The 144179-nt window shown below is 44.2% G+C and overlaps 3 protein-coding genes across 11 annotated transcripts; 1 reads left to right on the top strand and 2 right to left on the bottom strand.

The window, feature by feature from the left end:
- The first annotated feature begins 56553 nt into the window (after positions 1-56553).
- On the top strand, positions 56554-68790 carry SERINC1 (serine incorporator 1). Of its 3 annotated transcripts, none has more exons than XM_044291452.1 (10): positions 56554-56680; positions 58862-59023; positions 59112-59305; positions 61748-61827; positions 63922-64059; positions 64288-64457; positions 66190-66280; positions 66368-66509; positions 66593-66820; positions 67870-68790. In XM_044291452.1, the coding sequence occupies exons 1-10, from the start codon at positions 56642-56644 to the stop codon at positions 68006-68008; spliced, it is 1383 nt and encodes a 460-aa protein (XP_044147387.1). In that variant the 5' UTR covers positions 56554-56641; the 3' UTR covers positions 68009-68790. The 3 variants fall into 3 exon arrangements, with proteins under 3 accessions (XP_044147387.1, XP_044147388.1, XP_044147389.1); XM_044291453.1 differs by lacking the exon at positions 56554-56680 and adding an exon at positions 56768-56790; XM_044291454.1 differs by lacking the exon at positions 56554-56680 and having other exon boundaries at positions 58871-59022; positions 59110-59305.
- Positions 68791-72673: 3883 nt separating this feature from the next.
- LOC122936344 (heat shock factor protein 2-like) lies at positions 72674-103725 on the bottom strand. Of its 3 annotated transcripts, none has more exons than XM_044292492.1 (13): positions 103564-103725; positions 101677-101785; positions 100420-100547; positions 99259-99383; positions 89159-89234; positions 86398-86459; positions 86228-86312; positions 83752-83897; positions 83415-83672; positions 82287-82392; positions 79275-79328; positions 77363-77447; positions 72674-74385 (listed from the first exon to the last, which is right to left on the bottom strand). In XM_044292492.1, the coding sequence occupies exons 1-13, from the start codon at positions 103654-103656 to the stop codon at positions 74120-74122; spliced, it is 1593 nt and encodes a 530-aa protein (XP_044148427.1). In that variant the 5' UTR covers positions 103657-103725; the 3' UTR covers positions 72674-74119. The 3 variants fall into 3 exon arrangements, with proteins under 3 accessions (XP_044148427.1, XP_044148428.1, XP_044148429.1); XM_044292493.1 differs by having other exon boundaries at positions 83415-83669; XM_044292494.1 differs by lacking the exon at positions 79275-79328.
- Positions 103726-110515: 6790 nt separating this feature from the next.
- On the bottom strand, positions 110516-138060 carry LOC122936346 (heat shock factor protein 2-like). 5 transcript variants are annotated; one of them, XM_044292499.1, is made up of 13 exons: positions 137853-138060; positions 134611-134719; positions 132458-132630; positions 127042-127175; positions 125344-125407; positions 123101-123150; positions 118902-118974; positions 118528-118652; positions 116613-116747; positions 115180-115231; positions 114707-114779; positions 114158-114261; positions 111589-111725 (listed from the first exon to the last, which is right to left on the bottom strand). In XM_044292499.1, the coding sequence occupies exons 1-12, from the start codon at positions 137943-137945 to the stop codon at positions 114206-114208; spliced, it is 1137 nt and encodes a 378-aa protein (XP_044148434.1). In that variant the 5' UTR covers positions 137946-138060; the 3' UTR covers positions 111589-111725; positions 114158-114205. The 5 variants fall into 5 exon arrangements, with proteins under 5 accessions (XP_044148432.1, XP_044148431.1, XP_044148430.1 ...); XM_044292500.1 differs by having other exon boundaries at positions 114158-114255; XM_044292496.1 differs by lacking the exon at positions 114158-114261 and having other exon boundaries at positions 110519-111725; positions 132503-132630.
- Between the last annotated feature and the right edge of the window lie 6119 nt (positions 138061-144179).

Below are 144179 nucleotides of genomic sequence, written 5' to 3'. Positions count from 1 at the left end.
TACTTAAAAAAAATCTGGATTTCTGTCACCTTTATATACTGCCCTCAGATAAGGCAGCACAAATAGGGGACAAACCCCCTTTAATTTCTACCTCTCCGTGGCATAACATGTAAAGATTATTTGGATTTCATTCACACTTGACATAAGTGCAGGAATTCATCAAGATTAGTATTTGAAAAGAAAAAGTGATCAGGAAGGTAATGTCCCCTTTAAGGCTTCTTTCACACTACAGTTTTTTGCGTTCCGTATACGGTCCGTTTTTTGCGTTCCGTATACGGTCCGTATACGGAACCATTCATTTCAATGGTTCCGCAAAAAAACGGAATGTGTTCCGTATGCATTCCTTTTTCCGTATTTCCGTTTTTCCGTTCCGTTGAAAAGATAGAACATGTCCTATATTTGGCCGCAAATCACAGTCCGTGGCTCCATTCAAGTCAATGGGTCCGCAAAAAAAACAGAACACATACGGAAATGCATCCGTATGTCTTCCGTTTCCGTTCCGTTTTTTGCGGAACCATCTAATGAAAATGTTATGCCCAGCCCAATTTTTTATATGAAATTACTGTATACTGTATTTGCCATACGGAAAAACGGAACGGAACAACGGAACGGAAACGGAACCACAACGGAAGCAAAAAACGGAACAACGGATCCGTGAAAAACGGAACGCAAAACACTGAATTCAACATACTGTAGTGTGAAAGAGGCCTAACTCTGATGTTGACATCACCATGGCAACTGCAGTAAACAGACAGCGATTGGTCTGCTTGAATCTAAAAATCATCAGTTGGCTCCTTGGGAGATGAAACTGATTTTATGGTTAGTGATGAATTTTGGAGACACCCGGAGGAGCTGCTTTTGCGTCCACTGCTCACTGTGGGCTTTCTGGGGTAAGATACTGAGACATATCTAACTGTTATATTCAGGTGCGGGATATCTCCGCATAAAACTGGTGTGTTTTTAGTAAGCTACAATAAATACAATAAAACAGGAAAAGATGTTTAGCGTTTTCCCTAAATTTGAACGGTTTATTATGTGTCTAGGGAAAATAGGACTTTTGGTCAGGTCTACAACACTTGTGGTGAAGTTACCTAAAGAAAGGTGAAGTATAAAGAATGGCAGACACTGCAGATGATTGCATTAGGGCCTTATTCGCACAGTCAGCGCAAATTGCGGAAGGCAACACGGGCAACTTCAGATTTTTGCTGATCCGCGGTTTGCGGACCGCAAAAAAAACGGCACGGTCGCGTGCATGAGGCCTTAGCTTGTGAAACCAGCTTTTTTGGACTGAACCTTTAAATGAAAATCTTGCTCTATTACTACAGGCGCAGTCATATAAATATCGGAAAAACACTCCCAAAAAGGGTAATTTTTTATTCAGACAGTTGGTTGGCCCGGTATGAGTTAATTTGCATCCTCCCCTCCAAGCCTTAGGGCGCCGGTACACAGGTGTAGGGTAAGGAGCAGAAAGTCAGCACAAATTTCTGTACGGATTTCTGTGCGCTTCTGTAACAAAAACCGCATTAGAGCAGAGCGGGCGCGATATCCGCCAGGTGCCTTGTGCTTTAAACTGCAGGCACCTGGGACTCATGTAATCGTAATGACCAAGAATAAAAATAATAGGTCAGTTTTAATGCATAGGAAACGGTGTTAAAAAAAATATAAGATAAAACTGTTGCAGAATTGTTTCGTTTTTTATAATTCCACCCCATTTGAAATTTGTTTCCGCTTCCCATTCACATTGTATGCAACTGTAAATGGCGCCATTAGAAAGTACATCTTGTTCTGCAAAAGACGAGCCCTGATACGGCTATGTGAATAAAAAATAAAAGTATGCTTGATCCTTTTATTACCCAAATTGCTGTTTTATGCTAAATAGGGTCTCAGTGCACGATTTGGGAATACTTTTTATACCTCTTTTTGCAACCCTTTAAGAATCTCCATTGGGCTGAGACTCCATGTACATTTTTTATGTGGCGACATCAACAAAATCACAGAAAGTGACAGAATGTTGGAAATGAGTGAGTATCAGAAGTTGCAGTTTTCCAGTTCACTTAGCAAATGAAAGGTGAGGTGTGACAAGTTACAATGGACATCGGGGTCACTCGTTGTTTGATACTAGATTGAGACACGGGGTCCATCCCGATAGACAGTGTGTATTAAAGAGTCCAACAACTGCTGGAATATTTATGTCTTGTTTTCTTTTTAATTCAGACACAATCTTCAGTCTCCGCAGTCTTCACAGAGAACCTTCTCACGGACCACAGGAGAAAACATCAACAGGCATTACACATATTCTCAGTGTATACAGTGGCGTAACTAGAGTGTTATGGGCCCCGGTGCAAACTTTGGATCGGGGCCCCCCCCCCCCCATTTATACAAAGAAGCGGCAGAATTTCTTATTAAGGGCTCTTTCCCGTGCGGCTAGTCCGCTGCGTAAATGAGAGCCAAGCCCCATTCCGGACAGCAGAGACAGCTCCGTGCCTCTCTGTGACCTTTTTACTACAAAATCACAATGAGATAAAGTTGTCACCGTGATTTTGTAGCAAAGCGATCACAGAGAGGCAAAGAGCATTATCAATCATGTTACTACTCAGTGTCTCTGCTGTCCGGAGCGGGGCTTGGCTTTCTTTCACACAGCAGTTTAGCCACACGGGATCCGCTCGTGTTAAAGAGCCCTAAGCCCAATGCATGGCTACACTCACCCAGTCCTAATAAAATCTGGTCCTACCTCATCCAGGGTGTCTCTGGCGTCGGCGTGATGTCCGCTGGATCCAGAACAAGGTTCCTGTGGTGATAGAGAAAAAAAGAATAATCACATAAGGAAGGGATGGTGACTGCCCCTATGAAACTACCAGCAGGGGGCGCTGTGCTAGCCTGAGCTATGCCAATGTATAGCAGGGTAATTTAGGACATTTCCCCTAAGTGCAACCACACAGTACTAATGTCTACATTGTGGCCCCTCACAGTACTAATGCCCACCTTGTGGCCTTTCATAGTAATTAAGCCCACCTTGTGGTCCCTTCACAAAAGTTATGTCCTTCTTGTGGCCCCTCACAGCAGTTATGCCTACCTTTGTTCCTGTCACAGTAGTTATGCCCAGATATGTGTCCCTCACAGTAGTTATGCCAAATATGTGCCCCCTAACAGTAGTTATGCCAAATATGTGCCCCTCACGGTATTTATGCCAGATATGTGCCCCCTCAAAGTAGTTATGCCCAGATATGTTCCCCCTCACAGTGGATATGACCAGATATGTGCCCGCTCACAGGGGTTTGCCCAGATATGTGCCCGCTCACAGTGGTTATGCCCAGATATGTGCCCCTCACAGTGGATATGGCCAGATATGTTACCCCTCACAGTAGTTATGCCAGATTATGTGCCCCTCACAGTAGTTATGACCAGATATGTGCCCCCCTACAGTGGTTATGCCAGATTATGTGCCCCTCACATTAAATATGCCCACATATGTGCCGCTCACAGTGGTTATGCTACATTATGTGCCCCCCTCACAGTAGTTGATATATGTGCCCCCTCATAGTTATGCCTTTATATGTGCCCCCCTCACAGTAGTTATGACATATTAGGTGCCCCCTCAGTAGAGATGCCCACTTTTGTGCCCCCTCACTCTAGTTGTGCCCATCAACCCCCTTCCCCTTTGCCCCCAGTCTGCAGTGTTAGGAAAAGAAAAGAAAAAAACACATACTTACCCTCTTCCCTGATGTTGCGCTGCCACACTCACATCGCGCTGCTGGCTGTGCTGAAGGCAGTTTCCCGGGCCTTCAGAGCTCCTCCCACAGCCAGCAGCGCAATGTGCGGCCAGCAGAGGGAGCTCTAGAGCTCCTGCTTCACTGATCTGGATACAGCCCGGCAGTGACAAGAAATGCCGGGCGGACTGTATGTGAGTGAGTGCGCGCATCCCCCCTCTTCCTCCCCCCCCCCCCCCCTCTGCGCAAACCTCCCCCACCTTGCTTCATATTAAACATGTAATGGAGCGCCCTGATGGGGGCCCGGCATTGTCACTGTACTTCATGCTGGGCCCCGTCACAGCGCTTCATTACATGTTAGTACAGCGGGCCCCTCCCCCCGCCGGGCCCGGTCGCAGTCGCACTCCCTGCGACCGCGATCGTTACGCCCCTGAGTGTATAGTATATTCTTAAAGAGCGTCTGTCAGCATGATCAACCCTATTAAACCAGGCAGGACCGACGGGACAGGACCCAAGCAAAGAAACCGCTAACCTCAGTTGCTGCACACTTTCTGGATTGTCACCAGTGTATAACCTCCGGACTCAGGATTGCGGGACTTGACTTGGTACGCATGAATTTGAGGGGAGGATCGGCTACCTCTCAACTATTGCGTCTTGAGTCCAAATGGATCTTCAATTTGGACACAGTTGCCCCGCATGGGCTAAATGAGGAACTTACGTTCACTGGCTTTTACCATACCTGATATGGGGGGTGGCCTCCAAACCCTCCTGGTTGGGGCTATCCACTATCTCTTCATCCAGGTAGTTGGTGTTCATCAAACATACCATAGCGGGAATATAGGTATAGCAGGGTTCATTTTTTGAGCCTGTTGAGCACCAAGAGTGGAGGTATATTAGGGGGTTCGTGCTGTATGCGGAGGTATCTATTGTAATAGTGCGCTTTCTAGATATTGCATTGAGGCGGGCAATAGCCATACATTTTGCCACTGATTGGGCACTGAGCAACCATTGCCTCTACGGGGGCCTAATTTGACGGCTGCAGTTACGACAGAGATTAGAGAAGGCGTGTGCTTATTATTAGTGGTAACTTATTCAATTATGAAATTCTGCATCTGCTCTAACCCCTTTATGTCATTCTTTACAGGTTTTTTCACTTCTTCACCTCTATTCACTATGTCACGTGCACAGTTCGGGCACTTTTGTATCCACCATACTTTTTATTTCCACAGCCGTGGTCATCCCACGCTGGTTTCACTTTATCACACTTTTTCAGGTCCTTTATTGATCTTGGATCTTCTATTAGGGTCATCTACTATTATGCATGTACTTTGCATAATTTACATGTACATTATTGTTCACCTTTATTAATGTTTAGGTTCTTGTAGAGATGTATATTGGGATTACTGACAACACCACGAACATAGGTGTTTGGTCAGGTATGCTTGATATATATATATATTTATATGTTTTCATATGCAATTATATAAAGTCTATGTCTGTGTTCTTCTCATGTATTGTATACACGAATTTTGCATGTATATGTACATATGTATGTATATGTGTATATATATATATATATATATATATATATATGTGTGTATATGCATATATATACTTATATGTCCAATCATCCATCAGTGTGTCCATTGCTATGTATTTGTTATTTTGTTATAATATTATTCATTATTACCACTATTTACACATATTTCAGTGGCTGGGTTTATATTCATTATACCATTGGGGCATGTTAGGGCCCTGTCTGACCTTGTATGGTATTGCCTGCCTCATATTACATAGATTAGGCTCTGTCCTGCCTACTGTCATCATATCACCCCCATCTCCCCTGTTTCTGACCTCCTCTGTCCCTTCTAGCAGACTGCCGTGCCCATGTACGTGTGCTGGACGCATCGTGCGCTCCACCAGTCACAGTGGAGCGCACTATGCGTTCCACCATGCGTTCCACATCGGCACCTCACTTCCGGTTTTGCGATTACACACATCCGGTTTTGATGCATGGCTCCAATTGCTTACCAGGTCGCCTGGCATGGTCCTCGTGGCTCTTAACAATTATACTTAACACTATTCAGCATACACTTATGTCTCCCTCATGTTCTCCTTGACTTGTGGCTGTGTTTAGGCTGGTGTAGCGCATATGCGTTCCACCATCCGATCATGTGATCCACACTTCCGGTTTCCTGCTTTGACCGGAGTTTAATATATTCACACACTGACAACAGTTCCTGCTGCACAGGTGAACATAGTTAGACCTTATCCTACACCCTATATTAACTGACGCCCCAACACACAGTCCTTTACCCCTGAGGAAGCCGGATTGCTCCGGCGACACGCGTTGGGCGCTTGTTATGTTTCCAGGTCCACTGCACCAGCTGGCTATGTAGGTTTGGCTCTTGATATTGGACCCTATGTTGGTCTGCCTGCATTTTCAATTCTAGTGGTCTTACCTTACCTTACATTTGCTACATGTGATTTATTGTATTGTTTTATATGCTGGTTGATTACACATATATTCAGATGTGATAAACTCAGTGGACCTGTATGTGTCGGTTACATATATTTTATTGCATACCGCACTTTGTTTCATATTGTATACAATTTTTTAATGCGTGTGTGTTGTTGTGTCCAAATAAACTTTATATATATTTTTGTATCCCTTTATGGTTGGATGTGCATTTATGGGGTGGCTCTTTTTGACTCTCTCTTGGGTCAGATAATTTGTCATATGTAATTATTCCACCCTTTGCACTCTTGTCAGTATTTGGTGTGCCCCCTGTCTCTTCAAACGCCTGGTAGGGTTGATCATGCCATTAAAATGATACCTTAGTATCTTTGTATATAGCAGCATTCCTTAAATATCAGTTTTTTTATTATTATGCAAGTTCGCTCTTTCGACCAGAAGGGGATGGCCAGAAGCCTTGGAGCTCCGCTTTTGAAATGCCCATCTCCTCTCTGATTGACAGGGCCTATAGTGTGTGTGTGTGTGTGTATATAGGATAATTAATGTATAAAGTGCCTGTATATAAAGTAAGTGTAATCTATATTGTGTCTGTATATCAGGTAAGTGTAATTTATATTGTGTCTGTATATTGGGTAAGTGTAGTGTATTTTGTGTATGTATAAGGTAAATGTAGTGTATATAGATAATGTATAGGGTAAGCGTAGTCTATGTAGTATGTATTAGTGTATAAACAGTAAGTGTACTGTGTTGTGTTTATAGAATATGTCAGCTTTATAGTTAGTCTGTATATACGGTAAGTGTATATAGTGTATGAATAAGGTGTAGTGTAATAGTGTGTATATAGGATAACTGTAGTGTATATAGCGTATGTGTGTAGGATAAGTGTAATCTATATAGTGTCTGTATATACGGTAAGTGTATATAGTGTATGAATAAGGTGTAGTGTAATAGTGTGTATATAGGATAACTGTAGTGTATATAGTGTAAGTGTGTAGGATAAGTGTAATCTATATAGTGTTTGTATATAGAGTAAGTGTAGTGTATATAGTGTTTATATAGGGGAAAGCTATTTATATCGTGTCTGCATATAGGATAAATGTAGTGTATATAGTTTATGTATAGGTTAAGTCTATGTAGTATGTATCTACTGTAGCATAAACGTAGTATTTATGTTTTGTATATATGATAAGTGTAATCTTTATAACTAGTCTGTTTATTAGGTATGTGTAGAGTATATAGTAAATGTATAGTGTGTATAGTGTTTGTACAGGGTGTTGTTTAATTTATATATTATCTGTATATTGGGTATGTGTAGTGTGTGTGTATATATATTTATATATTATGTCGGGTAAGTGTAATGTATATATTGTATGCATATGATAAGAGTAATTTATATAGTTTCTTTATATGGGATAAGTTTAGTGCATATAGTGTATGTATATGACATGTGTAGTCATTATAGTGTTACATGCGGTATGTGTAGTGTATATAGTGTGTGTGTGTGTATATATAGGATAACTAATGTATAAAGTGCCTGTATATAAGGTAAGTGTAATCTATATTGTGTCTGTATATCAGGTAAGTGTAATTTATATTGTGTCTGTATATCAGGTAAGTGTAATTTATATTGTGTCTGTATATTGGGTAAGTGTAGTGTATTTCATGTATGTATAAGGTAAATGTAGTGTATATAGATAATGTATAGGGTAAGCGTAGTCTATGTAGTATGTATTAGTGTATAAACAGTAAGTGTACTCTGTGTTGTGTTTATAGAATATGTCAGCTTTATAGTTAGTCTGTATATAGGGTAAGTGTATATAGTGTATGAATAAGGTGTAGTGTAATAGTGTGTATATAGGATAACTGTAGTGTATATAGCGTATGTGTGTAGGATAAGTGTAATCTATATAGTGTCTGTATATAGAGTAAGTGTAGTGTATATAGTGTTTATATAGGGGTAAGCAATTTATATAGTGTCTGTATATAGGATAAATGTAGTGTATATAGTTTATGTATAGGTTAAGTCTATGTAGTAGGTATCTACTGTAGCATAAATGTAGTATTTATGTTTTGTATATATGATAACTGTAATCTTTATAACTAGTCTGTATATTAGGTATGTGTAGAGTATATAGTAAATGTATAGTGTGTATAGTGTTTGTACAGGGTAAGTGTTGTTTAATTTAGATATTATCTGCATATTGGGTATGTGTAGTGTGTGTGCATATAGATATATATATTTATATATTATGTGGGGTAAGTGTAATGTATATATTGTATGCATATGATAAGTGTAATTTATATAGTTTCTTTATATGGGATAAGTTTAGTGCATATAGTGTATGTATATGACATGTGTAGTCATTATAGTGTTACATGCGGTATCTGTAGTGTATATAGTGTGTGTATATATGATAATTGATGTATAAAGTGCCTGTATATAAGGTAAGTGTAATCTATATTGTGTCTGTATATCAGGTAAGTGTAGTGTATTTCGTGTATGTATAAGGTAAATGTAGTGTATATAGATAATGTATAGGGTAAGCGTAGTCTATGTAGTATGTATTAGTGTATAAACAGTAAGTGTACTCTATGTGTTGTGTTTATAGAATATGTCAGCTTTATAGTTAGTCTGTATATAGGGTAAGTGTATATAGTGTATGAATAAGGTGTAGTGTAATAGTGTGTATATAGGATAACTGTAGTGTATATAGCGTATGTGTGTAGGATAAGTGTAATCTATATAGTGTCTGTATATAGAGTAAGTGTAGTGTATATAGTGTTTATATAGGGGTAAGCAATTTGTATAGTGTCTACATATAGGATAAATGTAGTGTATATAGTTTATGTATAGGTTAAGTCTATGTAGTATGTATCTACTGTAGCATAAATGTAGTATTTATGTTTTGTATATATGATAAGTGTAATCTTAATAACTAGTCTGTATATTAGGTATGTGTAGAGTATATAGTAAATGTATAGTGTGTATAGTGCTTGTACAGGGTAAGTGTTATTTAATTTATATATTATCTGTATATTGGGTATGTGTAGTGTGTGTGTATATAAATATATATTTATATATTATGTGGGGTAAGTGTAATGTATATATTGTATGTGCAATTTATATAATTTCTGTATATGGGGTAAGTTTAGTGTATATAGTGTATGTATATGACATGTGTAGGCATTATAGTGTTACATGCGTTATGTGTAGTGTATATAGTGTGTGTGTATATAGGATAACTAATGTATAAAGTGCCTGTATATAAGGTAAGTGTAGCATATATAGTGTATGTATAGTGTATATAGTGTGTTTATAGGGTAAGTGTAGTGTATACAGTTTATGTGTAAGGTAAGTGTAGTCTACATAGAGTTTACATGGAATAGGTGTAATCTATATAGTGTGCTTATAGGATAAGTGTAAGTTATTTAATGTCTGTAAAAAAGGTAAGTGTAGCGTATATAGTGTGGATATAGGATAAGTAATCTATATAGTGTCAGCATATAGGATTAATGTAGTGTATATAGTATATGTATAGTGTAGTCTCTGTAGTGTGTATATAGGTGTAATCTTTATACTTAGTCTTTATAGTGAGTATGTGTAGAGTATATAGTGGATATATTGTGTATATAGTGCTTGTATAGGGTAAGTGTCGTCAATATTTAGTGTATAAGGTATGTGTACAGTATATAGTGTATGTATAAGGCAAGTATAATGTATATAGTGTATAGTTAGGGTACATGTACTTTATGTAATGTATATATAGAGTAAGAATAGTCTAGTGTATATTTACGGTAAGTGTAGTCTATATTGTATGTATATCAGGTAAGTGTAATGTAGTGTATATATATATATATATATATATACTGTGCATACACAGGGTAAGTGTAGTCTATATAGTGTATGTGAAAGGTAAGTGTAGTCTATGTATAGGGTAAATGTATGCAGTGTGTATATAGGATCAGTGTAATTTATATAGTGTCTGTATATAGGATAAGTGTAGAGTAAATACTGTATGATATCACTTCCTGCGTGGTATCCATAAAATGTTACACAGTAATAGGAGAAAAGTTCTGTTCTAAATTTTACATTTTAGAAAAATAAAAGCTTGGCCTCCGCCACATAATGCACCAAAAACAAAAAAGCTTTTCCTCTGCAGTGACTGACTATACAAACATTGCATGGTGTACCAGTTGCAATCAATATTGTTATAACATTTCATGGGTTGATTTCATATATTAAATTCACATCTGTTTTGTTAGCCCTTTTGCAGTGCTTAATCCCTCCTTGTTTAGGTGGGTCCCTACACTAACACGTTATACATATAACAGGATATATTGAGTGTAACTGGTGTTATCACTTGCAGTGTGCTTTTACATTATTTTGCATACAGTAGTCAGTCATAGAGAAACACCAATATACTGCTTATCAGTTTGGCTTTTCAAATTAATAGTGCAAATCAGTGTAAATGATGTTATAAAAAAAAAAAGAGTCTTAGGGTAGGGACCTATCTGAATGAGGTTGCCTTGACGTGGCAGATGGGCTCACACAATGTCATCCGATTGTGTGCTAAGAACCTCATATTTTTAAAAGTGTGGGTGACAAGAGTCTTCTGAGAGTTTTTGAGCTTCCATATGTTAAGGAATTAATCAGTTGTCCCTCTTAAAGCATAGATACGTTCATAGAGATAGATGGCATCATTTATTTTTATTAAGGCTACGCCATGAGTGGGCAGCAAGGTGGATCACTGGTTGGCACTGGTGCCTTGCAGTGCTGGGGTCCTAGGTTCAAATCTGATTAATAACAACATCTGCATGGAGTTTGTATGTTCTCCCTGTGCTTGTGTGGGTTCCTTCAGGTACTCCAGTTTCCTCCTACACTCCAAAGACATACTGATAGGGAACTTAGATTGTGAGCCCCATTAAGGACAGTTGGATGCTAATGTCTGTAAAGAGCTGCGGTATATAGCAGCGCTATATAAGTGCATAAAATAAATAAATAAATTAGGTCTGGACACCTTGGGAGACTTTTTGAAGAGTATGGGTTTTTACTGTAAAATAACAGAAATGCATTTTCATTCAGACATAAGATGCAGCAAATAATGACTGCTGGGCTCCACGTTTATGTGGCCCACGAAAAAGTAGCCCACCTCCAGAGATAGTATGACAAGATGAATGAGCAAGTGGATTGTTATTTTTTACCCACAAGTCACAAAAGATGCTGAAAGTGGTCCCTGTTCCGGGCTATGCATCTTTGGGCACATCGGATTATGTTGGCCGATACTGCTTGCAGCTCTACAGCAGTGATGCTGCAGAAACAAAAATGTCCTGCTCTTTCCAACAAGATGGGACAACATGCCAAAAATGCATAGATATGAATGGGGACCACTTTCTGCATCGTGTGGCATGTGGGTTATTAAAGAAACACTCCACTTGCTCATTCATTTTGTCATACTATTGCTGGAGACTGTCTACTTTTTCGTAGACCACCCTGTATTACCCCTTCTCAACATAGAGAAGGGATACATGATGACCTTTCTATGTGTGTCATTCCTATGCAATGACCTATTTGCCTATATTCTCCTACTAGTGACATCACTGTGTGCATTATTGCTATTTTGTGACAATACAGTCACTTCAACTTTTACATTATCCTTGTGCATCAGGGAGACCATAATAATCATAAAATTTACTGTAATTGCTGCAGAAGGTGGCCATGATAGAGTGGGGCCCAAGTCAATTTGGCTATGAAGCCCCACGGTTACTTGCTATGCCCCTGGAATGTACATTATATATAAATTCTGCAAGCAGCTACATTCAGTCAGGGAGCTGTCAGAATGGCTAGAGCTGCTGCACAGATTTAGGGGGTCATTTACTATACTGAAATATCCGCCTCTTCATAACTTCGGCGGATACCCCGCTAGCTACAGGCTTTTATTATGACCGGCGTCTAAAACGCCGGTCCTAATAAATGTGCCCCTCAATTTCTACAGAACTTAAAGAGAACCTGTCACCTCACCACCTGGTGGCCAGGGCTGTGGGAGTGCACATAGGCCAGTGCCTTTTCCTATATTGTGTAAGCACGACCACCGCTGCTGGATTACAGGGTGGTCGTAACCATGGAAATGAGCAGTGTATAATGTGACTGAAAAATGAATCAAGCCAGCAAAGGAGGCAATATGGACAATAACAATACATTAGTATTGTGTTTTTGTGCTTCAGGGTATTAAACATTGATATTTTTAATTTAACATATATATATTGCTATATCACATTTGTAATAAGAGGAATTAATGAAATTGCTGGACCAATTGATGGGAGGAAGATGAAACCAGTCATGGAATGCCCAGTGTATAGGAGTCGAAGACACTCCTTTGTGAGTCCAGAAGACTGGAAAGCAACAAAATAGTCTCCCATTTGAAAGGCTGACCTTTCTCCCCTGGCAACTAGAGATGAGTGAATTTTTCAAAAATTCGATTCGCCGTTTCGTCAAATTTTTTTGAAAAAGAGAGCCTTCATAGTGGTGTAGGACACTGTGCCTTGCAGTTACACACGTATGGAGTCTGCTTTGGTAGTGAAATAATACTGTGAGTTCGTACGACATGCAGATGACAGGCGTCACTCTTAGAATCACTGCACACTTCACATATTTGGGCAGTTACGGGGCCAGAACTGACCAAATAACTCAAGTATGAACTCAGCTGTCCGCATCCGTTGCTCCATTCCGTAGACCTGCAAAAATTATATATCATGTCCTATTCTTGTCCGTTTTGCTGAAAAGAATAGGCATTTCTATAAAGGACCATCCGTGTTTTGCGGATCCGCAATTTGAAGACCGCAAAACACGTCACGTTTGTGTGAACAAGCCCTTAATCTGAAGATATGCTAACAAATCGGAGGCCTTTGGCTAAAACTTCTCAAAGGGGTATTCCGGTAGGTGAAAGTTATCCTGCTCTATCCATTTCTATGGAAGTTCCGGAGATAGGAGAGTACAGTGCTTGGCTATCTCCGGAACAGCCACAGAAATGAATGGTATATAACTAAATTAGTACATACTGTATATCAACTAATGATTTAATGCCTTGCGCAATCCATCTCTAAAAGGAGATGTTAGGATTAATATGCCTAATGGAGTTGTATATCTGATCATTCCACTCTGGCTCAACATCTTCCTCCTTGAGTCAGCCTCCACACATTAAAGTGGTTTTCTGGGAGTTTTATACTGATGTCCTATCCTCTGGATAGGTCATCAATATCTGATCAGTGGTGGTCTGACATCCGGGACCCTCACTGATCAGCTGTTTGAGAATGCAACAGACCTTCTCACAGTTTACCAATCAGAGCGCTGTACATTGTATAGAGCTGTGCCTAGGCCATGTGACCAATGAATGTGATGTCACATGGCCTAGGGAAAGCTGAGAGAAAGCTGTGGCACTACTGCCTTCTCAAACAGCTGATTGGCGGGGGTCCCGGGTATAGTGATGGACGAACATCGGCCGGGACGGTTCGCGAACGCGATCAAATGTTAGCGAAGCTGGAATACCTCACAAATAGTCCCTCAACATGGACAGTGACATACCAGATGTATTATTCGAATTTGCGATCTCCATTACAGAGGGAAACATTTTTTCTCCCCACAGCATATCCCACAGAAAATATTCTACAGTTTTCAAACCAGCACCCTGGGTCTGAATACTTTTTATTTATATGTAATTAAAAAGTTAGCATAGCCACAGAGTTATTCAATAAAATGTATCTGTGTAGCGCCACCTGCTGTATGCTTGTTTCTTATTTCTTTGACCTGCTCCCTGAGATGGCCGCACATGCTCAGTTTCATCCTTCAACTGGCTCCTGAGCTGGGATAGGGAGAGCATGGGCATGCCCCCTTAGCTGCAGCAGAAAAGACACTTCCTTTGAGCTGCCTTCTTGATATCAATCTAGCAGAGCATTGAATGGGGAGATCTCTGGATCCATGTGAGGTACAGGGCTGGTTCTAGCTTTGTTAGAAAGAGGTTGTCATGTACTATATGATGTCTGATTTGATTTTTTAACATTAGTCATGGGATAACCCCTTTAAGGCTAAAACAGGGTCAGTGTCTACCTGCTTCCACCTCAGAGGATCACACAAATGTGTTTACAGTCACTCCAATAACTGTAGAACGGTAGAACATGTCCTATTCTTGTCCGTTTTGTGGAAAAGGATTGGAAATTTCGACAGAAGTAAAAAAATAAATGGTGCCATGATTTCGGCTGGGATCCGGCTTTTAGCGTATCCGCCATTTACAGAGAATAAAACACGACCGTGTACATGAGCCCTAATATGTATATTTACTCATATTCCAATGTAGACCTACAGCCTGTCCACCTCATGCTGTGAGTAGAGACTTTATCTCTAGACCTTCATACATTTCAATGGGATTAAGTGATTTGCTTGTGTGAAGATTGGTGCTTACCTTATTAAACAATACCACAATGGCCCAGTTGACCCAACATCTGGTATTAGCATAATTGAATTGGATCAAAAAATAGATGTTCCTATCACCACACAGCCTCCCAGATACAGCGGAGCCGAAAGTCATCCTTTATCAAATATAGAAGGATCAGAAGAATATGGGATACAACTCACACAATAAGATATATAATACACGCTACAAGATAGGCCGTCTATCTATAGCAGGTCCGATTCTACCTAACTGGTCAGAAAATTCCATTTCTGGATGAATAAACTCAACCCGAATTCAAAGTCCTCCAACTGTCCTGAAAATTCTTAGATGACACTCAAAATGAAAGTCATAGCTTACTTCAGTGTAAGTGGTTATAGGGGAAAACAGCAGGATACTTTTATTTGGGCTCCCTATCACATAGAGAAATAAACAGAAGACACGGTTATCCATTTCAAAATCATTTATTAAAACAAAATCCCTGCAGAGAAAAATTGTGATCCAGAAGAAGGCAAAAACCTGGACACATTTGGCCAGTTTGTGTCACAGGGAAAAAGACGAAGACTGTTGTGTTCTCTGTTGGCTCTTGGTTTCCCCATCTGGGACGCTGGTCTGGGGCTTGTATCCTGAAAGCTTCTTGCCTTAACTATCAGCCTGGCGTCCACCGGCATGCCACGCAGATAGGAAGACTGTTGTAACCGTCTCCGTGTGGTTGGTGATTGAACCTGCTCGGTCGCTGCATCATAAATTTTGGTGATGCAATGACTGCTGTGTGTTTAATCCATAAAGTCGAGTTCCTATAGAAGCACAGAAAAGCAGGGTCCCTTCCTTGAGACAGCAGCAGGTGTCACTACCAGTTCTGGTTGCTATGGCATGGCCACATGGGGAAGATTGCCCAACATGGTAATTTTACTGCAGATTTGGCTGACATTCCACGGTGGATTTCAGTGCGGATTTACCAAAGATCTAACCCTGCGCATTGCAAACAGTGAAATATACAGTGGAAATCTGTAGCATAAATGAAACCAATCACATTCTATCTTTTATTTTGGACAGCTCCTTTGGAAAATGAAATGAGGAATCTGATTGGTTGCTATGGGCAACTAAGCCAGTTCTACTTTATACCAGTTTGATAAATGACCCCCTTAATTCTTCTCTGTGCCAATCCTGATTCCTATTCGTTTTGAATGTGCACTCTTTGCGGAAGCTTCCATGCTATTTTTCTTTTTTTAGGTGAGTTATGGGTCATTTCAAAGACAACGTATAAGAAACTGGTTATACTAAAATCTTCTTCCTGTGATAGTTTGGTAGATCGCTACTTTTTGCCACCAAAAGAAAAGTCCACTGGAATCTGTGTAAATTCATATGTAGCAAATGGACTTGAGGGCATGGGTGTGCATATTACACCTCACATCTGTCACGACTCTCCCTAACTTACTACTGTTAGGGCAGCTTTTAAGTGCCATAGTGATTAGGGGCCTTTCTGGTGACAAGTATATTGTAGTCTCCAGTCAGTCAAGAAAGGGTTAATACTTGGGACCACTGTGGTTGACTTCACAGTTAGTGCATGAGGTAGGTATCAATAATAAGCCCCTGTAGTAACTATGGCAACTGTGCTGCTGATGTCATAGATGCATAAGTCTATGACATAAAGGACCCACAGAGGAAGGTTCCATAACAGAAGGACAAACGGCCATTTGCAGAGCAATGCTTGGTGTGTCTGGAGACCTGGAGCTTCACCATCTGTAGAGGGAGGAAGGGGACGTGCATGCGCCATCCTCCCTGTTTTTTAAAGGTCAAGGATTTTGGAAGGTGGGTACATTGCTTAAAAATACTGGGATGGTAGGGAAGACAAAGAATTTGAGCCATAATTTCGGAGCGACAGCTACTACTTTGCTCCTGCGGCAGGTGCTGTGGTATTCTAACATGACCTCTCCACTGTGGTGAAGTAAATAGGAGGCTGCTCAGATGCAGCTTGTTACCTAAAACCGCCCAAAACCAAACCAGCCCATTGGAGTCTACTGGGCCGTGAAAACCACTTTGTTCTCTCAGTGATATTCACTGACCATTGGTAGGGAGCCTAGCAGTGTATATGGAATACAGATGACACCTGGAGGGCAAATAACGGACACACGGATCCTTCACAGACATTTTCACGGATGAAAGACTGACTAGCTTGTCACAGATGTCATCACGGACGTGTGAAAGAGATCTTATTGTTATTGGGGCATTTATATATCAGGGGGCGGCCACCAGCTCTCATTTCTCTTCACCACTCTGATACCGCGCAATCAGTGAGGGCAGTGTTAGGCCTCATTCACACATCAGTGTTTGGTCAGTGATGGTGAGCCAAAACCAGAAGTGGAGCCTCCACAGAGATAAGGTATAAGGGAAAGATCTGCACCTGTTCTGTGGTTAGACTCGCACCTGGTTTGGGCTCAAAATCACTGACAGAAATAACTGACCAAAATATTAGAGTGGCAAATGCAATGTGCCGCGAGGTCTACCTTATCTTGCGTGTCCATGCTGTGCTCTCACTGCACTCTCTCACTGAGTTCATTTCATTGGTGCAGAAAACCTGGCTGAATCTGCGCTGAAACCACCTCCCATTGTATTCAATGGGAGGCCAAGCGGCAGTTCATGCAGCCGAGGGTTATTGCCCCCCACAAAGCCGTACCCGGAGCCTGCTAGTGGTTTAGCTCCATTCAGTGGCAGAAAACACTGCGCAGCGGTTTCTGACGTGGGATACGAAGAGGATTTTGGAGCTGACAAAACCTACCTTTAAAGGGATTGTGTCATTTCAGCAAGTGGCATTTGTCATGTAGAGAAAGTTAATACAAGGCACTTACTAGTGTATTGTGATTGTCCATATTGCCTCCTTTGCTGGCTGGATTCATTTTTTTACCACATTATACACTGCTCGTTTCCATGGTTACGACCACCCTGCAATCCATAAGTGGTGGCCGTGCTTGCACACTGTAGAAAAAAACACCAGCCTCTCTGGTGGCTGGTACAGTGGGAGCTTATATAAGCTGGTGCTTTTTCCTATAGAGTGCAAGCACAGCCAATGCTGATGGATTGCAGGGTGGGTGGTCATAACGTATAATGTGATGGAAAAATGAATCCAGCCAGCAAAGGAGGCAATATGGACAATCACAATACATTAGTAAGTGCCTTGTATTAACTTTCTCTACATGATAAATACTATTTACTGAAGTGACACAATCCCTTTAAGGCTTCATGCACACAGCCGTTGCCCGGCTGTGGCCATATTGCGGCCCGCAATCCAGATCCCTTCAAGTTGAATAGGTCTCGATTCGTCATGGCCGCCGCACGGACATTGCCTGTGCATTAGGGACCGCAAATTGCAGTCCCCAATGCACGGAACGACCACACAACGGCCGTGTGCATGAGGCCTAAGGCTGAGTTCACATGTATTTTAAGCATCTGTTATGCACACGTTGCGTTCGTTTTAGCCATTTCTGTCTACGATCCGTTATTTTAGACTGCAAAAAAAAAATTATGTAGGAATTTTTCCCCTCTAAATTAACGGATCCCAGACGGAAATGGCTAAAAAGGATGCAACATGTGCATAACTGAGCATAACAGATGCTTAAAATACAGAAGAACGGAAAGCTAAACGGTGATGTGAACCTGGCCTAACAGGCGCTCCAGCACTAAGGTCCCGTTGGAGATTGCCACTACTTAAAAAAAATCTGGATTTCTGTCACCTTTATATACTGCCCTCAGATAAGGCAGCACAAATAGGTGACAAACCCCCTTTAATTTCTACCTCTCCATGGCATAACATGTAAAGATTATTTGGATTTCATTCACACTTGACATAAGTGCAGGAATTCATCAAGATTAGTATTTGAAAAGAAAAAGTGATCAGGAAGGTAATGTCCCCTTTAACTCTGATGTTGACATCACCATGGCAACTGCAGTAAACAGACAGCGATTGGTCGGCTTGAATCTAAAAATCATCAGTTGGCTCCTTGGGAGATGAAACTGATTTTATGGTTAGTGATGAATTTTGGAGACACCCGGAGGAGCTGCTTTTGCGTCCACTGCTCACGGTGGGATTTCTGGGGTAAGATACTGAGACATATCTAACTGTTATATTCAGGTGCGGGATATCTCCGTATAAAACTGCTGTGTTTTTAGTAAGCTACAATAAATACAATAAAACAGGAAAAGATGTTTAGCGTTTTCCCTAAATTTGAACGGTTTATTATGTGTCTAGGGAAAATAGGACTTTTGGTCAGGTCTACAACACTTGTGGTGAAGTTAGCTAAAGAAAGGTGAAGTATAAAGAATGGCAGACACTGCAGATGATTGCATTAGGGCCTTATTCGCACAGTCAGTGTTTGGTCAGTGATTTTGAGCCAAAACCAAGTGCGGGTCCAAAACACAGAACAGGTGCAGATCTTTCCCTGCTACCTTATGTCTGTGTAGGATCCACTCCTGGTTTTGGCTCACAATCACTGATGGAAATCACTGACCAAACACTGACTGTGTGAATAAAGCCTTAAAATGTGAAAATTCTTGGCGTCATTAAACTCATCTCATGTAGTTGCCTGTAAGGGAGGTTCTTCATATGCATTGCGGCTTTAGGCCTCATGCACTCACTTCAATACAATAGGGCCGCAAAAGGTGCGGACAGCACTCCGTGTGCTGTCCGCATCCGTGGCTCCGTTCCGCGGCCCCGCTAAAAAAATATAACATATCCTATTCTTGTCCGCGCTTTGCGGACAAGAATAGGCATTTATATTGCCGGCGCAAATTGCGGAAGGCAACGCGGGCAACTTCAGATTTTTGCTGATCCGCGGTTTGCGGACCGCAAAATAAACGGCACAGTCGCGTGCATGAGGCCTTAGCTTGTGAAACCAGCTTTTTTGGACTGAACCTTTAAATGAAAATCTTGCTCTATTACTACAGGCACAGTCATAGAAATATCGGAAAAACCCTCCCAAAAAGGGTAATTTTTTATTCAGATAGTTGGTTGGGCTGGTATGAGTTAATTTGCATACTCCCCTCCAAGCCTTAGGGTGCCGGTACACAGGTGTAGGGTAAGGAGCAGAAAGTCAGCACACATTTCTGTACGGATTTCTGTGCGCTTCTGTAACAAAAACCGCATGAGCAGAGCGGGCGCGATATCCGCCAGGTGCCTTCTGTTTTAAACTGCAGGCACCTGGGACTAATGTAATCGTAATGACCAAGAATAAAAATAATAGGTCAGTTTTAATGCATAGGAAACGGTGTTAAAAAAAATATAATATAAAACTGTTGCAGAATTGTTTCGTTTTTTATAATTCCACCCCATTTGAAATTTGTTTCCGCTTCCCATTCACATTGTATGCAACTGTAAATGGCGCCATTAGAAAGCACATCTTGTTCTGCAAAAGACAAGCCCTGATACGGCCTATGTGAATCAAAAATAAAAGTATGCTTGATTCTTTTATTACCCAAATTGCTGTTTTATGCTAAATAGGGTCTCAGTGCACGATTTGGGAATACTTTTTATACTTCTTTTTGCAACCCTTTAAGAATCTCCATTGGGCTGAGACTCCATGTACATTTTTTATGTGGCGACATCAACAAAATCACAGAAAATAACAGAATGTTGGAAATGAGTGAGTATCAGAAGTTGCAGTTGTCCAGTTCACTTAGCAAATGAAAGGTGAGGTGTGACAAGTTACAATGGACATCGGGGTCACTCGTTGTTTGATACTAGATTGAGACACGGGGTCCATCCTGATAGACAGTGTGTATTAAAGAGTCCGACAACTGCTGGAATATTTATGTCATGTTTTCTTTTTAATTCAGACACAATCTTCAGTCTCCGCAGTCTTCACAGAGAACCTTCTCACGGACCACAGGAGAAAACATCAACAGGCATTACATATATTCTCAGTGTATAGTATATTCTTAAATAGCGTCTGTCAGCATGATCAACCCTATTAAACCAGGCATGTTGCCTGGTAGGGTTGATCATGCCATTAAAATGATACCTTAGTATCTTTGTATATAGCAGCATTCCTTAAATATCTGTTTTTTGTATTATTATGCAAGTTCGCTCTTTCGACCAGAAGGGGATGGCCAGAAGCCTTGGAGCTCCGCTTTTGAAATGCCCATCTCCTCTCTGATTGACAGGGCCTGACATCTTGCCTAGCCCAGGATTTCCGTGCCTGTACTGTGCCTCAGTTCTTGTGGACCTGATCTTCTGCTTCCTGAGCAGATTCCGACTGCACATGCACCGAGACACGTCAGTCCACCCCGAAGTGAAGGCGCCAGGTTCGGAGCCTTCACTTCCAGGTGAAGTCTTGCATCATTGGAGCACGCACTTTCTGGATCTGCACTGTTTGAGAAGTGGCAGCAGGAAAATATTGGAAAATAGCTGCTGCCATGAGTAATGTCACTGTCATGTGACTTAGGGCTCATGTGTGACGGCCTTGCCTCTGTTGCGGTCCACATGCACTACTTTTTTGCTGTGTAGAGGCACGGACAGAAAACCCACGGAAGCACTCTGTAGTGCTTTCATGGGATTCCAATCTGTCCCTCTGTCCCGATACCGCACCATATTTTCCGGCGTGTACATACAGTAAGTGTAATCTATATTGTCTATATATAGGGTAAGTGTAGTCTATATAGTGGATGCATAGGGTGAATGTAGTCTATATGGTGGATGTATAGGGTAAGTGTAGTCTACATAGTATGCATATAGGTTAAGTATAGTCTACATAGTGTTAGTGTACTCTATATAGTGTGTACATAGGATAAGTGTAATCTATATTGTCTATATATAGGGTAAGTGTAGTCTATATAGTGGATGCATAGGGTGAATGTAGTCTATATGGTGGATGTATAGGGTAAGTGTAGTCTACATAGTATGCATATAGGTTAAGTATAGTCTACATTGTGTTAGTGTACTCTATATAGTGTGTACATAGGATACGTGTAATCTATATTGTGTCTGTATATCAGGTAAGTGTAATCTATAGTGTCTGTATATCAGGGTAAGTGTAATCTTATTGTGTTGTCTATATCAGGTAAGTTATCTATATTGTCTGTATCAGGTAAGTGTAATCTATATTGTGTCTGTATATTGGGTAAGTGTAATCTATATTGTGTCTGTATATCAGGTAAGTGTAATCTATATTGTGTCTGTATATTGGGTAAGTGTAATCTATATTGTGTCTGTATATCAGGTAAGTGTAATCTATATTGTGTCTGTATATCAGGTAAGTGTAATCTATATTGTGTCTGTATATTGGGTAAGTGTAGTGTATTTCGTGTATGTATAAGGTAAATGTAGTCTATATTGTGTCTGTATATTAGGTAAGTGTACTCTATATTGTCTATATATAGGGTAAGTGTAGTCTATATTGTGTCTGTATATCAGGTAAGTGTACTCTATATTGTCTATATATAGGGTAAGTGTAGTCTATATTGTGTCTGTATATCAGGTAAGTGTAATCTATATTGTGTCTGTATATCAGGTAAGTGTAATTTATATTGTGTCTGTATATTGGGTAAGTGTAGTGTATTTCATGTATGTATAAGGTAAATGTAGTGTATATAGATAATGTATAGGGTAAGCGTAGTCTATGTAGTATGTATTAGTGTATAAACAGTAAGTGTACTCTATGTGTTGTTTTATAGAATATGTCAGCTTTATAGTTAGTCGGTATATAGGGTAAGTGTATATAGTGTATGAATAAGGTGTAGTGTAATAGTGTGTATATAGGATAACTGTAGTGTATATAGCGTATGTGTGTAGGATAAGTGTAATCTATATAGTGTTTATATAGGGGTAAGCAATTTATATAGTTTCTGCATATAGGATAAATGTAGTGTATATAGTTTATGTATAGGTTAAGTCTATGTAGTATGTATCTACTGTAGCATAAATGTAGTATTTATGTTTTGTATATATGATAAGTGTAATCTTAATAACTAGTCTGTATATTAGGTATGTGTAGAGTATATAGTAAATGTATAGTGTGTATAGTGTTTGTACAGGGTAAGTGTTGTTTAATTTATATATTATCTGCATATTGGGTATGTGTAGTGTGTGTGCATATAGATATATATATATTTATATATTATGTGGGGTAAGTGTAATGTATATATTGTATGTGTAATTTATATAGTTTCTGTATATGGGGTAAGTTTAGTGTATATAGTGTATGTATATGACATGTGTAGTCATTATAGTGTTACATGCGGTATGTGTAGTGTATATAGTGTGTGTGTGTGTATATAGGGTAACTAATGTATAAAGTGCCTGTATATAAGGTAAGTGTAGCATTTATAGTGTATGTATAGTGTATATAGTGTGTGTATAGGGTAAGTGTAGTGTATACAGTTTATGTGTAAGGTAAATGTAGTCTACATAGTGTTTACATGGGATAGGTGTAATCTATATAGTGTGCTTTTAGGATAAGTGTAAGTTATTTAATGTCTGTAAAAAAGGTAAGTGTAGCGTATATAGTGTGAATATAGGATAAGTAATCTATATAGTGTCAGCATATAGGATTAATGTAGTGTATATAGTATATGTATAGTGTAGTCTCTGTAGTGTGTATATAGGTGTAATCTTTATACTTAGTCTGTATATTGAGTATGTGTAGAGTATATAGTGGATATATTGTGTATATAGTGCTTGTATAGGGTAAGTGTCATCAATATTTAGTGTATAAGGTATGTGTACAGTATATAGTGTATGTATAAGGCAAGTATAATGTATATAGTGTACAGTTAGGGTACATGTACTTTATGTAATGTATATATAGAGTAAGAATAGTCTAGTGTATATTTTACGGTAAGTGTAGTCTATATAGTATGTATATCAGGTAAGTGTAATGTAGTATATATATATATATATATACTGTGCATACACAGGGTAAGTGTAGTCTATATAGTGTATGTGAAAGGTAAGTGTAGTCTATGTATAGGGTAAATGTATGCAGTGTGTATATAGGATCAGTGTAATTTATATAGTGTCTGCATATAGGTTAAGTGTAGTGTATATAGTGTATGATATCACTTCCTGCGTGATATCCATAAAATGTTACACAGTAATAGGAGAAAAGTTCTGTTCTAAATTTTACATTTTAGAAAAATAAAAGCTTGGCCTCCGCCACATAATGCACCAAAAACAAAAAAGCTTTTCCTCTGCAGTGACTGACTATACAAACATTGCATGGTGTACCAGTTGCAATCAATATTGTTATAACATTTCATGGGTTGAATTCTATTTCATATATTAAATTCACATCTGTTTTGTTAGCCCTTTTGCAGTGCTTAATCCCTCCTTGTTTAGGTGGGTCCCTACACTAACACGTTATACATATAACAGGATATATTGAGTGTAACTGGTGTTATCACTTGCAGTGTGCTTTTACATTATTTTGTATACAGTAGTCAGTTGTTATAGAGAAACGCCAATATACTGCTTATCAGTTTGGCTTTTCAAATTAATAGTGCAAATCAGTGTAAATCATGTTATTAAAAAAAAAAAGAGTCTTAGGGTAGGGACCTATCTGAATGAGGTCGCCTTGACGTGGCAGATGGGCTCACACAATGTCATCCGATTGTGTGCTAAGAACCTCATATTTTTAAAAGTGTGGGTGACAAGAGTCTTCTGAGAGTTTTTGAGCTTCCATATGTTAAGGAATTAATCAGTTGTCCCTCTTGAAGCATAGATACGTTCATAGAGATAGATGGCATCATTTATTTTTATTAAGGCTACGCCATGAGTGGGCAGCACGGTGGCTCACTGGTTGGCACTGGTGCCTTGCAGTGCTGGGGTCCTAGGTTCAAATCTGACCAATAACAACATCTGCATGGAGTTTGTATGTTCTCCCTGTGCTTGTGTAGGTTCCTTCAGGTACTCCAGTTTCCTCCTACACTCCAAAGACATACTGATAGGGAACTTAGATTGTGAGCCCCATTAAGGACAGTTGGATGCTAATGTCTGTAAAGAGCTGCGGTATATAGCAGCGCTATATAAGTGCATAAAATAAATAAATAAATTAGGTCTGGACACCTTGGGAGACTTTTTGAAGAGTATGGTTTTCTACTGTAAAATACCAGAAATGCATTTTCATTCAGACATAAGGTGCAGCAAATAATGACTGTTAGGCTCCACGTTTATGTGGCCCACGAAAAAGTAGCCCACCTCCAGCGATAGTATGACAAGATGAATGAGCAAGTGGATTGTTATTTTTTTTAATTACCCACAAGTCACAAAAGATGCTGAAAGTGGTCCCTGTTCCGGTCTATGCATCTTTGGGCACATCGGATTATGTTGGCCGATACTGCTTGCAGCTCTACAGCAGTGATGCTGCAGAAACAAAAATGTCCTGCTCTTTCCAACAAGATGGGACAACATGCCACACCTCACTGGCACGGATTCATGAACTGTTGATGTAGGAGCAAACTGTGAGCAAGGGGTTATGGCCACCACGTCCCTCAGACTTGTCCTCGTGCAATTTTTATCTGTTGGGAACTTCAAAACAGAAAATGTCCGCTAACAATCCACATCCCTGGATGAACTGAAGGAAAATATCACAAACACTATCCGCAACATTACCAGTAGTATCAGCCGACATAATCTAACGTGCCCAAAAATGCATAGATATGAATGGGGACCACTTTCTGCATCGTGCGGCATGTGGGTTATTAAAGAAACAATCCACTTGCTCATTCATTTTGTCATACTATTGCTGGAGACTGTCTACTTTTTCGTGGACCGCCCTGTATTACCCCTTCTCAACATAGAGAAGGGATACATGATGACCTTTCTATGTGTGTCATTCCTATGCAATGACCTATTTGCGTATATTCTCCTACTAGTGACATCACTGTGTGCATTATTGCTATTTTGTGACATAACTGTGTAAATTATCTACAATATGTACAATAAAGTCACTTCAACTTTTACATTATCCTTGTACATCGGGGAGACCATAACAGACATAAAATTCATGTACTGGAATTGCTGCAGAAGGTGGTCATGATAGAGTGGGGCCCAAGTCAATTTGGCTATGAAGCCCCACGGTTACTTGCTATGCCCCTGGAATGTACATTATATATAAATTCTGCAAGCAGCTACATTCGGTCAGGGAGCTGTCAGAATGGCTAGAGCTGCTGCACAGATTTAGGGGGTCATTTACTATACTCAAATATCCGCCTCTTCATAACTTCGGCGGATACCCCGCTAGCTACAGGCTTTTATTATGACCGGCGTCTAAAACGCCGGTCCTAATAAATGTGCCCCTCAATTTCTACAGAACTTAAAGAGAACCTGTCACCTCACCACCTGGTGGCCAGGGCTGTGGGAGTGCACATAGGCCAGTGCCTTTTCCTATATTGTGTAAGCACGACCACCGCTGCTGGATTACAGGGTGGTCGTAAACCATGGAAATGAGCAGTGTATAATGTGACTGAAAAATGAATCAAGCCAGCAAAGGAGGCAATATGGACAATAACAATACATTAGTATTGTGTTTTTGTGCTTCAGGGTATTAAACATTGATATTTTTTATTTAACATATATATATTGCTATATCACATTTGTAATAAGAGGAGTTAATGAAATTGCTGGACCAATTGATGGGAGGAAGATGAAACCAGTCATGGAATGCCCAGTGTATAGGAGTCGAAGACACTCCTTTGTGAGTCCAGAAGACTGGAAAGCAACAAAATAGTCTCCCATTTGAAAGGCTGACCTTTCTCCCCTGGCAACTAGAGATGAGTGAATTTTTCAAAAATTCGATTCGCCGTTTCGTCAAATTTTTTAGAAAAAAATTGGTTCGATCCGAATAAATTCCCAGCTAATTACATTAAAAAACTGTTATTTCCTGGCTGCAGAGAGCCTTCATAGTGGTGTAGGACACTGTGCCTTGCAGTTACACACATATGGAGTCTGCTGTGGTAGTGAAATAATACTGTGAGTTCGTATGACATGCAGATGACAGGCGTCACTCTTAGAATCACTGCACACTTCACGTATTTGGGCAGTTACGGGGCCAGAACTGACCAAATAACTCAAGTATGAACTCAGCTGTCCGCATCCGTTGCTCCGTTCCGTAGACCTGCAAAAATTATATATCATGTCCTATTCTTGTCCGTTTTGCTGAAAAGAATAGGCATTTCTATAAAGGACCATCCGTGTTTTGCGGATCCGCAATTTGAAGACCGCAAAACACGGCACGTTTGTGTGAACAAGCCCTTAATCTGAAGATATGCTAACAAATCAGAGGCCTTTGGCTAAAACTTCTCAAAGGGGTATTCCGGTAGGTGAAAGTTATCCTGCTCTATCCATTTCTATGGAAGTTCCGGAGATAGGCGAGTACAGTGCTTGGCTATCTCCGGAACAGACACAGAAATGAATGGAGCGACCGTGCGCTTGTGCGACCGGCCGCGCAGGTCAGTTCAGGGGAGCAGCAGGGGGCTTGCCGGGGGTACAGGGCCCTGTTCTTGTGATTGGTGGGGGTCCCACCGGTAGTAACCCCACCAACCTGATCTGATCTGAACTCTTTCCTCCGCAATACCCTTTTAAAGGTATATAATTTAATTAGTACATACTGTATATCAACTAATAATTTAATGCCTTGCGCAATCCATCTCTAAAAGGAGATGTTAGGATTAATATGCCTAATGCAGTTGTATATCTGATCATTCCACTCTGGCTCAACATCTTCCTCCTTGAGTCAGCCTCCACACATTAAAGTGGTTTTCTGGGAGTTTTATACTGATGTCCTATCCTCTGGATAGGTCATCAATATCTGATCAGTGGTGGTCTGACATCCGGGACCCTCGCTGATCAGCTGTTTGAGAATGCAACAGACCTACTCACAGTTTACCAATCAGAGCGCTGTACATTGTATAGAGCTGCGCCTAGGCCATGTGACCAATGAATGTGATGTCACATGGCCTAGGGAAAGCTGAGAGAAAGCTGTGGCACTACTGCCTTCTCAAACAGCTGATCGGCGGGGGTCCCGGGTGTAGTGATGGACGAACATCGGCCAGGACGGTTCGCGAACGCGATCAAATGCTAGCGAAGCTGGAATACCTCACAAATAGTCCCTCAACATGGACAGTGACATACCAGATGTATTATTCGAATTTGCGATCTCCATTACAGAGGGAAACATTTTGTCTCCTCACAGCATATAAAGGGGCTGTCCCACAGAAAATATTCTACAGTTTTCAAACCAGCACCTGGGTCTGAATACTTTTATATTTATATGTAATTAAAAAGTTAGCATAGCCACAGAGTTATTCAATAAAATGTATCTGTGTAGCGCCACCTGCTGTTTGCTTATTTCTTTGACCTGCTCCCTGAGATGGCCGCACATGCTCAGTTTCAGCCTTTAACTGGCTCCTGAGCTGGGATAGGGAGAGCATGGGCATGACCCCTTAGCTGTAGCAGAAAAGACACTTCCTTTGAGCTGCCTTCTTGATATCAATCTAGCAGAGCATTGAATGGGGGAGATCTCTGGATCCATGTGAGGTACAGGGCTGGTTCTAGCTTTGTTAGAAAGAGGTTGTCGTGTACTATATGATGTCTGATTAGATTTTTTTACATTAGTCATGGGATAACCCCTTTAAGGCTAAAACAGGGTCAGTGTCTACCTGCTTCCACCTCAGAGGATCACACAAATGTGTTTACAGTTACTCCAATAACTGTAGAACGGTAGAACATGTCCTATTCTTGTCCGTTTTGTGGACAAGGATTGGAAATTTCTACAGAAGTAAAAAAATAAATGGTGCCATGATTTCGGCTGGGATCCAGCTTTTAGCGTATCCGCCATTTACAGAGAATAAAACACGACCGTGTACATGAGCCCTAATATGTATATTTACTCATATTCCTATGTAGACCTACAGCCTGTCCACCTCAGTAGAGACTTTATCTCTAGACCTTCATACATTTCAATGGGATTAAGTGATTTGCTTGTGTGAAGATTGGTGCTTACCTTATTAAACAATACCACAATGGCCCAGTTGACCCAACATCTGGTATTAGCATAATTGAACTGGATCAAAAAATAGATGTTCCTATCACCACACAGCCTCCCAGATACAGCGGAGCCGAAAGTCATCCTTTATCAAATATAGAAGGATCAGAAGAATATGGGATACAACTCACACAATAAGATATATAATACACGCTACAAGATAGGCCGTCTATCTATAGCAGTTTAGTTTCTCCCTAACTGGTCAGAAAATTCCATTCTGGATGAATAAACTCAACTCGAATTCAAAGTCCTCCAACTGTCCTGAAAATTCTTAGATGACACTCAAAATGAAAGTCATAGCTTACTTCAGTGTAAGTGGTCATAGGGGAAAACAGCAGGATACTTTTATTTGGGCTTCCTATCACATAGAGAAATAAACATAAGACACGGTTATCCATTTCAAAATCATTTATTAAAACAAAATCCCTGCAGAGAAAAATAGTGATCCAGAAGAAGGCAAAAACCTGGACACATTTGGCCAGTTTGTGTCACAGAGAAAAAAGACGAAGACTGTTGTGTTCTCTGTTGACTCTTGGTTTCTCCATCTGGGACGCTGGTCTGGGGCTTGTATCCTGAAAGCTTCTTGCCTTAACTATCAGCCTGGCGTCCACCGGCATGCCACGCAGATAGGAAGACTGTTGTAACCGTCTCCGTGTGGTTGGTGATTGAACCTGCTTGGTCGCTGCATCATACATTTTGGTGATGCAATGACTGCTGTGTGTTTAATCCATAAAGTCGAGTTCCTATAGAAGCACAGAAAAGCAGGGTCCCTTTCTTGAGACAGCAGCAGGTGTCACTACCAGTTCTGGCTGCTATGGCATGGCCACATGGGGAAGATTGCCCAACATGGAGATTTTACTGCAGATTTTGCTGACATTCCACATTGGATTTCAGTGCGGATTTACCAAAGATCTAACCCTACGCATTGCAAACAGTGAAATATACAGTGGAAATCTGTAGCATAAATGAAACCAATCAGATTCTATCTTCACATGCAAAGGCTAAGGCTGCTTTCACACTAGCGTTCGCTGGTCCGTTCGTGAGCTCCGTTTGAAGGGGCTCACGAGCGGACCCGAACGCAGCCGTCCAGCCCTGATGCAGTCTGAATGGAGCGGATCCGCTCAGACTGCATCAGTCTGGCGGCGTTCAGCCTCCGCTCCGCTCGCCTCCGCACGGACAGGCGGACAGCTGAACGCTGCTTGCAGCGTTCGGGTGTCCGCCTGGCCGTGCGGAGGCGTGCGGATCCGCCCAGACTTACAATGTAAGTCAATGGGGACGGATCCGTTTGAAGATGTCACCCTGTGGCTCAATCTTCAGGCGGATCCGTCCCCCATTGACTTTACATTCAAAGTCTGGACGTATCCGTCCGAGGCTATTTTCACACTTAGCTTTTTTTAGCTAATATAATGCAGACGGATCCGTTCTGAACGGAGCCTCCGTCTGCATTATTATGAGCGGATCCGTTCAGAACGGATCCGCCCGAACGCTAGTGTGAAAGTAGAAAGTAGCTAGTGTGTGATTAGTGAGTCTTTAAATATGCTCTTTGATAATACCTTCAATCACGCATTTACCCATGATTATATAATGTATGTCAGTGTCATTCTGACATTATTTGCTATTGCTGTCATTGTGTTCAAGAGTTTAAAAGTAAAAGTTTTAAAAATAAAAAATTTAAAAGCGATAATGAAAAGATATAAAATATTAAGTCCTAGGAGAACTCAGAGTGTCACATTCCAATTTCAAGTCAATTCGATCATACTTGATTTGTGTAGAATCGATTTGTACACAAATCAATAAAAAAAAAGAAATTTGCTCATCTCTAATTTCCAGCAATTGCCAGATGCTCAGACCTGTTTCCCATTTTAATGGTGTGCACACCAAGGTCTGACCCACATCACTGAGATGTAGCATAGCTGACTCTAGGTTGACTCTTCTCTACTTCCCGCAATGTTCTGCCTAAGCCTTACAGTATCAGTCTCCATTTTGATTCAGACCACTTGCCTTTATCCACAGCTATCTTTTTCAGCTAACAAGAGGGAGACAAGCAGCTTCAGACCGATCCACCAGAGTACCGGAGGATTCTATGGTGAGCGCAGGCTCTGATACCATAGTGGTCCTCAAAGATCCAGGAAAAAAAAAAAACATTTGGAGTTGCCTTTGGAGCCAATAATTTGATATAGGGCCTATGGTTGACCCTGAGGTGTTAAATCTCCTTACATACCTGCTGTAACCTCTGCCCACGCAGGTCACCCTCCTGCAAAGGAATGAGCAGCTCCAATAGTGTCTGGTGTTCTTACACAAGAGCCATCATTGTGACATCACGGAATGTTGTGATGTCATGCGCTCATTTGCATAAGCAGCTGTCAAGCTGCTGTCTTTTAAACTGCAAGAAACTCCCCATAATTGCCTCCCAGAATGAAAACTTCCTCCCAGAAAAAAAGCTCACAATCAGCTATTAGCTACTAGATGGCCATCTGTAATAAAGTGGCTGTACATTGCACTTTATATCTATCTCTGTAACTATTCATCAATATATCTCATAGTCTTCTGTCTATATTTTATCTGACATATCTATCCTTCTCCTATCTATCTATCCCTAATAATAAATTCCCCTAGTGCAGTGGTGGTGATCCTATGGCACTCAGAGCCCTCTCTGTGGGCACCCGCAACCTGGAAAAAGTCTAAGGTGTACCAATATGCCTTAGACTCTTCCTGCCATTCATCAGCGCAGGATGCACTATTAACAGCACAGGCAGAGCATTGAATGTAGGCAGGCCATTATAGCTAAATGATAAAGTACATGGATGATATAGTGCATTGAACTGTAATAATCAGGTTAAATTGCTATGTTGGCACTTTGCAATAAATAAGTGGATTTTGGGTTGCAGTAGTTTGGGCACTCAGTCTACAACAGGTCCGCCATCACTGCCCTAGTGTGTCCTCTGAGTATAGAGAAAGGTGGTAACCTCCTGCCATACCAGCTGTAGTAGCATGAAATAAAACTGGTGACTGTGGCAAGGGGCAACGCGTTTCAGAGGCGGTCTTCCACCTTCATCACGCCAACAAACAATGGCTCCATTTTTCCAGTTTTATAGCATGAACAGTAAATGGAAGCCAGTTGGAAGAAATACAAGACAGGAAATGAATCAAAATGAATGAACAAAACATGCGTGACATATCATGTGAGAATGTGTGATGTGGAAGGATAATGTGATGTATAGGGTGATGACTCTGTGTAGTGAACATGTCTGCAAGATAAATAACTCTTAAGAAAGCTCAACCATGAGTGAAATGAAGTAAGGAAATAGATTACTGTGATAAAGAAGGAGAAAACGTTATAGCCGTTTCATCAATATATTCGTAAATGACACATAAAGTATAGGGTATTTGTATACCGCTAAATCTGACATCATATATACTTCATATCTAGATTTTTCATTTCACTACTGGTCTCCCATTTCCTTTCTTGTCCACAATACGGCTTCACATTTGAGTAGTTCTCTACTTCTTTGTTACGATCCATTGTCACACAATTACCTTTCTGACCTCATTTATCCAACGCTGTTATAATGTTAGGGTTACTAGTGTGTATAAATGAACACTTCACATACTGGTTTTGTTCTTTTTTGGTGGTATTATTTTTAATGTTTTTGTTATTGTTCAAGAAAGATTGGGAATTAGTGTTAGGCTACTTTCACACTTGCGGCAGAGGAATCCGGCAGGCAAAAACGTATGCTAACAAAACGTATGCCAACTGATGGCATTTGTAAGACTGATCAGAATCCTGATTTATCTTACAAATGCATTGAAATGCCGGATCCATTTTTCCGGTGTCATCCGGAAAAACGGATCCGACATTTATTTTTTTCACATTTTTCGGTTTGCGCATGTGCAGGCCAGAAGGACGGATCTGGCATTGCGGTATTTTGAATGCGGGATCTGGCACTAATACATTCCCATGGAAAAAAATGCCGACCTGCATTCAGGCAATTGTTCATTTTTTTTTGGCCAGAGATAAAACCGCAGCATGCTGCGGTATTATCTCCATTCTGAAGAGTCAAAAAGACTGAACTGAAGACATCCTGATGCATCTTGAACGGATTTCTCTCCATTCAGAATGCATGGGGATATGCCTGATCAGTTCTTTTCCGGTATAGAGCCCCTAGGACAGAACTCTATGCCGGAAAAGAAAAACACTAGTGTGAAAGTGCCATTATCTACAGCAGCCCGTCCCTCGGAGACCTTATGGTTAATTTCAGTTTTACCGAGGGAACGATAGTTAAAGGAACCAGCAAAAAAGGTTGAGGCAGATTCAAACTGGAAATTCTGGGCTTGGATAGCTTATACTTATACAAAGGAATGAACAGCCCCAATAGTGTCTGGTGTTCATATACTGTATAAGGCCCATCATTGTGATGTCATGGAGTACATTGATGTCATGTGCTCATTTGCATATTCAGCTGCCAATGTGCTGTCTCCAAATGTGTGTCTAAACACAGAACAGGTGCAACTTTTTCTATTTTAGTTTATCTCTGTGGTTTTGGCTCACAATTACTGATGGATATCACTGATCAAACACTGACGTGTCAGTAGTCTCATTAACACGTCCGTGTCCATGCAGGTGGTCACTGATGCATTCATGAAGCTGTCCGTGAAGGATCCGCGTTGAGTCCGTGTGTCCATTTTTTGCATCCGTATTTCACTGACACTGAACAGCTGAAAAATTATTTTCAAAGCATCTCTAATGATTCGTGAAACATGGATGCAACACGGATGGCATGCATGTTGAATCCATGGTTTTCACGGCCCCATAGACTATAATGGACGTGATGGATAACAGACAAAATAGAGCATGCATCCGTGCTGAAAACACAGACCTACGGACCGTGCTAAAACATTGATGTCTGAATACACACACTAAAATTAATGGGGACGTGTGCTGTCCGTGAAGAAAACATACGTGAAATACTGATGTGTGAATGAGGCTTAAGGCATTAAACTGTGCAAAACCCCTTTAATTGCCCCACCTCCCCCGAATCAAACCTTCTCACCCATTGAATCTGTTGGACAAAATGTGAAAAAAGCCCAAGATCAGCTATTAGCTACTGGAAGGCTATCTGTAATAAAGTGGCTGCACAGTGCACTTCAGAGCGATCTATCTTTCTATGTATCTTTATATCTTCATACACTTCTCAACATTAAAATTGCAGCACCAAGAAGGACAAGCCATAAGGTTATGCAATTCAAGAAAACCAAATGTGCCGCTAAGATCTGCAGATGATCAAATTTTTGAGCACCCAGCTCCAATTTGCAGCATGTGGGAGGGGCATAAAAGCAAGACAGAAAGCAAAGTTTTTTTAGCCACATGAATAGTAACACCCACATATGCCTACAAATATATAATATGGACCCTTGCTCTAAATGATAACATCACTCACAAAAAAAGGAAAAAAGAGCAAGCCAAAAATAAAAATATCACATAATTTATTTAATCCATAATAACACAAATTACAAATATAAAAAAATCAATATTGCTGTAAACTATTGGAGGAGAATAAATCCCAACAGCACAGAGTGCACCCTGGCGGTGCAACCCACACTCTGTGTCTCAACGGATATGTACAAAAAATTTACACAAATGAAACAACAATTTTGAGAAAGCGGAAAATAGAAAAGAAAAAAGAGTAATGTCGTATAAATGGAGCTGTGGTACAAAAAATGGTGTGTATATAGTGACAAAATAAGAGTCCTGACAAACCCAGTAGGTGAAATGCGCATCGAGGTGGACACTCCTCCTGGCGGTGCAATACCACATTTTTAAGATGTCTCAGGGTATTTGTTTACATGATTGTTCCTTATTTTGAGCTCTTCAGATTAACATTACATGCATTTATTGTGATAGTAGTGTTGATTATCTAATACTGTTTTATATGTTGTAAGGGATCGTCTGTTATCCGGGGGTCATTCTCACAGACTTCGCTACGGACACCAGATTGAAGTCCAAACGATGCTTTATTTTTAAGCACATGAACACAAAACAGCAACCAAAACATAAATCCTCAGCAGTCTGGCCACTGACTAAACAGTCTTTCCCTCTCTATCGGGATCTGGGTCTAACACCCAGCTCTCCAAAACACATCACCAGTGCTTACTCTACACACAGGGTTAGAGGGTCCCGGCTCCCACAGGCCTTGACACAGCCTGCTCCTTTCCCAGACTGGGAGCCACACCCAAGTCCAGCAACAGGACTGAAGCATGGGGAACAGGCACTCACCCAACACACTGCCTGTTCCCAGTAAAAGCCCGCCCCGGACTAGCTGGAGCCATCTAAGCTAACTATCTTGGTGTCCACCAACGAACTTAGTGGCCACCTATATGTAGGGCCTTTACTCCACCAAGGCCGGGCCCCTTGGTGACACGCTCCTGGTGCAAACAACACCCCTTTTTCATGCCTTCCCGGTACTTTACTGCACCCATCACTATTCACATTGCCACAATGTGGTTGTGGATCATTGGTGCATATTGATAACTCTATATAATCATTTATGTGACATATTGTTCACTATATACACACCATTTTTGGTACCACAGCTCCATTTATACAACATAACTCTTTTTTTATTTTCTATTTTCTGCTTTCTCAACATTGTTATTTAATTTGGGTACATTTTTTGTACATATCTGTTGTAGGAAGGAGCAAAGGGTCTGTCGTTGACGGAAGGTATGTGTCACCGAGGTTCCTGGCCTCGGTGGAGTAAGAGCCAGTTTTCATGTGTTAGCAGCAGTTGCTGTTTGACACCTAGCTATTTAGTATAGCTGTATAGCTGATCCGGGGCGGCTCTTACTGGGAGTAGTCAAAGTGCTGGGTGGACGACTACTCCCAACGTTCCAGGCCGGGTCTTCACTGGCCTATAAAAACCCAGCCGGCAGTGTCAGCTTGGTGTGATTACCTCTCTCTGACAGAGGAGCTCTGGATTGGAATCTGAGCCATGTGCTAGGCTGGAGGCCTGAGTTTGGGAGGTCTGCTCTGTCCTGAGTAATGCAGGTCGGGTGTGAACTAACACCTAGGATAACAGGTGACTCTTTTGCTGTATGAACTGTCTAGGTGTGAACAAACACCAAAACTACAAATGGACTGTCGTACTGTTTTGTTGCCATAAGTGTGAATAAAACACTGACGGTTTTTTAATTACAAACTGGTCTTTGCCTCTATACTGCGTCCGCTTGTCCTGTGTGAACAAGCTGACACAGAGCAAATCCCCACACCGTTGAGGCACAGAGTGTGGGTTGCACCGCCAAGGTGCTGTCACGAGGTAGAGTCGCGGGTAAAAAGATAGAGCAGAGGTGAATCCCCTGAGCTACCACCTGGTCCACTGTCCCAGCCTACGTGCACCACCCGCCCTAGGTGACGGGGCGCAACCAGGCGACAGTCCCTGACCTGAGTAAGTGCAAGCAGAGAGATAGAGACAGCAGGGAAGCAGACAGCCAATGAGAGGTAGCACTAGAGCGGACAGAGAGGTGGAACAAGCAAGGTACCACCAAAAATGGAACGGCGAGGCGGGTCAACTAGCTGGGGTCAGTGCAGGGGGTCACATCAGTACAAGAGAGGAGGCAACAACAAAATCCAAAAGCAAGCTGAGGTCAAAATCTGAGAGGTAGGTTCAAGGAGCAGGCAGAAGAGGTGTCAGGAAGCAGATCAAGGGTCAAATCCAATGGTAAGCTAAATAACAATAATAATACACAGCCTAAGGGACCAAAATCACAGGCAACCTGTAGCCAGAAGGTTGCCTGTATTTATAGTGGGGAGTGAGGGTCACTGTGATGTGGCCAGCGTCACATGACTGACAGACAAACAAGTCGAGCACCGAGTGATCAGTTCGGCGCTCAAGGCAGACCTAGGAGCAGGGAGCCTCCCAGCTAGCAAAAGCCGCCCTGGAAACGAGGCTGAACACAGATCCTCGCTCATGAAGCAGCTGATGGGAGACCGAGTGCGCCTTCGGTGCCCCGTTACAGGTGCACTCTGTATTGTTGGGATTTCTTTCCCTCCAATAGTTTATAGCAATACTGATTTTTAAATATTTGCAATTTTTGTTATTATTGAATAAATAAATTATCTGATATTTTTTTGGCTCGCTCCTTATTCCTTTTCTGTGGCTGATTTAGCTACATGAAACCTGAACAACTGGATCAAGTCGTGTGGGATGATTGCGTGATGCCTCCTGTTTGACAATTTTCCAGTTATCGCCACTTGACGCAAGCTGAGAGTGACAGAATCCTTAAACTGAGAGACCTTGGTTTATCATTATGGAAGATCGCTATGTGCCTAGGCCAAGTTGTCAGCACTGTTCAGAGCTGCGTTTCTGTAAAGACCGGCGTCACACACAGGGAGGAAAACAGGGAAAGCCCTGCCCAAGGGAGAGGGAAAGGTGGTGACCCCTAACTCACCTTGCGGCTGGCACCTGGCTGCCCTGACGTCCCTAGACGGGTTCCTCACCCGTGCGGCGATCACGTGCCTAAACCCTGGCTTTCCCTGAAATGAGCCCTAGATAGTGAACGGGCCGGTGGGATCGCTAGTCCGCACCACTGCACTAAGAGGGAAACACCAGGGAGAGGACAGACAAACACAAACACCCAGGTGGACGACCACAGCAGTCCACAAAGGTCCAACAGGGATCCGGAGGGTAGCGTTCTGAATTAACAGTCAGAGAACGCAGCAACACAGCTCCAGTGGGTCAGTATAGAAGTCCAGGCAGGAAGCTCTATCTCTGGCAACCAGAGAAGTGTGAGAGAGGAATATAAGGACGTTTGGGAGTGCTGGACAAGGAACAGCTGAGGAGAAGGAGCTACGGATCTCTGAGTGAGCCAAAAGGGTTTGCAAAGCAAACCCAGAAAGCTACCATAAGGAAAACAGCCCTATCTTAAATAGAGCGTGCAGCCAACCGCTGCGACTTCCTGACCCCGGGTATAACGGAGTCAGGCGTGGTTCTCGATACCCTCGTGACAGTACCCCCCTCTCTACGAGGGGCCTCCGGACACTCAGGACCAGGTCTCTCAGGATGAGAGGCATGAAAAACCCGAACTAACCTGTCGGCGTTTACCTCAGACGCAGGAACCCACATTCTTTCCTCGGGACCGTAACCTCTCCAATGCACCAGATATTGAAGAGAGCGGCGGACCCGACGAGAATTAACAATTTTGGATATCTGAAATTCTAGATTACCATCCACGACAACAGGAGGGGGTGGCAGCGGTGATGGTTCTAGAGGTGGAACATATTTTTTGAGTAACGACTTATGAAAAACATTATGAATTTTAAAAGTCTGAGGTAACTCCAGGCGAAAAGCCACGGGGTTGATGATGGCTACAATTTTGTAAGGGCCAATAAACCTAGGACCCAGTTTCCAAGAGGGAACCTTCAATTTAATATTCCTAGTAGACAACCACACAGTCATTCACTCCTAGGTCCGGACCTGGCGACCGTCTCTTATCAGCCATGCATTTGTATTTACCTCCCATATTTTTCAAGTTAGCTTGCACCTTCTGCCATACCGATGAAAGAGATGACGAAAAACGTTCCTCTTCGTGAACCCCAGAAGACCCCCCCCCTCTTTGAAAGTACAGAATTGGGGATGAAAACCATATGCACCAAGAAATGGTGACTTGCCAGTGGATTCCTGACGACGATTATTTATGGCAAACTCAGCTAACGGTAAATATGATGACCACAACTCTTGGTTTTCAGACACAAAACATCTTAGATATGTCTCAAGGTTTTGGTTGGTACGCTCAGTCTGTCCATTCGATTGAGGATGGAAAGCTGAGGAAAAGGACAAGTGTACCCCCAAACGGGAACAAAAAGCTTTCCAAAATTTAGAAATAAACTGGGTACCCCGATCCGAAACATCGGAGGGGACCCCGTGAAGCTTCACGATTTCACTGACGAATACCTGAGCAAGAGTCTTAGCATTAGGTAGTGCGGGTAACGCAATGAAGTGTACCATTTTGCTAAACCTGTCCACTACTACCAAAATAACTGTTTTACCCGCAGACAAAGGTAAGTCAGTGATAAAATCCATTGACAGATGTGTCCACGGTCTATTGGGAATGACGAGTGGTAATAGAGACCCTGCAGGACGTGTATGTGAAACTTTTGCGCGCGCACAGGTAGAACAAGAAGACACAAAATCTAATACATCCTGACGCAACCTTGGCCACCAAAAACGACGAGACAATAGCTCCAAGGTTGCTTTACTACCCGGGTGCCCAGCAAGTGCCGAATTATGATGTTCCTTTAATAATTCGAAACGTAGGTTCAACGGTACAAACAATTTCTCTGAGGGGCAAGAGACCGGGGCGTCCCCCTGGGCCTCTAGCACCTTCCCCTCCAAAACAGAGTGTACCGCAGAGACAACCACTCCTCTTTGTAGAATGGGCACCGGATCACTCACAGTACCCCCTCCAGGGAAACAACGAGATAGTGCATCAGCCTTGGTGTTCTTTGCCCCAGGACGATAGGTAATCACAAAGTTAAACCTGGTAAAAAATAGCGACCACCTAGCCTGTCTAGGGGTGAGACGCTTAGCTGATTCGAGGTACAGGAGATTTTTGTGGTCCGTAATCACAGTGACGGGGTGGACTGCCCCCTCTAAGAAGTGACGCCACTCCTCAAACGCAAGTTTAATAGCTAATAGTTCCCTATTGCCAATATCGTAGTTCTTTTCTGCTGCAGATAGTTTTTTAGAAAAGAAAGCACAAGGACGCCATTTGCCAGGAGACGGACCCTGAGACAGCACAGCCCCCACTCCCACCTCTGACGCATCGACTTCAACAATAAAAGGCTGAGAGACATCAGGTTGGACTAGTACAGGTGCTGAGGTAAACCTCTCTTTTAGAGAGGAAAAAGCAACTTTAGCGGCGTCAGACCATTTAGAAAAATCAGTCCCCTTCCTAGTCATGTCAGTAAGGGGTTTTACAATAACTGAATAATTTTTAATGAATTTCCTATAGAAATTCGCGAAGCCCAAGAACCGTTGCAGTGCTTTGAGGTTCTCAGGAAGATCCCAATCTAAAATTGCCTGGACCTTCCTAGGATCCATACGGAAACCTGACGCAGATAAAAAATAACCCAGGAATTGTATCTCCTGAACGGCGAAGACACATTTTTCAATCTTAGCATATAATTCATTCGTCCGTAGGACCTGCAGTACTTGTCTGACATGCACCTCATGTGTTTTCAGATCAGACGAATAAATTAAAATATCATCTAGGTATATTACCACAAACCTGCCGATTAGATGACTAAAAATGTCATTAACGAAATGTTGAAAGACGGCAGGAGCATTGGTCAGACCGAAAGGCATAACTAGATTTTCATAATGCCCCTCAGGGGTGTTAAACGCTGTCTTCCACTCATCCCCCTCCTTAATACGAATCAGATTGTAGGCCCCCCTAAGATCAAGTTTGGAGAACCACCTAGCACCCGCAATCTGATTAAACAGGTCAGGAATGAGAGGAAGAGGGTATGGGTCTCGGATGGTTATCTGATTTAATTCGTGAAAATCTAAGCAAGGACGCAGGCCCCCATCTTTCTTTTTAACGAAGAAAAACCCTGCAGCCACGGGTGAAGAAGAGGGTCTGATGTGTCCCTTAGCCAAGCTCTCGGAGATATAATCTTTCATGGCTTGTCTCTCTGGACCCGAAAGATTATATAACCTGGTCTTGGGTAATTTTGCGCCGGGAATAAGGTTAACCGGGCAATCATAAGGACGATAAGGTGGTAACTTCTGACAACCTTTTTCAGAAAAAACATCCTCAAAATCCGAAATAAATGTAGGTAGGGTAGTTATGGAGGCGACTAAGCAATTGCTATTTAAGCAATTTTCTCTGCACTGCTCACTCCACTCCAATATCTCCCTGGCCTGCCAATCCACCACTGGATTGTGCGCTACCAACCAGGGAAGGCCCAGCACCACCGGAGTGGGAAGCCCCTCCAGAACATAACCTGAAAGCATCTCGTTATGGTGGTCCCCTACCCGAAGGTGTAAATTATGAACGATGTGGGTGAGGTTTCTCTGAGACAGGGGAGCAGAATCAATAGCGAATATGGGAATGGGTCTCTGTAACGTACAGAGAGACAAACCCAAAGAGCGGGCAAAATTGGCATCTATCAAATTTACCCCTGCTCCACTGTCTAGAAAGAAAGAAATAGTCTCCGTCTTATCACCAAAAATAATAACCGCTGGCAACACAAATTGCGATGTACGTATGGAGGAGACGTATACCCCTCGGCTGACATCCTCCACACAGCCTGGGGTTAGTAGTTTTTCCGACGGTCTTTTGTTTCTGAGGAAAGAAGGACAGACATTAATGAAATGACCCCTCTCCCCACAAAAAAAACAAACCCCACGCCTACGGCGAGCCTCAGGAGGACGGACCTGACTAGTAGTTCCTCCTAGCTGCATAGGCTCGTCTAAGTCCGTACAGACTAACTGCTGCTTGGGAGGGGTTACCAATTTCTCCGGTTCTTTCAACCTGTCCCTAAGGCGTCTCTCTATACGGATAGAAAGGGACATAACCGCATCAAGGGAAACGGGGGTCTCATATAATGCAAGCGCATCCTTAACCCTTTCGGATAACCCAGAGCAGAACTGACTCCTGAGAGCCGGGTCGTTCCATTGGGTATCCGTAGCCCACCTACGGAATTCAGAGCAATACTCCTCTACCGGCCGTTCTCCTTGTAAGAGTCTCCGTAATCTTGATTCAGCCAGTGCTACTCGGTCAGGGTCGTCATATATGAGACCCAAGGCCCCGAAAAACTCATCCACTGACCGAAGAGCCTGGGAATCAGTAGGTAAAGAGAACGCCCAGGACTGCGGGTCCCCCTGCAGCAGGGAAATAACAACCCCCACCCGCTGATCTTCATTACCAGAGGAGTGAGGGCGCAGTTTAAAATATAACTTAGCCTCACGGAATGCCAAAAACTTGTCCCTTCCCCCAGAAAATCTGTCAGGGAGAGGGACCTTGGGTTCCGCAACAACCTGGTTACCAGTAGCAACCGCTGGGCTTGCGGTCAGTTGAAATTGCTGCTGTTGCTGGAGGACCGACGCCTTCAATCCTACCACCTCCAAAGATAGGCCATGAAATTGTTTGGACAGAGCAGCAATTTGATCCATACTGGATTCTAAGTAGGTAATTTTTTTTTATTTTTTTTTACCTACACAATATAAGGGCCAGAGATAATGTAATGACCGGCGTCACACACAGGGAGGAAAACAGGGAAAGCCCTGCCCAAGGGAGAGGGAAAGGTGGTGACCCCTAACTCACCTTGCGGCTGGCACCTGGCTGCCCTGACGTCCCTAGACGGGTTCCTCACCCGTGCGGTGATCACGTGCCTAAACCCTGGCTTTCCCTGAAATGAGCCCTAGATAGTGAACGATCGCTAGTCCGCACCACTGCACTAAGAGGGAAACACCAGGGAGAGGACAGACAAACACAAACACCCAGGTGGACGACCACAGCAGTCCACAAAGGTCCAACAGGGATCCGGAGGGTAGCGTTCTGAATCAACAGTCAGAGAACGCAGCAACACAGCTCCAGTGGGTCAGTATAGAAGTCCAGGCAGGAAGCTCTATCTCTGGCAACCAGAGAAGTGTGAGAGAGGAATATAAGGAGGTTTGGGAGTGCTGGACAAGGAACAGCTGAGAGAAGGAGCTACGGATCCCTGAGTGAGCCAAAAGGGTTTGCAAAGCAAACCCAGAAAGCTACCATAAGGAAAACAGCCCTATCTTAAATAGAGCGTGCAGCCAACCGCTGCGACTTCCTGACCCCGGGTATAACGGAGTCAGGCGTGGTTCTCGATACCCTCGTGACAGTTTCCCAGTGGTTGGGAGAAAAACGATGATCTGGAAGGACAACAAGAGGTGCACAGAGGTGAAACTGTGCTCAGATGGATCGTCTGATTTGAAGAATAGTGCGCAGTGATGCATTCTGTACTGCTTATAAAATTGGACATCACATTCCAAACCTAGGGTGGCAAACATTTTTTACACAAACCATCAGATGGCGTTTGCATGATATTTGGCTATGAGCCAGACCGCCATGCCACCGCTCTCAAAGGCTATTATGGTGCACAGCAAGACTGCAATGAAGGATGGAATGGAGGGCTATCCTCTTCAAGGATGAGGGATTATGGTTTGGGGTGGCGTAATGTATAATAGCCAGACCGCTCTAGTTTTCATTTCACATACACTTACAGCTTGGTGTTACATTGATTTCATTGTGGAACAAGAAGTACAGGCATTTCTCCAAAATGTCCCAGGAGCTGTTTATCAACAGGACAACGTCCAGCTGCATGTTGCTTGTGCTACTGTGAGTCGCCTTTGTAGCCTAAATATGCTACCATGGCCTGCAGCATCTCCGGAGTTGTCTCCCATCGAGCTCATATGGTATGTCATTGATCGGCAAAGGGAGCTACCAGCAGTGGATCTTGATGATTTGCATGCCAAGTACTTTTGGCGTGGCAGAACATTCATCAGACAAATAATAACCTGACTAATAGTATGCCAAGGCATATATGTCTGTAATAAAGTGGTTGTGCAGTACACCTCATATTTATATATCTTTCCACCACAATGAATGTCCCCAGTGTGTCCTGTGAGCATAGAGGAAGCTGGAGAACCTCTGTACATACCTGCTATAGCTACTGGCCATGCGGCTCACTCTCCTGTAAAGAATGCCGTGATGTCATGGAATGTTGTGATGTCATGTGCTTATTAGCATATGCAGCTGTCTATTAGGCTCTGGAAAACCCCTTCAATTGATTCCCAGACTGTAAACTTCTCCATTGGATCCTGTGGACCAATATGAATTGGGGCCAATATCAGCTATTAGATGGGTGTAATGAATCGGATGTACAGTGCACCTCATACCTATCTGTCTGTCTTTCCCCAATAATAAATCCCCCGTGTCCTGTGAGCATAGAGGAAGCTTGACAATCTCTGTATATACCTGCTGTAGCCTCTGATGATGCAGGCCACCCTCTTGTCTGGTGTTCTTATGCAGGGAAGTAGTGAGGGCGCATAACTACTGTGAGGGGGCACAAAGGTCGGAATAACTGCTGTGAGGGGGCACAAAGGTGGGCATAAGTACTGTGAGCGGGCAAAAAGGTGGGCGTAACTACTGTGATCGGGCACAAAGGAGGACATAACTTCTGTGAGGGGGCGCAATGTGTGCATTACTACTGTTGGGGGACAAAATGTGGGCATTAGTACTGTGTGGTAGCACTAAGGGGAAATGCCCTAGATTACCCTGTTATAAATTGGGATGACTTGATCTTACAGGGCCAGCACAGTGCCCCCTGCTGGGGATTTCACAGGGGCAGTCACCATCTCTTCCTTATTTGATTTTTCTTTTTGCTCTATCACCACAGCGAACTTGTCCTGGATCCAGCGAACATCATTCTGACACGCCAGCGACACCCTGGATGAGGTAGGACCAGTTGGTTCTTTCATTTATTGGAAGGTGCATTAGTACTGCCATGTACCCCATGATAGATTTTATTAGTTGGGACTGGGTGAGTATAGAGGAGTGGCTCCGCTAATCTGAGTGGCAAGTGTGCAGGGAGCCATGCTGAATCCTTGCCCCAGGTGCAGGAAAGCCTAGCTACACCTCTGTCTTATACAAGGGTCATCATTGTCATGTCATCGAATGTTGGGGAAAAAAAAACATTTTGATCTGCCTTTGGAGCCAATAATTTGCCACTAGGGTCTAATTCTTTTAACTCAAAACATGACTTTATTGATAACATGGGCCCCCAGAATAATTTCATCAGGGTAGGCCCAAGAAACCTCAATCTGTCCTGGAGACCATATCTTCCAAAATAATAATTACGCACCCCAAGCATTTCTGACATCAGGGCCAGGCGTGTAGACTTATTCTGTCAGTCAAAGGTGGGGAAGAGGCAGGTAGAGAGTGATCAGTGCAACAGCAACACCTTTGCTGCAACAAGGGAGTAGTGTACATAAGATTTTCTCCTGCAGTGACATGGGAGCAAGAACATTCAATTCAGCTGGCATTGGCTCATCAGACTTGTAAGCTGGTTTTAATAGGAGGGATTTGATGACAGATTCAGTCTTGATTAAATCTGCTCTATTTGTACCACTTCTATTGAGCTGCTATTCTCTTTATTTTAACCCTTTAGGCCCCTTTCACATGAGCGAGTATTCCACGCGGGTGCAATGCGTGATGCGAACGCACGGAATCCGGACCCATTCATTTCAATGGGGCTGTGTACATGTGCGTTGGTTTTAACGCATCACTTGTGCGTTGCGGTAAAATCGCAGCATGTTCTATATTCTGCTATTTTCACGCAACACTGGCCCCATAGAAGTGAATGGAGCTGCGTGAAAATTGCATCGCATCCGCAAGAAAGTGCAGATGCGATGCGTTTTTCATGGATGGTTGCTAAGAGATGGTGTTTTGTTTACATTTAGTTTTTTATCACGTGTGTGCAAAACGCAATAAAAAGTGAACAACTGAACGCGATCGCAGGCAAAACTGTCAGTCTGGGCTGTTAGTGCATAGGACCCATGCAGCGCTTAGACTGGGCCGCTGTAAAAAAAGGGGCTGCTCAGCCTAAGGCCCCTTAGTGACTGCTGTAAAAAGGTGCATGGGTGGTCACTAAGGGGTTAGTTGGTTCCGGGACGACCACTGGATGTTGAAACCATTGTAACTTGAGTCCCTAATTCTATGGAAAACTAATAATTGGCTCCAAAGCCTGAAAATGTCATCCTAAATTAAGAGAAAATGAGGATTTAAAAAAATAAAAAGATAACGAAAAAAGGCGGACAAATCAAGTCCTTCTAGTCAGTAAATCACTTTGTGTGATGGAGGAATGGAGCTTCTTTAGGGTCCGTATAGCACACTGTAAACCAGAAACATAACTACAGAGCGGTCTTCACCTGACATACAAAGAGCAGCTGGTCCAGGAACAGGCAGGGGGCAGTACGGGACACGTACTACCACAGAGGAGCTACTGGACAACCAGTACGGGTGTTTTACCGGTTGGATCTGAGTCTGAGGCATTGGGTCCAGTTTCAACCTTCGATGGTCCAGGAAAGACCACTGTATGTTGAAAATATTGTATCCTGAAGCCATTGTATCTTGAAAGACCACTGTATTTCTCACCATTGCATTAATACATGTATTTTGCCCTCTACATGCTTTTTTTTTCTTCTTTTGCACCTTTACTATTCACTTTGAGCACTGGCACTTTTTGACCTCTTGCACCATATACAGTTATCTTACTGTATTTGCATTAAGTTCTCTATTCAGTTACAATTATTTTAGCACCTGTATAGCAATTCACATTAATGACAACCTGCGCTGTGTGAACGTGTGCCGCTATCCCAATGCTTTCATTATGGTTAACTGTAATCAATGTGAAACTTTACTCATCTAATGATACTTACGTAACTCATTGTGATGCCACACTTGATGTGTTATGTTCCTCTGTTCCTCTCGCCCCCCCCTGATTCCGAGGAGTATTAGATGGCTCATCACATACGACAGAGGTGATTACTGGGATCTTATCAGGATTAACCCCTTCAATGCTGATCACATTGCTTTCCTGCCAGCCCCACCATTGTTCTGATCGTTTTATAAAGAACAGCCCAGGTCCCAACAAAGGTCTCCAGGGCAGGGCTCTCCAGAATTCATGCATGTTAGGGCATGATTTATGCTGGGTTCACACCTGAGCGTTCGCGATGGAGCGCTCTGTATGCGCGATTGTACCGGCGTTTGCAATCGTGCATACAGAGACAAGTGAACGCCCATTGTCGCGCGTTCCCGAAAGTCTATGTACGGGAATGCGCGACAAGACTCCCCAAAGAAGCTCATGTACTTCTTGGGGCGTCGGGCGTTTTACAGCGCTATCGTACGCGCTGTAAAACGCCCAGGTGAGAACCATGCCGATAGGGAAGCATTGGTTTCTCCTTGTTGAGCGTTTTACAGCGCGTAGGAACGCTCTGTAAAACACTCAGGTGTGAACCCAGCCTTAGGTATGTTCTAACAGATACCTGGACATTTTGTATGCACAGCCAGTAGCAGTAATATAGAGTCCTTTAACATTATGACTTTGCATTGTAATTTTGAGAGAGATTTAAAAAAAATTAAAAGTCTCCTAATGAGATTTAATAAAAATGTTAAAAATCATTTTTAAAAGTTTAAAGGCTAGGAGCTGGCAAACCCAATGCTTTGAACCAGTGCCAAAGCTACTCACCCGTCTACAGTTGTGCCATTCCCGCAATGCTTCCGGGGCCCAGTGACTTGATAATCCCTTTAATAAATGCATCATGTCAGTTACTGTAAATAGTAAACTGTGCAAAAAAAAGAAAAGAAAAAGAAAACTCTAAGTTATTTGCACTCCGAAATGACACCGGCAAATCTCTAACTCATTACAAAAATTTACATTACTACTATTAAGGGGGAACAATGGGCATTATTACTATGAAGGGGAAACAGTGGGCATTAATACTATAAAGGGGGCACAATGGGGATTATTACTATGAAGGGGACACAATGGGGATTATTACTGTGAAGATGGCACAATGGGGATTATTATTGTGAGGTGGCACAATGTGGGCATAACTACTGTGAGGGGGCACACATCTGTACAAAACTACTGTGACGGTTGTACAATAAGGGCAATACTACTGTGAGGGGGTACAATTTTTTTTGTTAAGTATTGGGGTGGGGGTGCTAGAGAAAGGACCCACCCCGGGTGCCAAACACCCTAGGCACGCCACTAAGGGGGAGAAAAATGAAAATAATAGAAGCAGTGCTTCTATCAAATTGTCAAATTACAGAAATGAATGCCACCTGACGGATGTCATTGGCTATAATGGGATCTGTTTGCGATCAGAAAACCTGCCATTTCATCAGAAAAAAAAGCACAGCATGCTATGCTATTTTGTCAAGTACTTTTGGTGGATCTGCGACAGAGTCTCTGAAGCAGATGTGAACGAAGCCTAACATGGACTTCTATACATGTAATTAAAGGCACTGTCTGACCTTGGAGCCGAAAACCCCCTGGGGGCCCAACCTGTGCCCATGAACATAAAAAATCCCACTCACCTGTCCACAGTCCTTCCACTGCTCTGTTCCTGGCCGCATATGGTCCCTACAGGAAATGGCTTGTTCCTGTGGCCGCTGCGGCCAATCACAGACCTCAGTGGCTTGCACGTACATCACAGATGTGACATGGAGTTCAAGCAGCTTTGACTGTAAAGGCTTGCGACTGTCCACAGCAGTCCAAGCCGATCCTGGTTCTGCGGGGTGAATGGAGCAGAGGCGGGGCTGCAGACAGGAGAGTGCGGTTTTTAGGGTCACAGGCTCAGATGCCAGAAAACCCCATTACCACTCTCATCAATAAGACAGCATACTTGCGCTCTGATTGTCACACATGGGGGGGGGGGTCTCTTTTTCCAGAAACACAGCGTGAAGACGAGTGATTACTCACCTAATCACCCTGATTAGATCAGCAATCATCTGATGAACAGTTGAAAAAGGCTGGGAAGGGCTGACATGCGTCCTGCATTTTGTTTGCTGAATACAATGAAATAAAGGTCTAATGAGACTATACAGTGGCTGCTGGGATCTTCTTCATATCATACCCAATCTTTAGTGTTAACCATGCAGACCACTTCTCTAGCGATACCCGTTACATGCTGCAGTAATAACAATAATGAGTATCACTAGAGAGGAATCTAATATATTTCTGACAGAGAAGGTTTCCCTCAGTCTGAGCAGAAATTTTCTCTCACTGCCTGGCACCATAAACAATCGTTTTCAATTAGTTTTACAAAAGAAACCAGTATGACAAACCAGGGCAAACTGGGCTCCTGCAAAGAGCTGCAGAGTTCAGGGGCACCAGTGAAATAAGATTTGGAGATTTTTTTTTCAGGCTTTGTGACTATTTGCTTCTCCATTAGAGCTCATTCATTATACTGGTCACTCATGAGACCCGTGCGTCATTTTTGGATGCATTTTATAGAATAAAAATGACAGGAATTTTTTTTATTTGATTTGAAAAAAATTGTGTAGAACTCAAAATATGATCAAACCATTGTCATCAAATAACACCTCAGGTTAAGCCGTGCCCCCCCACACCACACACCCTTTTACCCGTGTAAACTTGGCTGGTATTTTTGTTGGAAAAGGTGACAACCCTATCCCCACCCAAAAAATGTACTGTCTAAAAATTCATTCTGCACTATACAGAGACAGAGAGAAGAGTCATTTTAAATGACATTACATATGATCTTAAAGGGGTTGTCTGGGCTTTTACTATTGATAACTAGTAATGATCGCAAATATTCTAATCGCAAATTTTTATCGCGAATAGTGGCACTTCGAGAATTCGCGAATATATAGAATAATGTGCTATATCTTCATAATCGCTAATATTCTAGATTTTTTTTTCATCAGTACCCATGATCCCTCACTGCTTCTTGCTTGTGGGCCAATGAGAAGGCTGCAATATCTTTGACATTTGGAGTAGTGTTGATCATGAATTTTCGTATTGCAAATTTTCCAATTGCCGAATTTCGCAATCAAAAAAATAATGACTGGATATCACAAATTCTCAAATTCGCGAATATATGACAAATATTAAGAATGGGTGGAACCGCACACCAGATACAGTTTGGAGGTGGCACCCAGAAGGGTTCTTAGATCCCTAGTTCCACAAGGAAATTCTAGGGCAACACCTTAAAGGGAACCTGTCACCAGTTTTATGGTGTCCTAACTAAGGGCAACATAAATAAGTGACTGATTCGCTTAGCAAAATCCTCGGTCACTTTCTTTAACTGACCCCGTCAATCTTCCTAACATCTTGTATTGAAAAGCTCCAGCTGATAATGATGAGTCATGAATATTCATGAGCTCCTGACGCTCCCCGCCTACCTGCTGCTGATTGACAGTTATTTTCCATATGAATCAGCAGCAGGTGGGCAGGGGAGTGGCTATAGCTCTGAATTAAATATACGCTGGACTCAATGACATCACGCTGGACTCAAATCAGCTCATTAGCATGTGGCATCTTTGTGTGTATATTATGAGGTAACCATCTGTCACACCAGTAAGTGAATACATCTAAGGTACGTTTTAGTAGTTAATGATTGTATATAATTAGTTAGATTATAATCAAATATGCACATGACAGTTTCCCTTTAAAGGGAACCTGTCTACAACTTTATGCCGACCTCACTGAGGGCAGCAGAAAAAAGTGACAGAAATGCTGATATCAGCGATGTGTCACTCATGAGCTAAAAGGAAGTGGTTGCTGAGAACCAGCATCATAATCATTACAGCCCAGGCCTTGAAAAGAGTCAGATCTACCTGAGAAGAGTCCTTGTTATCCATAATCTCCTGCTCTCCTCGCCCATCTGCAATGATTGGCAGTTCTCTCCTAGAGAAAGGGAGAAAACTAGGTAGAAGCCTGTCAGTCATCAGCAGGTGGCAGGAGAGCAGGACTTCATGAATAACCAGGACTCTTCTCAGGTGGCCGGGACTCTTTTCCAGGCCCAGTCTGCAATGATTGGGATGTTGGTTCTCGGCAACCACTTACTTGTAACTTATAAATGACAGACCGGTGAAATCAACTCACCTGTCTCTACTTTATACTGCCGTTAGTATGGGCAGCATAAAGTTGATGACAGATTCCCTTTAATACAGTGATGCAGTGAGTTTTTATTAGATCACACAACGTGAGAAACAGAATTATAGTAAAGTAAAATATAATCTTTCCAATATTCAAGACATTTAAATCCAGATAACATGAGACAACGTTTCGATATAGAGTCTTTATCAAGTCATATCTGTGAGGTGATAGTCAAATAAAATAGTGTCGGACTGGGGTTCCTTGAGCCCACCAGAGAATTTTTTTTTCTGGGCCCAACCCTTATATGATCAACAAAGTCTAATAGTTGAATCAGTAAAGAAATGCAATGAGCAGGACCGTGGTGCGGTTACGCGGACGTCAAATTATGCAGTGGGTCCGGATATAGGTATAGAAGTCTATAGTTTTTGTTCGTGACGCCAATTGCAGCGTGCTCAGGGTACAGTTGCAGGGCCCTTTAAGGTGTTGTAACTCACGTACAAGGTTAGGAATGCCAGAGTGGTGTAATGTCTCTGTGTGATAATGGCAATAGTGTCAACGGTGTCTCCTACCTGGGTACGGCTGGACTCCTGGTTCCTGGCTCACTTGCAATAAAATGAGTGCGATGCTAGTAGGAGTAATTGAGGGATTTGCAGCAAAAATTGAGATCCAGACTTGGTATAAAGCTCAAACTTGTCTTTACTGGTTACAGCGGTAATCCATGTGAGATACAGCATTAGTCTGAAGTCCCAGCAGGTATTGGCAATGTGTGGCAGGAATCTATCTTCTGCTTCTATCATGTGCATGGAGCTCTTTGCAGGATAAGTCGTCTGCTTGTGGCTCTTTAATGTGGCAGGAATTAATATCTTCTGTGATTACTATCTTCTGCTGTATGGGGACTGACTAACTGAGGAGGAATTTGGCTTCTCCTGGTCTCTGGACGGTACTCACAGTTGTGCTCACAGATATGGTTCTTCCTGGAATACTGGAGGTGGCTGCTTTCTTCTACCAGCTGAGGCTGAAGGGCTCAGGCTGGGAATGATGATCTTTTGTCTCAGCCGAGACAAGATCCTGGCTTTGGATCTCTAGAACTGGGAGCTCCTAAAAGCACAGCCTTCCCCCAGCAGGGGTGGCTGGCACACTAACTGAACTTCCTTCCCCACTCATGAGGCAGGATGTGGGAACATTCCACACCTCCTCACAGAGGGGAGAGCTAAACTGGAATAAACTATTCTAGTCTAGAAATACAAAACTGAACTAAGTCTCTGCTAAACACATTGCTGCCACCTGCTGGTGAACATGAAAAATTACAGCAATATACATGTAACAGGGCCTATAATGCACAATTATGAGGAAATTACATGAAATTACACAGGATGACAATGTAGATGCCCTTAACAGGTTGTAGCGGGGTAAAAAAGTTTTGTAACATAACTCTGGGATGTTACAGAAAGAAATAGACCCTAATGGCAAGTGATTAGCTCCAAAGGCAGGTCCAAATGGGATTTTTCTCCAGGACCTTTGGGGCTCAATATGGTATCAGAGCCTGGGCCCACCAGAAGACCCATTGGTGCTCTGGTGGGCTAGTCCATGGAATAGCAAGGAGGCAGAAAAGATGAAGGAATAAAAAGTAGGATATGATACATGGGGAGGAGGGTGATAAATAATGGGAATGTAATATATGAAGAAAAGGGGCCATAAAATAGACTTGGGGAATCAGGCTGATAGGAAATCAAAGTATACACTACGTGCAGAATTATTAGGCAAATGAGTATTTTGACCACATCATCCTCTTTATGCATGTTGTCTTACTCCAAGCTGTATAGGCTCGAAAGCCTACTACCAATTAAGCATATTAGGTGATGTGCATCTCTGTAATGAGAAGGGGTGTGGTCTAATGACATCAACACCCTATATCAGGTGTGCATAATTATTAGGCAACTTCCTTTCCTTTGGCAAAATGGGTCAAAAGAAGGACTTGACAGGCTCAGAAAAGTCAAAAATAGTGAGATATCTTGCAGAGGGATGCAGCACTCTTAAAATTGCAAAGCTTCTGAAGCGTGATCATCGAACAATCAAGCGTTTCATTCAAAATAGTCAACAGGGTCGCAAGAAGCGTGTGGAAAAACCAAGGCGCAAAATAACTGCCCATGAACTGAGAAAAGTCAAGCGTGCAGCTGCCAAGATGCCACTTGCCACCAGTTTGGCCATATTTCAGAGCTGCAACATCACTGGAGTGCCCAAAAGCACAAGGTGTGCAATACTCAGAGACATGGCCAAGGTAGGAAAGGCTGAAAGACGACCACCACTGAACAAGACACACAAGCTGAAACGTCAAGACTGGGCCAAGAAATATCTCAAGACTGATTTTTCTAAGGTTTTATGGACTGATGAAATGAGAGTGAGTCTTGATGGGCCAGATGGCTGGATTGGTAAAGGGCAGAGAGCTCCAGTCCGACTCAGACGCCAGCAAGGTGGAGGTGGAGTACTGGTTTGGGCTGGTATCATCAAAGATGAGCTTGTGGGGCCTTTTTGGGTTGAGGATGGAGTCAAGCTCAACTCCCAGTCCTACTGCCAGTTTCTGGAAGACACCTTCTTCAAGCAGTGGTACAGGAAGAAGTCTGCAAGGTAAGAAAAACATGATTTTCATGCAGGACAATGCTCCATCACACGCGTCCAAGTACTCCACAACGTGGCTGGCAAGAAAGGGTATAAAAGAAGAAAATCTAATGACATGGCCTCCTTGTTCACCTGATCTGAACCCCATTGAGAACCTGTGGTCCATCATCAAATGTGAGATTTACAAGGAGGGAAAACAGTACACCTCTCTGAACAGTGTCTGGGAGGCTGTGGTTGCTGCTGCATGCAATGTTGATGGTGAACAGATCAAAACACTGACAGAATCCATGGATGGCAGGCTTTTGAGTGTCCTTGCAAAGAAAGGTGGCTATATTGGTCACTGATTTGTTTTTGTTTTGTTTTTGAATGTCAGAAATGTATATTTGTGAATGTTGAGATGTTATATTGGTTTCACTGGTAAAAATAAATAATTGAAATGGGTATATATTTGTTTTTTGTTGAGTTGCCTAATAATTATGTACAGTAATAGTCACCTGCACACACAGATATCCCCCTAAAATAGCTAAAACTAAAAACAAACTAAAAACTACTTCCAAAAATATTCAGCTTTGATATTAATGAGTTTTTTGGGTTCATTGAGAACATGGTTGTTGTTCAATAATAAAATTAATCCTCAAAAATACAACTTGCCTAATAATTCTGCACTCCCTGTAAATAAAAAAAATAAAAAATAAAAAAATCACATATAAACACTTACAAACACAAAACACAGACAATAATCTTCAACAAAAATTACAGGTGCCCCTGACGAAGCGGAGACTAAACCCGGGTCGGGCGTTTCATGAGAGGACATGCACATTATATATGCGTGTTGTTTTATGGATCTTGTGAGTACAATAAATCACATTATTTAAACTCAGTTGGCAGTATTTCACTATGTTGGGCCCTCTCTTCTTTGACTTTTAGGAGATTTGAGCATCAACCTTAGTGGGAACCAAAAAGGAGGAATTACATCAATAGATACCTTTTGTGGAGCTTATCTTTATCTCCCGTCATAAATTTATAAGTAGACAAGGAGGATTCTTCTCAGACTGGTACATTCATGAGAAGAATAACACTAAAGAGCAGAAACCTTTGTGCAACCTTACTTTGGCCTACTCAAGACTTACAAAATTGTAACTATAGTCGACCATGGCTCAAAGGCAATGAACATCCATCTTGACTAGAATGAATTGGATATCAATGCATTTACCTATGAAAGGGCACAACAGTGCAAGGAGCTGATCAGGCTAAGGTCCTGTGGAAAGAAGGCCAGCCCTGAGGTGCTGTGTTGCGGCTAGGGTGGTTACGTGGCATACTCAAGTGGCTTCGTGCTAAGACCTAGGTTATGATGGGAGAAATGTTGAGTTGTGACAATTGAAAAATGTATAATGGGTTGTCTCAGTTAAATTGTGTATATATATATATATATATATATATATATATACAGTCACCTAAAGAATTATTAGGAACACCATACTAATACGGTGTTGGACCCCCTTTTGCCTTCAGAACTGCCTTAATTCTACGTGGCATTTATTCAACAAGGTGCTGATAGCATTCTTTAGAAATGTTGGCCCATATTGATAGGATAGCATCTTGCAGTTGATGGAGATTTGAGGGATGCACATCCAGGGCACGAAGCTCCCGTTCCACCACATCCCAAAGATGCTCTATTGGGTTGAGATCTGGTGACGGTGGGGGCCATTTTAGTACAGTGAACTCATTGTCATGTTCAAGAAACCAATTTGAAATGATTCAAGCTTTGTGACATGGTGCATTATCCTGCTGGAAGTAGCCATCAGAGGATGGGTACATGATGGTCATGAGGGATGGCCAAATTCGGACTCTACCATTTGAATGTCTCAACAGAAATCGAGACTTTTCCAGTCTTCAACAGTCCAATTTTGGTGAGCTCGTGCAAATTGTAGCCTCTTTTTCCTTTTTATAGTGGAGATGAGTGGTACCCGGTGGGGTCTTCTGCTGTTGTAGCCCTTCCGCCTCAAGGTTGTGCGTGTTGTGGCTTCACAAATGCTTTGCTGCATACATCGGTTGTAACGAGTGGTTATTTCAGTCAACGTTGCTCTTCTATCAGCTTGAATCAGTCGGCCCATTCTCCTCTGACCTCTAGCATCAACAAGGCATTTTTGCCCACAGGACTGCCGCATATTGGATGTTTTTGCCTATTCACACCATTCTTTGTAAACCCTAGAAATGGTTGTGCGTGAAAATCCCAGTAACTGAGCAGATTGTGAAATACTCAGACCGGCCCGTCTGGCACCAACAACCATGCCACGCTCAAAATTGCTTAAATCACCTTTCTTTCCCATTCTGACATTCAGTTTGGAGTTCAGGAGATTGTCTTGACCAGGACCACAACCCTACATGCATTGAAGCAACTGCCATGTGATTGGTTGACTAGATAATCGCATTAATGAGAAATAGAACAGGTGTTCCTAATAATTCTTTAGGTGAGTGTCTGTAATACTTTATAATGCCTGTTATACTTGTTTTATTACTGTGATGTATGGAATGTAATCCTGTGGTTTGTTATAAAAATAAAAATAAAACGCTGGGGCCACGAGAATCCAGTCACAGGCAGGTAAAAGAGTGGAAAATGGAGTATGAATGGTGCCGACCAAACTCCCTCCTCCCATTGTCAGGGTGTTGAAAGGGAAGAAATACAAATGGTGCAGTGTAAAGTAGAGCTAGAAAACAGGGTAAACTATACGGAAATGTAGAGAATGGGAGAAGAGACGTGATGTAGAAGAAATGTGAGTAGAACAACCGAATGGACGGCACTTTACAGTTATAGGGTAGAAAACATGGATATGAGGCAGTGTGGCTGTATCTTCCTATATTCATGGATAGCCGCATATATGTACGTGGACTGGACACCAAGTCAAACTAAGATGTAAGGGCCTGGGAGAATCCTATAAAAACAATGGGGGTCATTTATTATGGCTCGCTATGCAGCTTTTGGTGTAAGGAAAGTTGTGTGATTTTTTTTTTTTAAACTCCTGAGCACCTAAATTTAGGCAGAGACGTGGACATCGATTCCAGCAAGGTCACCAACATGTATGGCTCTTTCAGGCGTAAATGACGACTAAAATGTGGAATAGATTTCCATCTAGACACATAGACTGCCGGAGGGTGATTAGGCATGTGCCTCCTCTGGTAGCAGACCAACAGAAAAAAGAATGTCTTAAAATGGATTATATTGTCACTTTGTGTGATTTAATAAAAACTCACTGCATCTTAAGCAGCGGTGTGCCACGGAATTTCCTTCTGGGATTATACACAATATGTTGTTATTTCTATGGAAGGAGGATTTTCATATACAGAAAAGAAAGCTGAGGGTTTAATCGTGACAGAGTCCTTTTTTTTTGTGTGACGTCACCCAACATCACTGTTACGTAACCACACAGAATACAGTAACATCATGTGACTGTTACCCAGGATCAGCCTGACCACAAGAGAACCAACTGCCTGCTGCTGAGCTGTCTGCGGCACACGCGCCATGACACCGTAGACCCGCCTTAGGGTAAGGTCAGACTGGTCTCCTGTAAAATGGCCGTCACAGCACAGCCTGCTCCCTCTCAGACTGGGCGTGACGCTGGGAAGGAAATGACGCTGTGTTGCCTGTCTGGGTTGTAAACAAGGAGCTATCGCAGCGGCTCCATTTTACATTGTCAGACACCGAGGCCGACATGGGGGGAGTCCTAGGCCTTTGCTCTGCTGCCAGCTGGGTAATTACCGGGGACTGCAGTGTGGGTGGGCATATCGCGCTGAGCCTGACACATCCCTGGCTCCCTTCCTCCTCAGTGGGTAGTGCCCAGGGTCAGCACAAGGCATAGAAGTGGGTACAGATTATTTATTTTAAGCATCCAGTTTATATGTGGCATCACTTGTAACCCTGACACTACATGTTATACTCCAGCACCTATAGGGGATGTTTGATGGGGTCCTAGGATATGCCATTTGTGGGGGTCTGAGTCTGACACCCTTACGCCCACAGATCAGGAGAATAAATGAGCCACCCAGCTCCGCTGCCCCTTCTGTGCCTAGCATTGTACTAGGACCATTTGCGTGAGGCGCAGTACCAGATAGTGCCTGCAGTACAGAGTGGCACTGTGCATGGTATAGATCCCAAAATGGCTTTTTATCATAGATTGCAGCAGTTGGAGCCGCACAGATTGTACATTGATGGTTTACCCTAGGATTATATGGAACCTGTGTAGCCATTGTAATACATGGTGTGTAGCAGAGGTCTATGGATGGGATTTTGGTGGATGACTCTGCTCCTGTCTGTTGCAAATTCCATCAAATTTGCTGGAAAAATAGTTCAGCATGCAGCACTTCTATATAGTAATCTTTATTTATATAGCGCCAACATATTCCGCAGCGCTTTACAATCGGAGGGTTCATTCACAAAGAGTCATAAATAACATGACAAGTCAGTAATTAGAACAAGAGGAATGAGGGCCCTGCTCGCAAGAGCTTACAATCTATGAGGAGATAGGGGTGACACGGAAGGTAACAAGTGCTTGATATGTACACTGGCCTGGGGAGTAGATGTAAAGCTGCGTGTGCCAGTCACCAGCCAATATCTGCCGTGTTTCCGAGTGCATGGGGTGTGATGGATAGTGCTTGATGATGGACTGGAGGGGGAGAAGAGTTATATTAGGGGATATGATAGGCCGGCCTAAAAAATGTGTTTTTATGGAGTGCTTAAATCTGTGGCTGTTGGGAATGATCCTCATTTCTTGGGGTAGGGTATTCTAGAGAACTGGTGCCGCTCAGGAGAAGGCTTGGATTATGGTGGATGCTAGGCTTAGATTACTTTGAGGGTCGAGCACAGGTAGGGTGATGGACAGGGACGAATGCGGAGATATAAGCGGGTGCCGTGCCGTGGACAGCTTTGTGAGTGAGGAGTTGAAATTGAACCCTGTACTGTACGGCCAACCAGTGCAATGACTGGCACAGGGCAGGGGGCAGTGTAGGGGTTAGACAGATGAGCCTGAGGGCTGCGTTCAGGATATATTGGAGAAGGCAGAGTCTAGTGAGGGGGGCGACCAACTGATAGCGAGTTACAGTAATCAAGGTGGGAATGGATCAGGGCAACAATGAGAGACTTTGCTACTATTTCTAATTAAATGATGGACAGCACGACAGAACACTGACACAACCAATTTAAGGCGGTGGGTTTCAGGGGCACTGTTGGTGTCCATCACATGACGTCTTTTTCTAAAAAGAATGCGATTACAGGTGTGAACCCAGACATGCATCATGTTGCCTGGAAGTTCTTCAAGCTGACAGGACAGTTCCTCCGGTAACATGCTTGTGAGAGGAAGCCATAGAAAACGTCCTATGCCCGAAACTTGAGGCTGCACTATGGGGTAAGACTAGAGGGTGTGGCTGATTGGACACAAGCTTCACCCACCTGCAGTGACCATTGACTGCACAACTTTACTGCCACGCGCACCCTTCTGATCGTCTGGTGACGTAACCCCTGCAGATTGTTTTTGGGTGCATTCTTCACAACACAGCGGCACACCCTCAAAAGGCGTCAGTAGTGCAGCCTCAGGCGTTGGGCCCTTTATAGCTCTTCATATAAATAAGATATTGGAAAGTAGTTTTTTATGTCCACTAAAGGCTAGTGTTGAGCGAACTTGTGTTTTTAAGTTCGTCGTCTAAAGTTCGGGTTATCGAAGAATCGCGTTATGGATTCCGCTACCACGAGTCAGAACGGAATTTAGAATCCATAACGCGATTCTTCGATAACCCGAACTTTAGACGCCGAACTTAAAACACAAGTTCGCTCAACACTACTAAAGGCCTTTTTTATGTTAACCAGGAATGTGAAGCTTGTTCAGTTGTCCCCCAGTGTCTACCGTGGTGTTTCATGGTCCTTTATGGTTACTTTCCAGATACCTTGCCTTTGTGGCAGTGCACCATGTCTCCTCTGTCGCTGCTGTCCAAGTGGGAACAGTTCCACGGTTACTCGACTCATCTACGCCTTCTTTTTGCTTCTTGGGGTTGCAGTTGCTTGCGTGATGTTGTTTCCAGGAATGGAGGAGCATCTAAAAAAGGTCAGAAAATAAGAAAAAATAATCCACCTGATGACACCATGCGCTGTAGGTTTTTATGATAGCGATGCCTAATTATATTACTTTGCAGATTCCTGGCTTCTGTGAGGGAGGAATGGGATCTTCAATTCCCGGAGTGAGCGGACATGTGAACTGTGACGTGCTGGTCGGATACAAGGCGGTGTATCGCGTGTGCTTCGGAATGGCCATGTTTTTCCTTCTCTTTTCCCTGCTTATGATTAAAGTGAAGAGTAGCCAGGATCCACGTGCTGCGGTGCATAACGGGTGAGGCAAAACTTTCAAAAGACAATTGAAACCAACCGAATTCTTCTTATAGTCCTGCTGCTTGATATATACGCCTCATAGTTCACGGAGAGACGCCATCTTGGTAATGGGAACTCCAGCGCTTAGGAAAAAGATGTATCTGTAAAAAAAATCTATCTTTATTCACTATCCATAAAATACATGACCTGCATTGGTGGACTACCAATAAAAAAAAAAAAAAAAAAAAAAAAAGTTTTGCTTTTCGACGCTATGTACACGGGTTCTTAGACTGCACAAAGGTTTGAAACGCATAAGCGTTTTTTTTCTATAAGCGGACTGTGTCACTTTTTCATGGTTTGCGAATGTAGATATTGTTTTTACGGATACGTCTTTTTCCTAAGTGCTGGAGTTCACATCTGTCTGCTAAAATAAGTAGATTTATCGGAGGTGGTGTTTCTGAGAAAGATAAATCACAGTTCGTATGCTGCCATTGCAGCTGCCACGTATGGTAAAGTTTCCTAGATTGCTAAATGGCAGATTTACCCAGTCGAGTCACATTATTATGACCACTTCCTGCTTTGGACGTGGCAGCGCGTAGCTCATGAAGGAAGTGACATGTCGTGAGCTCGCTTGGTGGGTATATAAGGTGTGCGATAGGCAGTCTGCACACAGATCCCTTGTTGCTGTGATGGGTAAAAGGAATGATTATTGGCTTTTGGACCAAGGGTTGCAGTTTTTCTGAAACTGCACAGTTTGTGAACGATTTGTGTGCTGATGTGGCGAAAGGGTATCGCGAGTGGACAAATGGCACCATTGTGAATAAGCGACATAGGAAATTGTAGAAGTGATGTGAGAAGTGAACAACAGCTACAAAGGTGCATGAGGGTGGACGGACCTGCTACAGTGAAGCAGCTCTGCCAGATGGAACCAGGGGGCTACCAGATGTGTGTCTAAAACATCAGTTCAGCGAACCCTACTGTGAATGTGGCTCTGAAGTGGATGGATGGTCACAGCACCCCTGCTAATGAAGTTGCATCATACATTTTCGTGGCAGCATTAGCATTGGACCTCTGCTGATTGGCAAAAAGTTGTCTTGTCACATCTTTTGCTTCATTGAACGGATGGACGTGTCAGGTGACAAACATCAGAGAACAAACACCCTGCAACCATTGCTGGAAAAACACTGGTGATAGCAGCGTTATGGTGTGGGGAATGTTTCTGTGGCTTCTCTGGGCCCACTCATCATGTGGAAGGCACTCTCAACCCATCCGAATATGTATGAATAAATCCTTGCAGATCACATACAATAACACATGCTGATTGTCTTCGCTGGGGCAGATGGGATCTTCTAGAAACACAAAGCTCCATTTCGCACAGCTAGAAATGTCCAACATTGGTTAGAAGACCATGACCAAGACTTCCAAGTACTACCCTGGCTCTCGAATTCCCTACACTTGAACCCAATTGAGCATCTTGTTCGCTCTATGAATCCTCCCCCGTGCACCCTCCAACATCTGTGGGATTCACTGCAGTCAGTATGGCTTCAGATGCATATGACGACCTACCAGCCCGTCAAGTTGCTGTCCATGCTGGACACGGTGGTTACTCTGCATATTAGCTGGTAGTCATAATAATGGGACTGGACTGTAATTGGTTATGCATTCCTGCATCTTCTATCCATAAGTCTTTATGCACATGGAATTACACAGATCCTCACCATCTGGTATGGGGCAATGCCATGTGCCTCTGATTTTCATGGTATGCTCCTAGGAGGAAAATATTGTGCATCATGGAAGCACAACCCAGGTACCTACAATACAGGGGGCCTACTCTGGACACATTGTGTGACTGTATGTGCTGGACAACCCTATTGACCCCATTCCCAACATGTGCTGTAGCTGAACAGGCACCACAGACCCTAAGTGTTTTACATAGCAGACACCCAGAGGTAAAGTCTGTGATAGGCGATAAATCAGATGACAGACTTTTAGCCCCTCTATTGTGACCACAGCATATGGAGGGCCCAAGCAGCTTTCCTGCTCCAAGATCGGGGGAACCGTTCATTCGCTGTGGCAGCCCTTGGGCCTTCTGCAGGCTCTGCGGCCTGCAACAGCGATATTCCTAAGGAATCAAAGTCCGACTTCTTTATAGGCCTTGGAAGATGACAAGGCTGTTTATAGATGGATGTTTGGCTTGGTTGATTTTTCCCTTGTCATGTTCCAAGGCTTCTTCCAACTCGGACTTTGACTCATAGAGAGCCACTTCCAGAAGGTGGTGTTGGTGCGATGGTTCTCTTTGCCTGGGAGATACCTCTTTGCATGCTGAGTTTAGAGGGAAGTTTTTCTAATTTGCATTATTATTATTGCATTCATTCTGCCAGAGCAATATTTCCTAATTCATCTATGTATGAAGTGATAGGTATGTCGATAGCATTGCTTATTATTCATGTCTCCTTCTCTGCAGCTTTTGGTTCTTTAAGTTTGCGGCAGCCGTTGGAATTACTGTTGGAGCGTTTTTCATCCCTGAAGGACCTTTTACCACAGGTAAGTCTGTTTTCTATGAGGAGATTCCATATAGTAAAAGTTTTGGCAGAAAATAAATGCAAATATCAAGGCCTGAGCTACATTGTGACTTTTTGTAGCGGCAGTCCAAAATGCTGCAGCGTACATGACTGCATACAGCTCAGTCACTCAATAGTTAAAGGCGTTTTCTCATAAGCAAGTATAGGTGATCTGCTGGGTTATTGACCGCTGGGACCTCCACCGATTAGGAGAAGGAGGGTCCTCAAGTTCCTTGTTTGATTAGAGTTGTGGTGCACATGTGCGGCTACCAGCAGCAGCATTGGTCAGGGCTTTACACCTGTGCTCCATTCACACAGGGGATGCCCTAATGATCATACATGTATCACCTAACCTGTGGAATGTGTTAGGGTCCGTTCACACGTCCGTGGTGTATTGCGGATCCGCAATACACCCGGCCGGTACCCCCATAGAACTGCCTATTCTTGTCCGCAATTGCAGACAAGAAGAGGACATGTTCTATTTTTTTGCGGAGCCGCGTTCCGGAAGTTCGGGGCCAAAGCCCGGAAGTTCGGTGCCGCGCCCTGGAAATGCGGATGCAGAGAGCACATAGTGTGCTCTCCGCATCCCGTTCTGTCCCATTGAGAATGAATGGGTCCGCACCCGTTCCCGATATTGCGGAACGGATGCAGACCCATTCGCGTACGTCTGAATGGCGCCTTAATCTGTGAGAACAGCCAGTCAGTAGCACAAGAAAATGTCTCTAACCCTGGCCTTAAAGTGTTTTTCTGAGACTTTTTCTGAGACTCTGGATAGGTCATCAGTATCTGATCGGTGATACAGAGGATAGGTCATCAGTTATAAAAGCCTTATTTCTGATTACTGACAGCTCATTCACAGTCTTTATAGCCCCATTCTTGGCAAACTAATAAGAAAATAGCTTAAAGGGGTTCTGCACTTTCATTTAACTGATGATCTATCTTCTGGATAGATCATCAGCATCTGATCGGCGGGGGTCCGACACACGGGACCCCCGCCGATCAGCTGTTTGACCTCCACTGACGTCATGACTAGTATCAACTAGTGTGGGCGGGGCTAAGCTCTGTTCCCTTAAATTAGCCCCGCCCATGCTAGTTGATACTAGTCGTGACGTCAGTGAGACGGCCGCGGCGCTGCTGGAGCGGCGCTGCCTTCTCAAACAGCTGATCGGCGGGAGTCCCGATCAGAAGCTTTAAATGAAAGTGCAGAACCCCTTTAAATAAGTGTTTATGAGCTGTCAGGAGTTTGGAGATAATGCACAGCCATCAAATGACAGTTCATAGTGAAGGTAAGATGCTTAAACAGGACCTGTGACCACTCCCATCATGTCTGTTTTAGTAACTACTTGCACCCCCCTTGTGATAACAATTATGGAGCATCTATTCCTATGACTCTATGATGTGCCATTCCTGTGTTATTCCTGATAGAAGTTTACAAATAAATTGCCAGCAGTCTGCAGTAAAGGTACTGCTGGGTGTTACCAATCGGTGCTGCCAGTGTCAGACTGTGCAGGGACACACTCCTGGACTGGTAACACCCAGCTGTACCTTTACTGCAAGCTGCTGATAATTCATTCATGCTGATAAATCATAAGAATAGATGCTTAAGAATTGTTATCACAAGGGGGAATGCAAGTTGTACATGATGGGAGTTGTCACAGGTCCTGTTTAAGCATCTTACCTTCACTATGAACTGTCATGTGATGGCTGTGCATTATCTCTAAACTCCTGACTGCTCATAAACACTTATTTAAGCTATTTTCTTATTAGTTTGCTAAGAATGGGGCTATAAAGACTGTGAATGAGCTGTCAGTAACCAGAGATGAGGCTTCACATGAGCCATTACCTGATGAAGCATTGTAGGCTACTAGAGAATGTCAGTGCTGTACAAAGACCAATTTGTAGCTCAAAATGAGTAGAAGGAAATGATATAAAAAAAAAATAATAATAATAATAAAAAATAATATTCCCCATGTGGACATGTGTCCACTGCTGGTATGACTAACATTGTGCCTTTTCTGCTTGAATTCTTAAACATTTCCCAGACTTTATGTTTTTTTTTTTTTTTTTTATATTTCAGTGTGGTTCTACGTCGGCATGGGTGGCGCATTTTGCTTCATACTCATCCAGCTTGTTTTACTGATTGATTTTGCTCATTCCTGGAATGAATCCTGGGTTGAAAAGATGGAGGAAGGAAATTCTCGTTGCTGGTATGCAGGTGAGCCACAATTTCATCCACTCCTGAAAGGTACTAGTCTATGTACTACTGGAAAAATGGATTACTTTTATAATCAACAGACAGACTTTTGATGAAAGAACTGATGCCATTAAGGGTCACAGTGGATTTGATGAAAATGGCTTCATATAGTGCAAAGTAGATTTACTATACCATTCTGCAATGCTAAACTCTATAAAACAGGATTTTGATTTCTGTTTGTTTCCATAGCTCTGCTGTCGGCCACCGCTATTAACTATGCCCTGTCAGTGGTAGCCATAGTGCTCTTCTATGTGTACTACACTCATCCCGAAGGCTGCTCTGAAAATAAAGCTTTTATCAGTGTGAATTTGCTTCTGTGCATTGGAGCTTCTATAATGTCTGTTCTACCTAAAATTCAGGTATGTTCATACAAATAAGCTTTGATGGTTGCGGAATGTGAGATTATGTGCCTATATAGTACTATAGTAAAACAAGCATAACTACAAAATGACACCAGGAGATTATGTGTCTATATAATACTATAGTAAAAAGAGCATAACTACAATACAACACCAGGAAATTATGGGTCTATATAGTACTATAGTAAAAACAGCATAACTACAATAAAACACCAGGAGATTATGTGTCACTATAGTAAAAAGAGCATAACTACAATACAACACCAGGAGATTATGTGCCTATATAGTACTATAGTAAAACAAGCATAACTACAAAACGGCACCAGATCATGTGTCTCTATATAATACTATAGTAATCTCATAGTGTCTCATTTTGTAGTTATGCTTGTATTACTATAGACACATAATCTCATGGTGTCATTTTGTAGTTATGCTTGTATTATGTGCCTATATGTGTGGGGGGGGGGGAGATTCAGAGGGATTAGCAATCATTCGGTGTCATACTCAGGCCCTGCACTAAGCATAAGATAGTGTTACACTTTTGCCTGGAGTGTTCCTTTGAACACAAAAAAAACCAGGCCAGCACCTCCCAAAAAAAAAAAAAAAAAAAAAAAAAAAGGTTCAGGTGCACGCTACCATGGCTGCAGTGTTAAAGAAAACAAGGACTACAAGTAGCAGCACACTGCAATGTGCAAAGAGACATGTAAACACTGGAAACATGAATAAACATAAACTGCTCTACTGCTATACTTACTATATGAAAATTACAAGCTCTTTGTGCATATTTTTGATCAAAACTTTTTCTGGCCCATCTACCAGCGACAAGGTGGCTTCTAACAGATGGGACCTACACTGTCAGACACAATGCAGGACAATGTAGAATCCAGCTATGTTATACTCTGATTAGAAGCCCTAGGCAGGGGTGTTCCTTTGAAAGGGCATATCCATGATCTGTAGAGGAATTTCATCCCTTTAATCTAGACATCATTTTTCCTCTTGTTACAATGAAAATCCTAATAAATTGTTGAGCACGTTGGCATCAGATAGGGCAAATGGCAGGTCAGCTTTAAGGTGCTAAATTGCCGACCACTGGTGGAAACATTAAGGCTTCATGCACAGGACTGTATTTTTGATCCATGTCCAGTCTGCATTTTTTGCGGATTGCTTGCAAACCTATTGATTTCTATGGGGTCAGAAAAAAGCGGACAGCACATAGATATGATCTGTGCGGCTGTTCTGAAGTTTATAGAACATGTCCTATTCTTGTCCGTCTTACGGACGAATAGCCGTTTCTATAATAGGGACCGAGGAAAGGGCAGGATGCACACAACCAGTGTCCATACTTTGCGGGTCCGCGGACCGCAAAATGCTTACGGTCGTCTGCCTGAGGCCTTAAAACCATTACATGCGAACCATCTCCTTTGAACCAGATTTCCAGCTAATGATAATGAACTAAAAGGGTTTCCTAGGACCCCCCAAATTTTTTTTGGAAGGCTGGGAACGATCTAACATATGTCGTATTCACCTGCTGAATCCCTCACTAATCTAACGCTGCAGCTTTGGTGGTCCCTGCAATCTACTGTTCCACGTGACTACTGTAGCCAATCGCTGGCCTCAGCGGTCACCTTAGCTAGTTGTGCTGCCATGTCGGTCTTGCTACAGTGATGACCTACCCACCAACCCCTTTAAATGTGTTTGGAAGCTTATCAGTTACCCTCCTTTTCATTTATAGGAATCTCAGCCCAGATCTGGCCTGCTGCAGTCTTCTGTGATAACCATTTACACCATGTATCTGACTTGGTCTGCCATGACCAATGAGCCCGGTATGTACGTTGAAGGGGATTCTGAGCAATTCAATATGGGCGTACACATTTCAGTACACAATGTAACTTTTCTGACTTTGTTTTCAGATAGGAAATGCAATCCCAGCTTGCTCAGCATCATTGGCTACAATTCCACCACTACTCCAGGTCAGGTCCAGGTAGTGCAGTGGTGGGATGCTCAAGGAATTGTTGGACTGGTTCTTTTCTTGCTCTGCGTCTTATACTCTAGGTATTTACACATACGCTGTTGTGTTGTCTGGTCTTGTTTTACTAGTATGTCCTTTCACTAAACTGCCTTGTATATTTTTCCAGCATTCGGACATCAACCAACAGCCAGGTGAATAAGCTGACCCTGACTAGTGATGAATCCACACTGATAGAAGATGGGAGCAGAAGTGACGGGTCCTTGGGGGATTCTGATGATTCGCACCGCGCTGTTGACAATGAGCGGGATGGAGTTACCTACAGCTACTCCTTCTTTCACTTCATGCTTTTCCTGGCCTCTCTTTACATCATGATGACCCTCACCAATTGGTACAGGTGCGTATTTCTAAAATAAACTTTAACAATGCTACCCTACAGGTGAGTTACACTTATCAGAGAGGCGCCATGTATTTTTTTCCGATGTTTGTCAGCATAATGCTATTGGGTTTCTATAATGCTGTACAATCTGTGAACAGGCAGGAAGCAGACTTCTGTGATGTTGTTCCACTAGTCCTAAAATTTCTGTAGGTCATGTGCTGATATGAGGCCTGAGCCTTTGTGTATCAGACCAGCAAGTCGGCAGTCCGCAATAAGGAATATTTCATGACCATTAGTAGTTTTAAAGAGAATCTTTCACCACTCACTTGAAGTAAGGAGGAGCACTTTTCCTCTGAATTCCGCTGACAGTAGGTATACAGGAGCACAGTATATTTAGTGTCAGTTCTGACCTACTCTCTGTTCCCTGCACACGGTAACTAACCAAGAAGAAGAGATGCGCAGGGACTAGAGATAAAAGAGCAGGGCTGTGGTAAGGAGATATGAGGCAAGCTGAGAAGCCTGCCTTTTTATGTTCCACAGTTATCTTCAGCGTTCAGTAGGTGCTGAAGATGGACTCTCAGGGGGTTGCTAAGGAGACTCGTTACACCCTGTTTTCTAGTAAAAAATAAACACCTCTGCCCAATAAAGTATATCGCAAAAATGCTTAACATCCCTGTCCCTACACCATATAAAAAATAAACTGAAATGGCAAGATATTACCTTACAGAATCTTGAACTAATGGATTTGGCAAGCACAGGGGAGGGAGTGAGCGAGCCTGGTCATTAAGCCGTGTTCACCAACGGAATAATCATGCGGATATCATTGTGTTGACATCCTGTGAGTGAGTGTTGTTTTAGGAAGAAAGGATAGAGCATAGCCCCCCTGAATGAATCTGTGTGCGGACCAGTGCAAGCCGTGACCCGGTTTTCAGTCACTAGTACGTGCCTTGGTTTTATGCAGAATTTGCTCAGTTCTCCAATACGATACCATACATTGTATAAACCTTCATTGAGTCACTTTATGTATTTAATGTCAAACGGACTTAATTTTGTTCTTTTTCTCCTAGCCCCGACTCTTCTTACAAGACTATGACTAGCAAATGGCCGTCGGTTTGGGTGAAAATTTCATCAAGCTGGGTGTGCATTGTTCTGTACGTCTGGACCCTGCTTGCTCCACTGGTGCTGAGCAATCGTGACTTTGACTAGGGAGATGCATTCAGTAGAGTATGCAGTATGTCACCACGTGCCAGGAGCACTAAGTGTGTATAGTAACATATGCCAGTTTTGCATGTTTTTATTTTCCCCCCCGCTTGCATGAGGCTGCAGTTTGTCCTGTAAGGTTAGTCATTTGAAGCTTACACTCCATAGAAAAGGCATCTCATTCCAACTGCGATATGTTTAACTGTGATAGCGTAAGAGACTGCATCTGAGGGGATACATGTGGTAAGAAAACCAATGGAGGAGACATCACTGTGCTGGTCAGGCAGATTGGAACGTGTCACACTATGGCGGTATGGCAGTATAAGAATACATACTCAGGTCATTGGCAGAAAACCTGTACACTCTTATGATTTATTCCTATCTGAGGAACCCTCCAGTTAGCACTGCCATAGCTACATATGTGTACGGGAAGTAGTTTTAGATGAGTTGTGACAACATGAGTTGACAATTGCATTTGTCTGGAACTCCGCACTGAAGAATGGATAACTAGACGAGAGGTTGTATGGGCACTTGTCATTTGTATATAGGTCAGTATTGTAACCTGGGGTGGACTCCTGGTTTTTCCACTATTTTTGTGATGACTCTATAGTAGTATAATGTAAGTGTGATGATTTTGTATATGTGATCCTTTTTTCAGCTTTATTTTTCTTAGTGTAAATGGTCCCTAAGATCATTGTGACTTCAGATCCTTTGTTTTGTTTGTATTTAGCACTGTGGAAATATTTGAAGTATTGTCTTACTAAATAAAGCAAAGACTTCTACTGCAACACAGAACGTTGTTCTTGCCTGATAATGCGTTACATAGGTACGGTGGAGTCTTTTGGTCACTGTGGGCTCACGACTTCTTCCGTTCACGTTTGATCAGTTGAACGAGCAAGGACTTAAAGGGGTAGTCCAAATTATTTTTATTGATGACCTATTCTCAGGATAGGTCATCAATATCAGATTGGCGGGTGTCCGACGCATGCAGCCTTCTCTTCATTATTTATCTGCTCACAGTCGCAACAGCAGCCATGTAGAGGAACGGGCTGTCCGATTGAAATAAATGGGACAGCTTAGGTGTAAATGCACCCGTTTATAGCACTGCTGTTGCAACGACGAGCGGGTAAATAAAAATTGAAATTAATACTTTCTTAGAACCAGTTCATATAGTGGAATTTTGGCGCAGATTGTGTACCAAAATTGTATTGTAGTCTGCGTGGTGTCCACCTCCCGTCATTTCCGATGCCCTTCCTTGGCTTGGTGTCTGGACAGACATCGCCGGAAGCTGTGTTAGGTGTCCCTTCGCAGTTTAGCTCTGTTCACAGGGGCTAAACCGCGTCCTTGGGATTCAAAGTGTTAAAACAGAGGCTTTGGAGTACACAAAAATAATCTGCCATGTGAACATATACGAAGCATAAATGTTTTATTTATGGAGCATATGGTCCATAACTTTTCATTTTCACTTACCTAGAGCCAAATTGGTAAACGCGGTACCCTGAAGAGCATGATGTGCAGGAGGGCGTTAGATGTGGTGTTCCAACAACATAACTGATGCCATAATGTCCTAGACCAATAATGGTTAACCTCCACCTGTGGTGAAACTACGACTCCCAGCATGCTCCATGAATACAGCCAAGCAAGTGTGCATCTTGGAAGTTGTAGTTTTATCACAGCTGGAGTGCCGGAGGTTAGCCATCAGAGTCCTAGACTAACCGAAAGCTGGTCAATGTTCCCTCCACGAATGGCCATAATAACTAATGGCACCCCACACTCTGAGACCATCATTAGTATCAAGGCTGAACCTGCTTTCAATCACTACATGCTGATGTTTGCCAATTGATGGCCGCATCAGTTTGCTGGAGAGCGCCTACTGTCATCCATCTTTAAAAGTGTCAGTATCGGCCATCAGTAGCAAGGATGTATGACATGCCCCTGGTCAGGGCTGTGGAGTCGGTAGATAAATGCTCCGACTCAGACTCCTCAGTTTTTGGTCCTCTGTATTTAATATGCGAATGCATTTTATACATTCCTTGAAGGAAAGAAAGGCAACATACATGTCATTACCACAGAACTACTGGCTAGGAAGCCGCTGCCTTCTCCGGTGTGCTGATCTTCTGAAGATCGGGCAGTGGGAGGATCCAAGAAGGGGCATTTATTGTAAAACCTGATTTCCCTAGTAGAATCCAATAGTCATGTTTAAAGTTTAAGCTAACAATCTGAGTTTACAAGTTTTTATAGCCTTAGCTGAATGACAGCAGTTTTTCAAATGGTTTACAGATTCAGTCTTGAGCTATTGACTATCCATTCCCGTCACTTATACAAGTGTCTCTAGTCCTGCAAAAAACATATTTACTTAAATCAGTTATCAGTGAGAGGCTAGGTTAACCATGGGCGTTGCGTTCCCTGTAACAGCGGAACACAATGGAAAGTATAAGTATTGCCGCTCCTTAACTGTGCGTTGCCTGCCATATAGTGAAGCATATGAAAAGCATGTTTTTTCACGGTCACTTAACGTGTTAGTTTTGCGGTAACGTGACACACTGCATGCATTGGCCTTTATTCTTACAGTAGAGAGGTAATTAATTGAACTCTTTGTGAATTGGCCAAAAAAATAGGGTAAGCAGCCCTCCAGGTCCCAATTTGGGGACAAATGCCAATAGAAAAACTGGTGAGATGGTGCCCGTGGATGGGGATCCCGTCAAGTGACAATTTATAGAAAAATCCACAGCACTCTTCAATTCAGGTGAAAAAAAAAAAACGGTTACTTTTTTAGTAACAGGCAGCATACAGATAGCAACGTTTCAACCATCTCTGGTCTTTCTGAAGCTATGAAATCATATAGTGGAATGTGCCTTTAAATAGTGGGTCAGTGGGTGTGTCCCTTGTGGGGCGTTACATCACATGATCTAAATTCTACATCTGAAGTGACAGTGAAGTTAATTACACCATCTATCCATTACCTATACTTAAAATGAATACTACTTACTGGTGAAGGAGGGTCCATGTGAAAACCAGCGCTGTATTCAGAAGTGAATTAGCGCCAAAATCCGGCGTACTCTGTGTCCATATGCGGCGAGTCCCCACAGCAACAATAGACGTCACTAGCACCTGTGCCCTGGATTGGTGCTGCGGGCAGAAGGCGTTCCCTTAACCAGGATCTTCCCCCGGCAACACCAGACGTCACAGGCGCCCAATTTTTCTATTGGCTGCCTCAGAATCCCTCCCCCTGTGGGGACTCTGCGCATATGGACACAGAGTACGCCGGATTTTGGCACTAATTCACTTCTGAATAGAGCGCTGGTTTTCACATGGACCCTCCTTCACCAGTAAGTAGTATTCATTTTAAGTATAGGTAATGGATAGATGGTGTAATTAACTTCACTAAGTCACTTCAGATGTAGAATTTAGATCATGTGATGTAACGCCCCACACCCCCCACAAGGGACACACCCCACTGACCCACTATTTAAAGGAACATTCCACTATATGATTTCATAGCTTGAGAAAGACCAGAGATGGTTGAAACATTGCTATCTGTATGCTGCTGTTACTAATAAAGTAACCTGTTTTTTCACTTGAAGTGAAGAGTGCTGTGGATTTTTTTATAATTTAGTTTTTTTGCGAATTGGGACATTTAAACTTGCTTTTTTTTATTCCAATTTAAATTTTGTAGGAGTCAGAGTCGGTTCATTTTTGCCGACAGACTCCAGGTACCCCAAATTGCCTCTGACTCCACAGCTCTGCCCTTGGTTACTGAAGTGCCACCCTGCAAGGAGGTCCTTGGTCTGGAAAAGGTTGACGTGACCCTGACTCAACATATACCCTGCTGCAGAACCCAAAATAAAGGGTGCACCAATTTGGTTGTTTTAACATTGACCAGGCTAAACTACAAGTTTATACTTTGTCAATCTCGGCCTAATCGGATTAAGTTTTTCTAATCTTCTTCCATTTACTTGTGTAGTTGCAAAGCCAGAGGTTGCACTGCATTTCAGTAGCAGAGGAGGAATATAAAGTCAGTTTTTTTTTCTGGCCATAACATTTTTATTTTTGTCAATGTAGCCATAGGAGGGCTTGTTTTTGTTGTTGCTATTTTAGGGTCACAACTTCAGTAATTTTTTGGCAAGTAAAAGTTCTGCCATTGTTTACATTTACACCACACGGCATAACTAGTATATTACTATTTAGATGCATGAGACATTTTAGAAAACGTAAAATTGCTTGTAGCGGCACATCTAGGACACTTGTACAAGTGCAATTGTCACTTCTGGAACGACCAATTAGGTTTCTGAGGTCTGAGAGGTACGTGTTACGGCGCCATTTCCTAGCCCAACCACATTTTGTCCAGAATGATCTATAATGCTGTCGCAGTTCCAGCACGACCATGGGTCTAATATAGGACAGTAAAATCGTGGCCATCTGAGAAATGGGGGGTGGGGGTTAGCATGGAAGGAGCGACCCCGTTGAGTTTAAATGTGCCTGATCCTTTGTTCTAGAAGGAGGTAAGCCACTACCATCTCTCCATTTAGAACACATGCACATGGATCAGGCAGGTGAGAGGAACAGCTGTCGGCCTCTATAAATGTCTGCCATCTTTAAAAGCAGGTTACGCCAACAGCGACACATTTCTGCGTTTGTGCCATGAAGTAGGAGTACAACATGCCTTGCAAATTATGGACAGATCTGTTTATTTGGGTAAAGCCACCTTCTGTAAGTAGTGTATTAACAGGTTTACATAAAAGATCCACAATGTATCATTGAACAGTGATAGTCATTGGTCCCTCAAAATAAAAATTGCTGTTCAAAGCACGCTAAAAGGACAGGCACTTTAGTTCCTAGGTCACATTTTCTTGCACTTTCCATAGCCATCCGAACACAGGATACAATTCCAGCATTGTGTATATACATATGTACTCCTGCTCTCAAACAAGGCACACTGCACCATCCATAGTGATGCTTGCAAGGTGCATTATACGTTAAAGGGACACTACCATCAGCCTATAATAGGAATATTCTGTTAAAAAAAACTAAACAGGTGGATGGTTTTGCAGAATATTTTGAAGTCACTCCATGTATTCTATTCTTGCCTTGGCTCTTTAAAGGCTATATACACCTTCAGGGGCATCTTTTTAGGATTGAATTTGACTCATTTTAAGCTAAAACATTTTTTTTCTTCAATTGGTCTTTATTAAAAATGCCAGCATTTTCTGAAATTTAATTTAAAAAAGTCTGTTTGCCAGCTGTCACTTTATTTTCTTTTAATCCAGTCAACGTGTACCACTTATCTAACTTCTTGACCTCAGACACTTATTATCAGTTTGCTAAGAATTGAGCTATAATGAGTGTTTATGAGGTCAGGAGATCAGAGGCGCGAGCTCTACAAAAACGAAAGCGACAGCTTGCAAACAGACTTATTTTTGATACTCAGAAATGGATGAACATTTTTAATAAAGGCCAACTGAAAAACAAAATATGATTTTCACTCAAAACGAGTAAAATTCAATCCTAAAATAATGTTCGCCATGGTGTACATAGCCTTTTATTTCCCCTTTGTTTGGACAAACCGCAGATAGAGCGACTCAATTAGAGGATCACACTTGGCACTGATAAGTGCTATGCTCTTCTCTGGGCAGTCAATGTTTTCCTACTAATCTACCATTTTACTAAATCTCTCCCTCACAGCGGCAATACAATAACAGTGGGTTCCCCATCTACAGTATATGTGCAGGTTGCTACAGAGGGACAATATTTTGTTTCTAATGGTACAGTACTGTTGAAATGAGAAAAAACTTTGACGGAAGTGTCTCATTAAAGGGGTGCAGCTTAGCCTTTTTTTTTTTTTGGACACCATAGAGCAGGTCTATATACATTACATGTGAAACAAAATGGAGCTCTGGTTTCTAACCTACAATTATAGTAAAAATATACTTGGATAATGCAACAATCGGCCCTTTTTGCTAAAACTAACAGGTTATTGTTGTGCATAAACAAAATGTGAAATTGCAGTGTCTGAAAGTTGCAAAAAACAAACAAAGAGAAACAGTACCAAAATGATACTTCAAATAAATAGTTCATCATTTTGATGAATATATACAGGTGTGGGGTACCCCCAGCACTTCAGTTGTCCAGCAGGGGCATATCGCTGTCCAGGGGTGAAGGGGCAAGTTCACATAAATAAAACAGGGTGGTCTCGTTGGCCTCTGCCTCAGTCAGCGGCTCCAGTCGCACCAGTTTACTCTGTGGCGGCTCAGAGTCCAGGCTAGATTCCAAAGGATTGTCTAGTTCGCTTGCTTTGCTAGTCTGCGTCTCTGATAAGAAGGAGCCGGGATCACTGTCCAGAAAAGCCATGAGTGGATACGTTGTATACTGCACAAGTTGCTGGTCTGCAAACACAAATGGTACACATTAGTATGACGACTGGTATCAGCCTGTTAGGACACTGTGCAACGAGAGGCCTGCAAGTAAATTACATATACTGTGCAGGGTTATAGTGGTATTCCGATTATAACACGTTGTGTCCTATCTGCTGGATAGGGGATAGCTATCAGATTGGTGGCGGTCCTACCACCGTGACCCCCACCGATCATAAGAACAGGGGTCACGTACCCTGTGGAGCCCCCCCTGAAATGGATGGAGCAGCTGGTCCAGTCATTCATTTCTACAGGAGCGCCGAGTGCTGTACTCTATCCCCTGTAGATAGGGAATAAAAGTGGAATATCCCTTTAATGGTTTTGCATGACCATTAACAATGTACAGTGAAATACCAGTGTGCTCCCCCGGGGGCTATCCCAGGTATGGTTGTTTCAGTTCTCCAAATGGTTTTACCATAATTAACATATAACCACAGTGTTATCAACCCTTACAGGTCAGTGGGTAGTGACTTAACTCCACGAATTTTATTTGAGCAATACAGGTGTTTTTAGGCAGTTCTCTGTACACAGGTGCTATTTGTCACCATGTCCATGTTGCCCTGCCTGCCTAGTAGTAGAAGGAGCAGCATATAGTAGTGACAGACCCAGATTCCAGCCCTGGGTCACGTACTTGTGAAATAACAGTTTATTAGATGCGAGACCCAAATGCAGGAGTACTTGATATTAGACAAGTCCTTGAATTTCAAATACTGACTGAAAATATACGCCCATGTGAATAGCCCTATACATTTTCACTAGCAGCAGATTCCGGTACACAAAATATGTGCCATATATATATATATATATATATTACAAATACGCTTGTGTGAAAGAGGGAAACCTGTCAATCAGTGGCGGGAGAGATGGTTAGTCCACCATTCACGATTACGAGAACACTGCTCGAGTCCTGCTACAGCCAACAAAAACTACTTTATGAAAACTACAATGGGTTGCACAGACTATGATATGGCAGTTTATTAAAGGGGTTGTTCGGGTTCAGAGCTGAACCCGGCCATACCCCCCATTTCCACCCAACCAGCCCTCATGATATGAGCATCAGAGTATTTCATGCTTCGAAGTTCTCCCTTGCCATGCTCTGGATCACTCAGGGCTGTTTGTTTATGTTTATACACTGCTAGGTGGAGGCTTCCGTCCAGCGGTGTATTCGGTGGCATCACCGCCATTTTACAGGCTAGGGGAGCACTAAAGCCCGCCCATTAGTGCCGGTGACATCACCGGGATCTCTGCTAGGTGAGCAGAAAGCCTCCGCCTAGCAGTCCCTATGGAGAGCCGGGGGCGTCTCCGGATCTCTGAAAAAATGCCTTTTCCCTGCACGATTTAGTGTAGGGCAAGGGAGAGCATCGGAGCATGAAATACAATGTTCATATTAGGGGGGCTGCCTGGGTGAAAATGTGGGCATCTCTAGGTTCAGCTGTGAACACTGACAACCCCTCCAAGAGGCACACTGCTTAAATTAGTGTGGTCCATATGGTAGAAACAGAGATCAACGCCACCAAGGAACTTGAGTATATTTCAGAATCTATTTGTGGCCATCTTCTGGTGCAATTATTTTGCGTTGGGCTGCATCTGTCCAATCCCCTTTTTTTTATGTGGTGAGAGGAGCAAGAATAATAAAGTCACACGATTTTTGTGAGAAATGCTATTTGGACTTTTATGCCAAAAAACTGTCTTTGTAGATGACCCCCAGTATCTTTACAAGTGACCCAGTGCTGAAATTAGATTCTCTATCACTACTTTGTGCTGCCCTCAGATTTGGCAGCATAAACCTGCCGTCAGATACCTTTCAAACCTAGGGTTGTTTCGGGTATCGAATTTTCGATACCCAATCAATACTTTTGTCTGGTCTCGACCTCGATTTGCCTTTTTTCGATACTAGGCTTTCTTTATTGTGCAGTCTAGTATCAGAGAACATGGAGCATGCTGCTCTCAGCGCGCTCCGTGTTCTCCTCAGCAGCACAGGGGAGAAGGAAGCACTCTCTCCCTCCCCCCTGTGCCACTGCTACCAATGAGAGAGAGGGGCGGGCGCACTGCGCCACCAATGAAAGTAAACATTTAATACAAATCCAGGAGGCAGGTACTGGCAGGGAGCTGCGATCAGCGGCAGTTAACCCCTCAGGTGCCGCACCCGCCTCCTATAATTAATGTTAATTATCATTGGTGGCGCAGTGCGCCCTCCTCCACAGTATTAAAATCATTGGTGGCACAGTGCGCCCCCACCCCTCCGTATTAAAATCATTGGTAGCAGTGGCCACAGGGTCCTCTCCCCATCATTGGTGGCAGTATCTGATCGGAGCCCCAGCTGTGTATTCCTGGGGCTCCAATCGGTTACCATGGCAGCCAGGACACTACTGAAGCCCTGGCTGCCATGGTAAGCTCCCTGCTGCTGGGTGTAAAAAAGACCAAAATATTAAGTATAAATCATCTCCTTTCCCAATTTTACATATAAAATATACAAACAATAAATAAATAAACATATTACATATCGCCACGTCCGAAAAGTCCAAACTATAAAAAATAAAATAAATGTCCTATGCGGTGAACCCCATAACAGAATTTTATTTATTTTTTTTAAATGGAGAATTGAGCAGTTTTTGTCACCTTGTCCCCCTAAAAAAAAAAAAAATAGGATTGGACTGTTCTAATATGGGCCTGGATTTCCATAAAATGCGGAATGCACATGGCTTTTTTTTGGTGTATCGCAATACTTTTTTATGGTATCGAAACCAAATAGAAATTTTGGTATCGAAACAATCAAACCTATACTGAAAAACACAACTGAAACATTGTCGCCGTGGGCATAGCTCACTTTTTAAATTTTGTTTAAGATTAGGCCTAATTGCAAAAGGTGATTTCTGCTGCACCAGTAGTACATAAAAACCATACCTAAGCAGAGCTGACCCCCCTCCCCATAATGTTCTAACAAACTTACCAGACTTTCGGCTATCCACAGGGGAATCAGCGGATTCAGGAAAGCTTTCACCGTTTCTAAAAGACTCCAGTCCTTTGGTCTCCAGCTGTAAAACAATGAGGGATCATTGGATCTGGACCGCACAAATCACTTGAGGCATTGAGACAATTTTAAGAAACATCCAGTCCCAAGTGAAAAAACCTATAGACACGGCCATAACATTTCCTTTCCTTACTTTCTACAAATCATGATAATGTGATGAAAATAGTCCTTAGGCTACATGCACACAAACGTACTTTGTTTCCGTGTCAGTTCCTTTTTTTTTTTTTTTTGCGGATAGGATGCAGACCCATTCATTTCAATTGGTCCGCAAAACACATACGGTCGTGTGCATGTAGCCTTAATAGAGTCACAGCTACCAAGGCCACTTTTCCTCAGATGAATACAAGACACTGGGGTGTAGGGGGAAGATTTATTAAAGGGGTTCTCCTGGAAAAAAACATAACATCCTCAGGATAGGTCATCATTATAACATTAGTGGGGGGTCGAAGTCCCGCAACCCCGCCGATCAGCTGTTTCAGAGAGCCACAAGCGATTCCAAGGACAGAGCCGTACATCATATAGTGGCGGTGCTTGGTATTGCCCCTAAGGGGCTGATCTGGAACTACGCCATGTGTCAGATGTACAGGGATGTCACTGGTTTAGGAAGAGGCTATGGTGCTGAAGGCCTCTTCTAACTGATCGGTAGTGGTCCCGGACGTCGCACCCCCCCACATCTGATACCGATTAACTATCCTTCTATTCCTGAGGATAAGTCATAAAGAGGTTATCCAGGAAGAGATATTTAAGTTGTTCACAACACTAGTGTGGCATAAAATAGTTGCAAAATATGGCACGAGCCATAGATACGAAACTGTAAAAGGGATGATGAGATCTGCACACCCTATGGGGTTGGGTGCTGACGGAGGACGTTAGGTCGTGTCAAAATAGAATCAATTGATGCTTTTTAATTAGTAAACGTATTACATCATATCATATATCTAGTGTATAGTACATCCGGATTGGAGCATATGAGTTAAAGTCGTATAGTTTGTCCCAACGTTTCGGCCAATTCTTGTTCAATCCTTTTAAGGAGGAATTCAGTTCATCAAAATCATTACAAGCAGAAGTATAATGACTGATAACACCTATAGATAGATAACACAGTAGCCACCATTCACAACAGGTGATGGTCAAAACTTATCTACTGCACAATGACTAAAAACAAGAAGAAAATTTACACAAAAGAGGAAAGCACGATTTTAAAGGAAAAATTACACAAGAAAAAAAGGACAGAAAGAGGTGCCTTTTCTTTCATGACATTATGGGCAAAGACAAGTTTAATGGAACAGAACCATCGTGTCTCCCTGTCCAGGTTTTAATAACAGGCTCTATTAGACCTTTTCCCTATTACTATGGTCTTCAATTGTGACTGCAGAGACCGAGGCAGAAGAAACCTCCCTGTCAGTAGCCATCAGCCACTACCTTATCCTAAGGGCTCATGCCCTCCGTAAAAAATAAAATCGATACCGGCTGTGTGTGTTCCACATTTTGCAGAACGGAACTTCCGGGCCATAATAGGACAGTCCTATCGTTATCCATAATGCAGAAAAGAATAGGTTCTATATTTTTTGTGCATGCCACGGAACGGAAATGTTGTGCTGTCCGCATCTTTTGTGGCCCAATTGAATGGGCCCACATCTAAATCCACAAAAAATGCTCGACTGGATGCGGATAATACGTTTGAACTATATTTATTATTCAGAATCCACAGTATTCCCTGTAGAACGATTTCACTTAGCAGTTAGCCACAATGTCAGCAGTCCAGTATGAACCCACTGTCGTTAAATGCATAAAGTGAGGGAATACAGGCCATCTCCTGTTAGATATGTACCTTTGGACCGTTTAGATAGTCAGAAGGACTCATTTGGTCATTATTGGAGAAAATCTGAAAAAAGGAAAGATGTAAAAGAAAAATTAAGTAAAATTCTGTTTTTTCATTTTTTTCCCTCAAGACCCAAGGACCGCTGTGCCAGATTCCCTCTGTAATGCACACCAGTCAGACTGAAACAGACATACATGCATTTCCAATGAGTGTTAGGCCTCTTGCACACGAAGGTGCAGTGTTTTGCAGTCCGCAAATTGTGGATCCGCAAAACACGGATGACGACCGTGTGCCTTCCACAATTTGCAGAACGGAACAGGCGGTCCATTATAGAAATGCCTATTCTTGTCCGCAAAACAGACAAGAATAGGACATGATCTATAATTTTTGTGGGGCCACGGAACAGAACAACGGATGCGGACAGCACACGGAGTGCTGTTCGCATCTTTTGCGGCCCCTTAAAGTGTACGGGGCCGCACCCGAGCCGCAAAAAATTCGGCTCTGATGCGGAACAAAACCACGGTTGTGTGCAAGAGGCCTTAAAAACATTTATAAAACACCGCAATCTGCCTCAGACTGATGAGGAAATGGCCACCATTCTTAGGCATCATCATTTTTAGGATGAATACACCATAAAACAGTAAGGGGCAGTTTTAAATCTCGTCTTCACATTAGGATGAGAAGGAACTTTGTACATTTTCCTTAATCAGATCACTTGTGCTCTACTTATAGGAAAGGCTGCAATTTTCTTTGAAAATTTATATAGCGGTATATATACACACTTAGGACTAATACACATGGCCGTTCCGTGCATTGCGGGCACTGACTCCGTAGTGCTTCCATGCCTCCGTTCCGCCACGACCTTCCGGATCCATTCAAGTGATCCATGATGGGGTGCACATAGCTGGTGCCTGCATATTTCGGACCCACTATTTGGGGGCAATACGGGAGAGGCCGAACAGCCATGTGAATGAGCCCATACTTTAAATGCGTTTTCAGTGTCTAGATACCAATGACCTATTCACAGGAGAGCTCATCAATACTAAATAGGCGGGGGCTCACTTGAACGGGAGCCAAGCTGCCGTAGGGCAACTGCACAATGCATAAAGCTCTTCTGGTGCCCCACAAAAGCAGTTCATCAATGGGGGTGTCAATCCCTACAGATTTGATATTCATGGCCTACCCCCAGATTAAGACATCAATATCTAGACCCTGGAAAACCTCTGTAATGACAAGGGAAATGCACACTAAATGGCTAACTGAAACTGAAAAGATAGGGAATAAGGATCCGAGGAGGTCCGACCGGAGGGGACTCTTCTGATCACAACAATGGGGGATACTCCTTTCAACTCTGTGGGACTATCAAAGATTGCCAAGTACAAGTGTTCTGCCATCTCTGGCAGCCCCATAGAGCTGAATGAAGTGGCGGCGTGCATGTGTAACCACCGCTCAGGCAGTATGGGCCCCGTTTCTGAGTAGACGTTTGTTCCCTAACCTGTGGGGAGGGGGATAAGTGGTCTTAATGGGATAAACCCTTTAAAAAGGAATCGGTCACCAGGATTCTGGACTATTATTTGCAGTAATACTTGAGTAGTACTGCACATAAGTTCAGACTGCCATTTCTTATTTTCCATCTGAAGAGGCATTTGCTGGGAGATCGGGGAAGCTCTTGTTTCTGTATAAAAGCCTTGGTCTCTCTGAAGAAACCAAGGCCTTTATAGCTGTAGTTCCTGTAGAGTCCTGTTCTATAACATAGTTATAGTTATCCATAACATAGCGAATCACAAAGTAAAAAAAGTTTAGCATAAAATATTAAATGCAAGTCACCCTCTAAACATCATAGTGTGGGCGTTTTTGGGAAATGGCGATGCCTATTGAAATATAAATGTACCGTATTTTTCGCCCCATAAGACGCACTGACCACCATTAGTTCCAAACCCACCAAAAGCTAAAAATAATTTTTTTCTTATTTTCCTCCCCAAAAACCTAGGTGCGTCTTATGGGCCGGTGCGTCTTATAGGGCGAAAAATACGGTATGTATCCTGTATGGTGAACGCCGTAGCAGAAAATAAAATCCATTTTTTCATCACTTCTCCCCCCAAAAAATTTATAAATAAGAAGTTATCAAAAACATAGTTCTGATGACAATCCAAAATGTTAGCAATAAAAATCATAGCTTGCCCCACATAAAATAAAAAAGGTTTTATTTTTTTCAGTATGAAAAACTATCCAAATGTTTTATTACTGTAATTGTACTGACCCGGAGAATGAAGACAACAGGTCAGTTTTACTGCTCAGGGAAAGCCGTAAAAAGAAATTCAGTAAAAAGTAGCAGGATTGCGCTTTTTCTCCAGTTTCACCCCATTTTGTAATTTTTTTCTCCAGCCTTCCAGCTAAAGGGGTTAAAAACATGGCTGAATATATTTAGCATCTTTGTATAGATTATTATATTTTTTTTACTTTGATCTCAAAAAAGGCATGAGGTTACAAGCTGAAAACATGTGAGCTAGTGATAGCAAATGGTAGCGTACCCCAAACAGTGACTAACGTGGAGATTCTGAAAGGCTGAACTGCTTTATATAAACAAGCAAATCTTAGGCTACTTTCACATCAGCGTTTTTCCAGTCCGGTTTTGACATCCGGCATGAGATTTGAATAATACAACCGGCAGCATCCGTTCTGAAAGAATCCAGTTGCATTATATTGAAAATGAACATGTCAGATCCGACTCTAAAACCATTGTAAGTCAATGGGCACCGGATTACACAAAATTTTCATGTCTGGCATAGAACGGCTACAAACCGGAACGGAATGCATTCTGGTCTCCATTGACAAGTGAATGTGGACAAAACTGAAGCGTTCGCCTCCAGTTTTGAGATCCTCTGCCGGATGTCAAAACCGGATAGGAAAGAGTAGATGTGAAAGTAACCTTAAAAAGACGCAACATATTTATGTAATGTAATCTGATTTATAATATTAAAATATGCAAAACGGAAAGTAAAAAAATAAATGTGTTCGTACATCAACCAGCAGATCTCGATCCATGCTGAACTGACGTCCAGATAGTAATGCTTTGAAATCTTCTAGCGTGCAGTCAATGCTGTCCAGATAGTCTATGAGTTCCATTCTATAAAAGAGGAAGGGTACATAATACAGCAAATAGAACAGAAACTTTATTATTCAGCAGCTTTGTGAAAGTTATTGACCCCTTGTCACACTGCATATCTTTGGTTCCTAGATTAAGTGATCCAGAAGCGATTTTTTTCTCTGAAGGACCCCAAGTATATCCTCTGCCCTGAGTACAGTATAAATGTTATGTCTTGCTGACGCTCCTTTTCCACCCAGCTAAACCTTTGGTGACAATTTCAACATCACAAAATTACAGGCAAACACTTATTACTTAAATTGCAGACAAGCCACAGGATGTAATAGGTGCCCATCTCAAATATCTCCAGAACAGGGTGGTGGCCACCAGCTGCTGCACCCAGGCATTGAATAAATGAAGAGGTGGCAACCCTCTATTATGGGACTATCGCTTTAAATATATGGCCCAAATTATCTATTTTCCAAGCTTCCTAACTCTTAAAAATAAAACGCGCAGTTTTTAGTGTCTGCGGCTCCATTACAAAAGGGTACATGATGATACTTTTCCGCACCCCTATGTGGGTTGCGCAAAAAGCTGTATTTTGCGGACTGAAAAATACATATGGTCGTGTGCATGGTCTGGGAAATAAGCTCCGTGCAATGGCTGCATTTCCTAGACCGAACATTGCTCCTCTGATGCAAACTCACAGCATTATAATGATCGATGATGCTGTGAGTTCCTGCCCAACCGCTGGTCTACTGTACTCACATAATGCCATGAGTACAATACAGTCGTCCTGCAGTCAGGCAAGAACTTCAACGTCATAGATCACTATGATCCTGCGAGTTCAAGTCAGAGGAGTAATGTTTGGTCCGGGAAATGCAGCCATCTCATAGAGCGTGCTTCCATGACTGAACACGCTTGTGTGAAATTGACCTTAGAGCCAGAAATCCCCTTTGAGAAGCCCAACCAGTCGCACTATATAGCAATACTGTGGAACACACAACCTGTGTGCATGCCTTCTGCTAGTTTCTATAATCAGCCAATTGGGAGCTGGTACTTACTTTCCAAGGAGATTAATATTCTGAGAAATAACACCACTTTCATTAAGAATAGAATCCATCATAGTGACAGGGTCTTCTGTGCTGAGTGAGGACTGGTTATTCAACAGCAGAGGACCAGACATCAGTGGGCTTGAAATGTCCTCACGGACTGGGCTCAATGGCCCAATTATCTCTGCAGTTGTATCTGATTGAACAACTGTGACCTCTTCATCTTCACTGTCATCCTCCACTATTACAATTTCAGGTGAAGGCGGACTGCTGGTAAAAACAAGGATTCAGATTTTCTCTCATATACACACACAAAAATATAAGAATGCGTGAATTTAGGAGATCTTACTTTAACGTTTCAGGAGACGCTCTTTCGGAATTTTCAGGAAAAGTCTGGGGTTTCTCTCTTTCATCCTCCAGGTTGTCTGTTATGTCATAAATTACTATATCATCAGAAATCTCTCCTCTATTTAAAGCTTCTGTCCTGAGTGGGACCTGGAAAACATTGCAAATAAAACTGGATTATTTTCCTATCCTTTAGTCATAATCAAGTCTGTTTACTACAGGCCACTGCTTGGAGCTCGAGGCTGAAAAGTGCCACTGTTTCAACAAAATTTGCATTAATCAATAGTGCAAGTGAATATAAGAAACTATGTAATATATCTCATCAGAGAAAAAAAAAAAAAGCCTCCTTCTCCATTTATCTGGCTCCTCTACTCCAACAAACTGACTCGAACTGTTCACTCACTCATTAAATCCATCTTGAGAAAGGCAGAGAGGAGATTGTTTTTTTTGTTTTGTTTTTTAGGATCGATGAGGGATCATGTTACATCTGCCGCCAATAAACATACATGGAAATGCGGATGGAGGGAGCATTTGCAAAATGAAAGTTGCAGGGGGAAGAAAAATAAATAAATGGTGCTACTCCCAGTCTTCACAGAAACTCTACTTACTATATCTACATAATAATGTCCTCCACACTGCTATGTGTCTATGCGAGAAAGATAGGGGGAGCAGAATCTCCTCTTTGTGCTGTGTATGGGAAAAACCATAGCAGCTAGTCTCCTACTGCTCTGAAGCTGAGCTCATGATTCGATTAGTTTCAGGTGACCTCATGAAAGGTCACCTGAAACGACAAGTAAAACTTGTGTAATGAGACAAAATTGCTCTTCGATTGACCACAATATACATTCTTTTAATAATGGTTTTAAAATTTTGGGAACTAATACATATAAGATATTTCATCATGTATGGATGCACATTTTTCAAAATTTACACAGCATGGGGGGGGGGGGGAGACTGTATTTGTGCTTTTTTTTTAGTTTTTTTTTTATAATCCAAAGCATTGGGCCCTTAGGCACATATTTTGAAGATTTCTACCATCATCATCCACATCTGAATAATTCCATAATCCGCTTGCAATGTGGGACACTGTCAAGAGTGACATTTTTCAGGCATGTGCAATGTGAGAACAGAGTCTTAAATGTCTGTTGTCACATAAAAAGCGGTTTCTTTGTGTTTCAAATGAAAACTATACTAGCTGCTCTGATGTCCTCATTTGAGCACTGGTCCTGCGATCCAGGAAGCTCCACTTCGTTTGTTCCTGCCCCTCCTTGTGGCGGTGACGCGTTTGAAGTGGGTTGGCTGTATGGCTCAGTTCGTTACCCAGGACAACCCTCTTCTCAAGCACTGCTCGTGCCTAGAAAAAGAAGGGTGCTGGCATAGCGAATGAACTGATCCACACAGTCAATCCCCTTCTAGTTTGTCACCAACACGGAGCAGGAGGAAGTCCTTTGGCTATGTTGGGATGAGTGCGGAAGTGGAGCTTCCTGGGATTGGCTGCTTTCCTATACATGGCATTAGACATACGTTGTATCAGTTTAAATACCTGTACGTAATCAAGCTTTCAATTCTGCCGGAGTTCCGTGTTCCCGGCCCCTTCTCGAATGCCCAACGTAAATTTACGTAGGCGGTCGGGCATTTCAAAATAGCTGCCGGATGCCTGCTGTTTTAGGCAGCAGGCATCGGGGGCTAATGTATGCAATTAATGATACAGTTAACCCCTCAGATGCCATGGCATCTGGGAAGTTAAAGACTGGGAGCGCACATTCCCAGCCATGCTCCAGCTCCCCCCCCCGGCAAGGATCAGGGGAGCCGGATTCAGTGTGCGACAGCCCCTGTACTTAGGAGTAGTACAGGGCTGCTGAACACTATTTCTTGTGGCAAGCATTCCTGTGGCAGGGCTGTACAGGAACTTAGGAGTTAATCTAAATTAGGCATATTTCAGGCACTGATTGCGGTTAGTTACGGAGCTCACGCCAGGCCCATTATTGCGTTTCTGGCGTAGGCGAGCAAGGTGACGAGCCGGCACGCCTGTTTCAGGGGTAGAAAAAGGTCTGAATGCAAGACAGCTCAGAAGCGGTCTTACATTTAGAACTGGTGCTGCATACGCCTAAGTTATGGAGGGGACGGTGCCTCTTCATAATTTCAGCGGAATGTTTTTTTTTTTTTTTTTTATAATTCCACCCCATTTCAACTTTTTTTCCTGTTTTCCACCATATTGCATGCAACCCTAAATGTTGCCATTAGAAACATCTTGTCCTGCAAAAAGCAAGCCCTCATACGTGAAAGGAAAAAAACAAACACACCTGAAAAAAATAAAAATAAAATAACCTGGTCTGAAAGGATTAGAATATACTACCACGTTTTAGCAATTGTGTATGTGAAACACATACAACCTCTTGAAATGGCCATTAATACGCAGCGTGCATACGATATCTAATGAAGAAAGAAAGGCATCAAGACATCCGCATTAGTCAACTTACATGGTGGTTGTCCTCTCCAGTATCTTTAACCATAGTCTGCAGTATTGTGCCTTTGGGGGAACTTTTTGTGTTCAAAAGCAATGGCCTTCAAAATAAGAATGGAGAACATGTAGTTACTGCTCTTTTATGTTCTTTGCACTCACAATAGCAGCTGAATAAGATGTGCTTACTGTTTCCTCTTCAAACTGACTAATCGGTTATTCTGCACCAAGGTCACAATGAACTGTACAATCTGAAAGCAGAAGAAACAGGACGAAAGCCCAAAGCATTAGTGTCAAGTCTAGCCTCCGAAAACAGAGCGCTGAACCAGCAATATAAGGCTATTTTCACACTAGCGTTAGTGTGATCCGGCAGGCAGTTCCATCGTCGGAGCAGCCTGCCGGATCCGCCGATCAGTGTGACAACTGACAGCATTTGTAGACGGATCCAGGTGCGGATCTGTCTACAAATGCATCGCAACAACAGATCTGTCTCTCTGCTTGTCATGCAGATGGACGGATCAGTCTTGTAGTCTTTTTCACAGTTTTCCCGGTCTGCACAAGTTGTTCTGCAATGCCAGATCCGGCACTAATACAAGTCAGGTCGAGTTCACACGAACGTGTGTGACCCGTGCTCGTGCTGCGGCCTGCAAATAGCAGTCCGCAATGCACGATCGCCGGCCGTAGGTCAGCCGCATTGGATCGCGGACCCATTCACTTTAATGGGTCCGCGATCCGCCCGTTCCGCTAAAAGATAGAACATGTCCTATCTTTTTGCGGAACAGAGGTACAGGACGTAACCCCCTGGAAGCACTCCGTAGTGCTTCCGAGGGGTCCCGTCCCGTGCGGCCATTCCGCAATTCCGGATTTGCAGACCCATTGAAGTGAATGGGTCTGCATCCGTGATGCGGAATGCACACTGAACTGTGGCCGTGTACTGCAGCCCGCGATTTGAGGGCCGCAATATGGCCACAGATCACACACGTTCGTGTGAACTAAGCCTCAATGGGAATTAATGCCGGATCTGGCATTCCGGCGACTGATCAGGCATTTAGGACGGACATAATACCGCAGCATGCTGCATTATTATGTCCGGCCAAAACGCCTGACAGTGACTGAACGGAAGGCATACTGATACAAACTGAACGGATTTCTATCCATTTAGAATGCATGGGGATATGCCTGATGTGTTCTTTTCCGGCATAGAGCCCTTTTGACGGAACTCTATGCCGGAAAAGAATAACGCTAGTGTGAAAGTACCCTAAAGGGACACAGGCAGAGCCCAGGAAAAAGACAAAGACATTCTTAAAGGAGTCACAAACTTTTCAAAAACTTTTGGTATGTCATATCAAAAGTTTACATCAGTGGAGGCCTGAGACCTTCACCAATCTCTAGACTGAGGGGAGAGAAGCGCACGCATATTGTACTCTCTCCTCGCTGCTGGAGCCCATCTTGTGCAGTGAGGAGAGAGAGCGCGCGAGTGATGTACGCTTGCTTCTCTCTCATCGTTCTTTCGATATGTCTCTATGACATTTCAAAAGTACTTTGAAATGTTGGTGATGCTTTAAAATGTCTGGAATTATATATAAAAAATAAAATAAAAACGGCAGACCAATAGATGTGGTTACATGTTCTAATAAAGTTTCATCACAGAGTTGACTAGCCTCAGGTCTAGTCTGTAGTCTTTCCATAAAGACATGACGTTAGGGGAGCATTACATATGGACGAGATGCAAGTGCACATACAGCTGAGGTCCTAGTTAATAGCAAGAGAACCAGATCTGCAGCTCTAGATCCTCCTACACTGAATTAATTGGAACAAACCGCTTCAATACAAGCTACTGCCTCCTTCCACGTTACATAATAAACTGTATAACTACTGCTTCACTGTGAATACCTAGACCCGAGTCTCGCTGGTAATTTATGGCACTGCCTTCATAGAGGCATTAGGGTATGGTCACAGAGTGGCATTCACATGTAGCTGAACACCACACATACGTGAGATTTTCAAATAATGTTAAAGGGGTTACTCAAAAGTATAAACACCCCCCACAATGATGTCATGCAGGGATCCAAAAGGGACGTGGGTGCCGTGTAATTGTCTTCCATAGGAGGGGCCTGGACGGCAGTTGGTGTTTATACTGTTGGATAACCCCTTTAATACACTGCACGATTTTACTGGTAACGTTGTAGCTTTACTCACACAACAGGGCAGTCATGTTAATGGCCATGCGGTTTAGTGGATAAAAATATGGTAATACCAGACAAATTGTGTGGCCAAGTAGCAATCTATATAAAAGCCCCATGCTTTTTCACCTGCCTCCATGCAGGACTGTACCTTCAATCGCCATAACTCCCGAGATATGGAAACAGCGTTGCCTACCTCCCATGCACTGTTATGGAAGTTAAAGGAATTTCCTGTGAGTTTTAAATTGATGACCGATCCTTTGGATAGGTCACCAGTATCCGCTTACCAAGCACAGTGCTGTACACTGTATAGTAGCTATGCTTGGTATCGCAGCTCAGCCCCATTCACTTCAATAGGGCCGAGCTGTGCCTAGGCCAAGTGACCGAGGAAAAGCTGGAGAAGGCCACAGCGCTACTGCCTTGTCAAACAGCTGATCCCAGGTGTCAGACCACCACACATGAAATACTGATCACCTATCCAGAGGATAGGTCATCAGTGTAAAACTCCTTGAAGAAAACTAGCAAAGCACTGGATGCTCAGCCGTTTCCGTAACTCGCCTCCCCTGGCCAGAGCAGGAAAATGGCAAGATGGGACAAATCCTTTTAGAGGGTAACAGCTAAGGAAACCTTGTGAAAGACATCAATGCAAGAAAACTTGGAAACAGACAAGGGTCAAGTTTGATTGGTGAATTCTGAGCTACTTTAGGGGACAATTTGAGTTTATTCTTCTGGAAAAAGGCCCAAAAGCATTACAAATAAAACCTTACCTTTCTAATAACTTGCTGCTGCTGAGAGTGTTTAGCGCGCAGGTCGGAAATTTCTCTCCATAACGCTTCATTCTCCCTGCAAAGAAAATCCACAATCCGCTCAAAAGAGGAATAAGGCCAATGGTTAAAGGGGTTTTCAAGGTGTTTAATATTGATGCTCTATCCTCCGGATCGGTGGGGCTCCGACAACCAGACCCCTGCCAATCACCTGTTTGAAGACCACTACAGCGTCCTCGCTGTTGATTGGATAACGGGTGTGCTTGGTATTGCAGCCCAGGGCCATTCACTTGACTGAGCTGTGCCTTGGCCATGTGACCAATAAACATGATGCCCTTTCTGAACTTAATATAGCCCCTATGCACAACTATCAATTACTGACAGCTCTCGCTCGATACATGCTAAGGCCTCATGCACAGGACCGTGTGCTGGCCATGGCCATGCTGCGGACCTCAAATTGGGCACCGACTGTGTGGTTGCCGTCTGCTGATGCAGACCCATTTACTTGAATGCACTCCGGACTGATGGATTGCAGGGTGGTCTGTAACCATGGAAACGAGCAGTGTATAAAGTGATAGAGAAATGAATCCAGCCAGCAAAGGAAGCAATATGGATAATAACAATACATTAGTAAGTGGCTTGTATTGAAGTGACAACCCCTTCAAGGGGTTTTCCAAGATTTTTGTACTGATGACCTATCTTCTGGGACAATGTTTGTTTTGGATGCACGAGACCAAAATGGAACTTTCTAAATATAATGCTTTTCATTTAAAACAAAAAAAGGAAAATCTTGCATTGCAACCCTGAGGAGTTGTTCGAGATCCCTGGATGTACTAACATAAAAACCTCCTCTCAAATGTTTTGCTGCATCTGAGCCATTATATATGGAACAATAAATTCTGAAGGAAAACATCAGGACATCTGTAGCTGAATCTCAAGAGAACAATGACCCTAGACACAAGCTGTTCTACCAAAGAATGGTTAAAGAATAATCAAGTTAATGTTTTGGAATGACCAAGTCAAAGTCCTGACCTTAAAGGGATTCTGTCACCTGCTTTTAGCATTTTAAGCTGGCACCATCGCTATGTTGACTAAAGTACCTTATTTCCAGCAGTCTTCTTTTTACTTATTTTCGTTTGGTAGTTTTGATATAAAAGCGATTTTTAGGTTATGCCAAATTTGGTCCAAGGTGCCCAGAGGGGCGTTTTTTTCAATCTCCGGTGCCCAGTGACGCCCCCCTGCAGTGCCCAAGACAGCCTCCTGATTATCAAAACACCTCCCACAGCCCGGCAAACGGTTCCGCCCCCTCCCCACGTCATAATCTACCTTATAGAAATGCCCCGTCCTCCTTCCTGTCTGCGGCCAGAAAACTCACGCAGGCGCAGTACCGCCTGCAGCCTGAGCGATCATCAATGTCCTGAGGGCAACAGCACTCAGGTCACATCACTGGGCTCGGCGCATGCCCAGTGAGACTTTTGAGGCTGTTGCCCTCAGGAGGTTGATGATCGCGCAGGCCACAGGCGGTACTGCGCCTGCGCGAGTTTTCTGGCCGCAGACAGGAAAAAGGACGGGGCATATCTATAAGGTAGTTTATGACGTGGGGAGGGGGCGGAACCATTTGCCGGGCTGTTGGAGGTGTTTTGATGATCAGGAGGCTGTCTTAGGCACTGCAGGGGGGCATCACTGGGCACCAGAGAATGACAAAAAAACGCCCCTCAGGGCACCTTGGACCCTAATTAGCATAACATAAAAAGGAGATTTTTGTATAACTTACCAGTTAAATCTCTTTCTCGCTCTTCCTTGGGGGACACAGCACCCACCCTTCTGTGTTTGGTTACAGGGTTATGGTTTGGCGCCCCGTTGGGTTGCTGGCTGGTTGTTCCCGTTATTGGTTGTTATCCTTTCACTACTTGGACACGCAACTGGTAGCCTCTATCTCCAGGCTGAGGGTATAGCTGATGGAGGAGGGGCTTAACAGTTTTACTTAGTGTCACGCCTCCTAGGGAGCTGAGCTATACCCAAGGTCTGTGTCCCCCAAGGAAGAGCGAGAAAGAGATTTAACTGGTAAGTTATACAAAAATCTCCTTTTCTCGCCCATTTTCCTTGGGGGACACAGACCTTGGGACGTTCAAGAGCAGTCCAAGAAGGGAGGGACCACAAACCCAAGGTGGAACACCACCAGAGCATCAGGAAACCGCTGCCTGCAAAACCAGGCGGGCCAAGGCAGCATCCGCCGATGCATGCGTATGCACTCTATAGAACTTTGTGAAAGTGTGTAGAGAGGACCAAGTGGCTGCCTTGCACAACTGTTCAGCCAAGGCCCGATGCCTCTGCGCCCAGGAAGCTCCGACTGCTCTGGTGGAATGAGCAGTGATGCCGAAAGGCGGAGCTCTGCCCTTGGCTCGATAAGCCTCAGACACTGCCAGTTTAATGAAACGGGCAATAGCCACCTTGGAGACCGCCAAACCCTTGCGCGAACCCCCCGGAACCACAAACAGGGAGTCCGTGCGCCGAAAGGATCCGGTGACCTCCAAGTAAATCCTCAACGCCCTGACCACATCCAGACGGTGCAGTTCCCGTTCTCTGGGGTGGGAAGGAGAGGGACAGAGCGACGGAAGGACGATGTCCTCATTGATGTGAAAGGCGGAAACCACCTTTGGCAGGAAGGTCGAGACAGGCCTAAGCACAACCTTATCCTGGTGGAAGATCAGGAAAGGGTCGGAGCAAGAAAGAGCCGCTAACTCCGACACCCGTCGGAGAGACGTGATGGCCACAAGAAAGATGACCTTGCAGGACAGAAGACGAAGGGAGACTTCCCGTAAAGGCTCGAAGGGGGCAGATTGGAGCGCCGAGAGCACCACATCCAGGTCCCAGGAAGGAACTGGAGGGCGGTACGGCGGAACAGAGTGAGCCACCCCTTGTAAGAAGGTCTTAATTGGCCCTAGAGGGGCCAGGGGACGCTGGAGAAGAATAGACAGTGCCGAAATCTGACCCTTCAGAGAACTGAGGCTCAGCCCCAGGTCCAGACCCGACTGGAGGAAGGACAGGAGTGTGGGAAGAGAGAATCGGAGAGGAGGGATGCTCCGGGACTCACAGAACCCCAGATAGGACCTCCAAACCCGAGAGTAGATCCTAGAGGATACGGGCTTACGAGCACGGATCATGGTGCGGACTACGTCCGCGGAGAAACCCCGTTGCGTTAAGACGGCGGTCTCAATAGCCACGCCGTCAAACGTAGCGAGCCTAAATGCTCGTGGAAGATCGGTCCCTGAGAGAGAAGGTCTTCCCTGGAGGGCAGTGGCCACGGTGCGTCTGCCAACAGCAACATTAGGTCGGCGTACCAAGACCGGCGGGGCCAATCCGGGGCGAATAAAATCGCGGGAACGCCCTCTGCCGCGATCCTCTGAAGAACCCGTGGCAGGAGGGGAAAAGGAGGAAAGACGTACAGAAGGGAGAATTCGCGCCACGGAAGGACGAGCGCGTCGGCGCCGTATGCCATCGGGTCCCGTGCCCTGGCCAGGTATAGGGGGACCTTGTGGTTGAATTTGGAAGCCATGAGGTCCACGTCGGGGCGACCCCAGCGAAGACAAAGGGCACCCTCTGGGTGCAGGGACCATTCTCCCGGGTCGATGGTGGACCGGCTGAGGAAATCCGCCGCCCAGTTGTCCACCCCTGGGATGTAAATCGCGGATAAGGCCGGCACGTGCGTCTCCGCCCAGAGGAGAATGAGGGTCACCTCTTGCATCGCTGCGAGTGCCTCCCTGATGGTTTATGTATGCCACAGCCGTGGCATTGTCCGATTGGATCCGAACAGGGTGGCCCCTCAGTAGATGGGTCCAGTGTCTGAGGGACAGAAGAATCGCCCTCAGTTCCAGAATATTGATTGGAAGTCTGGACTCCGATAGAGACCAAACGCCCTGGACGGACCGGGGAGGGGAAACCCCCCCCCCCCCCCCCACCCCCGTAAGCTGGCATCGGTGGTAATCACCAGCCAGTTCAGTGGGAGGAAGGACTTCCCCCTTAGAGGGATATGCAACCACCAGCTGAGGGAAGCCCGAGCCAGGGGAGGCAGAAGAAAGGTCCTGTCCAGACTCCTCGGTGATTTGTCCCAGGCCGACAGAATTGCCCTCTGAAAGGTGCGGGATCGGAATTGTGCGAACGGCACCGCTTCGAAACAGGCAACCATCTTTCCCAACAACCGCATGCTGGATCTGAGGGAAGGGCGGTGGTGACGGAGGAGACTGTGAACCGACCCGCGAAGGGCCAGACGCTTGTCCGACGGGAGGCGGACCTCCGCCAACTCTGTATCCAGGAGCATCCCCAGGAAGATCAGCCGTCTGGAGGGGATAAGGGAAGACTTGGGGTGGTTGATAACCCAACCGAACCGCGTCATGGTCTCCAGGGTGAGTTCCACACTGCCGGATGCCTGAGAGAAGGAGGGTGCCTTGACCAGGATGTCGTCCAAGTATGGGAGAAGAAAAACACTTCTTGAACGTAGAAGGGCCAAGACAGGGGCCAGGACCTTGGTGAACACCCGAGGAGCCGTCGCCAGACCAAAGGGAAGGGCGACGAATTGGAAGTGATCGTCCCCCACCGCGAAGCGCAGGAAGCGGTGATGACATGGAGCAACCGGAACGTGGAGGTATGCATCCTGAATGTCGATCGAAACCATGAAATCCCCTCTTTCCAGGGAGGCCACTGCAGACCTGAGAGACTCCATCCGGAATCTCTGCAGTCGGAGAAAACGGTTCAGGCGTTTTAGGTCCAAGATCGGTCGCACTGAGCCTTCCTTCTTGGGAACCACAAAGAGGTTCGAGTAGAACCCCCTGAACCTTTCTGTCGGAGGCACGGGGGCGACGACACCCTTGTCCATTAGAGAGCGAATGGCCGCGAAGAAGGCGGCCGCTCGTACGGGATCCCGCGGAGGACGGGATCGGAAGAAACGGTCTGGCGGAATGGACGCAAATTCGATCTTGTATCCGCAAGATACAATCTCGAGCGCCCATGCGTCTGAGATGTGGGCCCGCCATACGTTCCTGAACAGGAGAAGGCGGCCCCCCACCCGGGTGGGTGGGGGCGCACCTTCAGGCAGAGGGCTGCTGGCCTGTGGGAGCCCGTGCAGGCTGGGACTTGCGCCAGGTAGGTTGCGTCCGAAAAAAACAGCTTCTTGCGACTATCCTGGGCTGGGCCAGAGGAGGAAGAACTGGCCGCGGGTCTAGACCCGGTGGTCTTGCGAAAGGACCGAAAACGGGACGAACCAGCGCGACCACGGGGGGGGGGGCGCCCTTTGGCCTGGACTGGGGGAGGCGAGTACTCTTCCCACCCGTGGCCTCTGATATAAGTTCGTCCAGACGGGTCCCGAACAGGCGGGAACCCGTAAATGGTAGGCCGGCCAAAGAGCGTTTGGAAGCGGCGTCCGCCGCCCAAACCTTCAGCCAGAGTTCCCTCCTGACAGAAACTGCCAGGGCAGAGGAACGGGCAATGAGGGCACCCGCATCAAGGGAGGCCTCACAGACGAATTGTCCGGCCTGAACAATTAGTTGGGCTAAGGAACGGAGGTCCTGAACAGGGACGTCCGACCCTAACTCCCGTTCCAGCTGCAAACCCCATTCAGAGACCGCTTTACCAACCCAGGCGGAGGCAAAGACCGGTCTAAGGGCCGAACCAGAGGCAGTAAATATGGCCTTGGAGAGGGATTCCGTACGACGGTCCTCAACAGACTGGAGGGAAGGTCCGTCCTGTACAGGAATAGTAGTGCTTTTGGACAGGCGAGCCACGGGAGGATCAACCTTAGGCGGGGATGTCCACGTGGTCACAGAATCCGCTGGAAAGGGATAGCAAATGTCCAGCTTTTTGGGTGTAATAAAGCGGACGTTAGGCCGGGTCCAAGCCTTGGATACCACAGAAGAAAAATCAGCGTGTATGGGAAAAACCTTGGAGGCCTGTCTGGGGCGGAGAAAGGACACGCCGGCCTGTTCGGAGCTGGGGGGGTCATCGTGTATCTGAAAGGTATCACGGATGCTAGTGATAAGATGCCCCACCGCGGACACCAATTTGGACGGAAGCTCTGAGTCCATGTCCACGTCCGAATCCGCCAGTTCTCCCTCAGAAAGCGTATCCCTTTGAGAGGATAGACTTGACTGAGCTCGCACGCATGGCGGAGAGAGCGAAGCATCTGGAGAAGATGTGCGCTCAACCCTTGAACGTTTCTGAGTATGCCGGGCCCTGGAAGATTCGCTGGGAGGCAGGGAACCAGTGGGGGCGGCAGAAACGGTAGTCCCAGCGGGTGCGACAGGGATTGTGGCAGCCTGCGGGAGAGGCGGTCTATCCACTAGACGGCCCACTACGTGTGTAAGGCTTTCCACTGCCCGAGACAGAGACCTAGCCCAGTCAGGGGGTTCAGAGGCACCGGGGGGCGCAGCGGGAAGCGGGCCCTGCACCGGGGCCTGACATGCAAGGCAATGCGGCTCAGATTGCCCGTGCGGAAAAAGTTCCTTACAGGCATGGTACCAGGGTTTGGGGGCACCCGTGGGATCTGACATGCTGAAAGGTGGTTGTACTCTAAAATAGAGACCACAAAGGGTTATAGCAGCTATGACCAGGAGGGTTAGGAGAGGGTTAACTGTCCTACCAGTGCCTCAGAAGAACGTCAGGAGTAGAGATGGAGCAGATCAGCAGCAGCAGAGAGCAGCAACAGCAGTGAGCCAGCAGATAGCGCCCACAGAAGCCGAGCGATGTACACAGGAGTTTAGAGTCCCCCACCGTGTCTCAGCTTCCTGTCAGGAGTGAGGAAGCGCGGGAAATCTCAGCAGAAACGCGGGGAAACAAGCTCCGCCCCCTCCAGCGCTTGAAATGTCTCCTGTGAAGGAGAACTTAACTCTGCCCCCAACATGACGCGCGCGCGCGCGTAAGCCACGCCCCCTGCTGCCGAAAATGCTCTCAGGGCTAAGAAGCCAGATAATAAAGGGCCCGCAGGCCCCTAGAGTGCGGCGATTTGCCCAGGTGGGTGACCTTCTGCCACCATGTCCCTTGCTCCGCCGAGAAACAAGCACCGCCGCGATCTGCCCATGTCGGGCATAAGCCCCGCCCCCCGATCGGAACGGAGTGGGCGGCGGCGGGAAGGGAGAGAGGGAGAGAGAATGCCGGGCTGAAGAAAGCAGCGTGGGGGGAACGGCGTGGAGGAAGGCGGCCCCCCTGCTTAGGATAACCTGAGGGGAGCTGGGGAGGGTCTGCTTGAGCGCTCAGAATGAGCGACCACGGGTGCCCCCCTTACCCAGAGGGGTAGGTGCTGCAAATAGGGACGGGGTATGGGCTGGAATAGCCATCTCACCGAACGACGTCTTCACCCTCAGTTCCTTCCAGCAGGGTCGCCCCTTCAGCCACTGGCACCGCAGTGGCAGGAAGCTGGGAGAGGGGCTTGGCGTGCGGGCGACCCCCTAGCTGGCGGGATGTAGGGGAGCCATTGCTGCCCAGATCCTCCTATTGCTTCTGTGGGGGAGGCAGCAGTGCAGATAAGTTGGCACTGGCGCAGCTCAACCCCGGGAGAGCAGAGAGGTCCATGCGTCTCTGGTATCCCTAGGAAAAAGTAAAACAAAATTAGAAAAATAAAATATCAAGGAGAAAACAGCCCTGCAGTAGCAGGGAGTGTCTTGCCTCCTTGGACACTAAGCTAAAACTGGTAGCCTCTATCTCCAGGCTGAGGGTATAGCTGATGGAGGAGGGGCTTAACAGTTTTACTTAGTGTCACGCCTCCTAGGGAGCTGAGCTATACCCAAGGTCTGTGTCCCCCAAGGAAAATGGGCGAGAAAATCGCTTTTATATCAAAACTACCAAACGAAAATAGGTAAAAAGAAGACCGCTGGAAATAAGGTACTTTAGTCAACATAGCGATGGTGCCAGCTTAAAATGCTAAAAGCAGGTGACAGAATCCCTTTAAAGTGAATCTGTCCCCAGTTTTACGGTGTCCTAACCAAGGACAATATAAACTAGTGACAGATCTCCTTAGCAAAATGCTGGATCACCTTCTTGAATTGACTCAAGCCGGTTTGCTAAAATCTTGTATTGAACAGCTCTAGTGCATAGGGAGTCCTGATATTTATGAACCCCTGCTGCTAATTCAATTGCCAAAAAATATAAAATAAATAAAAGCGTCAATCGATTGGAAATATTGTGGAAGGACCTGAAGCGAGCAGTTAATGGTAGAAATTCCTCCAACATGACAGAGTTGAAGCTGTTTTAAACTGGAGGAACCGGCTAAAATTCCTCCAAGCCAATGTGCAGGACTAATCAATAGTTACTGGAAAGATTTAGTTGCACAAGGGGAGGTGGGGGCGGTCACACCAGATGCTGAGAGCGAAGGTTCACATACTTTTGCCACTGACAGACATGTGATATTGGATAATTTTCCTAAATAAATAAATGATCTAGTATTTGTGACTCATTTGGTTATCTTTATCTACCTTTAGGACTTTGAAAATCTGATGGTTTTAGGTCAAATTTATGCAAAAATACAGAAAAATCTGAAGGGTTCACCTTAAAGGGGTTGTCCAAGTTATATTTATTGATGACCTATCCTCAGGATAGGTCATCAATATCAGATCAGCGGGGGTCCGACACCCGGCAACCCCTCCGATCAGCTGTTTGAAGAGAAGGCGTGCGCGGTGTCAGCGCTGCCTCCTCTTCACTGTTTACCTTCTAGCCGTTGCATCTGCAGTGGTGAGCAGGTGTAATTACACCCAAGCCGTCCCATTCATTTCAATAGGAAAATGGTTTAGTGCTCTCATTAAGAGAAACAAAATAAGAGTATTGCAGGTTTGATACCTTTTAATGGCTAACAAAAATAGAAGTAATGATGTTACATAGCGAGCTTTCGAGACATCACCAGGCGTACTGCAAGAATATATGAAGAAACAGCAATATATATACAATAAGAACAGAGGCATGGGGGGAATGAATGGACATTTGAAAAAAAAAAAAGGGAAAAAAACAGAACAACATATTAAAGATCTTGAGAATGAGTCCTTAATTATCTTACAGATAAGGGGTGGGAAAGTTTTATGGTCTCTAAATTGATGTTATCTCAGAGACCTGGTGCCCCGACTATGTGTTCAATAGGAAGGCTTGGGTGTAATTACACCTGCTCACCACTGCAGATGCAACGGCTAGAAGGTAAACAGTGAAGAGGAGGCAGCGCTGACACCGCGCACGCCTTCTCTTCAAACAGCTGATCGGAGGGGGTGCCAGGTGTCGGACCCCCGCCGATCTGATATTGATGACCTATCCTGGGGATAGGTCATCAATAAATATAACTTGGACAACCCCTTTAGGTCTATGGAGGAAATGATGCACAATCTACAATTTGTGTAACTATACAACTTTCAGGTATACAAAAAAAAATAAGTTTTTGCCATTTAGTGCAACAAGGGCTTCGTTGTTGCTCTCATTGCACCAAAGTCCTTTCCTGGAAGGGATGAAGCGCTGCATTCCACATGTGCCGATATGCGAGTGAACAGGCATGCTCGATAATACAGAGCCAGGCGAGATTACGTACCTACTGACTGACACCTCATTTGTATATGGATAAAAAAAAATGGTCATCTATCTGCAGTGGGTGCGGATCAGCAAAACAGGGGAACCATTGTAATCAGGTGGCACCAGGCTTGGTTACATTGTAACAGTATTATGACTTTTAGAGATTCATGCACGTTAACACCAAGGATCTGTGGAACTGATATAGTAGGAACCTAAGATACATCAAGGTCTTCACAGGTACCACACGCTACAGGTAGTTTATCAGTCAACTACAGCAAGTTTATGGAGCACATAACCAGAAAAGAACGTCTTATCCTTTTTTATAACGAAAGCAAGCCCCCCCCCCCCCCCCAAAAAAAAAAATGTATAAATATTATATATATATATATATATATATATTTTTTTTTATTAATTAAACCCCCGGCCCCCGTGGCTGCTACAGATGAAACGGGTGACTAATACGTGGCTGAGCCGCATCCACCAGAGCTCTTCCTTAGTGGCTCCCTTCTCTATGGTGTCCACATGAAGTGGGGTTTACAAATCCTTTATGGAAGACCGTTGTAGCAAGTTACCTTTTCAGGGAGAATAATCTGGAATCAATAGTGTCTTGTTTGACTTGAACTTTAGCTGTGCTGCTCAAGATTTTGGATATATCTTCCTGTCTTACTTTTGCTTCCTCAGGTTTTGCAGAGGATACCTAGGAAAATCCAAGATGAGAAACCAAGAATGAGCAGATAACAGATGGACCACCCGAGTATGGTAGAATATAGAACTGCGTGTCCTTGTGTGAGACACCGCACATATGTATTATTTGCAGGCCTAAGACACAGGCGTTCAAAATGTCAGGTAGAACAGGACGACTGTCCCATCTGCTATAGGGGATTGGTCATTATCTTGCAACCACATGCTTTCACTAGTCCGTTATTCTAAGGGCGCAGCCAGTTTTTGCTTACCAGAATAAGAGTCCATTCACACTTCCGCAAATAGGTCCACATCCGTTCCGCAATATCGGGAACGGGTGCGGACCCATTCATTCTCAATGGGTCAGGAATAGATGCAGAGAGCACACTATGTGCTCTCCGCATCCGCCTTTCCAGAGCGCGGCCCCGAACCTCCGGGCCGTGGCTCGGTGCTGGCCGGGTGTACTGCGGATCCGTAATACACTACGGACGTGTGAATGGACCCTTAAACATTTCTATCCCCTTCCCTATCCAAGGCTCCGCTCCGGCGATATCACATTTTTTCTAGTATGTAAATGTACTGCTTGATGCAATAAGGGTGTCACCGTTGCTCTTGTCTTACTAGTGCCCAGCCCCAACCTTCTTTGATTGACAGGGCCAGGCAGTGGCAATGTTATCAAGCCATATGCAAATTAAGCATTTGGTGCAACCAGGGCACCACAGCCTTTGCTCTCGTTGCACCCCAATGTCGATCCTTTCTGTGGTCAGCCTGGTTCTGTAAAAGCAACGAGGTAGGGCCTGACCACAGAAAGGAGCGGAGTCTGGGAGCAACGGCGATGGTGCTCAGGCTGCGCCATTGAGGTGGGAGGACAGGGAGACATTGATTTATAGTATATACTGTCCCTCTATGTTGTAAATCAGTCTTTCATCCTCCACAGCCAGTGCTGACTGCATGATATGCCTCTCCCGGTGACTGTTACTCAGTGCACCGGGTACAGAAGAATTAGTCACCGTCACCAATGGCCACGCCGATCAGTGTCAATATAGCCGTACCTTCCTTTTTATGTTCTCTAATAACTCATCTTGCCCCTGGATAAAGAAAGGATGTTGAAATTCAACGGGTCCATCCCTCTCCTGTTTTACGATTCCCGAGTCCACGTGGACAACCTTCCTGAAACCATCTTTGAGAGACAGAGGAACACAGAGAGAATTACACAGCTGCGAGTCAGGGAACAAAATAGTCAAAATTAGTTCATATTCTTCGAATACACAGTCACATGACAGTGAAAAGCGTCGGCCAGCAACAATGGTAGTCTATGGTAGAGTTGTTGCGATACCAAATTTTTGATTCGGTTTGGATACCATGAAAAAGTATTGCGATACTCGATACCACGTGAAAAAAAAAAAAGACACGTGCATTCCGCATTTTTAAAAATGGCGAATCACGCAGTTTTTATTTATTTTTTCTGTTCCGGCGTTCACCACCTAGATTTTTTTTTATATTTTAATAGTTTGGACTTTTCTGACGTGGCAATATGTAATATGTTTAATATTTGTATACTTTATATGTGAAATTGGGAAAAGGGGGCGATTTATACTTCATATTTTTTTTTTTTTTTTTTACACTTTATTTAATAACTATTTCCCCCCTTAGGGGCTAGAACCTGGGATCTTTCATCCCTTGTCCTATTCAGCCTAAAAGATCTCTATCAGGGTGAATAGGACTTCACACTGTCCCTGCTGCTCTGTGCTTTGTGCACACAGCATCAGGGATGTTACCATGGCAGCAGCACAGGGAGGATGAGGACACCTTTCTTCTCTCCGTGCTGCTGAGAGAACATGAGCGCGCCAATAGCAGCGCGCTCATGTTCAGAGATACTAGACTGAGCAGAAGCGCAGCCCAGTATCGAAAAAACTGAAATCCCGGTATTGTATCGATACCCGCAACAACCCTAGTCTATGGGGTTCTTCACACGGACGTTTGGCGGGGTCAAAAGAGAGAACGTTCTATCCTGTCCGTTTTCACTGACCGACAGCCCCCATACAATCGAATGGGACAGTCTTTAACGTCCATTTCTCAGAAAGGAATCAGTGGAAAATACGTCCATTAAAAACGAACAGTTTATCTCTCGCAGAAAAATCCATCTCGAATGGATTTTTTGCAACTGTTGCGTCGCAGCACAACACCATAGACTATCCTTATAAAAACTGTCACACAACAAATGCCATTGTGTAGACCTAGCCTTTTTCACAAAAAACTGGAGAAGGATAACGAGCATCTCCTCACTGTGCCTGCACGCCATCACTTACACATATTGAGCTGCCTCACAAAGCTGGCCATGTTATTGTGCTTGAAGTACTTGGGCAGGATTTCCTTTGCAAACCGTTGTTCATCAAGGACCAAAAAACTCTGGCCGTTCTGCAAAAAGAAACAAAAACCCCCAATTATTAGAAGTATGACATCCACCAGGGAGGACGACCGCAGTGGCCACAGCCGGTATACTTACAGCCTCTTTTCAGGGGCCGATAAACCTCAGGTTATGTATACGGGGGCATTCACACGACCGTATCCGATGTGTGGTCCGCAAAACACTGATACCAGCAGCGTGCACCCCGCATTTTCCCCATCCACAGCTCCTGCACTAGGTCACTAAAGCCTAATCTCGCCCGCAAAACTGACAATAGGACATGTTCTATTTGTTTGCAGAGCAGCAGAACCAACATACAGATGTTGACAGCACACGGGGTGCTGTCTGCATATTTTGCGGCCCCGTACAATGAATCGGTCCGTATCCGATCCACACGGAAAATACAGTTGTGTGAATGGGGCCTAAGGGCCAGTGATTAAAAAATAAAAATGTGGGAGTCCGGCAGCGATTGTCAGCCATGGGTGCGATGAGAGAAGACGCGTTACCATAAGCCATGCCACAATCAGGACACGTAGGCGAGTTCTTTACGTGCTGGATTACCACTGATAGAGTTAGGCCTAGGTCATTTCTGTCCGTGCGCTTCCTGAACCGCACCCATTAGCGTACATGGTGCCATTCCCACTTAGGCCTCTTGCACACAAACGCGTGCGCCCCATTGCCGTATTGCGGATCCGCAATACATGGGTGCCGTTCCGTGGGCATCACAGATGCGGACCCATTCACTTCAATGGGTCCGCAAATCCGGAATGGTGCAGAACAGAACCCTACGGAGTGGTTCTGTGGGGTTTCGTCCCGTACTTCCGTTCCGCAAAAAGATAGGACATATTCTATCTTTTTGCAGAACGGACGGATCGCAGACACATTAAAGTGAATGGAGTCCGCGGTCCGCGGACTGTGCTCGTGCATTGCCGCCCGCATTTTGCGTGCTGCAGCACAACCTCGGTGCGCACACATTTATGTGCAAGAGGCCTTAACAGCGTTGGTTCCTTTCTGTCCCAGACTCATATATTCAAATAGGGAAAAAAATAAAAAATATATAATAAAAACAAAATCTGAATTGAGAAAGCTCGTTGTAAGAACGAGCGAAACATTTTCAAGAAATCTACAGTACGTCCAGTTGCCTTAATTTATTAGTAGCGAGTTGCTGGCGCCACTGACTTCCGTCAACGGAGCTACACAGACCAGCAGCGTGCAGGGCTTCGGACCCCGTAGATCAGCTACCGATGGGCCTACGCTGAGGATAGAGCATTGCTTAAAAAAACGTCAGAGGCTACTTTTGGGTAGTGTACCTCTTGGTGAGAGATTGGCGACTGCGCACATGAAGGTATTCTGCCCAGCTGACATCGCTGGACTGACAGAAGAGGGGTCATTGCCTTGATGGACTGCTCGCTATCTAGGCCATCCTGACCGAGCAGTTAGGAGGTATGGAGAGCAGTGGACTGGCTCGGGCCTGCCACGGACAGGAGGGACCGCAACGGCGATGCTGGGTATTCAAGTAATGCTCATTTTGGTATCATCCCATGCCTGTACCCCATTTTTTGCTCATCTCAGCCAGGCCTGTGGTCTGTTCTAGGTCCCTAGGGCTGACTGCACAAGGGTTCAAGTCAAGGAGCCACTACACATATAGCACTAGCAGCCTTTGTGAGGCCGTGTGGCTTTATAAGGTATGCGGGAAGCTCATAATAGACATCACATCAGCCTCCATGCAGTTACTTCAGGCCTGTGCCAGGCGGTGCCATAAGATGGTAGCAATGCCTCGTCCGATTACCTGGCTCCAAGTGATGAACTCGTTGGTGTCGGAATCCTCCACCAGCGTCCAGAGTTTACTCAGGAAAGCCGGAACGTTGGAATTCTGCTTCATTATCCCGGTGAGAAGCAAACACAATGTCGTCCGGAAAATGCGTGAACTACAAAACCTTTCTACGCCTGCGCGAACTTTACACCTTAGCCACGCCCCTTCATGGCGCCGCCGCTATCTCACACAGGCTGGGGAATGGAGACTGCCTGTGGCCGGGGCTCCGCCTTCCGTAACGGGTACAATCTCACGTGGTGAAGCAGGTGGTGGGAGGAGTCAGAGCAACTACTGCAGATGATTGGAGGCTGGCTTTTCTGCCAGGAAGGATGCTGTCCAATGAAATGACTGAAACTGGGGCTACAGCGTGAGGTGCGCCCGGCCGCAGACAGAAGAGCTGCCTCAGGCACTAGCAGGAGGAATGTTGGCTGCGCATGCGCCCTGCTCGACGAATCATAACCAGAGAGCTACTGACTGTGTCCATGACCTCCATTACATGACTGTGACAACAAACCGCGAAATACATATCTCACACACACACCTACCTCGCTTTATTTATTTTACATACATCTGATGTACTTTTATAGGATTTTTTTTTCCCTATAGGAAAGGCTATGTAAAAAAACAACAAAACATTCCTAGACCTTGCTCCTGTATGGGTGAGGGGAAACCTGAGGAAAAACGGCACAAAAACCATAGTTTCTGGTGCACTTCGTATCTCCCCACTGCAACAAGCCTAAAGTGGCTATCCGTTGAGGGGTCATAAACCACAGGCCTTGCCGGCATGGCATCCATACGAAAAAGTCAGACGCGCCGAGTCGGCCTCACTTTTCAAATCGGAGGCCACGTTGCACTTAAAAGGGCAAATGGCATTTATCATGTAGAGAAAATTAATACAAGACACTAACTACTGTACTGTGTTTGTCCATATTGCTTCCTCTGGCTTGATTCATTTTTCCATTACATTATACACTGCTTGTATCCATGGTTACGACCACCCTACAATACAGCAGCGGTGGTCGTGCTTGTACACTATAGATAAAAGCTCTCACCTATGTGTACTCTGACAGTCCTCGCCACCAGAGAGGCTGGCACACTGCTGCTGGATCGCAGGATGGTCGTAACCAGAGAAACAAGCAGTGTATGTGATGGAAAAAATGACTCAAACCAGCAAAGGAAGCAATATGGACAATCACAACACATTAGTAAGTGCCGGTATTAACTTTCTCTACATAATAAATTATTTTAACTGAAGTGAGACAGCACGTCCAGCCTGTCACCACCGATATACGTTTTTAGTGGTTCACATAGTTACACCATATCTCAGACATACTTTTTTTTTGCCCCTGAAATCCATTTTCATCATACTGGTATGCACACTAAGCTCCTACACTATTTACCTCCCCTGCTGACATCCACAAACAACTGCTGTAAAGCTTGTGCACTTCTACACAGCCTTTCAGCAGAAAGGGCCCCAAAACAGCAGTGAGGTGTGCCTGCGTGAGCTTTCCAGCAGTCGCTGATGTCAGTAGAGCAGGCGAAGAGGGGAGGAGTGGGGCTCCGATACAGATGGGAGTGGCTCTATTGTGAATAGGTACTGCTCCTTGGGCTCTTTTATGCTTATTCACATACCAATAAAGAACTAAAATGGAACACAAGTATGCCTGAGATATGGTGTATGCGAGCTAGAGGGAGCAAGGAACAGTTTAAAACCATGTATCGGCGGTGACAGACACCCACTTTATAACAATTTATGGCCAAGAAAAGACATGTCCATTCTTGGTGCAGGGTCTGGAGGATGCCCCTGTCTTTTGGTTTAGCTTGATTCCATGGGGCTAATCTGAGCAGATTGGCGCCATTACTGAAAAATACACTGTTGGGCATAACATTTTCAATAGATGGTTCCACAAAAACGAAACGGATACGGATGCTATTCCGTATGTGTTCCATTTTTTTTTTGTGGACCCATTGACTTGAATGGAGACACGGAATGTGATTTGCGGGCAATAATATGACATGTTCTATCTTTTAACGGAACGGAAATGGAATGCATACGGAGTACATTTTTTTTTTGCGGAAGCCTTTGAAATTAATGATTCCGTATACGGAACACAAACAAAAACGTCCCGTACACGCGCAAAAAAAACAAAGCGATTGTGTGAACTAGGCCTTAGATCTTTTCCCCCCGGCAGAGCTCCAAAGCACCTGATGTTCAGAGAATCCTGAGGACTGATGCAGGACCTAACAGTCCAACCACCACTTCTGAAGAAATGACTGCATATATTATACCTCAGTAGCCATCAACTGGCCGCTGCGGAGACAGGGTTACAAGTTGCAGGAGCTCCGACTAATAGAAAAGCCTATCCATAAGCTGTATTAAAGCCGGGGACATCTTAAGCAGATGAGCCTTTTGGCTGTAAGCCCGTTGCAACACTTTTTCTGTTGCACTGGACTACTGACTGTAGTGTTGCCGAGTTGGACCGCTCCTTTACTAGTGATGGCCTATTCTCAGGCTAGGCTTAAAATATTTGATTGACGGGGTGCCAACACTGCACGAGTCAGCTGTTCTGCAGTAGCTCCGGCACAGCCGTCAGTTGGAGCAGTGCTGCAGTAACCAGCTCTGTAGGCTTCACAATGCTCAGAGCTTTGTAGTTCTGTCAGAGGGGCTACTGCAGAACAGCTAATTGGCGGGGACCACCGAAGCAATGCCTGGTTGTGACAATGCACGTGACCTTGTCCATTCTGGAAATTTACCAGCATTGACTGCAGTGTGTGTGTGGAACACAGCGGTGCACCAAAGGAGCTAGAATGGAGCATCGAGAGCAGGTAAGGCTAGTTTCACATCTGCATCAAAGAAACCTGGCAGGCTGTCCTCTGGATCCTGCATAGCCGGATAGTGCCCGTTGGACACCATTGACTATAATGGGACGTGGCAAGGATTCAGCCACTCCCCAGTATATATGCCGGGATTCTGCCATATAAAAACTGTTGCGTGCAGTAATTTTTGTCCGGCCGGCACGTAGCACTATCTGACTATGCCAGATCAGAACTTCAGTAGAGATTTCTTTGACGCTTGTGGGAAAGTAGCCCAAGTATGCTCCTCTCTACAGGTCCAGCAGGGAGGGGTGGGCTGCCCAAAACAGTTTCACACGAGCGTGAACGCATTGCACCCGCACTGAATCCAGACCCATTCATTTCTATGGGGCTGTGCACATGAGCGGTGATTTTCACACATCACTTGTGCGTTGCGTAAAAACCACAGTATGTTCTATATTGTGCGTTTTTCATAGAAGTGAATGGGGCTGCGTAAAAATCACAAGCATCCGCAAGCAAGTGCGGATGCAGTGCGATTTTCACACGGTTGCTAGGAGACGATCGGGATGGAGACCCAATCATTTTATTAATTTTCCCTTATAACATGGTTATAAAAAGGGAAAAGAATAGCATTTTGAATACAGAATGCATAGTACAATAGCGCTGGAGGGGTTAAAATATATATATTTTTTAATAATTTAACTCACCTTAATCCACTTGCTCGCGCAGCCCGGCTTCTCTTCTGTGCTGTGTACAGGAAAAGGACCTGTGGTGACGTCACTCTGGTCATCACATGATCCATCACCATGGTAAAAGATCATGTGACGGACCATGTGATGACCGGAGTGACGTCACCACAGGTCCTTTGACTGCAATCAGCAAAGAAAGAAGACCGAAAAGAAGCCGGGCTGCGCGAGCAAGTGGATTAAGGAGAGTTACATTTTTTTATTAGATTTTTTTCCTCCTCCAGCGCTATTGTACTATTCATTCAGAATGCTATTATTTTCCCTTATAACCATGTTATAAAGGGAAAATACAATCTACAGAACACCGATCCCAAGCCCGAACTTCTGTGAAGAAGTTGAGTACCAAACATGCAGATTTTTCTCACGCGCATGCAAAATGCATTACAATGTTTTGCACTTGCGTGGAAAAATCGCGCATGTTCCCGCAACGCCCATGTGAAACCAGCCTTAGAAAGTTAGATAACCCTCTTTAAAGTGTACATGAAATAGTCTACATACTTTGTGTTTTGGTGGGTCAGTGGCATCTTTAGCAATTCAGCATGCCCCTCATATAGCCTTTTTCTCCTTTGGACTCTCTATAGAACTTCAAAAACAGGGAAAACAGCAACATAAAAAAATACCACATAAAATAAAAAATATATAAAATAAAAAAATAAGTTTCAAATGTGACTGATTTCACTACTTAATTTGTCAATTGTTTTTTAACCCTGTTTCTCTTACAATGCAGCACATGGTTTTGCGTAAATTGAAGTATGGAGTACCTCTAGCAGATGCTTAGGAACTGCAAGTAGTACAAGTTTGCTATGTGGCATACCTGTTCTGGAAACCATTGGACATCACCATTAGGGATGAGAAAATTTCATATTTTGAAATTCGTTTTCGGTTTGTGCCGTGGCATATGCTGAATTGCGTTATGGATTCAGTTACCACGGACCATAACGCGATTCAATGACAGAATGCCTTTGGAGGCATTCCTTTATTCATTCCATCATAATGGAAGTCTATGGCCTGCATAATGGATCCATACGGTTTACTTTATGCTGGAGTCCTCTCCTGCATAACGGAAACCGTACGGATCCATTATGCAGGCCATAGACTTCTATTATGACGGAATGAATAAAAGTAATGCCTCCAAAGGCATTCCGTCATGCAATCGCGTTATGGTACGTGGTAACAGAATCCATAACGCAATTCAGCATATACCAATTCAAAATATGAAATTCGCTCATCCGTAATCACCATGTTGTGAAATCTACCAGTGATCATCCGCATTCTGGCCAATATATACTACTCAAAAAGTTATGGATATTTGGCTTTCGGGCAAAATTTATGGAAAACATAAAAAGTTCACAGTACAGTGATATTTTATCATGAAAGTAGTGCATTTAAGTTAAAGCATGCATTAGGGATTTCCTCATCTCAAACCATTTCTTGAAACAAAAGCCAACCACAGTGGCGGTTATACCCCCCCCCCCCCCCAAAAAAAAATTTCAATGTCTCAATAACTTGTCATGAGGCCTTGAGCATCATTTGCAGCTTGACGACGACATCTCATGCTGTTCACAAGTCAATTTATTGTCTGCTGAGGCATGGCATCCCACCCACTCTTCTTGAAGGGCAGCCCTTAGGTCATTGAGGTTCTGGGGTATAGAGTTACAAGGCCTTTACACAGTGACTCCGCTGATCCCACAGATTTTCAATGGGATTTAGGTCTGGAGAAAGTGCAGGCCACTCCATTTGAGGTACCCCAGTCTCCAGCAGCCGTTCACTAATGATGCGACCTCGATGAGCTGGAGTCGTCTGTGTTGTTCATGCAGCGGTACAATGACTGGATTAATAATGCTATTCAAGTAGTATGGGCTTGTCACTGTACTATTCACAAAGTGTAGGGCACTTCTGTATTGACCAGACACACCTGCCCACACTAACACCACCAAAGACTTGTCTGGTGACAACAGTGGCTGACGTATAGTGCTCTCCTTGATGTCTCCAACATCATTGGCAGCCATCATTTCTCCTCAGCGTGAATCGACTTTCATCATTGAACAGCACTGGGGCACACTGGTGCCACATCCAGTGTAGATGCTCTCTGGCCCATGCAAGATGATAACAGTGGTCAGGTACCATTGCAGGTGGTCTAGCACACAGACCACGCTGATGTAAACTGTTTTAAATGGTCTGACGTGACACCTGGGTGCCTCTCACCTCCCTTAAACGTGCCTGGAGTTGTGTAGCATTCATCATCCGGTTCCACAAGGCACGGTTCACAATAAAGCGGTCATCAGCGTGGGACGTGGCCAAAGGTCATCCACTTCTATGACTTTCGGTGACTCTTCCAGTCTCTCTGCATTTCTGTTGCAACCTGCTGAGGACACTGACACCCTAATCTCAGTGGCCACTAACATCCAGCTTGAAGCCTCGCAATGACGAGGTAATGTTGATCAATTGTTAGGCATCATCTTGGTCTCATGATGTCAAAATGTGAACAGCATGATGAGGAGGACTGTTTAAATACCAATTCTAATTGAACCAGGAAATTTATTAGGCGATTCATGGCTCAAAACACCTGTTGTGAATTTTGCCATTAAGCTCCTTGTTAGAGAACAGCAAGTTGGGCAAAAAGTACTGAAACATTGAACAGCTGGACAAGTGTTTTCAAAAGTTTTGAGGACACATTAAGTTCATCCTGAAACTTCAGCCACAAGCTAAATATCCCTAACCTTTTTTGAGTAGTATATTTGTAGGGCCAGCTTCACTAGCCTCTAGAGGGTGAACATTACAGACAGACAGACAGAGTAGAGTACAACTAATGGTCCAGGACTCCACTAACTATAATACACACTTTCCATTCTCTTCATTTTTGATCTTCAGTTAAAGGGTTTTCCTGGGAATAAAATGGCTGCCAGCAACCTGTCCTAGAATGTGAGCAGGAAGGACTGATTTCTTCTGTTTGCCGGGGGAGGGTTACTATACACTACATTGTTCTACTATAGATGGTAAATATGTGATCCTGCCTAGGATATGCTATCATGGCTGAGCAGCCCGACAGGAAAACTCACCAATATGTGGTATATGCAAACGCCAGAGCATGGAGTCTGGTCAGGGCACATCCGCCTAGGCAGCTCTGCAAGTGGAGGCACCTAGTCTTGCTCACATTCTAGGATTGGTTGCTGGCAGCCAAGATCAATCACTCCCAGAGAACCATTTTAACTAGTATTAGAGTCTAGCAAAGAAACCAATGATGCTTCCCCTCAGAGGTCCAATGTAATGCAGGGATCCAGAGAAGCAGAGGATTAGGTATATTGGATAGACGCTTTCCAGCATATTCTGTCCTAAAAAATACTGATCATCCCCTCCCTGCCACAGCTGTATCGATGATTACCAAATAAATGTGAGAACTTTAATATGACCAAAAAAAGCACTAACTGGATAATAAAACACTTTTATGGGCATAGTGTCCAGAAAGCAACCACAGAACCAAGAGCTACATAATATGCATCACATAAGCAGCGATAAACAATAGTATCACAAAGACGTATAGTCCAGTGCATACTCTTATCTATTATGCAACTAATGCGATCTTCCAAGTCTCAGCTCTGCTGCAAACCCAAAAAGTCTCGAATGGACTAAGAAGTTACAAAATAAAATAAAACTACTACTGGGTAGGAAAGCATTGTAAAACATCCACTAGGACATAGTATGATTTGACGTATGTGAATACAGTAAAACTCTGATAATCATGCATGAACAGGACCAGACAGGATCCAGATTATCAGAACATTACAATGAACACCAAGACGAGAAGATCTCATAGGGCGAGAACTTCAGAAGGCCAGTGCAGTCCAGTTACCAGCTTCTATGAAGCTTTTTGGCTTCTTCCTGTTGCTCGACTTTTGTTAAAAACAGGTCTTCAGTTTCCTGCCAATTGGCATGCCACCTTCACTCTGGACTATCACGTACTTCCCAAGTTTTCACACATTAAGGACAAACAGGATTTCAGCGCTGTCATCTGCACTTGTCCATTCTGGGAGCAGGCATCTTCCAAAGTGATGACACCAACCTTTCTTAATGCCTAAATTCATGTAATGTCAGTCTCCGTTCTCCTTCAGTTAAAAGTAATTCTTGCCTTTCCATATGCCGAAAACTGGCTCCCTGGCAAGATTAAAATCACTACTACTAGATACAGCTAAAAGACTTACACAGTGCCTACCATGACACATACTGAATTAGCAATTATGTCCAATGCATGTACAGTCACATATGTCTAGAATGGAAGCTACGAGTCGTACTCTTTCTTGGTTGCATCGGAAAACAGTCCATGTCTCTGGGAGTTAAAATTAATCTTTGTCGCATCCAAAGATGTCGAACGCGTAGGTCTTTGGGAGTTTTGTACGTTCATCATGTAGTTGGCTAAAGTGGTCAACACTGTCGAGATTTCTGAAAGTTTCTGTAAAGACTGTTGCTCTACAGCTAGCACCTTCTCATTCAGCAGAGTATTGTCCCGATGTATTCGTTTAAGCGTTCGTCCCATTTTGGCACATGAAGTTCTGCATGTTTTATCTGTCTTCTTTGAGGGGCCTTAAAAATAAAGCATACATATAGTATGAGTACGGGGGACGTTTCACAACACACACAGATCATTTTATAGGGTCCTTCCCACAATAGCGTTATAGGACAGGTCACTGACTGCTTTACATAGATCAATCCTTTAAACGAAGAGGGACTGTGCTTGCATAGCAATTGGGGTAAAACACAGCCTGTTCTTTGGATCCGTGGGGTTCCTAGCAACTCCCCCCCCACCCCATTTCCACTTTTTATTTCTTTAAAAGGGTCTCGGTCACCAGAATTAACCCTATTAAACTGGCTGACATTAGCGATGTGCTAATCTCAGCAGACCCCAACTCTCCTCTCCTGACAGGGCCAGGCAGCGTTAGTCTCCTCCTGCCGGCCCTGTGTGCTGGGACTGCGCAGGTGCAAGATTTTTCCAGGACACAGGGCCGGCAGGAGAAGACGAACGCTGGTCCTGCCAATCAAGGACGGCAGGGCGTGACTTGAGGTGGGCAAACTGAGCCTCTAGGGGCAGGAGCAATGCTCCCCCTGCCCCTAGAGGCTAATTAGCATGTCATCAAAGTTAAAATTGCGCAGTAACGGGGGCATCCATAAGCATGAGATTAGGGGGAGTTAGGGTCTGCTGACATTAGCCCATCGCTAATGTCAGCCAGTTTAATAGGGTTAATTCTGGTGACAGAAAACCTTTAAAGGGGTTTTGTCACTTTAGCAAATGGCATTTATCATGTAGGCGTTAAAGGGAACCTGTCATCGGGATTTTGTGTATAGAGCTGAGTACATGGGTTGCTAGATGGCCGCTAGCACATCCGCAATACCCAGTCCCCATAGCTCTGTGTGCTTTTATTGTGTAAAAAAAAAAAACTATTTGATCCATATGCAAATTAACCTGAGATAAGTCCAGTCTCTGAGATGAGTCAGTGACAGGGGGGCAGCTAGTGCAGTAGCCGAGCCTGCATTTGAGTATGAGAGAGAGATAAGGACAAGAGTTTAGTCCAGAAAGGCGGCACAGTAGCTCACACGCTGTGGGCGCAACAGCGTGTAGTATACAAGCAGAGAAACGCCTGCACAATAAAGGACGTATGAAATAAGCCACTACAGAGGCATAGAGCCACCTAGTGGACGAACTCGACAATTATAGATACTACTGTGAGAACATCAATAGGCAGGCAGGCTATGCTGACAATTTTAATTATAGGAAAATATATAGAGTAAGAAAACAGTTTTAAGGACAAGAAATAAAAGCTATCTTTTAAAATTAGTAACACGTGTAAATCAAGGGACACTGATGGTCCTAGTGGCCAATTGTAAATAATTGAGTCAGTGACAGGACTCATTTCAGGTTAATTTGCATATGGATCAAATCGTTTTTTGCACAATAAAAGCACACAGAGCTATGGGAACTGGATATTGCGGATGTGCTAGCAGCCATCTAGCAACCCATGTCCTCAGCTCTATACCCAAAATCCTGGTGACAGGTTCACTTTAATACAAGCCACTTACTAATATATTATTATCCATATTGCTTCCGTTTCCACATTCTACAAACTGCTTGTTTCTATGGTTACGACCACCCTGCAATCCAGCAGTGATGGCCGTGCTTGCACACAACAGGAAAATACTCCAGCCTCTCTGGTGGCCAGGACCATGGGAGCACTTTTTTCCTATAGTGTGCAAGCACGGCCACCACTGATTGATTGCAGGGTGGTCGTAACCATGGAAACAAGCAGTGTATAATGTGAGGGGAAAAATGAATCCAGCCAGCAAAGGAGGCAATATGGATAATACATTAGTAAGTACTTTACTATTAACGCTGTCTATGATAAATGCCATTTGCTGAATTGACACAACCCCTTTAAAAGGTCCATCCTATTCCAGGGATTAAATAAAATTTGCGGCAATTTGACCAATACTTGAGAACCCTTTATAATTGCATCAAAATCCAGAAAATCTGTTTTCCGCCACTTGTTTCTAGCAAAGGACTGCAAAACGCTCACCAGACCAGAAACAGAAGACTGAGCAGAGGTCACTGATACATGAGATTTCTCGAATAAAAACGGGTGGTAGTGCTGTCTTCTTGGAGGTTCTCTACCCACACATTTAGATAATCAGAAAGCTCCAATTAGATGTCAAATTTAAAGGGGTTGTTCCATCGGGTCAACCATTTCTCAGCTTATTTCCACACTTCTCCTGCAGCAGCATATGGATGTAATGGAGGAGGGTCCTCACGCTGAACCCCCAACCCTTTACTAGTTAAAGTAGCCACTGTTTTTCCAAATTCATATGTAACCATCTGGAGCAGCTAGTCAGATACCAACCATCTTTCCATTTATGCTAGTCTATACTAAAATACTATCTGCTACTGAACACAGTGATGCATTAAAACCATCTATGATCACAACCATACAAGTGTTACACCTTTCCTTAGAGTATGAGGTGTGTACCTTGCTATTTCTTTGCATCGTGGGCTTCGTTCCGTCACACTTGGTCCTTCACTTATTCCGGTTGCTTCGCAACCCTCTTTTTGTCACCCTATAAGAAGCTGAACCTTAGGGGATGTTAGAAGTTTTGCGGAGCACTTGTGCTTCCCTGGAACCCCTCCAAAAATGTCTACTGAATTAATGCAGGTCAGTGAAAGGCTGGAAAATGGTGGGTCCTAGTATGCCCTCCCAGGTCAACCATCATGGACTACCTGTGAAATTCTCTTCATTCTATATGGTGTACATGGAAATGTAATTCCACAGATGACAAGAACGCAGTTCATGGATAAGACATGTGAATACAAGAACATATGCTCTGCTATATTATCTCCTTCTGACACTTAGGGGTTGGGGGTAGTGACCACTACAGTTAACTTTTGATTTATTGCTGACCAATTTCCCTATGTACAATGTATGCCAGCCCAAAATGCTACCAGGTATACTGTGCAAACAAGACTGGTCCGAGAACGGTTTATGCTCTTGAAAACGTTAGTAGCATAAGATGTGCTTTACCAGATTCCCCATAGTGATTCTTGACGTCTTCGTCCTCCTCAGAGTCACTATATTCCACTCTGTGCTTCGTCACCTGCGATTTTGGAAATACGCAAAGATCATGTCATTTCTGCATTGACTATGGTCATTACAATACGGTACTTGCAGTGGTGTGATGGCATTAAAGAGGAGGGACATCAATTACTACGAATGGTAACAAAGGCACCACAAACCAAACGCTTGTGGGACTTGATTCAGAGAGGCAGAAAGATGAAATAAGAGCTAAACAATCGCTGCCGTGGGCTAGAAATGGTGAAATGTGCTATATTTCAGAGATCTCTATAGTTTTGATGCTACATATAGAGAAATATGGGATAATCATGCTGAAGGCCTCGGGGAAAGAACATAATGCAAATGTTTTTTCTTCTAGCTAATGAAAGAAATTAGTGAGATGGATAGAAAACCACAACTTCAGGATTCTAAGTGCTACTTACCACGATATGCTTTTCTGTGCCGTTTTTCATTCTCTTGCGCGTTACTGGTTGTCTGTGAAGAGAGTTGAAAAAAAAATACATTAGTATTTCAGACCCATCTATTACAAAACTTTTGGCATACTAAGAATGATCTAAGTCACAGGCTGGGGTCACACTAGGATCTCTACAAAAGGCACCACTGCAGCAGAAGAGGCAGAGTTTATTCAGACCAAGAACATAAGTGGTGGGAATCCTAACAAGTCAAATGGATGATACATCTGGTGCAGGGGTAGACACTTTTCTCTGACTCTATACCAGCTATTGGTTGGCTCCCTTTAAAGGGAACCTGTCACCAGGATTTTGTTTATAGAGCTGAGGACATGGGTTGCTAGATGGCTGCTAGCACATCCGCAATTCCCAGTCCCCATAGCTCTGTGTGCTTTAATTGTGTAAAAAAACGATTTTATAGATATGTAAATTAACCTGAGATGAGTATTGTTACGGCATACAAGGGAATGCTCCAAACTCCCGAATGGAACCAAGTCTTGTCCCTGAGAGGAGTCCTGTATGTAAGATGAGTCAGGGACAGGACTCATCTCAGGTTAATTAGCATATGTATCAAATCGTTTTTTTTACCACAATAAAAGCACACAGAGCTGTGGGGACTGGGTATTGCGGATGTGCTAGCAGCCATCTAGCAACCCATGTCCTCAGCTCTATACACAAAATCCCGGTGACAGGTTCCCTTTAAGGCAGATTTTTACGCCAGAATTATGGCTCAATTTAGGCACGTTTTAGGCCCTCCTTTTTAGAAAAGCATCGCCCCATGTATAGAAACCCTAGCTCAGGGATCAGCAACCTTTTGCACTCCAGCTGTTGTGGAACTACAACTCCCAGCATGTATACTTACTCAGCTGTTCCTGTAACTACTACAGAAGTGAAGGGATGATTCTGGGAGTTGTAGTTCCAGAAAAGTTGGAGTGCCTGAGATTGCTGATCCTGACCCTGAGATGCACCAATTTTTAGAAACGCCAAACTCCCTTCTCCTCCACCTCCAGTCTACGCTGGACCAGGCACTGCATCGTGCCTGGATTCGGCACCTCACCACTGCACCAACCACTGTCCTCAACTGTAGACCAGATGAGTATATATGTTTTATTCTAAGACATTGTAGTGGTGGTCCAAGAATCTTCTACAGGAAGTGGTTAACTTATCATGGTAAATGTTTTTCACTCTAACGCAATTATCACATAGTAGGGCAGTGTCTGCATGGGATAAGTTATTGCTGTGTGCTATGAATATGGGGGGCATTGAATGTAGTTGAGCTGCATTTTGTTTTACGTAAACCACACAGCTCAGTCCAGAGATCCTCGGGTGTCCACAATAGTAGTAGTCATATTAGCAATGATAAAAATCCAGCATTTAGTATACATTATAAAATTGTCATCACTTACTTATCAGGTGTCTTTATAAAGGAGTGGCTGTGGTTGGAGGCAGACTCCTCATTTACTATTTCCTCACTGTCACACGAGGATAAGTCAGAGAGATCATCAGATTCATCTGTCTGATAACTTTCATAGTCATGGGGTCTATTGGAAAAAAAAAAATATATAAATGGTATATGGTATAATGTTATTAGAGACTAAACACCACACAAAACTATTAAAAGTTTTTATTTCTTATATTTAGTTTATTCTTTTTAAAGATCGTTTTCTTGCTTTATTAAATAGAAAATTAAAATGGCAATTAAAGAGGTTATCCAATATTATAAACTGCCCCCCCACGTGAGGGGCCCCTCACAGGGAATATACATACCACCACTGCTGCTTTTCCCCGTGCGCTGATGAAAACATTCGTTGTCGGGGGGGAGCAGCCAATGGCAGGCGGGGTCGAGCATCCCTAGCATCGCGGGTGACGTCCGCTATTGGCTGCTAACCCCCCCCCCCCCCAAATATTTTAATCAGCGCATGGTGAGCAGCAGCAGCCAGCGGTGCATGGACCAGAAGCGGCGCAGGGAGGGGGCCCGGCACATGGGAGGGCAGTTTATGATATTGGATAACCCCTTTAAAATAACAAATGCTGTATAAGGATCTTCAAAATGCTGTCTAATGATTTTTTAAGGGAATCTGTTAGTACTATCGAAACAACCCACTTTCCCCTCAAATCGGCTGATATCGCTAAGGATACTTTCACACTTGCATTGTTAATTCCGGTATCGAGATCCGGCAGAGGATCTCAATACCGAAATTAAAGGGGTTGTCTCATCATGGACAATGGGGGCATATCGCTAGGACATGCCCCGATTGTCTTATAGGTGCGGATCCCACCACTGGGACCCGCACCTATATGGAGAACGGAGCCCCGCAAGGTGGTGGCTGGAGGACTTCGGTCAGCCACCACTAAGCCAGCTTTCCATATAAGTGAATGGGAGCATACCGTGCATGCGCGGCCCCTGCTCATTCATTTCTACGGGGCCGAAGGAAATAGAAAATGAATGGAGGGCGGCTGCGCATGCACCCTCCTAAACTTGCGGGGCTCCGTTCCCGATATAGGTACTGGTCCCAGCGGTGGGACCTGCACCTATAAGACAATGGGGGCATATCCTAGCGATGTGCCCCCATTGTCCATGAGTAGACCACCCTTTTAAACAGATCCGTCACCATGGACTTACATTGTTTTCAGCGATGGATCCGTTTTTTATGACCGGACACAAAACCGCAGCTTGCAGCCGTTTTGTGTCCAGTCACATAGAACAATGTTGCTGAAACAGAAGATATCCTGATGCATCATGAACAAATCTCTTTCCATTCAGAATGCATGGAGACAAAATGGAAGAGTCCCCCCCCCCTCTGTATTGAGATACTCTGCCGGATCTCAATACCGGAAAACAACAACACAAGTGTGAAAGGAGCCGAAGTAGGTGCTAGAATAGAAGCACCAATATACCCAATGTATGCCATCACTGATAAAGCATACGATAGAAAATTTACTCAATCCAACAGCATATGCAAATGCCTACTGAAGTGTCTGTCCAGTATTCCATCATCAATGAAGTATCCAGTGTCCATGGTTCAACCCCTCCCTTCTGCCCAAGATGGACATCTGCTGCAGAGGGATCAGGCTACAGAAGAAGTCAAGCTTGAGCAGATGGAAAGAGTGCGGCAGGGTTGCCATTGAGAACGCAGATGAAAGAATGCCCAGTGGGCATATCAGGAGACATTCCCAAACGGCTCTGAAGTGAAGAAAAGTAGATTTTCTAAGGTAGGGGAGGTCAAAAGTATGGACACATCACCAATGACTAGCGATACCATAACAGTTTGTAAGAGTGTGTTTATATAAACAAATAAAAAATAAATATATAACACTTACATAGAAATTTTCAACATTTCATTATTGTGCTCCTCTGTAGAACTGTCGGGATCATCTCTCATAGACCGTTTGGTGCCCCTACTCGATTTCCTGTCAGTGGACCATGCTGACCTGTTGTCATATGCCTAAGTAATAATATGAAATAATACAAATAAAAAAGGTCAGTACTTACTAGACACTATAACACCATAATTAAATAAAAATAAAAAGCAGGGCCTTCTAGATGGGCCAAGTATCCGGGTCAACTATCAGGTATGAATGCTTGTTCCCAATAACTCAGGTTATTCCCATCTCTGCCATGAAGGGGAATAACCGGTTAATCTTTCCAACACAGATAAAGTTTTTGAAATGAAAAAATGCATTGACGTTTTTACCTGATCAGCATTTTGAGGAGTTTTGGACATAGCCAGCTGGTTGTAGTTTCCGGTGCTGTCAATCATGAGTGGCCTAGACATGGATGAAATTAGTATTCTTGTATTATTAATGTGCAATAAACTAATTTACTCTAAATATCTCTCATTCACAAACAAAAAAAAAAACACAACGTTCTAAACATCTGAAGACATTATAGATTTCAAGTAAAGCAAAACCAATGCCACAAAATATTCCTGGAATCCATGTATTCTAGTTCATTTATTACATTTTAGATAATTATATTATATATTAGCAGCTCACCACTTTGTTCACTCGGAAAAAAGTGCTCTGTCTTTATGACTATTTTTTTTTTATTACAATGAGATAAAATGAAATAAAAATGAAATATCAAAAACACATCTACTGTTGGTATATGTGTGATACTTCACACATATACTGGCACTTGATAACGATCACACATATAGCTTATAGGTCTATATCCTTGCTATATGTGTGATCGTTATCAAGTACCAGCTTTTCCAACATCGCTGGAGTATCACACATATACCAACAGCAGATGTGTTCTTGATAATTCCAAGTGAGAGTGCTTGTCTGCTGTATGTACAGTCGTGGCCAAAAGTTTTGAGAATGACACAAATATTAGTTTTCACAAAGTCTGCTGCTAAACTGCTTTTAGATCTTTGTTTCAGTTGTTTCTGTGATGTAGTGAAATATAATTACACGCACTTCATATCTTTCAAAAGGCTTTTTTCGACAATTACATGACATTTAGGCCGAATGCACACGGTTGTGAGCGGTCCGTGGAACCACGGGCTGGATTCCTGCTGAGAGCAGGAGCGCACGGCGTCATTGGTTGCCATGACGCCGTGCGCTTCCTGCTGCAGCCGCAGTACAGTAATACACTGGTATAGATCATACCAGTGTATTACTGTATTGCGACGGCAGCAGGAAGCGCACGGCGTCATGGCAACCAATGACGCCGTGCGCTCCTGCTCTCAGCAGGAATCCAGCCCGTGGTTCCACGGACCGCTCACGGCCGTGTGCATTCAGCCTTATGCAAAGAGTCAGTATTTGCAGTGTTGGCCCTTCTTTTTCAGGACCTCTGCAATTCCTGACTGATAGCAACCCATTCTTTCATAATCACTTCTTGGAGTTTGTCAGAATTAGTGGGTTTTTGTTTGTCCACCCGCCTCTTGAGGATTGACCACAAGTTCTCAATGGGATTAAGATCTGGGGAGTTTCCAGGCCATGGACCCAAAATGTCAACATTTTGGTCCCCGAGCCACTTAGTTATCACTTTTGCCTTATGGCACGGTGCTCCATTGTGCTGGAAAATGCATTGTTCTTCACCAAACTGTTGTTGGATTGTTGAAAGTAGTGGCTGTTGGAGGGCGTTGTGGTACCATTCTTTATTCATGGCTGTGTTTTTAGGCAAAATTGTGAGTGTGCCCACTCCCTTGGAAGAGAAGCAACCCCACACATGAATGGTCTCAGGATGCTTTACTGTAGGCATAACACAGGACTGATGGTAGCTCTCAACTTTTCTTTTCCGGACAAGCCTTTTTCCTGATGCCCCAAACAATCGGAAAGAGGCTTCATCGGAGAATATGACTTTGCCCCAGTCCTGAGCAGTCCGTTCACCATATTTTCTGCAGAAGATCAATCTGTCCCTGATGTTTTTTTTGGAGAGAAGTGGCTTCTTTGCTGCCCTTCTTGACACCAGGCCATCTTCCCAAAGTCTTCCCCTCACTGTGTGTGCAGATGCGCTCACACCTGCCTGCTGCCATTCCTGAGCAAGCTCTGCACTGGTGGCACTCCAATCCCACAGCTGAATCCTCTTTAGGAGACGATCCTGGCGCTTGCTGGACTTTCTTGGATGCCCTGAAGCCTTCTTAACAAGAATTGAACCTCTTTCCTTGAAGTTCTTGATGATCCTATAAATTTTGATTGAGGTGCAATCTTACTAGCCACAATATCCTTGCCTGTGAAGGCATTTTTATGCAATGCAATGATGGCTGCATGCGTTTCTTTGCAGATCACCATGGTTAACAATGGAAGAACAATGATTTCAAGCATCACCCTCCTTTTAACAGGTCAAGTCTGCCATTTTAACCCAATCAGCCTGACATCATGATCTCCAGCCTTGTGCTCGTCAACATTCTCATCGTTAACAAGACGATTACTGAAATGATCTCAGCAGGTCCTTTAATGAAAGCAAATAAATGCAGTGGAAAGGTTTTTCTGGGGATTAAGTAAATTTTCATGGCAAAGAAGGACCATGCAATTCATCTGATCACTCTTCATAACATTCTGGAGTATATGCAAATTGCAACTTTTCCAATATTTATGTAATTCTCAAAACTTTTGGCCACGACTGTACACTGCCTGTGGATCCATGGATAGAGATATAGATTATTATATATATATATATATATATATATATATATATATTTTTTTTAATATTAGTTAGTAGGTTTCCTTTCCCCACATATATTTTTTGAAAAATCAATAAAGTATTAGTTCCTATAGTGTTCCGTACTACAGCGATATATATTTTTGATGGTGGAACGTATGCCTAACACCAGCTCGTCAGTGATTTGCTAATTAGATCTCAATAGTGAACAGTAGGACTCCACGCTGTAATCTCCGCATCTCTTGATTCGCAATGCACATGCGTCAATCTATCCCCCTCCTCCCCTATGAAGTGTAATGGATGGGCGTCCCTCGGGGGCGGAGACGGAACTGACTGAGCATGCTCGACCTAATGTCATGCCCCACTCTGACGTTGTACGGAGGTCGGCCAGGATTGCAGCACAAGTTTAGTGGTTGCTTTGGAGCTGTGCTGGATCCGCCTCTCATCAGGTGCACTGGGTGGGGTCATTAGTTTAAATAGCACACTGCCCAGTGCCCTGAGTGGATTATACTGTTCATTCTGGTCTGGGAAGCTTGGAGGGAAGGTTGGCTGTCAGTTCCTGCTCTCAGAGATAAGTGTCATTTCTAGTTCGGTTGTTTGTGTCTTCTATTCCATCCAGGTTCTGTGCGAGCAGACTGCTCATCTCTCCCCACTTCACCATCTTAGGGAGTTCAGGGTTTTGTCAGCCCAGGCTGGAGGACACTAGCACACCTACCTTCAAGGTCTGCTGTGGGCTGAGCAGTGCAGGGAAAGAGGTCAGGGATAAGCTAGGAGGTGGGCCTGGTTGGTGTGTTATCTTTTGTACAAAGTGTACGTCCGCCGTGACACCTAAAGGTCGATGCCATGGTAATTTATGAGGAAACAGTGGGTAGCAGGGGGAAGAAAACTACTTTAAAAAGGGGTTCTGCACTTTGTTTAAACTGATGATCCTCTGGATAGATCACCAGCTTCTGATCGGTGGGGGTCCGACACCCAGGACCCCGCCAATCAGCTGTCTGAGAAGGCAGCGGCGCACCAGCAGCGCCGCGGCCTTCTCACTGTTTACCGCAGGCCCAGTGATGTCACGACTAGTATCACTGGCCTGGGCGGGGCTAAGCTCTGTTCACTTGAATGGAGCTTAGCTGCGCACCCAGGCCAGTTGATACAAGTTGCGACGTCACTGGGCCAGCGGTTAACAGTAAGAAGGCCAAAGCGCCGCTGCCTTCTCAAACAGCTGATCAGCGGGGGTTCCGGGTGTCTGACCCCCACAGATCAGAAGCTGGTGATCTATCCAGAGTGCAGAACCCCTTTTAAAGTAGTTTGTTTCCTCATAAATTACCATGGCATCAGCTTAAAGTGCAGAACCCCTTTAACTACTGAACGGTAAATATGTGACATTTACATTATATTAGGTAATTATTGAGGATTAGTCTAAATCATAAGTTATATTTATGGTGACTGAAATGGCCCTTTAAGGGGTTGTTCCCCCCCCAGGGTTCTTTTGGGCAGATTGTTAAGTAGAGGTGAAGCATTGGCATTTACGTGCAGTGATCACCTTTACAGTACAAGGATGAGCAATCCCATACAAAATCTGGGGAGCAGAGCGCTGTTCAAGACAGCAAGATCTGCTGCCCGGGATTGATTATTGAGATATCTGCACACCTCTGATCATTTCACCCAAAGATTGAGAGTTTTGCCTGCACCTTTACACCGGCAGATTATCAGGAACAAGCGTTCATAGGAAGTTCACTTCAGATAAGCCCAGCTTTACATTTTCAGTGCAACAGTAGTTCAATATCTACTTACTGGCTTGTTTGCAAAGTGGCAATTTGTTCAAAAGACTGCGAGGCTGTAACCTAGAAATAAAAAACAAAGCAAAAAGGTTATCAGATACCTTCACCAATACATAATCCCCACAACAACAGCGCCAAATTGGAAAAACCCTCACAAAAATGTCACCTTTGTTATTGTAGAATTAGAATTTATGCCTCAGATAAATATAGTTGGTGCATGCACAACTCAGAAGTGCATTTTAACCCATTAGTGACAACTAATTTTAACCTTAAGGCCCTCTGTGTTCCAGCAGTGTTTTCTCAGTTGGAATCTGCACTGCTTGGAGAGCAACAGCGGACCCACTGCGCAAGCACCAAGATGAGACATATATCCCTGTTAATCCAGGGGCAGGGAGGATAGAGTAAAAACGTAGGGGTGTTACTAACTGGTACTCCAAGGACTCATGACAGCCCCTCGGTGCTCCATGCTCATTTAAATTTCAACCAAAAACATGCTGTTTTTTCCAGGAATGAAACGGGAACTTTATACTGAACCTGGGCCTCTTTTAGGCGCCAGGATGACCGCACAATACAAGTCAGCCATATAAATCATAATGTCAGGGCTAATAGTGACATGAAAAAGGAAGACACAACCACAATCTGCATTGATATCCGTGCAGTAAGGGTTTAAATAGCTGGGATCTGAGTTTTCTCCAATCCGGCCATCAGTGGAGAAGGGAATCTGTCAATGTTAGTTATCCTCCAGTAGTGGATTGCACAGGCAAAGCTTCTGCCCCCATCATATTCACATACATTGGGATATAAGAACACCACGTATGTGATAAGTTAAAGTGTACATCTCTTCACAAAAAAACACAATATTATATAGATCCATCTCTTCTAAAGCAGCTGAAGAGGTATTAGGTGCAGTGCAGCCAGAAATGTGTGTAACCTGCATACTTTGGATTTTTCCTCCCCTTCTCCACATGTAGACTGCCTCTTTACATCAGCGGTGAGGAGATCATTGCCAAGTCTGCCGATCAGCTGTAGGCTTCCCCCTCACCCCTCCTTACAGCATATAGGCTCATGCACACATCCATGTGTGCCTAGTGCCCGCATACAGCAGCTACGCAATATACAGGCACCAGCCCTGTGTACTCTATCATGGAGGCGGACCCATTGACTTGAGTGGGTCCACAATCCTCAAGATACGGAGCGGTGTGGAGCAGAGGCATGGATCGGATGGAGACTGCAGCACTACCAAGCACTTCTGAGGGATTTCAGTCTGTGTCTCCGCACCATAAAAAAAAATAAAAAATTAAAAGAACAAGTTTTTGGTTTTATTTGAGGTGCAGAGGCATGGGGCATACAAACTTGTGTTCATGAGCCCCATGTCTCACATAAAGGCTGACAGACTTCTCATTGCGCCTTCCTTTCCTTTAGACTTGGTGTAGACCTGGGGTCAGCAACCTCCGGCACTCCAGCTGTTGTGAAGCTACAAATCCCAGCATGCTCCATTCACTTATATAGAAGTTCTGTGCATGCTGGGAGTCGTAGTTTCACCACAGCTGGAGTGCTGAAGTTTTCTGATCCCTGGTCTAGACAATGAGTTTGGCCACATAACATAATGGAAGGGATACACGTAATAAAAAGGTTGGATTCTTGGGGATGAAAATAAAAAAAATATATAAAAAATAAAAGACTTTAAAAAGCAATTACAAAAAAAGCAGCATTATTTCCTATCGGCCAACATGCAACATGTGGCGTTGGTGAAATAAAGGAAAGGAGCGCTTCATGACTAGGCACTTTGGACTAGAATAAGCGAGTACTGTGGCATATGCTGAACCAGTTATATATGGTTCTGGGGAGAGTCTATGTTGGTACAGCTTTTCTCCGCACCGTAATGCTCTCTGTTAAATGGGATTTGTAGAGTAAAACATTGAGGACTTCTCTTCAGGATCAGTCATCGATATCTGATCGGTGGGGTTCTGTGCAGCATACCAGGCACAGCGCCGTTCATCGCATAGTGGCTGAGCTGGGAACTGCAGCACAGGCCAATTCACTCCAATGAGACCGAGTTGTGCCTAGGCCATGTGACCGATGAACTGGCCTAGGAAGAGGCTGCGGCACGTTCTCAAACAACTAATCGATAGGGGTACTGGGACTCAGACATTAATGACTTTTCCCTTAGGATAATCAGTATTTTACTCCAGGAAAACCCCTTTATACCCTCAGAAATTACTTGTCAGCTACAGCTGAAATCTATTTAATACTCACAGTTTCAAACTGCGGCTGTGCGGGTCGTAACTGCAGGACCTCCTTCCACAAGGCCTCATTTTCCCTTAAAAGAAAAAAGTTTACTAAGGTAAGCAAGTGCATTATGTTGCTTTACTGATCAGATTAGTGATCAATGCTTGCTTCCTCCAAATCTAACATGTATTAAGAAAATACACACAAAAAGACCCGCCTTAGGGAGGTGCCACACTTCGTTTTGGGTTGTAAAAAAAACTACTTTTTTTTAAGCCACATTTTTAAAGGGGGTTTTCCCAGGAGTGTAATATTGATGACCTATCCCCAAGAAAGGTCATATATATCAGATATGTGCCGGTCCAACTACAGACACCCCGACAATCAGCTGCACAGCACTGTACAATGCATAGCGGCTATGCTTGGTATGGCAGCCCAGGCTCATTCACCTGAATAGGACGGAGCTGCAAATAGGCCATGATGGACAAGACATCACTGGCCTAGGAAGAGGCCATAGCTCTCACCGGAGGTCAGTAGCCTCTACAAACAGCTGATTGGTAGGGTGCTAGGAGTCGGATACTGATGACCTCTCCTGAGGAAAAATGTAGTGTGACACCACTCTGAGGCCATGTTCTTTTAGACAGTTTTATAAATCTCCCTCATGGCTCTTTCTTGTCCATAGGAACCAATCACAGCACAGCTTACATTTTGTATTTTGCTCTTGAAAAATGAAAGCCATGCTGCGAATGGTTGCCATGTGCAACAAAGAGACCGTCTTCTAGACAGTTTCATGCCCCTATATCTCTAAGTTCATAAAAGGTAGATGTCTACATTGATTCCATATGACTGTCCCAAATCTACATAAGAACTTGTGCATGCCCCTGTTTGAAAACTACAACAGAACAGAACTATAGATGCGGACAGCACACGGTGTGCTGTCCACATCTTCTGCGGCCCTATTGAAATGAATAGGTCCGCACCCCCAGTTATGCAAAATTGGGGAACGGATGCGCGACCCTTATATACGGCTATCTGAGTGAGCCCTTAGACTTGCATGGAGAGAATGACTACTCATCCACACAACAGGGCTCGGATAGTCAAACTCACAAACCCAGACCATTATCAATTGAAAGCTGCCCCCCATGTCAGTAGGTACAGCAGACTATCTAGGGGCCTGCCTAGGGCTGATATTAGATAAGGATCGGGCATGTTGGATTTCATCTGTTGTCCCTCTCCTCATTCACTACATATACAGATACACCATGTTTGACGAGCCAAGCAAGCATTATGTATGAGAAGTCATAGCCGACAGTTCTCAAGTGCATGGCCACCTCAAATTAAGCTATATAAGTGACCAAATAATCTGAACGTCTAATGCCGACGGCCCTTTTGCACAGGGCAAAGTTCCCGCTCATTGTCCAACTGTTCCATCTCCATACGGGTTCATTCTTTGTGGGCAGCACATTACTTTTACATAGAATGGCATGAAAGATGTGATCACCTGAGCTAGAATTTTGATGGCTTTTCTTCCCAGCACAAAGGCAATGCTAAATGGTGCCTATAGTATTTGCTGTGGCTGTCCAGCGCTATTAACCCAAAGCTCCCACTCAAACAGACATTCTGGCAACACAAGCGTATAAGTAATGCCCGACACTACAATCGTGATGCATTAGGGTGCCATGTTTTCTCTTTTCACAGTCCTATCCAAGAAGTCTAGCTCTAGAGTACCTCTTTAGAGATTCAACAGCTGTATCAAGGATATCTTGTCTTGCTTGTAGCTGATGAAGAAAGGTTAATATTTTCTGCATGTCATCTGGCCCAGTTTTACCTTCCTCAACACTCTCAATACGTGGAACAGACACCTGGCAGAAAATGATTGTACATCATGAATGACAGAGTCTTGGTGAGGACATGTCACATTCTCTTATGGCCTTTCAACAGCAATGAGTGGGACAAGAATCTCAATGGGGTATATATTACTTACATGAATCTAAAGGTCCCCGAGCTTTGGTAAATCTTTTGGGAGCAGTGAGGGTCTCAACGCTTAGACCCCCACATATAAAAACCTTTGGTATGTCTCTATGACCTATCAAAAGTTTTACCAAGCCTCGGTACCCCTTTAAAAGAAAAAAATTCTTTGAAAACCTTGATACAATATCCTTACCCGAGATAGCAAAAAGGTATGTGTGCATGAAAACGAAAGGGTAACTGTCTTCATATAGTGGCAGCTGATCAGTTTTAACTGGTATCGACGGGGGCCCTACCACTGGGAACCCCAGCAATCACAAAGACAGCGGCCCCATAACCCCTGCAGCATCCTCTAAAATGATCAGAACTTGCACAGAAATGAATGGAGCATCCGTGCGATCGGCCCTTCCGGTCAATTCAGTGCAGCTGCAGGAGGTACAGGTCCCCCGTTCTCGTGATTCTGTGGACAGGGGGAACTTTAACCAACCGGAATACCCCTTTAAAGCTGTTGTGCAGGATTTTACTATGGATTGCCTATTCTCAGGATCTGATCGGCAGGGTTCAGACACCCCACACCCCAAAGATCAGCTGTATTGCAATATCTCTGAAAGTACACGGCCGAAGATAGGCCATCAATAGTAAAATCTTAGACAACCCCTTTAAACCGTTTTTTTTTTTTCTTTACTAATAATCCCTACACTGCGATCTCATCATACATAAGCTAATTAATGATTTTGGTTCAGTAGAATTTCTTAAAAATCGATTTTTATAATATGTAAATTACCTTGCTACCAGCAAGTAGGGCGGCTACTTGCTGGTAGCAGCCGAATCCTCCGATGGTAATGACGCCCCCTTTGCTTGTTGATTGACAGGGCCAGGGAACGGGATAGTTCTCTGCTGGCCCTGCCTGTTTTGATTCAATATCTTGCGCCTGCGCCGCTGCCGTACCTCTCTTCAATCTGCGCAGGCGCACTGAGAGGCGGCCACTCACTCGGCCGCTCGCTCCTCAATGCGCCTGCGCCGGGTGTAGATGTGACGTCATCGGCGCAGGCGCATTGAGGATGGAGCGGCCAAGTGAGTGGCCACCTCTCAGTGCGCCTGCGCAGATTGAAGAGAGGTACGGCAGCGGCGCAGGCGCAAGATATTGAATCAAAACAGGCAGGGCCAGCAGAGAACTATCCCGTTCCCTGGCCCTGTCAATCAACAAGCAAAGGGGGCGTCATTACCATCGGAGGATTCGGCTGCTACCAGCAAGTAGCCGCCCTACTTGCTGGTAGCAAGGTAATTTACATATTATAAAAATCGATTTTTAAGAAATTCTACTGAACCAAAATCATTAATTAGCTTATGTATGATGAGATCGCAGTGTAGGGATTATTAGTAAAGAAAAAAAAAAAAAAAACGGTTTAATGGGGGTGACAGAAGCCCTTTAAGGCATGAAGGACAGCTACTGTGCAATATCACAATAGAGGTGCTAGATGCTTTCTATGGCTGGAATTACAGGTGGCGATTTTTCTTTTGATTCCAAGGAATCGTCACCATTACTTTACATATGGTTACTAGACAATCTACATGGTGGATGTAGATTTTCATTTTTTGTCACTGGGTAAATCAGATTTCAAATGCCCTGAAAATGTGTGCTTTTGAATTGCATGATTAAAGAGGACCTGACACCAGGAAATTCAGTGCAATCTGCAGGCAGCATGTTCTAGAGCAGGAGACTGATAGAGTTTTGTTATCAGTGATTGATTGCATTCCTTGTATACATACTTATCCCCTTCACAATATAGCAGGCAGTTGTCGAGAAGGAAGAGTTCCTTTCCGGGCAATCGCCTGTTCATCAGTAAAGGAGAACACTGCATTTAAATGCAGCGCTCCCCTCCATAGTACGGCAAAAAGTAATTGCTAATGCTATAGCTCATTCCTATACAGACACGATCGGCTGCCAGCAAAAACGATCCAATTAGCCGACGTATGAGAATTTTGCTTGTTCATCGGGTAATCGGCGGCACCTTTTCACCAACAGATAATCGCTAACCAGTGTTCCTATGAATGCTTGCTAGCGATTATCTGGTGAATAATCTGGCGTAAAGGGCCCTTTACACAGAAAATGCTACCATTGATAACACCTCCCAGTGTACAGCTATTTCTGTATTCACACGTACACAGAGAATGCTATCCATCAGTGATAACACCTCCCTTGTCTACAGATATCTAATATTATATACACACACAAAGCATGCTATCAAATCACTCACACCTCCCCCATGTACAACTGAAGTCAGAAAGTGCAGAAATTACAAATTTTACAGAATTTTCCCCCATAAAACTATGTATCAATCTGCTCAGCTCCTCCTGCTCTATAACATGCTGCCGGCAGATTGCACTGCATTTGTTGTGACAGGTCCCCATCGTCTTTTTTTTCTTTTGCTTCTAACAGATCTATTTTCACAAAAGTGCATGTCACACAGCTTCCAGTAGCCTAGTGCTCCTTTCCCTGTAGGCTGTCTGTAAATGTTCAGAAGGGTATCAGTTAGAAAAAAGAAACTCTAGCGTAAAACAGTAAATACTAGACATGAAGGAGGGGACGTCACTGCAGAACAGTTCTTACAGTCTGCCAGAAAAAGCCCACCCACCCCAGGAACAGAGAGAGAACACGTGCATTTACAAAAAACAGAATTACGGATCGGGGGGTCGACCTAAAATATATGTCAGATACACCATTTCTGGCTGCATTAGTTACAATATACATATCCAACTGCTTAGAGTGGTCATTGGGTATTTTTTAACTTGTGGAGGCAGTGATTGGTAATCATTGGCATCAAGATGTTTGGGCTACTTCAAAGAAACATAGGTAACCACCAGTAAGTGGCATTGAGGTCACCATCCAATACAAGCAGTTCAACATTAATCTTCATTTCTTTTTAGAATGATAGGTACTCTTTAAAGCTACTTTCACACTTGTGTTCGGTGCAGATCCATCTGGTATCTGAACAGACGGATCCGCACCTATAATGCTTCAGAACGGATCCGTCTGCATTAGACAGCTTTTTCAGAGCTGAGGTTTTTACATCATGAAAACTCAGATCCGACAGTATATTCTAACACAGAGGCGTTCCCATGGTGATGGGAACACTTCAAGTTAGAATATACTAAGAACTGTGTACATAACTGCCCCCTGCTGCCTGGCAGCACCTGATCTCTTACAGGGGGCTGTGATCCACACAATTAACCCCTCAAGTGCGACCCCCCCCCCTCCCTCCCCAGTTTTAAATTAATTGGTGGCCAGTGCGGCCACCAATTAATTAATTGGTGCCCCCCCCCCCCCAGTATTAATAGTGGCCAGTGCTGCCATGGTTACTTAGCAATTTTACAAGAATTATACTTACCTGCGCTGTCTGTGACCGGCCGGTCGCTCCTCCTACTGGTAAGTGAAAAGTCTGTGCGGCGCATTGCTTATAGCACAGACCTGTCACTTACCAGTAGGAGGAGCGACCGGCCGGTCACAGACAGCGCAGGTAAGTATAATGCTTCTAAAATTTGGAACTCTCCGCTGCCACCAATGATTGGCGTTCCCATCACTATGGGAACGCCTCTGTGTTAGAATATACTGTCGGATCTGAGTTTTCACAATCTAATTCAAATCTGATGGTATAACAGAGGCGTTCCCATGGTATATTAATAGGGACTCCTGACTTTACATTGAAAGTCAATGGAGGATGGATCCGTTTGCAATTGCACCATATTGTGTCAACGTCAAACGGATCCGTCCCCATTGACTTGCATTGTAAGTCTGGACGGATCTGTTTGGCTCTGCACGGCCAGGCGGACACGAAAACGTTGCAAGCTGCGTTCGGGTGTCCGCCTGCTGAGCAGAACGGAGGCCAAACTGATGCATTCTGAGCGGATCCACATCCACTCAGAATGGATTGGGGCTGTACGGATCCGTTCGGGGCCGCTTGTGAGGGCCTTCAAACGGAACTCACAAGCGGAACCCTGAACGCAAGTGTGAAAGTAGCCTTAATTGTTTAATGACACCCACACCAAAAAGCACATAATAGATATACATATCAAGCTAAAATTAAAGAATCACGAATTACACGAAATGAGAGATACATTACATTAGAGGATTTCAAATCGTAATTGGGGACTAAAATATTGAGGGGCTATCCTCAGGACAGGACATCAGTATGTGGTCTGATGTCCAACTCCATTGTCTGAAGGAGCTGTGGCACTCGGGTGAACAGCTGTGGCGTCACGTCCAGTCAAGTGATACAATACCAAGCACAGCTGCTAAACAACGTACAAAGAGAGGAGGCCACAGTAATCAAAGTGCCGCAGTCTCTTCAAACTGGGAGTGGGATCCCCTCCATCACAAATGTATGACCTATTCTGAGGATAGGTCATCAATATATAAACACTAAGAAAATCGAGATTATAATTAATATATATATCTATATCTAACAATGTAGGATATCATATCAGTAAACAGATCTCCATTGGCATATTTGACATCAAAGCCCCATGGATTTCATCTAAACTACAACTCATGACGCTAGTGTGAGCGGAACCTTAGTAAGGGAAAGAACGTTAGAGGCTGCAGTGTTCTCTGCGTGTCACAAGCCGGCCTAGGGGCAGCTACAGGAGCTCTAGATGGACCATTCAGATCCATTTTCCCAGTGTAACTGGAATGCCCTTCGGACTTCTTAAAGGGGGTTTCTAGGCTAGTAATGGCAAGTTTGTGACATATCCAAACCTCCACTGTGTGGTATAAATAACATTAAAGGATCACTGACTTGTCATACAATTTTTTTCGATTGGTGGGGGTCCAAGTACCGAGACCCCCACCGATCGCTGAAACAAGGAAAGGGAAGCGCTCACATATACCGCTATCTCTCCTCGCAGCAGGGGACGGAATCAAGCAATAGCAAGATGGGAGAATGCCTTTAAAGGGGTATTCCCACCTCAGACATAAGCGATATGCCATCAATGTCAGATCAGTAGCACCAAGCAGAAATACTTGCTATGCCTGGCACTACTACCTTATCAATACGCCATCAATGTCCGAGATGGGACTATCCCTTAAGTGTCGTTATACCGGGAAGCATATTTCCTGTTACCTGCACAGGCTAAATACTATACCTGAAATCTGTAAAGAACAAACAAGCAAACACACCTTAGCTTTCCGGAACACCCGCTTATCTCCCGTACTTGCCGTTACCTTCCGTTTTATCTTTGTCAGTAGCTCTTCATGGCCACGCTTGAAAAAGTGATGCTGGTATCTGCCTGAACAGTATTTATCATGCCTGGCCGCACCAGTGTCATCCTGCATTACTTTATGAAAGCCATCTGAAATAAAGAGCCACAGAACCGTTAACTAAACCCTAATGACTTCTGACCCTTAGACAACCCTCAGACATAGTCCCAATTATTAAGGGAGGGAATCAGAGGTGTACTGTAAAAAGTGGCTGCTAGATCCCATTCACACAATTAGGCCCCATGCACACGGCCGTGTTTGACGGCCGTGTGCGGGCCGTGGAACCGCGGCCTGGATCCCTCCTGAGAGCAGGAGCGCACGGCGTCACTGGTTGCTATGACGCTGTGCGCTCCCTGCTGCCGGCACAGTACAGTAATACACTGGTATGATCTATACCAGTGTATTACTGTACTGTGCCGGCAGCAGGGAGCGCACGGCGTCATAGCAACCAGTGACGCCGTGCGCTCCTGCTCTCAGGAGGGATCCAGGCCGCGGTTCCACGGCCCGCACACGGCCTTAGGATGTGCAAAAGCACATTGATCCTGGTTTCTACGTGGATCAGAGATTAAATGGAGCTAATCTGCGGCTTTTCAACACAGAAACAAGCTGCCATTTGTAAAATACCCATTTCACACACGCGGCACCCCCGCCAATCAGCTGTATGAAGGTAAGGTGCCCTCCTCCTGCTGCCACGTCTATAGCGAGCAGGAAGACGCCACACACGCACCTTCCCTTCATATCGCCGATCTGATATTAGGATAGGTCAGTGACGGTGAACCTTTTAGAGACCGAGTGCCCAAACTGCAAACAAATACCCACTTATTTATCGCAAAAGTGCCAACACGGCAATTTAACCTGAATACCAATATAGTATATCTTCCATGTACTTTATCATTAAGCTATACTAGCTTAATAGCCTACATTCAGTGTGCCGCCTGTGCTGATGAATGGTAGGAAAAATAAAGCATATTAGTACACCATAGACTTTTTCCAAGGCGCGGGTGCCCACAGAGAGGGCTCCGAGTGCCGCCTCTGGCACCCGTGCCATAGGTTCGCCATCACTGGGATAGGTCATTAATATTAAAAGGCCGGAGAACCCCTTTAATGCTGGCAGTGCCCCCCGGGAAGAGTATGCTCTGCCAGGCACTGATTATTAAGGGTACTTTCACACTAGCGTTTTTCTTTTCCGGCATAGAGTTCCGTCACAGGTGCTCTATACCGGAAAAGAACTGATCAGGCATATCCCCATGCATTCTGAATGGAGAGTAATCCGTTCAGTTTGCATAAGGATGTCTTCAGTTCAGTCGTTTTGACTGATCAGGCAAAAGAGAAAACCGCAGCATGCTACGGTTTTCTCTCCGGCCAAAAAAACTGAAGACATGCCTGAACGCCGGATCCGGCATTTTTCCCCATAGAAATGTATTAGCGCCGGATCCGGCATTCAGAATACCGGAATGCCGGATCAGTCGTTCCGGCATGCGCATAGCGGTAAAAATTAGAAAAATGTACAAGACGGATCCGTCGGTCCGCATGACAAGCGGAGAGACGGATCCGTCCTTGCAATGCATTTGTGAGACGGATCCGCATCCGGATCCGTCTCACAAATGCTTTCAGGCGGCAGCAGCAGATCGGCGGATCCGGCGGCCAGTTCCGACGACGGAACTGCCCGCCGGATCACACTGCCGCAAGTGTGAAAGTAGCCTAACAGTTCTCTTTTAAGGAGATGACGAAAGCCCCTGTACATGGCCCAAAGGAGGAAACAATTGTTGGGATGGAAGCGTTTCTTCCCAGCTATCGTCCACTCGTCAGTGAAGGACACTGCTATTTGCATCGATCTCCTCCACAGTATGCGGAGGAGTGAGCGCTAATGTCATCGCTCGTCCCCAGCAGAGTGCCGAGTGCCACAAAGGATGATTTAGATGACGGGGCCTCGCTGGTTCATTGGGTAACCAGCAGCACCTTAGTGAAGGCAGCATAAACGAGGGGAAAGGATCCCCATAAATTGAAGGCGACATTTGTACCAGATTCCAAATATCACAAAGGGGGCCATGCCACAAGGTCATGTAACTTACACCAGTTCAGCTGCCTCACAAAGCTCGCCATGTTGTTATGTTTGAAGTGTCTGGGCAGGATTTCTTTAGCAAATCTTTCTTCATCCAGCACGATGAAGCTGTTTCCATCCTGAAACCAAACACAAATGGGGTGTTACGTGGACCTCTGGATTATTTTTCCAGCATAAGGGAAGACATGCATAGGTCACCAAGGGAAATAATGTGCCAAATTTAAAACATTCCTTAAACTGGACACCAGCACAGGTCACGACTGTCCTACCAGGAGAACAATCCCTTTAACTTACCTATATGGTAGATGACCACTAGGACAGAACACTATTACATTTCAGCTATTCATCTGCAATTAGTCTGTTAGAAGTCACCACACACATCGACAGGAGACCATGAACCCGGGGCTATTGCAGTGTGCTGGCCTTCAGATGTCTTGGGGTACTTTCACACTAGCTTTGTTAGAATTCGCCAGGCAGTTCAGGCAACGGATCCAGCAAGCCGTATACAAACGGATAGCTATTTTTTTTCCGGATCAGTCTCATCAATTTTCGGAACACTTGGTACCAAGTCCGGCATTAATACATCTATATGGAAATGAACGCTGGATCCGGCGGCAAGTGAGGTATTGTTCTGGGATTTTGTCCGGAAAAAATAACGCTGAGACCCTTTACCGTATTTCAATACTGGAAAAGAATAGCGCTTGTGTGAAAGTCAGCCAGAAGACCGCTGCACACATGACTTTTCTTCCAGCCAATTCTCAGCATATTTTCCGTAATGCGGCATATCTCCACCGGTCCCTATTATAGTGAATGGGGCCAGACAGAGCATTACAAACCTCCGAAAATGCCGGAGTGCGCAGAGGAACAAGCCTGCCGGATCTCTGACGCTAGTGTGCAACTAGTCTTAGGCTATGGGCAGGTGTACAAGCAGAAAATAGACACCGGTTTCCATGCGTTTCCGCACCAAAAGCTGTATGTGTTAGTTGCGGGTTTTGGTGCGGATTTGCCGCAGATCTCACCTTTGCATTGCAAAGGGTAAATTCCTAAAACCACATGGATAGAAGAGAAATTTATCTCATCTCATACACTTTACTGGCTTTTCCGCACAAGAAACTGCATGAAAAAATACGCACGTAATCCGCAATGTGTGCCTAAGTGACTGACGACTTTCTGGGAGCAGATGAAGAGTTTATGAGGAGAAGGATTATGGAGTCTTACACTTTCTGCATCTAGAGGCTGCAGCTAACGGTGTGGGGGCCCACCAGCCTTATGCTTGAGGCCTCCAGAAGGGTGGGGGGCATTGTAGCAGTGCCAGGGCCTACACAGCTGCTATAAAAGACCCCAGCTCCGTTTATCTCACCATGGGATAGCACTCTTGGCTGGTATCTTCTATACATGCCATATTCTGGCCACTAGTGACAACCACTACACTGCTGTCTTCCCTCTGACAACTAGCATGACACACTGCTGTTGGCTAAAGCTGGTAACACACATTGGACATCAGCTGAGCCCGCTGACCATCTAATATGTAGACTGGGAGTCTCCTGTCACAAATCAGTACCCATACCCACCGGCAACACTGCATCGATGCTCATATCAGAGGGGCTGCGTGGGTGAAAAAGGGGACACGTCCGGGCTCAGCTCTGAACAACCCCGTTTTAGTCTGTCTACAGAGTATCTTACTTTCAGTTTCACACCTAACCCATCAGGTTGCTGCTCTGAAGGCTCGATGTATAGCCCTTATCTCGGAATTCCTCACAGCTCACAAACACTCAATTCTTATCAAAACAGATAGGAATATGCCTTAAATGAGTGTTTATGAGCTGTCAAGAGTTCAGTTAAGGGCTATACATCGAGCCGTCAGAGCAGCAACCTGATGGGTTCCGTGTGAAACTGAAAGCAAGATACTCTGAAGATAAAAAAAGTTATCCAGGAATTTAATTTGAGGCATCATTAATATCAGATTGGTGGGTGTCTGACACCCGGCACCCCCTCCGACCAGCTGTTAGAAGAGTCCGGTGCATCAGCCACGTGGCCTAGTTACAATATACAGCGCTGTGCTTGGCAAGCTGCCGGGAGCTCCGGTGAGCTCACTGAAACAACAGGGATGACCCATCTTGATAGGTCACTATCAATTCCTGGATAAACCCCTTTAAAGAGGTTGTTGGGGCTTTTCCACATTGATTACCGATCCTCAGAATAGGTCAACAATATCAGATCGGCGAGAGTCCGACACCCGGGACCCCCACCGACAATCAGCTGCATGAAGAGCCAGCGCACGCAGTGTGCACCTGCCGTCTCCCTGCTATGCTGCTGTATGTCTATGGGACAGCAGCAGCAGAGCAGGAAGAGCGTGTGCACTGCACGTGCAGTCAGTCTCCTCATACAGCTGATTGTCGGTGGTGCCGAGTATTAGATCCCCACCGATCTGATATTGATGACCTATCCTGAGGATAGGCCATCAATAGTAAGAGTCTGGACAGCTCTTTTAACCCTTTAGAACAAACCGTGTTAAAAATGTTTAATACACCCGTTAATCAGCTGCTGGAGAAGGCAGCAGCACCCGCTTCCGTCATGATAATACAACCGCCTGCATCTGTTCTAAACGGATCCAGTTGTATTATCCGTAAAATAGCCATGACGGATCTGTCTCTAAAAACCATTGTTTTTAGTGAGTCAGTGGGGGATGGATCCGATTTCCATTGTGTCAGAGACAACGGACCCGTCCCCATTGACTTACACTGTGCCAGGACGGATCCATCTTGCTCTGCACCACATTGTGGACAGAAAAATATTGCTTGCAGCGTTATTCTGTCCGCGACGGGGACGCAACCAAAAGGAACGCTTTCTGGTGCATTCCGTTTTGCGCCAATTGACAATGAATGGGGCAAAACGGAAGCATTTTCCCCGCTATGACGGATCTCAATAGCGCAAGTGTGAAAGAAGCAGCGGTGCTCGAAGCCTTCTCAAGCAGCCGATTGGCAGGGGTCCTGGGTGCCAGTTAGTGAATCCTGGAAAGCCCTGTCTTTGTTTACACAGCAGCAGCCAATACATGGGCAGGTCACCTCTGTGCAGGCTTGGAGCCGTCAGCACCAGAGGCAGGCTTATACCCCCACCTGGGCTGATGTGTGATGAATGGCACGGCCTCATGCTCCCGCCCACTGATCACTGCCCCGGGCCGGCGCTACAGCCCATAAGGCCCCATCATGGAGGCTGATGTAAACACGGTACAATAGGAAGCCCCGTCCTTACTTGGCTCCAGCAGATGTACTCGGCGTTCCTGTGGTCCTCCACCAGAGCCCAGATTTTAGTGAGGAATTTCGGAACACTGGAGCTGGCCTTCATGGTTGCAGTGCGCCAATTCCTCTGATCCCTCCTCCTCCGCCGCCGCCGCTGTGGAGCCTGGAACCCTCTGCCTGCTATCCCCAATCATTTACAAGCCTCCTATACACTAACAACACGCCGCGCCCCTCCCCCTCACGTGACCTCCTATTCACATCACGCACCGCCCCTCACGTGACTGCTTTTTCTTTGCGTGCCGTTGAACGCTCGCTGGCTTTCTCCGCCTTTTTTTTTGTATTCAAAATGCTTTATTAGCAGCGGAGCACAAAGCACATTTCTACAAGACACGTTCGCTAGGCCATGTTTCTCATAGCCGAGCAGGAGAGACCGTTTATGGGCGATTTAATTCCCAACTAGATCCATATTCATACGGAAAAAAATATTGTGTTGCATCTATATAGTGAGCGATTGTAAAAATGTTTTAAAAATTCGCATGTTTCTTGCATTGTTTTTTTACGCCTAGTTCACACCAGTTATTTCCATCAGTTATTGTGAGCCCAAAACAGGAGTGGGTCAAAACACAGGATAGGCACATATATTTACCTTATCTTTGGAGGCTTCACTACTGGTTTTGGGATGAGTGAACTTGTGTTATTAAGTTCGGCGTTCGGGTTATCTAAGAATCCCGTTATGGATTCCACTACCGCAGTCCTTAACGGAATTCTGTGACGGCATGCACCACAGAAGCCTACCATCCTGAATCCGTTGGGACAGTCCCGTGTGGGGGAGGTATGTCCCGCTCTGTGGCAGCTGTCCCCGCTTTCAGCCGGGAGTCAGCCTAGGCTCCTCCACAGACCAGAGCAGCCGATGTCCTACTGCTGTTTGGAACAAGGGGAGTATGTGGAGTTTTTTTGTTTTGTTTTTTACTTTCTGTGAGGAGGCATATTAATGGGGGCACAGTTGGGCATAATTCTGTGAGGGGACACATAACTGGGCATATTCTTAGATAATCCAAACCTGTACACCGAACTTGCAATCACTACTCACAGTCACTGATGGAAATCACCGACCAAAACACTGAAGTGTGAACTCAGCCATTAACATTTTTTAAACGACATACCAAGACAGGGCTGTCATACTAAACCACCGGGCCAGCCCCTACTTGCAACCAGAGGCCGGTGCCAGTGAAAGTTTCTTACCAGCAATGTTAAAGGGGTTATCTAACTAACAGAGTGGCCCAGACCTACCCGACTCAGGATACTGGTGATACTTACCTGATCCACGCCGCTAGATACGGTCTGTCGGACTTCTGGACCAGCAATTCCGCTCCCGTGTGCGCAAAGGACAACATCTGTCGATGGGGGCACACGAGCCCTGTGATTGGCTGTAGCTCCCCCTGTGTTACGTGATATCACTGTGTTGGGAAGGTCTAGGCTACTCTGGATAACCCCTTTAATTGCTGGTATTTTTCAGCAGTACCCACTCTAAATGCATCCGCCTTCTCAGGATGCATAAACAGTTGGACATACCTCCCAACTTTGAAAAGACCTAAGGATGGACAGCACCACGAGAGAGGCTCTGCCTCCACAGACAGGTAACCTGAAGTACAAAAAGGCGGAGGCTCTCCTCCCACTTCAGTATGGTTTCCTGTCTCTGGAGGGAAGCCTGAAGTCACGTGTGGTTTCTTCCTTGGGTGCCCCCTCTTTTACCTGCGGTCCCGGTATTCTAGCTTGGCGTCATGTATTATGCGCTGGTGGACTGGCAGAGGCGCAGTAGCTGGCTGGAGGGCTCTGAAGTGCTTGGGGCAAGTTTGCTTGGTGACGTTGTTGCACACCTTAGGCAAACTGAAGAGGCGCCCGGGGGAGGAGCGGGTGCTTCCGGAAGCCTGAGAGGCGTATCAGGAAGCAAGGACGTCATGGAACACAGGCGCCGGATGTGGAGGCATGGCGTGATGACGTCATGGGAGGCGCATAAAGGGAGCGCGTAACCCGAATGTGGATGCTGGCAGGTTGAATGGGAATTAAAACACCGCCATACAACCCGGATTAGGAGCGTTAAGACCCTCTGGCAAGCCACAATGGAGGAAGGCAAGAAGGATATACCTGATGATCCTCCCTCCACTCCAGCTCTGGTACCTGAAAAAGGGGGGTGAGCAGCCTTAGCCATTTTTTCTTTCATAAAGCCTATGCTAATGGTATATATACACACTCACCTAAAGAATTATCAGGAACACCTGTTCTAATTCTCATTAATGCGATTATCTAGTCAACCAATCACATGGCAGTTGCTTCAATGCATGTAGGGTTGTGGTCCTGGTCAAGACAATCTCCTGAACTCCAAACTGAATGTCAGAATGGGAAAGAAAGGTGATTTAAGCAATTTTGAGCGTCGCATAGTTGTTGGTGCCAGATGGGCCGGTCTGAGTATTTCACAATCTGCTCAGTTACTGGGATTTTCACACACAACCATTTCTAGGGTTTACAAAGAATGGTGTGAATAGGCAAAAACATCCAATATGCGGCAGTCCTGTGGGTGAAAATGCCTTGTTGATGCTAGAGGTTAGAGGAGAATGGGCCGACTGATTCAAGCTGATAGAAGAGCAACGTTGACTGAAATAACTGCTCGTTACAACCGAGGTATGCAGCAAAGCATTTGTGAAGCCACAACACACACAACCTTGAGGCGGATGGGCTACAACAGCAGAAGACTCCACCGGGTACCACTCATCTCCACTATAAAAAGGAAAAAGAGGCTACAATTTGCATGAGCTCACCAAAAATGGACTGTTAAAGGGAACCTGTCACCATGATTTAGCGCATAGAGCTGGGGACATGGGCTGCTAGATGGCCACTAGCACATCTGCAGTACCCAGGTCCCATAGCTCTCTGCGCTTTTATGGTGTTAAAATACCGTTTTTAGTGATATGCAAATTACCTCCTATGTGTCCTGTAGCCGGAGATGAGTCCAGCGGAAGGGAGCCCAGCACCGCCCCGCGTCCGCCGAATCTCCTCCTTGCCTGCTGACGTCATAGAGCTGCAGTGCCGAAATCTCGCGATGCGCGAGCTAGCGCATGCGCAGTCTCGGCATCATGTTCATTCCCTGTACTGGAATCAGCACAGGGAACGAACTACGCATGCCTTAGCTCGCGCATCGCGAGATTTCGGCACTGCAGCTCTATGACGTCAGCAGGCAAGGAGGAGATTCGGCGGACGCGGGGCGGTGCTGGGCTCCCTTCCGCTGGACTCATCTCCGGCTACAGGACACATAGGAGGTAATTTGCATATCACTAAAAACGGTATTTTAACACCATAAAAGCGCAGAGAGCTATGGGACCTGGGTACTGCAGATGTGCTAGTGGCCATCTAGCAGCCCATGTCCCCAGCTCTATGCGCTAAATCATGGTGACAGGTTTCCTTTAAAGACTGGAAAAATGTTGCCTAGTCTGAGTCTCGATTTCTATTGAGACATTCAAACGGTAGAGTCCGAATTTGGCGTAAACAGAATGAGAACATGTATCCATCATGCCTTGTTACCACTGTGCAGGCTGGTGGTGGTGGTGTAATGGTGTGGGGGATGTTTTCTGGGCACACTTTAGGCCCCTTAGTGCCAATTGGCCATCATTTAAATGCCACGGGCTACCTGAGCATTGTTTCTGACCATGTCCATCCCTTCATGAACACCATGTACCCATCCTCTGATGGCTACTTCCAGCAGGATAATGCACCATGTCACAAAGCTCAAATCATTTCAAATTGGTTTCTTGAACATGACAATGAGTTCACTGTACTAAAATGGCCCCCACAGTCACCAGATCTCAACCTAATAGAGCATCTTTGGGATGTGGTGGAACGGGAGCTTCGTGCCCTGGATGTGCATCCCTCAAATCTCTATCAACTGCAAGATGCTATCCTATCAATATGGGCCAACATTTCTAAAGAATCCTATCAGCACCTTGTTGAATCAATGCCACATAGCATTAAGGCAGTTCTGAAGGCAAAAGGGGGTCCAACACCGTATTAGTATGGTGTTCCTAATAATTCTTTAGGTGTGTGTATGTGTGTGTGTGTATATATATATATATATATATATTACAGTGGGATGCGAAAGTTTGGGCAACCTTGTTAATCGTCATGATTTTCCTGTATAAATAGTTGGTTTTTACAATAAAAAAATGTTAGCTAAATATACCATATAGGAGACACACACAGTGATATTTGAGAAGTGAAATGAAGTTTATTGGATTTACAGAAAGTGTGCTATAATTGTTTAAAAAAAATTAGGCAGGTGCATAAATTTGGGCACCACAAAAAATAAATGAAATCAATATTTAGTACATTCCTCCTTTTGAAGAAATGACAGCCTCTAAACGCTTCCTGTAGGTTCCAATGAGAGTCTGGATTCTGGTTGAAGGTATTTTGGACCATTCCTCTTTACAAAACATCTTCAGTTCATTCAGGTTTGATGGCTTCCGAGCATGGACAGCTCTCTAAGTCACACCACAGATTTTCCATTATATTCAGGTCTGGGGACTGAGATGGCCATTCCAGAACGTTGTACTCTGCATAAATGCCTGCCCATTTGGAGCAGTGTTTAGGGTCGTTGTCTTGTTGAAAGATCCAGCCCCGACGCAGCTTCAGCTTTGTCACTGATTCCTGGACATTGGTCTCCAGAATCTGCTGATACTGAGTGGAATCCATGCGTCCCTCAACTTTGACAAGATTCCCAGTCCCTGCACTGGCCACACAGCCCCACAGCATGATGGAACCACCATATTTTACTGTAGGTAGCAGGTGTTTTTCTTGGAATGCTTTGTTCTTTTTCCTCCATGCATAACGCCCCTTGTTATGGCCAAATAACTCAATATTAGTTTCATCAGTCCACAGCACCTTATTCCAAAATTAAGCTGGCTTGTCCCAATGTGCTTTAGCCCACCTCAAGCGGCACTTTTTATGCTGTGGGCGGAGAAAAGGCTTCCTCTGCATCACTCTCGCATACAGCATCTCCTTGTGTAAAGTGTGCTGAATGGTTGAATGATGCACAGTGACTCCATCTGCAGCAAGATGATGTTGTAGGTCTTTGGTGCTGGTCTGTGGGTTGACTCTAACTATTCTCACCATTCGTCACTTCTGTCTATCTGAGATTTTTCTTGGTCTGCCACTTCGAGCCTTAACTTGAACTGAGCCTGTGGTCTTCCATTTCCTCAATATGTTCCTAACTGTGGAAACAGACAGCTAAATTCTCTGAGACAGCGTTCTGTATCCTTCCCCTAAACCATGATGGTGAACAATCTTTGTCTTCAGGTCATTTGAGAGTTGTTTTGAGACCCCCATGTTGCTACTCTTCAGAGAAAATTAAAAGAGGAGGGAAACGTACAATTGACCCCCTTAAATACTCTTTCTCATAATTGGATTCACCTGTGTATGTAGGTCAGGGGTCACTGAGCTTACCAAGCCAATTTAAGTTCCAATAATTAGTTCTAAAGGTTTTGGAATCAATAAAATGACAACAGTGCCCAAATTTATGCACCTACCTAATTTTGTTTAAACAATTATAGCACGCTTTCTGTAAATCCAATAAACTTCATTTCACTTCTCAAATATCACTGTGTGTCTCCTATATTATATATTTAACTGACAATTAACACATGTGGAACTATGAATTAACACATGTGGAATTATATACATAACAAAAAAGTGTGAAACAACTGAAAATATGTCATATTCTAGGTTCTTCAAAGTAGCCACCTTTTGCTTTGATTACTGCTTTGCACACTCTTGGCATTCTCTTGATGAGCTTCAAGAGGTAGTCACCTGAAATGGTTTTCACTTCACAGGTGTGCCCTGTCAGGTTTAATAAGTGGGATTTCTTGCCTTGTAAATGGGGTTGGGACCATCAGTTGCGTTGTGGAGAAGTCAGGTGGATACACAGCTGATAGTCCTACTGAATAGACTGTTAGAATTTGTATTATGGCAAGAAAAAAGCAGCTAAGTAAAGAAAAACTAGTGGCAATCATTACTTTAAGAAATAAAGGTCAGTCAGTCTGAAAAATTGGGAAAACTTTGAAAGTGTCCCCAAGTGCAGTCACAAAAACCATCAAGCGCTACAAAGAAACTGGCTCACATGCGGACCGCCCCAGGAACGGAAGACCAAGAGTCACCTTTGCTGCAGAGGATAAGTTCATCCGAGTCACCAGCCTCAGAAATCGCAGGTTTAGATTAGAGACCAGGTCAATGCCACACAGAGTTCTAGCAGCAGACAAATCTCTAGAACAACTGTTAAGAGGACACTGTGTGAATC

The sequence above is a fragment of the Bufo gargarizans genome, chromosome 4, assembly GCF_014858855.1.
Source record: "Bufo gargarizans isolate SCDJY-AF-19 chromosome 4, ASM1485885v1, whole genome shotgun sequence".
NCBI lineage: Eukaryota > Metazoa > Chordata > Amphibia > Anura > Bufonidae > Bufo > Bufo gargarizans.
This window is presented reverse-complemented; position numbering and strand designations above follow the sequence as displayed.

Bases quoted from the DNA above. Each gene is read 5' to 3' on its own strand.
- LOC122936344 (XM_044292492.1), bottom strand. From the start codon at position 103,656: ATGAAGCAGAATTCCAACGTTCCGGCTTTCCTGAGTAAACTCTGGACG. The intron at 86,313-86,397 runs GTAAGCACATCT...CTTATTTTGAAG, and splicing joins GTCAGTTTGAAGAGGAAACA to GCCATTGCTTTTGAACACAA. The intron at 77,448-79,274 runs GTACATATCTAA...ATTGTTTTACAG, and splicing joins ACTATCTAAACGGTCCAAAG to CTGGAGACCAAAGGACTGGA.
- SERINC1 (XM_044291452.1), top strand. From the start codon at position 56,642: ATGGGGGGAGTCCTAGGCCTTTGCTCTGCTGCCAGCTGG. The intron at 61,828-63,921 runs GTAAGTCTGTTT...TTTATATTTCAG, and splicing joins TGAAGGACCTTTTACCACAG to TGTGGTTCTACGTCGGCATG. The intron at 64,060-64,287 runs GTGAGCCACAAT...TTGTTTCCATAG, and splicing joins TTCTCGTTGCTGGTATGCAG to CTCTGCTGTCGGCCACCGCT.
- LOC122936346 (XM_044292495.1), bottom strand. From the start codon at position 137,945: ATGAAGGCCAGCTCCAGTGTTCCGAAATTCCTCACTAAAATCTGGGCT. The intron at 132,631-134,610 runs GTAAGTTACATG...TCTTTATTTCAG, and splicing joins TGTGAGGCAGCTGAACTGGT to ATGGCTTTCATAAAGTAATG. The intron at 118,975-123,100 runs GTAAGTAGATAT...ATCCATGTCTAG, and splicing joins GCCACTTTGCAAACAAGCCA to GCCACTCATGATTGACAGCA.